Source organism: Bidens hawaiensis, unplaced genomic scaffold (assembly GCF_021521415.1).
Source record: "Bidens hawaiensis isolate Kalapana, Puna unplaced genomic scaffold, B.hawaiensis_p1.1 tig00031411_1, whole genome shotgun sequence".
NCBI classification, from domain to species: domain Eukaryota; kingdom Viridiplantae; phylum Streptophyta; class Magnoliopsida; order Asterales; family Asteraceae; genus Bidens; species Bidens hawaiensis.
This window is the reverse complement of record NW_027495279.1, coordinates 43,464-187,642: the sequence shown is the minus strand read 5'-3', so window position 1 is coordinate 187,642 and position 144,179 is coordinate 43,464. Positions and strand designations below refer to the sequence as shown.

Sequence of the window (144,179 nt, the reverse complement as noted above, 5' to 3'; positions counted from 1 at the left end):
ACGAGAGGAACCGATTCCCGATAAGTACATGAATCAAATACAACAAATGATCAGAAAAGTTGTTCGAGAAGAATCTGAAAATAGATCACGATCTAGACAAACAAAACATAATCAATCTGAAATTCCTTCTCGAAAATCTGTTTCCAAACCTCGTACTCGACCTACACGAGAGGAAGAGGGTGAATCAAACGCTGATGTAGGGGTTCGTAAAGAATTTAAGAAACTCAAGATAGGAGGATGTTCCTTTAAAGACTTTAAGTACTACGGACCGAAATAATTTCACGGTGACAAGGGAGCCATCAATACCGTAAGGTGGCTTGAAGATATGAAGACGATTATTATCACGAGCAAGTGTACGGAGGAGGAAAAGATTCAATACTCCGTCTTGATGTTCAAAGGTGAAGCACTCGAGTGGTGGAACACGCTGATCATGAGTAGAGGAAAGGAAGTTATGTATAGTTTGCCATGGAACGAGTTCAAAGAATTGTTGTTGTCGAAGTTCTGTCTGATGCACGAGACAGACCAGATCCAAACCAAGTTCTTGGCTCACAAGGTTGTTGGAACAAACATTCGTGAGTATAACACGAAATTTCACGAGTATTGTCGTTTAGTTCCCCAGCTGGTTACCCCGGAGTCTAGCAAGGTTACACGTTATATATGGGGACTACCTCGGGAAATTCGTGATATGGTGAGATCACACTTACCAGAAACCGCTGACTCCGCGATGGAGTTGGCTGGGTACTTGATGGGCGGAATGATCCGCAATAAAGAGGAAGACAAAAAGGTAGTAACAACACATGACTCAAGGAAAGGTGGAGATATCCGCTTCAAGGGTAAATATTAACGAAGGTCTAGCTCCAATCTTGGCATCCCTCAATGCAAAATTTGTAAGAAATATCATAGAGGTAGATGCAACTTTGCTTCTCGAGTCTGTGAATCATGTAACTAAACCGGCCATGCCACGGCTGATTGTTGGAAGAAGAAGATGACATGCTATAATTGTAAGGAGATGGGACATCTTAGCTTTGAGTGCCCCAAGAATAAGCCTGTGACTGGTGGTGCGGGTGGTAGCAGTCAGAAGAATGAGCCCAAGAAGGGCAATGCAAGGGTCTTTGTCTTAGACACAAAGAAAGCGGCCGACATGCCGGAAACAATTACCGGTACGTTTCTTGTTAACAACGCTTATACTAGAGTCCTGTTTGATTCGGGTGCCAACTTAAGTTTTATAGATTATAAGTTTTGTAGTATATTAAAAGAACCTTTAATCAAACTCAATAAAACTCTAAGTGTCGAGACCGCTAACGGCGAAACTGTTAAAATTACCGAAGCTTTAGAAAACGGAAAAATCTTGTTAGCCGGTTATGTTCTTCCTATTCAATTGCTACCCATGACTCTTACTGGTTTTGATGTTGTATTGGGTATGGATTGGTTATCCGATAACCATGCATGTATCCTTTGCAATAAAAAGACCGTTGAACTTAGAGCCCCTGATAAACGAACTATTCTAATTGAAGGGGATAAAGACGCTGGCCGAGTTACCCTAATTTCTATGTTAAGGGCTAACAAATGTCTAAATCAAGGATGCTTAGCATTCATGGCCTACGCTACCGAAGAATCAAAGCCCAAAGATATCAAAGACGTTCCTGTTGTTTCCGATTATGCTGATGTCTTTCCCGAAGAACTCCCTGGCATTCCTCCCGATCGTGAAGTAAAGTTTAGGATCGATCTTATTCCTGGTACTGCTCCGATCGCCAAGGCTCCGTATCGCCTCGCGCCAACCGAAATGAAGGAACTAAAGAAACAATTGGACGAGCTTCCAGAGAAAGGTTTTATAAGACCTAGTTCATCACAATGGGGAGCGCCGATACTATTCTTCAAGAAGAAAGATGGATCCATGCGAATGTGCATCGATTACCGAGCTCTCAACAAAGTTACAATCAAAAATCGATATCCACTCCCTCGAATCGACGACCTTTTCGATCAACTTCAAGGTGATAGCTACTTTTCAAAAATCGATCTTCGTTCCGGCTATCACCAACTTAAAGTTCAATCCGAAGACATTCCGAAAACCGCTTTTCGAACAAGGTATGGCCATTATGAGTTCATTGTTATGCCATTCGGACTTACTAATGCGCCAGCCGCGTTCATGGACATGATGAACCGAATTTGTAAGCCTTACTTGGATAAATTTGTTATCGTTTTCATCGACGACATACTCATTTTTTCTAAGTCTAAGGACGATCATGAAAATCACCTTCGAACCCTACTCGAAATTCTTAGAACCGAGAAGTTATACGCCAAATTCTCGAAATGCGAGTTCTGGCTACACGAAGTTCAATTTCTAGGACATATCATAAACGTAAATGGTATTCAAGTAGATCTCGCTAAGATTGAAGCAATCTCTAAGTGGGAAATCCCAAAGTCGCCAACCGAGATTCGAAGTTTCTTGGGATTGGCCGGCTATTATCGTAGGTTCATCGAAAACTTTTCCCTAATCGCTGTTCCCTTAACTTCTTTAACTCGTAAGAACATCAAGTATGAATGGGAAACAAAGCAACAAGAGGCGTTCGATATACTCGAACAAAAGCTTACCCAAGCTCCTATACTGGCCTTTCCAGAAGGTACCAAAGACTTTGTTGTCTGTAGTGATGCATCTCATTCTGGTTGAGATGTGTGTTAATGCAACGAAAGAAAGTAATCGCCTACGCCTCGTCAACTCAAAGTGCACGAGAAGAACTATACAACTCACGATCTAGAGTTAGGCGCCATAATCTTTGCACTTAAGATTTGGAGGCACTATCTCTATGGAGTAAGATTTATCGTGTACACCGATCATAAAAGCTTGAAACACATCTTTGAGCAAAAAGAGCTTAATATGCGCCAACGACGCTGGATGGAAACTCTTAATGACTACGAATGTGAAATCGTTTATCACGAAGGTAAATCCAAAGTTGTGGCTGATGCCTTAAGTCGTAAAAAGCACGAAAAGCCAAAAAGAGTCCGAGCGTTAAGGCTAGAACTTCAAATTGATCTTATCGACCAAATTAAATCTGCTCAAGCTCAAGCTATTCACGAAAACAAGATCTCCGATGAAAAGCGTAACGGCACCGTTGACTCGTTAGTCAAAGGTGACGATGGTATCCTTAGAATGGGAAACCGAATTTGGGTACCGATCGTTGGAAACTTGCGTGAGAAAATCATGAATGAAGCTCACAAATCAAAGTACATGATGCATCCCGGTAGTGACAAAATGTATCAAAACCTCAAGTCGAACTACTGGTGGAATGGAATGAAAAAGGATATCGCTTCGCACGTTGCGAAATGTCTAACATGCTTGAAAGTCAAAGCTGAACACCAAAAGCCTTCGGGACTGCTTCAGCAACCTGAACTTCCCGTATGGAAGTGGGAGTTGATAACCGTGGACTTTATAACCAAACTCCCGAAAACGACTCGACAACATAATGCTATATGGGTGATTGTGGATCGTTTAACAAAATCCGCACACTTCATTCCTATTAATGAGTCGTACTCAATGGATAGATTAGCACGTATCTATGTGAACAACATCGTTTCTTTGCATGGAGTACCGTTGTCTATAATTTCTGATCGAGACAGTCGCTTTACGTCTCACTTTTGGAAAAGCTTCCAACAAACACTCGATACAAAACTAAACCTTAGCACTACTTATCATCCACAAACCGATGGGCAAAGCGAAAGGACGATTCAAACATTGGAAGATATGTTCCGCGCTTGTGTGATAGACTTAGGTGGAAGTTGGGATGACCACTTACCCCTAATGGAATTTTCATATAATAATAGTTATCACTCGAGCATTCAAGCCGCACCATTCAAGGCGTTATATGGTCGAAAATGTAGGACGCCAGTGTGCTGGTCTGAAACCGGAGATAATCAATTGTCTGGACCCGAACTAGTTCAAGAAACCACCGACAAGGTTCTTCAAATCTGCGAACGACTTAAGACCCCATGTGATCGCCAAAAGAATTATGCTCACGTCCGTCGTAAGCCGTTAGAGTTTAGCGTTGGTGAAAAAGTTCTTTTGAAAGTCTCGCCATGGAATGGCGTAGTCCGCTTTGGCAAGAAAGGCAAGCTAAGTCCTCGATTCGTTGGACCCTTCGAGGTACTCGAACGAATTGGTACCGTCGCATACCGTTCGCGACTACCCGCGGAAATGCAAAGGATACACGACGTATTCCATGTATCGAATCTGCGTAAGTGTCTAGCCGATGAGTCTCTTTCGATGCCACTAAAAGATGTAGAAATTAACGAAAACTAAAAATTCATTGAAAGACCAATTCAAATTGAAGATTCGAAAACTAAGAAACTTAAAAGACGAACTTTGAAAATCGTGAAAGTAAGATGGGACTCACGAAGAAGACCAGAGTATACATAGGAACCCGAGTCCGAGATGAGAAAGAAATACCCCCACTTTTTCTTATAAGCAATCTAGATGACGAGATTTATTTTAAGGTGGGGAGGATGTAACATCACGTAAAATTCGGGCCAAAAAAATGTCCATTTTCAAAGTCAAAGGACCAATTCTGTCAAAATCTAAACCCCAAGGACTAAAATGTAATTTCTGGATTTCCTGACCTATCGCGGTACGCGATGGGGTGGTATGACACATGTGAAATGTGTGCCACGTGGCACACGGTGGCAGCGTGATGTACATAGAAATATACATCTTTTCGGCATCAAATAATCTCTAAAAACTGCAATTTCTATCTAATAACATAGCATAAAAGGCTACTTATCATAATAAAACGTAATTTCAGGTGAAAACAAACCCCAAATGAAGAAACAAGCAAAAAGAAGACGAAAAATAGAAGAAAACACAAGAAAACAAAGAAACACGCCCCCATGCCTCTAGAAACACGCCCCCATGCTTCTGACACAAGAAAAGACAAAATCTGAGAACAAAAGCACGGGGCCGTGCTCAGCATGCACGGGGCCGTGGACGGAAATGCAGAAAAGACAAAAAGAATTGAGCACATGTCACTAAAAAACACGGGGCCGTGCCTGCTAACCACGGGGCCGTTGCTACCTCACACAAAAGACAAAACAAATCTGGCACATGTCATAAATGTACACGGGGCCGTGCCTCACCATCCAGATTGCCTATTAATAGTGGCTCATGTTGCATTCATCAAGTGTGCCTTGAAAAGAATTCTCCCCGGTTTTCACTTATAAAACACACACTAACACTCACTTTGAAGATCTAGTGAAAAGTTTAAAGGTTTGGAGGTCATCACCACTAATCATCATCATCAACCATCATTACCATCATTTAGAAGAAGGATTCATCTACATTTGGTTAGATTGTTCCAAGTTTAATCATGTATTTTTTATTATCAATCATCTTAATGTTTATCATCATGCTCTTTATGAGCTAAACTCCTTTTACCATCTAAAATCTATGAAGAAGCTTTGTTTTACTTGATAATTAATCAAGACATGTGATGTAGTCTAGTAAAGTACATGGTTATATTACAATTATCTTTTGATGAGAAATGTTTCACCATCTTAAATCACTAATTCAAAGTTGGTGGTTATCAATCTTATTGGCAATCGTTCATGATCGATTCATGATCTTGAAAGATAGAAATACTTTGATACATTATCGAAACATGGATCCTTATATTGTACTTAGAAATGATGAGATATAAGTTATGGTGTATTTTTCTAAATCTTGGTAATTCGAAAATGGCCTTGCTTAGGATATCAAATTAGTTAAAGAAACCATATGTTAACGGAATGTGTAATTATAACCTACTTAAAGCAACCAAGGGAGGTTGTGTGATAAAATACAACCACCCGAAGTTGTTAGAATTGGTATTCGAGAAATTGAAGTCAGTCCTAATCTTTCTACTTTACAAAACTACTTGCCAACTTAAATTGACATCATTGAGATGGTATGACATTAGGAAAGGGTGGACTTTAAAATGCGCATATCATCTCCTTAGTGCCAAAGATGCTCACTTAAGGTTTAAGGAGCTATCTATCATATATTGCTACGGTAAGTTTATCACATGTCTACATAATAATTATCAATGCTAAAATGGAGTGGATTCTTGAGCTTAGATGGTAACCTTCGCATAATTGAACAACTCGTTTAGAATTTCTTGTCTTGGTCACCTATATATTATATATAAGTATTTACATTTTATAAAAAGTTCAAAAATTAACCCCAAAATGATTAAAACCTCCGATTAAAGTAAAACAACGATTTATTATTAGAAACATTTGTGTCCACGGATTGATACTTGGTTCTTACCAATACTATTCTACATATACGATAGGTACACTTGCCTATTTTGTGTGTGTTTAGTCTTTGTAGAAATCACTTTTATAAATTTAAAACACGATATTGTGCAAAAGCAAATCTTCCCATCCTATCATATTTTAATACAAGACGCGCACGCACGCATCAAAGTTTTTGGCGCCGTTGCCGGGGACACACGGTACGTTTCTAAGAACGATCCAAGTTTTAATTTAATCGTTGTCTATAATTGTACAAAGTTTTAACTTCTATTTTATTTTGTTTTACCTTTATTTTTTTTATTAAATATTCAAATATTTGATTTTACGGCTAGCCTACTTTTTACCTTTATTTACCTAATCTTTACTTTAGCTTAATTAATTTAAACCTTAGTTTAGTTTAGTTTAAAAATAGCTTAGCCTAACTCATAGTTTAATTTAGTCTAACTTTAGCTAATTTTTACTTTAGTGTTTAATTTTGATTTAGTCCCATGTATGTCCTCTACTTCTGAGCCTGAGCTTGTTTCTTCAATTTCTGAACCGGAACGACTCTTTCGTCGACGAACTCGTAAACGGACTACAGAAAAAGCCGAAGCAATCAAAGACGAATATGTAGACGCCACCACATTAGGAGAAAATCAAGCTGAAGAAATGATGGCGGCCCAGAACAATGAGCCAAACATGAGCGAGTATCCCAAGCCATCTCTCGAAGGCTACGGCAATGGAGTGGCTCCACCCGAAATCACCGAAAATTTCGAAATCAAATCTAGCACCATTCATATGGTGGAAAATTCAGTTCAATTTCATGGTCTCCTCGACGAAGACCCTCTTTCTCACATATCTCCATTCTTACGAATCTGCGGAACCTTTAAAATCCAAAACTGTTCGGAAGATCGAATCAAACTCAAACTCTTTCCTTTCTCTCTGAGGGGCCAAGCCCTAGAATGGATAGAATCTATTTCCTCTGGTTCCATAACCACTTGGGACCAGATGGTTGAACAGTTCATCCTCAAATATTTTCCGCCTGATAAAACTGCCAAATACCGAGCCAGCATTACCGGATTCCGGACCGATGATGATGAGTCGTTACACACGGCATGGGAAAGATACAAAAGTCTTCTAAGAAGATGCCCACATCATGGACTGAGCGTATGGTTATAAGTACAAACTTTCTTTGACACACAATCCAGTCAAAACAAACAGGCCATCGACCAAATCGCTGGTGGAGACCTGGGATCCAAATCACCTAACGAAGCGTTTGAAGTTCTGGAGAAGGCCGCAAATAAGAGTTTCGCTTACAACCCACCAAGATCTACACCTACCCATAAAGGAATACACCACGTTGATTCCAACACTCTTGTCACAGCACAACTTGAAGCCCTTTCTAAAAAATTCGAACAACTTCAAGCCGAGCTATCAAAAACCAGACTCACCTGTGATACTTGTGGAGGAAATCATAAGACGAATGACTGTAAACAAGTCATTATGGCCATGGAAGAAGTCAATTTCATCGCTCGACAGAACAACGCTTTCAGCACCAACTACAATCCAGGATGGAGAAACCACCCGAATTTCAGCTGGAAAGACGGAGGTAACACTCAACCTTTACCCGGATTCGAAAAGAGACCAATGAATCAATCTTTCCAGCCTAAACCTCAATACCAAGATCAAAGTTCTAGTAGCAATCAAAACCCAAGCTACTCTAAGATCGAAGAAATGTTAATCCAACTAATGGCCAAAACAAATGAAGCAGAAAAGAAAGCCGACTCAAGAGCTGTTGATATCAGCGGAGTATTATTAAAACATGAAGCCGATCTCAAAAGTCAACAAGCATCACTTCAGAACCTAGAAACCCAAATCGGACAAATTGCCCGACAATTATCCGAAAGACCACCTGGCACTCTTCCAAGCAACACAATCACCAACCCAAATGCAACAGCTAACGCCGACACTCTGGAGCGGTACGACCACTGTTGTCTCACCAACTCCAGAACCAATTATGGAAAAGAAGTCTCCTAATGAAACACAATAAAGGCTGACCCCAACAAGCATAATCCAGCCTAAGGAGCCAGTCCGAACCTATGTTCCACCTATTCCATACCCTGGAAGACTGAAGCAGGAGCGATTGGAAGCCCAGTATGGAAAGTTTCTAGAACTCTTTAAACAACTCCATATTAACATCCCTTTTGTCGAAGTTATTGCTCAGATGCCAAAATATGCCAAGTTTCTCAAAGAAGTGCTGACAAACAAAAGGAAGCTGGAGGAGCTCTCACATGTCACCCTAAGTGAAGAATGTTTGGCTGTCCTCCAAAGCAAGCTACCGACAAAGATGACCGATCCATGGAGCTTTACTATCCCTTGTCTCATTGGAAATTTATATGTTAGCAATGCCCTGGCTGACCTAGGAGCTAGTATTAATTTAATGCCTTATGCGGTTTTTGTAAAACTAGGGATAGGAGAACCAAAGCCCACCCGCATGAGCATTCAATTAGCTGACCGATCTGTTAAATATCCTCGGGGCATTGTTGAGAACATGCTTGTCAAAATTGACAAGTTTGTTTTCCCAGTAGATTTTGTAATTCTAGACATGGAGGAAGACAAAAGTGTACCTCTGATTTTAGGAAGACCCTTTTTAGCCACCACAAAGGCTATTATTGATGTTTGCACCGGCAAAATCACTCTCAGGGTCAATGACGAGACAATCACTTTTGACATAGGAAAATCTATGCAATATCCGCAACAACACGATGAAACCTTATATTGTGTTGACATCATAGACTCCATCGTAAGTTGCTATATGTGAGATCCTCTATCAATACTCCCTTAGAAACACACGTCTTAGACAAAACACTCAACAAACCCATTTTAGAAAATGAAAATCTCAATAATAACCGCCAAGAAGAATCAGAAATAATATGCGAAATCATTGAAAACAATGAAAAATCAAAACCATCAATCGAAGAACCACCAGCCTTAGAGTTAAAAGAACTGCCAAAACATCTCGAATACGCCTTTCTAGAGAAAGATTCTCAACTCCCAGTAATTATTTCATCTCACCTTTCCAAAGAAGAGAAAGACGAACTTCTTAAGGTTCTCAAAAACCATAAAAAGGCTATCGCATGGAAGATCATGGATATCAAGGGCGTCAGTCCTTCCTTTTGTACTCACAAAATCCTCATGAAAGAAGAATACTAACCCGTGGTCCAACATCAAAGACGTCTCAATCCCAACATGAAAGATGTGGTGAAGAAGGAAGTAATCAAATTACTTGATGCCAGATTAATCTACCCGATCTCCGATTCACCTTGGGTTAGTCATGTTCAGGTAGTACCCAAGAAAGGAGGAATGACGGTCGTAATGAATGAGCAGGATGAGTTGATACCAATGAGGACCATCACAGGCTGGCGAGTTTGCATTGATTACTGGAAGCTTAATGATGCCACGAGAAAAGATCATTTTCCACTTCCTTTCGTAGACCAAATGCTCGAACGATTATCTGGAAAAATGTTCTACTGTTTTCTTGATGGATTCTCCGGATACTTTCAGATTCCCATTGCTCCTGAAGATCAGGAGAAAACTACTTTTGCATGTCCGTACGGAGCCTTCGCTTACTGAAGAATGCCATTTGGACTATGTGATGCTCCAGCCACCTTCCAACGTTGCATGGTGGGCATCTTTCATGAAATGATCGAAAACTCTATGGAAGTTTTCATGGAAGACTACTCAGTCTTTGGAGACTCCTTCGATCATTGCCTGAAAAACCTAGACAAAATGTTAGCTAGGTGTGAAGAAGTAAACTTAGTACTCAACTGGGAAAAATGCCACCTTATGGTAAAGGAAGACATTGTTTTAGGACACAAGATTTCACAAAACGGACTAGAAGTTGATAGGGCCAAAATAGAAACGATATCCAAACTTCCGCCACCGACTTCAGTTAAAGCCATTAGAAGTTTTCTAGGTCACGCAGGTTTCTACCGTCGCTTCATAAAAGACTTCTCAAAAATTTCAAGACCTATGACCAAACTTCTGGAGAAAGACACACCATTCGTCTTCTCTGAGGAGTGTGTTGAGTCATTCAATACACTAAAAAGACAAACTTGTCAACGCACCAATCATGACCACACCCGATTGGACCCTTCCATTCGAAATCATGTGCGATGCAAGTGACTTTGCAGTTGGAGCTGTACTCGGACAACGCAAAGAAAAACACTTTCACCCAATTTACTATGCCAGTAAAACTCTTAACGATGCACAAGAAAATTATACCACAACAGAAAAAGAGTTACTAGCAGTAGTATTTGCATTTGAAAATTTTAGATCATACCTAGTTCTTTCTAAAACCATAGTTTACACTGATCATGCCGCAATACGATACCTATTCAGCAAACAAGATGCCAAACCTAGACTCATCCGGTGGATCCTACTACTCCAAGAATTCGATATCGAAGTTAAAGACAAGAAAGGAGCAGAGAATGTAACCGCAGACCATCTTTCAAGTTTAGAATGTCCAACTCCCGAAGAACTTCACAAAGAAATTATAAATGATAATTTCCCACATGAAGTCCTCATGCACATTCAGGACGTGATAAAGGAAAAAGACGAAAGTCCTTGGTATGCCGACTTCGTAAATTACTTAGCTTGTAGGATTATCAGAAAATGACTTACCCATCAACAGCGAAAGAAATTTTTCTTCGACCTTAAGTTTTACTTCTGGGAAGATCCATATGTATTTAGGATAGGTGCGTATCAAGTCATTCGTAGGTGCGTAGCAGGCAAGGAAGCCTTAGACATTCTCAAACACTGCCATGATGGACCAACAGGCGGGCACCACGGTACCGCCACCACGGTCAGGAAAGTGTTTGATGCAGGATTTTTCTGGCCTACTATATACAAAGATACACATACTTTGATCCAAGCATGAGATGCTTGTTAAAGAGCCGGAAACATCTCATCAAAATATGAGATGGCTCAAAAGGGCATTCAAATTTGTGAAATCTTTGATGTACGGGGAATAGATTTCATGGGGACATTTCCTAACTCATTCGGAAATAAATACATCCTTCTAGCAGTCGATTACGTGTCTAAATGGGTAGAAGCACAAGCTCTTCCCACTAACGATGCTCGAGTAGTTGTACGGTTTCTGAAAAAGTTGTTCTCAAGATTCGGAACGCCAAAAGCCCTCATCAGCGACAAAGGTACTCACTTCTGTAACACCATGATGGACAAGGTCTTAGCACGATAAGGGGTTCACCACCGACTGGCAACACCATATCACCCGCAGACCAGTGGACAGGTGGAAGTCTCGAATCGAGGAATTAAGAGAATTTTGGAAAGAAGTGTGGGGATGAATCGCAAAAATTGGGCAGAAAAATTAGATGACGCATTGTGGGCCCTTAGGACGGCCTACAAAACTCCCATAGGAACGACACCCTTCAAACTCGTTTACGGGAAGGCATGTCATCTACCAGTAGAATTAAAACACAAAGCCTACTGGGCCCTTAGAGCAGTGAATTTTGATCTAACGTCGTCCGCCGGAGCAAACCGGGAAGATCAAATTCGTGAGCTCGAGGAACTGAAAACAATGGCCTATGAAAATTCATGGTCTTACAAGGAAAAGACTAAACGCATACACGACGCTCATTTAAAAGGAAACAAAAAATTTCAAGCCGGCGATCGTGTACTGTTATACAACGCGCGTTTACGTCTTTTCCCAGGAAAACTGAAATCCCGATGGACAGGTCCATACGTGGTTGAAACAGTTTTTGACTATGGAACCATTGAAATTTTAAATTCAAACGGCCAGAAGTTCAAGGTAAATGGACATCGATTAAAGCCATATATTGACGGTCCACTTAAAGAAGTGTTGGAGGTATTAACCCTCCAAACTTCTTGATTAGGAAATTAAGGAAATAAGGTCTGTCCAAGACCTTCTAAAAACTAGGCCCTGTAAATATTTAAACTAAAAAAAAATTAGAAAATATAAAAACCACGGGGGCGTGCTCTCAAAAGCATGGTCCCGTGCCTAAAAATGTGGGCCGGCATCTACGCTGCAAAAATCTCAGTCAGACTGGTTTGTAACATAATTGTCAGAGCAAAAACATAGGGGCGTGCTTCCAAAAGCACGGTACCGTGCTTGGTTTCCTGTTTGGTTATAAAAGGCACCTTGTGTCATTGCATTCCTTGCACAAACCAAAACCAAAACCAAAAAAAAAACCTCTGAAAATTCAGCATGCCAACTGAGATGAACGAAGCAATCCCCGAGAAACGATGCCCGCCATGTTTCCAAAACCGAACTTCTCTTGAAACTTCAAGAACTCGTGAAAGAACTCACCGAAATGAATCTCCTTGCGGAGATGCGTCTCGTGCAACTCACCGAATCGGTGGAAAATATGAAATGGAACTCCGAGACATCAACGAGCAACTCCAGTTTCAAGTTCTCGGTTTCACGTATTTTCCACCACCAGGACCATTCGGAGGAGGAGAAACTTTCGGGGAACTCTAGGAAACTTAAATTTATGCTTTTATGTGTAATCAAGTGCATTAAGCACAATGTGTTAGGACTTCGGGCTTAACCCGACTATTTTCTTTTCTTAGGAAACCCAGGCTTATCCCAAAATTGTTCTAGGATATTTATTTAATGAAAAGTAATTTTTAGATGACCAAACATCCAAATCATCACAATAAACGTCATTCTAAAAATTCAGGATCGTGAATCATGTTGAAAATAAAAATGAAATTCACTATGACAAAAAGCACGGGGCCGTGTTTTCCTAAACACGGCGCCGTGGTCACCCTAGAATCTTCAGCATGATACGCGCTGACTCCGTACAATTCTCTGACTCAGAAACATTTATTCTCCTAACAGCACGGGGCCGTGTTTCCAAAAACACGGTGCCGTGTTCAACTTTCCATTCTCTATATAATGCATGCATAAATTCACTATTCCATTCACACCAAACAAAAACTACCTAAATGGAAGGAAAACGGGTTGAATGGAAACCAGTGAAAAAGGGGAAACAACATGAATCTTCCTTCCTCGAGGAACAAGTCATTCGACTCCAATGCATCGTAAGAGATCAAGTTGAGAGCAACATGCAGACCGAAGCTCGAGTAGTCGAGTTGATTAACAAAGTCTACCTTCTAAGGTTCGAGAACTTCCATGTTGTGGATGGCCACCACAAGGATGTGACTTCCAAACTTAACTTTCTCAACCGAGAAATCGTCACGATCAACAAAAAGCTTGACGAACTTTTGGAAGCCAAACGAGCACCACCACACATCCAGGACTTGTTCGGGAGTGGTGGCCGTTGAAGTTCTGACTTTGTCTCATGTTTAAGTTGTTCCCGATAGTGCTATGTGTTAGGACCTGAGAATTGTTGTTGTACTTTTCATTTCATCTATTTTTAATTATGTTTTTAGTTTTATGTTTTTAATGAAAATTAGGATGTTTAAATTACCAAGTTTAAAATAACCAGAAAATAAAAACCCAGTTAAAAACAAACCAGCTCGACAAATAAACAAAACAGTACTTTCTACACTATGCAGCACGGGGCCATGTTTTTGGTGTCAGGGAAGTTACGAGTTTTAACTTGATAAAATAACTTTCTCACACAACCAACCCTATTTTTCACTGCATTCTGAACCGAAAACCGCCGACCTTCAATTGTTTTGCTAATTTCTTCATCAATTCGTAAATTCTAAACCTAAGGTATGTTAATTTAACAATTGTATTATCCAAATTCGTCATTCTAGGTTTAGATTAACCCTAAAATTGTTCAAATCGACCAAATCGGGTCAAAACCCGAAGAGGGTATGGGTTATTATGCTTGTTTATGATGAATAGGTTGTTGAATGATTGATAGTTAGGGTTTAATTGAAAGAAACAATTCGGGTTTTTAGGGTTTGACATAAATACCCAACTTACCATTAAACCCAATTGATATAACCGGTTAGAAACTAGGGTTCGAGTCTGAGTAAGTTAAAAATCGATACAAAAAAAAATAAAAAACGAGCCGTGCACAAAACAACACGAGTCGTGGTCAACCGAAAGTCAAACATCAAAGGAACTGAACCAGAAGCAGCAGCACGGTACCGTGCTTCTGAAAGCACGCCACCGTGCTTTGCTCTCTATTTCAGCAAAATGAAAATATTTCATGAGTTTTGACTAATTTAAGTGTAAATTGCAGATGGCTGAGCATGGGGAAGATTTTCATGCGTTCCTAATCTTCGGAAACCGCAAGAAAAAGGACTAATTGGCAAACGAAAGATTAACGTACCTCAACAATAGATATCCAGAAGCCCACTTCCGTGCATGTGAAGACACCCTAAGAAACGTAAACCAATGGGACCGTTATCAAAGCATTGTGAGGGGACCTTGGAGACGGGTTTTTAACCCGACTGGGGATTCAGTTACAGAACTCACAAAAGAATTCCTAGCCTCGTTCAACTTTAATAAGAAAAAGTTTGACATGTGGGATACTAAGGCATTCGAGTTTCGTTGTGGGCGTGTTTGGCATACAACTTCTGTTACCCAACTGGGAATAGATTTGGGTATTTACACGGCCGAAGAAACTGACACCGACATCTGGTTCGAAGCAAAAACAACATTTACAGATGAAGGTGACGATGATGAAGCCGTAGCATGTGCCATAAGGGAAGAAGCTTGGGAACAGTTAATTTATGGAACAACAACGTACAGGCCAAGCGTTTTGTAAAAGCACAGCACTGCGTGACCCGCTGATGAGGTACATCCACCGTTTGTTGAGTCATACTGTTAACTCTAGAGGACAGAGTGAGGGGGTTGTTAACCTAAAGGATCTTTTGGCATTATACTGCATGAAAAACGAAATATCATGCAATATCACTATGCTATTTTGCAAACTTTTCATGACAAATGCTACTACCCGAGGAAATTCCCCGATCTTTGGTGGTCCCTGGATCTACAACCTCTACCAAGCCTATGGTGCAGACACAGAAGGAACTCCAAGCCCAGAAACGATCGCTCTCAACCTTGATTACTGTGAGAGCATGCAGATGGTTTAGCAAATTAGCCCGGGTGTGTGGAGATTCTGTGACAAGAACAACCGAGTGTGGGACCCAGAAGACCCGTCAGAGATGATGATTCAGGATGTGCATGAGAGACGACAATCACCACCCGACAATACCGTCGCCGAACTTACCATCAGACAGGAGGCCCATCTTCATCAGGGGCCGGCCCCAGTTCATCACACGATAGCCGATACTCTTTCGAGGGTATATTTGGACTTATTGATCAGTTCTCAGCTAACACTACCGCCTCATTTAACAGGATTACAGAGCAGATGGCTGCCTCAGATGCACAGCGAGCAGCCGTATATGCAGAGACGAGGCGAGAGATTGATCGTCTGGGCTATCGCATGGACAGGCAGTGGGGACCATTTGACCCGGATGCGGGTAACTGATGACTGGCGGCACTGGTAGGTCGGGCACGGGCATGGGTTGGTAGTATTTTATGAACTTATTATGTGTGTTTTAAACAATTTACTTTCCGTCGAACTTGTTTGTTTATTTTTATGTTGGGTTGATACTTTTATGGCTGTGGGTGCCAAAAACATTATGTTAGGTACTAATTTGGCCCAATAGGGCAAGGGATGGATGATTCCATACCCAATTTTCAACAGTTTATGCTTGGTTGTTTGTGGATGTTTGCAGTTTTATATTATACAGGTACAAAAACAGGAAAACGGACGAAAAACAGGGGACGCTCTGTCAAAATTTCGTTAACCCGTAGAGAAGTAACTCTCCATTTTTACCCAGAATACTTAATTAGAATTTTTATATTTTCATGAATCTTGTCACATTGAGGACAATGTGAGATTCAAGTGTGGGAAGGGAAATTACTTGACCAAATTGTTTGTCCAACTAATTATAAAAATTCTCTAAAACAAATATTTTTGCAGTAAATAAAGATTATTCTAAACCTAAAAAGAAAACAAAGAAAATTTTTTTGCAAATAACCAATCATTATAAAAGTGAAAAAGTAAGAAAAAGTTTTGTAATATTGAGAATAAGTTTATGCAAAATATGGCGTTAATACCCAATTCCTCCGTTGCTGCGAGACAAACCTCATGCCATATAAATATTTTTTTTCCGGAAGCTTTGAGTGAGTCATATGTTTCGTGTGATTTAGAACTTGTCGCAATTATTAATTTCGAGACCGCACGAAGCGTTGTATAAAGAAGAAGGTAATATTTACACAAACCCATTACCAAAACCACAAAACCTAAAAACCCGATCACCTTATCCATTTTCACCGGTAAAATACAACACTGGTCTTTTACCGGCAGACCCTAAAGAACTGGAAATGCATTCTTTCGATTTCAATTTCCTTTGCTGCATACATTTCACAAAACCTGGGTTGCCTCCAGAACTTAAGGAGAGAATCTTTCTCTTTAGAAATGAGGAGGAAAAAGTGGTGCCAAAACGAACAAAGGCCACCATTCTGTGGAATTTCCAAAAACGCAATGAAGAAAAGAGCAAAAAGATATGAACGATGCTTAGGTTGCGGAAACCGGTCCACGAAGGAAGATGTAGAAAAAGTCAAACTCAGTCTCAGCATGAATATACCGATCTAATGAGGGTGGGGGCTATTAGGCTCAAAGCCGAACGATCCATTAGAGTTGGAAGTTATATTCAGAATAGGATTGAGGAAGAATTAATCCATATCCTCGATAAAACCGGTCTTGACGATCTGGCCTTAAAAGAGTCATTAGGTATATAGTAAAAAAAAAAACAACGAAGACGAAGAAGAAAGGAGCTAACCAATGAAGACATCTCCAACTCCCGAAAATCAGTTGAAGTTGTATTTACCATCAACCCTTGAAACACCACAAAATACCAATTCCTACTCACACTAAACCGGAATCCCTTTTACCTTCTGAACTTGTTACAAGCTTATTTATCACAGGTTGCATTTTGACTAAGAGTGTTCACATACATACATCACAGGTATGATCAGATATAAAACCGAGTGTGAGTGAACATTGCGAGAACGTGACGTTTTGCATAAACATAAGCTCATAAAAACAAAAGTTCTTTCTTATTTATCACTAAAGATTGGTTATTTTGTTTCATCTTCTTGGAGCTCGCTTAAGGAATAGCTATAATCTAAATTTGCTATTTTTAGAAAACATTTATAAGACGATTGCTTAAGGACAAGCAATGTTCAAGTGTGGGGATGTTTGATGTACATAGAAATATACATCTTTTTGGCATCAAATAATCTCTAAAAACTGCAATTTCTATCTAATAACATAGCATAAAAGGCTACTTATCATAATAAAACGTAATTTCAGGTGAAACCAAACCCCAAACAAAGAAACAAGCAAAAAGACGAAGAAAAAAACAAGAAAAAACAAGAAAACAAAGAAACACGCCCCCATGCATCAAGAAACACGCCCCCATGCTTCTGACACAAGAAAAGACAAAATCTAAGAACAAAAGCACAGGGCCGTGCTCAGCATGCACGGGGCCGTGGACGGAAATGTAGAAAAGACAAAAAGAATTGAGCACATGTCACTAAAAAACACGGGGCCGTGCCTGCTAACCATGGGGTCGTTGCCACCTCACACAAAAGACAAAACAAATCTGGCACATGTCATAAATGTACACGGGCCGTGCTCATCATGCACGGGGCCATGCCTCACCATCCAGATTGCCTATAAATAGTGGCTCATGTTGCATTCATCAAGTGTGCCTTGAAAAGAATTCTCTCCGGTTTTCACTTATAAAAACACACACTAACACTCACTTTGAAGATCTAGTGAAGAGTTTGAAGGTTTGGAGGTCATCACCACTAATCATCATCATCAACCATCATTACCATCATTAAGAAGAAGGATTCATCTACATTTGGTTAGATTGTTCCAAGTTTAATCATGTATTTGTTATTATCAATCATCTTAATGTTTATCATCATGCTCATTATGAGCTAAACTCCTTTTACCATCTAAAATCTATGAAGAAGCTTTGTTTTACTTGATAATTAATCAAGACATGTGATGTAGTCTAGTAAAGTACATGGTTATATTACAATTATCTTTTGATGAGAAATGTTTCACCATCTTAAATCACTAATTCAAAGTTGGTGGTTGTCAATCTTATTGGCAATCGTTCATGATCGATTCATATTCTTGAAAGATAGAAATACTTTGATACATTATCGAAACATGGATCCTTATATTGTACTTAGAAATGATGAGATATAAGTTATGGTGTATTTTTCTAAATCTTGGTAATTCGAAAATGGCTTTGCTTAGGATATCAAATTAGTTAAAGAAACCATATGTTAACGGAATGTGTAATTATAACCTACTTAAATCAACCAATGGGAGATTGGGTGATGAACTACAACCACCTGAAGTTGTTAGAATTGGTATTCGAGAAATTGAAGTCAATCCTAAGCTTTCTACTTTACGAAACTACTTACCAACTTAAATTGACATCATTGAGATGGTATGACATTAGGAAAGGGTGGACTTGAAAATGCGCATATCATCTCCTTAGTGCCAAAGATGCTCACTTAAGGTTTAAGGAGCTATCTATCATATATTGCTACGGTAAGTTTATCACATTTCTACATATTAATTATCAATGCTAAAATGGAGTGGATTCTTGATCTTAGATGGTAACCTTCGAATAATTGAACAACTCATTTAGAATTTCTTGTCTTGGTCACCTATATATTATATATAAGTATTTACATTTTATAAAAAGTTCAAAAATTAACCCCAAAATGATTAAAACCTCCGATTAAAGTAAAACAACGATTTATTATTAGAAACAATTGTGTCCACGGATCGATACTTGGTTCTTACCAATACTATTCTACATATACGATAGGTACACTTGCCTATTTTGTGTGTGTTTAGTCTTTGTATAAATCACTTTTATAAATTTAAAACACGATATTGTGCAAAAGCAAATCATCCCATCCTATCATATTTTAATACAAGACGCGCACGCACGCATCACAGCGTCTGCCGCCACGTGTCACCACGTGGCAACACGTCCGCCACGTGTCGCAACGTGGATCGGTGCCTGCCACGTGTCGCCACGTGGCAAGCCTAGTGGGTGACTGGCCAGGCCTACATCGCGGTACGCGATGGGCCAGCCAAGGAACCTATCGCGTACCGCGATGGGGTCCCAAATGAGCCCTATAAATAGCAGCTACGGGTTCATGCTATTCTCACTCCAAAACACACACATTACTCTCTCACTACTCTCTCTCTAAACCTCGAAGTCCGTGCCCTCGATCCGTCACGAAAACCGTGTACCGAAACCTCGTTTTCCATGCCCATTACCTCGATTTCCGTGCCACTCCCCGACATCCCGAACAAGAAGGAAGTACTGTCCCGATGACCCGGTTATTTCCTCGAAGCGCGTGCCAAAAGTGTTGGTGTCTCGAAAAGCGTGCCAAGTGAGGAGAAGGAGTTGAAAAGAAAAGAGTATCGATTGAACGGCGTCGAAGTGCTGCCCAAGTGACTAGGGTGTTGCCAAGCCAAGCAAGGTAGGCATAATGCCCGACCAAAATAATATTAAAATATTATAAAGGCTTAATGCCTAAGTTAGAATTATACTCGATGAATATAAGAAGAGAAAATAAATAACAAAGAAAAGAAAGAAAAGAAAATAAATATATATATATATATATATGAGTACATATATATATATATAAGTATATAATTATTCTTTGTTATAGAATATATTATTTAAGTATTATGAATATGCTTAAATAATAAAAGAAATACGTTTCTTAAAGAAGAAGAAACGTCGGGTTTTTAAATATAAACTAAAGGTTTATAAATAATACTTTATAACTAAAGGTTTTAAAGTAAAATGGGATAATGAACTAAAGGTTCATCGAGATAAATAAGACTAAAGGTCTTAAGCCGGATCGTGTATCCGACTAATGAAAGTTATACTCGTACTATAGGTGCGAGATAGCAAGGAAAGATCCACGGACGGTGTTGGAAGCCGATTCTATTGAAAAAGGTGAATACGCCCCACTTTTACAAACTTGTTTTCAAACAAACAAATGTGTTGTGTGTAAAACTTTACATGGGGTTTCGTGTCTCTAAAAACATTATAAATAAGAGTATAAGCCAGCCCTCAGGCTATGGTATACGTTTGTCTGGATCCTTACATATGTGGAATGCGGTGGACACATCGCACCACGCTTGGTCACGACCTCCAGCCACGATGGGCCGGACCTAAGTTACGTACGAGTGGGGAATGGCCATGTGTATATTTATGGTACCTAACTTATGTCATAAACGCTGTGGTGTTTCACTGAGGTGACCTAGTGCAGAGACTCAAGTTTATGATGATTGTTTTAACTTAATTATTCCTAAGCCAAGATGGGCCGAGACATACGTGGTCTCGAAGGGTAATTAAGTAAAGAAAATATTTTAGCGTCAGCATATTCACCAGCATTCGTTGCTGACGTATTTTATTAACATTTTGCAGGTAACCAAGGTTAGAGATTGCAAGACGAAGAAGCTCAAGAATCCGATGGCTCGGATAATTTTGTGTATATATTAAAATATGATGGTTTTTGTAAAACATATAAACAAGTAAATACTAAACGAGACTTTTGTCTCGTATTTTGTAATGTAAATATTTATAATATCGATCCTTATGTTTTTATAAAGACTTCCGCTATAACCCGCTACTCTGATTTATTTACAAACATGATACCAATTTATGGATCATACCCCTAGGCCTAGAATGAGGGTGTGACACGTGTCACGCTGTCAGACCACGTCATCGCGATACGCGATGACGTTGGGTTCTGATCCGTCGCGTATCGCCCACTGCCCGTTTCTTGGTTTTTGAAAATATGCCCATCGCGATACGTGATGGGCTTCCTTCTGATTCGTCGCGTATCGTGGCAGGACAGGAAAACAATATTTTCTCTTTTAGTCCTTGGACTTTGAAATTTGGCATTTTGGTCCGAATTTTCGTGATGTTACAGTTGCTACAAATGAAACCCCTCGTAAACATCAAAGAGGTCCAATGGTTGAATGGGAGGCTTGTAGCTCTCAACCGTTTTCTGTCCAGGATTTCAGAAAGAACGCTCCCTTTCATGGCAGTCCTCCGAAGGAGCACGAATAGAAACAAATTTTGCTGGGATCTTGAGGCTGGCAAGGCGTTTCAAGAATTAAAAGCTCACATGTGCGATCTCCCCACCATTACAGCCCCTTAGCCAGGGGAAACGTTGATGCTTTTTCTGTCCCAGACTAACCGTGCGATCAGTTTCGTTCTCATGGTTGAAAGGGGGAGCCCAGATTCCTATATACTTTGTGAGTCGTACACTGAAAGGTCCGGATGAGAGGTACTCACCTATAGAGAAACTGGTGTTGTCCCTCATTTACATGGCCAGAAAGCTGAGACGATATTTCTAAGCCCATGTGATACGCGTTCTGACTGATAAGCCTTTACAAGAAGTTCTCACTAGCTAAAGGGGTAATTGAACTGGGGGATCATGCCATTGAGTACAAGCCCCGGACGCCGTTCAAGGGACAAGTTTTAGCTGACTTCATCACCGAGATAATTTCATTAGACGACGGTATACCCAACCGTCAAGAAAAGGCCAAAGAGTAGTACTACACAGAAAAACGGGAAGATTCTGAAGAACCTTTATGGATCCTCTATACAGGCGGTGCCTCCAATGGAGAAGAATGTGGCGCGTGGTTTATTCTTATAAGCCCAGAGGGTATCAAATTTATATATGCGATTCGACTAGACTTCCCTAGATCAAGGTACAGTGCATCAAGGCTCATGTTGACTCATTATTAGTGGCCAACTAAATAAAGGGGGACTACGAAGCGAAAAATTTAAAAATGGTGGAGTATTTGAAGAAGGTTAAAGAATTAATGCAAAGCTTCGAGGAGGCTGAGGTTTTGCATATTTCGCGAGGGCTCAACAAAAAGGCCGATGGTCTAAGCAAACTTGCATCCGTTGCTTTTGATCATTTAGCAAAGGATGTTAAGGTGGAAACCCTCAGTCAGCCGTCAATAGCAGAAGGTGTCGTTACTAGCGTTGAAGTACAAGAGGAAAGTTGGATGACCCCGATTCTACTGTATTTACGGGAGGGGGTCGTACCAGAAAACAAGCAGGAAGCCCAGAGACTCAGAATCAGGGCACTCCAGTAGGCAGTATGAGATGATTGAAGAGGCTCTATATAGACGGTCGTATTTGGGACCTTCCCCTTAAATGTGTAGACCTGACGAAAGCGGAGTACATCATCCGAGAGATACATTAGGGTATCTGCGGAATGCACATGGGAGAAAAAAAATGGTGGCTGCTAGAGCCATGAGAGTTGGATATTATTGGCCATCAATGTTTCTAAGCGCGTTAAAGGGAATACAAAGGTATGATAGCTGCCAGATCTACGCCCCGGTCACTCGACAACCGAAGCTCATCCTCATACCCATTAGCTCCTCCTGGACCTTCCAAAATTGGAGCGTAGATATAGTGGGCCTGTTCCCCGAAGGGTCCAGGAAAGCCAGATTCTTAATCGTTGCTATCGACTACTTTACGAAATGGGTGGAAGCAAAGCCCCTCACGTCCATCACAGGGAAACAAGTAAAGAGATTTGTATGGGAGAACATCGTGTGCCGCTTCGGGCTCCCTCACTCCATAGTAAGTGACAACTGGAAACAGTTCGCGAGCGGTCTCTTCAAGGAGTGGTGTTATCAGTTGAAGATCAAACAAATATTCACGTCCGTGGCCAATCCTCAAGCCAACGGACATGTGGAAATGGCAAATCAAAGCATCTTGGAAGGGATCAAGAACAAGTTAGGTCGACAGAAACATTCGTGGGTAGATGAACTGCCCCATGTCCTATGGGCACACCGGACAATGCCCAATGTCACTCACCAGGAGACCCCTTTCAGTTTAACCTACGGAACCGAGGCCATGATACCCGTTGAGATAGGCTTGCCAACCAGCCGCACCTCAATGACTGAGCAAGAAAATGATCCAGACCTCAGGCTAAACTTAAATTTGGTTGAAGAAAGACGGGAGATGGCAGCAAGAAGGGAACTGAGTACAAGAAGAAGATGGAAAAGTACTACAACTCAAGGGCCAGAGAAGTAAAGTTCAAAGTGGGGGATTTGGAGCTAAGAGAAAATGAGGCAAGCAGACAAGAAGACCAAGGTAAATTGGGCCCCAGATGGGAAGGACCCTACCAAGTTATTTGGGCAGGGGAGAAAGGATCTTACAAATTGGCAAACCATTCAGGAGAAGAAGTCCCTCGGACTTGGAACTCCATGAAACTAAGTATTATGCCTAAATCCCCCCGGGGGGGGGGGGGGGAAGGGGAGGGCGCTAATCGCAAAAATAATTCCTTTTTTTTGGTAACATCCCAAGGATAGCGCACCTTCTAGAAGAAATGAAAAATCTCGAAATAACCTCTCCGTGAGGGCGTTAACACACTGTAACTGAGCTTCAAAAGTTCCCTTTTTGTACAATTTAGATGTGTGATGTAAGAGATTTAATGACAAGGCATTTTCTTTGAAAGTTAGATATGTGCACATACAATAATACTTGATCTAGTATAAACAACGTTTCTCCCCGTGAGAACAAACAAATGGATCCATTTGCAACGAAAAAACATTACCTTTATGTCACAAAAGGCGTAAAGAAGGCCCTTCCGATGGTCTAACTGGTTAACCAAAATAATAAGAGTCAAAGCCAAGAAACATTCAAAGAAAACCGTCATGATTAAAATATTACGGGAACCATTCCCAAAATACTACATAGCCTCCAAGGGCATAACATCCATATAAAAGTCTTAACCTCCTAGAGGTCCATACACAAACCACCAAATAAAAAGCACAAAAGAGTATCATAACAAAACACATGATAAAACGTAGTTACTACAGCACGGGAGAAGGAGGGTCAATCACCGAGGACAGGGCCTTGATCTCATCCACTGAAATTCCAGGAACAGCAGACAACTAGGTCAGGATTGGGGGAATGTGAGCATTGTACGCCACGAAGGCCTCTTCAGCTTCAGTCACAACAGTCTCTGAGAAGGTGGGAACCTCGAGAATTGGATTCCCTTGTGCATTGTGATCGTACCCAGCCTTAAGCCCATGCTGAAATCTTGATGACAAGACGGCCCGGTTCAAAGCGTCACGAAGTTGACATGTCTCACGGCACGAACGGGCTCTCTCATAAACCAAGCCAAACCCTTTCATCACCATCCACCATCCATACTCGATCCTCCAGAGCGTGATTCAGCTCTCCTATAGCCCAACAATAACTTGATCCTATTGAACCAAAGTAGCCTCAACATCCTGCTTGAAAGTCTCAAACTTCGCACGTTCTTGTTCCAACAAAGCCTCCAACTAGAAGCATATGGAAAAAAGAAACTTAATGTAAAAAGAAGGGGAAAAGCAATGTCCACAGTTGCAAAAGAAGTAGGGGAGAATACGACACTAACCTCGGAGAGTTTCGCTTGAGCAACCAGCGAGGAAGCATACTTAGACTCAAGACCGGCAACATGATCACGAGAAGCTTTCAGCTCAGCAGTCAGGGAGACAACCTCATCCTTTGAAGTCTTCAAAGCACCCTCAAAGCTAGACGGTTCCAAGATCCTCTCTTCACTAAGAACCACCTTTTGCTTCAAATCCTAGATTTTCTGTTTATCCTTCTCGACTGAACACTTGAGTGTGGCAATCTCATCTGCATTTTTACGAAGAACCCAGTCTGCATCTATCACCGCTTGGTGTGTAGCTGCTCCTAAAGCCATGGTAAGGTACAGGTAAGTCCCAAACTCACCCACAATGGAATCAACTGGCAAAGACTGGATATAATCATAGTCTGCCGGGGGAACAACTTCAGTCAGGAACTCATGGGCTAACTGGGGGTATTGACACAAGATCCTACAACCAACTTCCACTTAGGAACGAAAATGTCTTGAGATGGAGACTCATACAAATCAGGGTTAGGCGAGTCACTCGTCACTATTCCTGCCACTTGAGGTGATTTTCCTTTAATATTTGTTTCTACCTCCTTGGAAGAACTAGCCACCTGGTTTACCACAGTCGGAGTAACCACCGGGAAAGAAAAGTCTGAATCTAGATCCACAACTTCATGAGAAGACACGGGAGCCTACGAGGAAGTGGAAATTTGCCCAAATAAGGACGTTTGGAGCTGCGCGGCCTTCCCTTCATGGAAGCATCAAATATGTCGACAAGAGGATTCTTGCGTTTCGGAGTATCTTCAACACGAGTTTCAACATCAACTACGGTAACAGATGGGTCCAAAGAATCTGAGCTAGCCAGGGGACTCACTTCTTAGCTCGTAGCAGGAGATACCGGAAGCGTCACGAATTCAGCAGCTTTTGGGGAGCCCTTCTTGAGGATCTCCATCAAATTCAGTTCTGCAAACAAAACGCATAGAAGAATCAATAACAGGAAGAATAAAAAAAGATAATAAAAAGAGACGTGCAATAAATGACCTCCTCCACCCTCGAACACGGCCGGACGAGTTGACGGATCAGGCCATATTTGACTCAACCCAGCCATATTATAACAAGGGTTCAAGATAAGTCACGACTTCTATTTTATTATCAACCAGCTGTTTATACAAACCATCTTGGCTTGTGGGTGGACATGGTGCAATATCATTTATAGTAGAAGATAATGGGCGGCGACGGTTAAGACTAGGAGCGAAGTCCGGGGACACAAAGAAAAAACTGTCCTTCCACTCCCGAGGATAGAACCCGGTAGGCATTTTTGAGTAGCATGACAAATATTTTTCCCCAGAACGGCGCTCGAAGGTAAACCAGTCACCATCGGATTTCAAACGATAAAAACGCCGGAACAGTGGCACTGTCGCAAAACCTCCCAAAGCACGGCAAGCCATCTCAAAATGAGTAACACGAAGAAACCCTAACGGATGCACTTGAGAAAACCCTAGGCAATGGTGTTTCAACAAAGTCATTTGGAAATCGGTAAGGGGATATCGGATATTGGCAAACTCCAGGTTTTCGTGTAGATCGTCATAAGGTTGGGACGACTAACGACGGTCTCGCCAGGTTTAGGTAACAGGGGAGATAAAGATAACGGAATGCGGTATATAGAGCGCAAAGTAAGCATCTTCTCCTGGGTAAGGTTAGAGGTAATGGAGGCCAACCCTTCGCGACTCATGGTAAAAGAGAATAGAAAGAGATCGGCACTAACCTGTCATAAAAGGAGGATGTAACAGACGTATGGTAAATGGATGGTCGCCGGACTTGGAGAGGAAAAAGAAAAGAAAGAAGAGGTGGGTGAAAGTGAATAATGGTGATGAGATGTGAAAAGGCAAGTGAAATGAAAGGTGCGTGGTTTACACCGCCAAAACTTACATCTGCATATTGGGCCAACTACTGGGCTACAACAACTAAGTCACAATTGGGCCATCAAGGTAGGGGAGAAGTGCAGAAGCCCAAACGAACTGGATTAGTTTATTACCTTTGTCATAAATAACAAAGGCAATAAACTGGGGGACTTGAAGAGTTACCATATGAATTGGGCTACAAGACATATAATGAAGCCCACTAAGCCCAAGGCAACCCACTGGCCTACGAAGCTAAAACCCAGGTCAAGAGAAAAAAAGCGGGAATAATATAACATGGGGAAAAATTCACTGTGAACCTAAAGAGGAAGACCACTAGAACACGCATAACCAGGGAGGAGAAAGAGAGACCGACGGGCAAAGGGAGGTCTCCTACTCTTTCGGCGATGAGACAAAGGGTCCACAGGTCAAAAGAATAATCAAGGTTTAGAAGGATAAAAAAAGAGTCCTTAAGTTGTATATAAAGAGACATAAATGTAAAGGCTAATGCATGATGTAAAATACCAATTTCATAATCAATATACATTCTCTAATTATTCTCTTATCATCACACTCTTCAGAATCACCGCTTGAACCCACGTTCCAACACAAAACAACGTAGGTTCGAACATGAACCATAAATAAATCTTGATCAATAAATAGATTGATAATAATGTGTAATTATCATAACAAATCTTGATCAACCCTCTAGTAGAGGACATATTTATTTGAAAGTTACATCAGCAAAAATGAAGTGAAGTTGAAATTCACTCATGTTAGCCCCCAAAGCCTAATGAATCACATCACATGTTGTGGCCATGTAATCTTATCCGCACTTTTAATTCAATAATAATGTGCAACCACCCTGCGTTACATTAGATGTAGGTGATTCAACTTTATGTTCACTGCAAATTTATTCATCTACACATGGTAATTTACATGTCTGTTCACCTATCATGGACGATTAATGTTTATGTTCGTCATGATAGTGATTTACCTTCACGTCCCATGGCGATAAACATTATAATAGTTTCAAATATCATGACAGGCCACAATTTTCTCTTGTTGAATTGCATGCATCATTTCAGTTCATACGCCCTTGCACTTTTATACGGTCGTTTAACTTCTCCTTATCTTCATATGTTTATATGATCGAGTAAACATAAGAATATTATTATGACAGACATGCATATACGGCGTACAACACAGTTAATGGCCATTTTCATCCTTGTGGTTTGCTACTTTCGACACTTCAGTCCAAAGTTTGAAATTTTGTCAATTTAGTCCTCATAGTTTTAAATATTAGCCAATTACGTCACATCCGTCTAACGGCATCCAGCTATGCCATTAGATTAAGGGTATTTTTGTCTTTCTCCTTTTTATTTTGAGTTAATGATCATTTTAGTTCCCGTGGTTTGATACTTTTGCCACTTCGGTTTAAAATTTGAAAATTTGCCATTTTAATGTTCAGTTTAATTCATTTTTTTTCTATAACCCTGAAGAGCATAATCTAAGCCCAAAACCATCGAGCAACCTCCAATAAAGGTATGCATTTACTATGTTGACAATAGTAATCATACCCCCTCGTATTTAGTTTCTAGACATTTCCTAAACTCTCCTCCATGGTAGAATTTAATGGTAAAGTAGTCAAGGTAATTCCCTGAAACCGAATTGTACATAAAAAGCTAAAAATCGTTTCTTTGATTAATGTATAATAGTTGATTTCGACCCCGATGCTGATTTCGACCCAGATTTTCGTTATGATATGTTAAATCTCTAGACCCTAACTATTATGCATTCATCAAATAAACGATTTTTAGTTTTTTCCGTACAATTCGGTTTCAGGGAATTGCATTGACCACTTTACCATTGAATTCCACCATGGGGGAGAGTTTAGGAACCGTCTAGAAACTAAATACGAGGGGGGGTATGAATATTGTTGTCGACAGGGTAAATGCGGACCTGTTTTGGTTGATGCTCGATGGTTTTGGGCTTGGATTATGCTTTTCATGGTTATAGACAAAAAAAACTGAATTAAATTGATAAATTTTCAAACTTTTGACCGAAGTGGCAAAAATATCAAACCACAGGGACGAAACGACCATTAACTCAAAATAAAAATAAGAAAGACCAAAATACCCTTAAACTAACGGCATAGCTGGATGCCATTAGACGGATGGGACGTAATTGGTTAATATTTAAAACTATGAGAACTAAATTGACAAAATTTCAAACTTTGGACTGAAGTAGCGAAAGTAGCAAACCACAGGGACGAAAATGTCCATTAACTCTACAACACACAACCAAATTTTGCCATATTTGCTATTTAGTAACATTTGTTCTAAACATAATAATAAATGATATTAAACAAACAGAGAAAATATTACACCAGCAAATTAACACTTCAATGGGCTATAATTATCAAAGCAGTTCATCAAAACAATGTATAATTACCAATCGCGAAAAAAAAGAAAGTATAATGAGTGAAACAAGTATGTTTTCTTCTTATAGATTATTATTATTTGTTATAAATGTTTTGATTTCGACTTTAGTTTGTTAACGTTGCTTGCGGACTATCCTGAGAACACCATGGATCATCCGTGATGAATTGCATCCAAGAATCATCTTTGTCGTCTTCTTCCGCACACGATGAAGAAGCCATAGGAACGTCGGGTGACATCGTTTCATAGTCGTTTGTTATCGTTGGAGAATATTGTGATATTGACATGCTTGTTGGCACGTTTTCTTGAAGTTCAACACATACACCATTCTTCTTGAAAACACGACACAATGCATAAGAGTCCTGTATATGTTATGTTTACAACAAAATCTCTATTAATATTATCTATTTAATAAATCTAAGTTAACTCATAAATACATATATAAAGGAAATGGGTAAATAAATACTTTTGGTTTTATATAATATTGGGATGAGAGAAGATACTTTTGTCCGATTGGAGTAAAAGACAAAAAGTAAATCAAGATCACTTTGCTTTGCAATCGAGGATATGTTTGATTCATTGTCACCACAAGTAACGAATATATGTAAGTATATGTGACACATTTCATTTTGTTTTTTTATTACTATTATTACCGGCAATAACAATCGTTTGTGGAGTAATATTTTTTTTATAACACGTATAAAAGTGTGAGCAATTTGGTTTTTTTATTATTGTGTATGTTAGAAATATTAAATTAACTAGTTCGTCTCTTAATTTAGTTTCACATGTTCATGATGATCACATGTGTAGGTTATTAAATGAACAATAATATCTTGATTTACTTTTTGTCTTTTACTCAAACAAATAATATTATTACAAATCTAAGTTATGTTTATAAATGAACAATAACCTTTAATTTCTTCCATGTATTTTTGCAACATGTAGTATTATCAAGTAATACGTTATATGTTACAAGTACAAAATATAATTTAAGAAAACCGTATAAACACGTATACCTAATGTTAACCAATTGAGTGAGAGTGAAAGAGATACGATTATTCAATGACATAGTCATTATATCTTTCACATTTAAACCGTTAGTTAGATGTGTTTACGTGGTTTTAAAAGAATAGTAAAAAACCCGGGTTGGATTAAATACAAATTAAATTAATGTAATAATTGTGAGAATCAAGTAGTGCAATTATATATACAAGTAATTATAGTGTGATGTAATTACGTAATTACATTATTTGTATATATAATTACACTACTTGATTCGCACAGTCAGCACGTTAACTTTCCCTAAACAACCCCTTCTTTACATGATATATAATCACTTTTAATTAAAGACCATTAAAGAACTATGGAAACATTGAACTTTTAACACATAGTATGAGTATGTAACACATGCATGACTGCCATTTGGTTCTAGTGTTAACAACTGATTTTTTAATATATGTATAAGTTAATTTAGTTGTATTAATTAACATGACTAGAGACATACCTGGATACCAAACGTGTCTTGACAATCTTTATCATCGAGTCGATACTCATGCATGACCCAATCGGTCCTAATACCTTGAGGAGCGCGGCCCCGATAATACACTAATGTCTTCTTCATTCCAATGGCACCATGGCTCGAACCCTGACTCATAACTTTCCGATCTTTACCCGTTGATTTCCAGTATCCAGCCCTCGTGGCCCGGTTCGTTCTAAACCCGTTTGGATATTTTCGGTCCCTTGGCCCGAAAAAGTACCATTCTGGATCCCGACTCGGTAAGAAAGACTTCTCTGCCGATCAAAATGTATACATATATTAATCATCCATATATACCAATAATGTTTATAAAAGATCAATATATTAATAATCACCCATAACAATAATGTTTATACATAAATTCAAAATGTTCCATCACCCATAACAATAATTAATAACAGTTATAAATGTGTAATGAATAGTACATTATATCAATAATATAAATAATATGTATCAATATTCTGATCAACTATATAGAAATTATATTTATAAATAAATTCAAAATGTCATCTCATCCATAACAATAATATTTATAAATATAAATAATACATTATATATATCAATAACATTAACAAACAATGCATATGAATATATTAATCATCCATATATAGCAATGATATTTACAAATAAATTCATAGGTAAGCTAGGAAGGAGAAAGAAAGAAACCTGCTAACTCCCATGGCTCACATTTATAGAGATCAACTTCAGGGATGATATCAAGTTCAATCTCTTGGCCATGAACCTTTCTCTTAAGATAATAATTCACAAGCTCTTCATCGGTCGGGTGGAACCGGAAACCAGGAGGTAGTCCAACCGGTGCCATTATTTTTAGAAATCTCTGATATTAGTTAGTGCAACTAGTGAGTGGTATGATCACAGATATATATATATATATATTAGTTTTCTCTATGTTTGTTTCTCAGTCTTACAGGTTCAAAGTTGCATGTCTTTGAATCAATAATATCTCTTTAGTTCACTTTAATGTTCTTTAGCAGATTCTTGGACAAACGTGTGTAGCAAGGGATTATGATGGTAATGAATCGTGATTGGAACTTTTGTTTGCCTGGGCCATCATCTGTGCTTTTGTTTTATATATCTTATTATACATGCAAAAACTTGTGCTTTATGTTACAATAAAACAAATGGAAAAGAATTGAACATGTGTTTTATGTATAGATATAATAATAATGAAAAAAGAAGTATTGCCTATAAAGCACATGTATACCTGCTGTATGTATATGTATAAATAGGTTGTATAAATGAATATTATTAGGAGAATACTCGTATATATGCATGGTTTTATAGTGAACGACACTTGTAGCGTTTAATCGATTTTTATAACAATAGGTGAATATTATGAAGCTCTTTGTTTACTAAACTACATAAATACAAGCGATCACAAGTCTGCATTATAATGAACAACACTAGTAACCGAAACTCATTACTACATTGAATTATACATGAAAAGTTAGATGTGTCGTTGTAATAAAGAGCACATTATGAAAATGAATCAACTTTATCAACCCTAGAATGTTATACTCACCATTATGATGTTTCAACTATATTATTTGATACCTTTAAGTAACTGAAGAATACATTTTCTTAATCAACACAATATATAGCTAAAGTTATACATTTTCTAAAAGAGCATAAAATATGGATCTTTAAGTTACTTTATACACAAATATTAGATACTACATAATATAAACACTGGCAGTGTTCACATCAATTTATCTATACATATCTCTCTCTAAAATATAAAATATAATGTTTTTTTTAATATATTTTGCATCTATATCATGTTCTCTATCTCCTTCTCAATACCTATAATTTAGAGTTTTAATGAATAATAATACTCTAAATAGAAAGAATAATACTATTCATCACAGATTGTATAACTATATAAAAAAGTTGTCAACATAAACTTTCTACAAATAGCATCCTTAGAAATAAAACACTCAATAAGATATATAATAATGTTTTTTTTTTTTATTTTGAATACTTTTCAGCAAGGTGAGCAGAGAAACCAAATAATCTATCCATAATAGAGAAAATCAAACCAAATAACCAAACCACCTGATCGAATAACTGAATTAACCGAAACCGATCCAATAACTAAATCAACCAAAGGCGGTCGACTATAAAAGTCTAGAACATGGTTACACAAATCCGTTCAACATAGCATCACAACATAACTAAAACAACAGTAATAGCAATCTGTTCATAGCATCACAACATAATCATCATCATCATCATCATCATCATCGTACTCAGTATATCCCACCAATAGCAATGCTATGGTAGGGTCTGAGGAGGGCAAGATGTAGACAGCCTTACCTCTATCCCATAGGGATAGAGAGGCTGCTTCCGGTGAGACCCCCGGCTCGATAGTAGTTTTGCATCAAGCCTTGAACATAAGGCACATAGCACTCAATCATCGGGACACCGGCTGATCGGTGCATGTGCCCTTGTCTTTCGGCTATCAACGCCACCACATGATGCCTGATTAACCTTCCGCCACTATTAACGTTATTTTCACGAGATTAGTAAAATAACGTCAAAATTAGTGCAATTTTACTTTTGCCCACCCGAGGGTTCACACATATATACATTATATGCGCGCACCGCAAGCAGGGCGTTAAAACTAAAACAGAAATAGTAATTTGTTCATAACATCACAACATGCCATTTCAAACATAGAACATAACCCGCTTCACACTCTCCTTGAGGTCCGGGAGAGGCCTAACGGATGCACATGAAGAGGGCCCACGCGAGCTTCTACCATCCATGTCCCGACTACTGACCACAGACCCACTGTCAGATGTCCCTGGCTCCAAATAAAACCGGGCTCGGAAAGCAGCCAAATGAGCATAGTATGCCGGTGGTACTGCATATCAGTAAATAATGTGTTACCCGTAATGAAGATGAAGTTGTATACAAATGGCTCAGTTCGGTTTATGTTTTGTTTCTAGCCAAGCCGAGCAGAGCGGAGACGACCTCAAGAGTACTCGAGCTCAAGCCCGGATTGATTTGAACTCTATGTCGTCAGCTCGAGCTCATGAATAATTTAACAAGCTTGAGACCGGACTGTTTGGAGCTTTGATGTCTAAAGCTCAATTTCTGCTTGTTTGTTATTTAACAAGTGCTTACGTATAAAAAACTATGTATTTATTTCATTCTTTGTTATAAATATAACTATATATAACCAAACTATATTCTTTAGTTTTTTATAATGTTATTATATAAATAAAACTATATTTATAGAAATAATAGGCTTGTTTAAGGTCGTGAGCCTAGTAAACCTTGGGTTGACCATTTGACCAAACTAAAGTTCTATTAATAAAACAGATCCAAAACTAAAATATTATTTATAAAAGTTCATGTGGGTTGGGTTGATCATTTTGACTCATTACCCAACCGGCCTGTTATGCCACCACTAGTAGAAACTCACCAATGGAAACCGATCTTGTGCACCTAGCATATCTGTCAAAGTTATGAACACAAAAGAATATATAAGTAAAATAAACAGAAACACTAAATGAATTAAAAACATCGGGGAGTAAAAGATAAACGAGCATACGTATAGCAAAGATTATTCGTGAGTGATTGCAAGTCATCAGCTGAGAACTTGTTGTCATCCCACAATACATGGTAAAGGGACGGGCGGCTTGTACCCTGTTAACCAATATTAGATAATATTTAAATTATAAAAACTGACTTAATATATGCATATGATTTACCTGAATTCCAGCATGGCTACACAAATAAAAATCAAACTCGATAGGATGACAAATCTTTGAATCAACAACAGTGCCTGTAGCGTGATTCCAACATGGAAAATATAATTTTGCAATTAAATAGATAAGAAAAAAAATGAGGGATTTTAAATAGAGTTGCAAAGCAGAAAAGTCAATACTCAATAGCATACCGGGCATTATATTTCCACTCCTGTCAACAGAACTACGGTCGCAGGGGTTGTCTGGAAATAATCGGGTATGATGGCGTTTTTGAACCACAACAAATGTCACTGGAGGCTGATAATTTGGCTCCAATGATGCACAAGCCTGACACAATTCGGTAAAAAGTAAAAAAAAAAATTTTAAAAAATAAGCTTATAAGAAAATCACATTGTTAGTTGTATATTTAGTCTATGATAGGAATTATGATGTAGTATTAGTTTAAATATCATTTGTCTATTTTAGGAGGGGTTAAGTGCAACTTATATTTCTATAAATAGGTATTGATAGCTAATAGGGAGAGGAGAGTAGATTTATGGCATTGCCATGGCTCCCGCGTATGCGGTGAGAGAGGGCTAGGCCCAGGATTATCTTGTAATCTTCCTTTACGTTTTCAATAATATAACTGTTCTTCCTTTTTATCCTTATTATCTTCTCTATATTCAATAGATAACATATCAAACCGTAACATTGGTCCGACCTGCCCTAGACCTGCCGTTTTATTCTTTCTTCAATCATGGAAACCCTAACTCAGACCTATCGATTGGATGCCCATGAGCCATGAGCTTCAGATCCAGCAATTACAGACTGATGTCACTGAAATCAAATCCAGTTTGAAGTTATTGGAGGAGGATCGGGCTAAATCGGTGGAGTTTCGAAGGATGCTTCTCGACTGGATGAAGCAACAGGAGACTGACGTAGTCGAACCTGGACCTCAGAATTCCGATTCACCTGAATCTGCTTATGCTGTCTCGACATTAACCTCTAGATCTCCGTCAGTTCTTCTAGATCTGTATTCAGATCCGGAAATTGACAGTGTGGTTGGTCTTTTCTCCGGTTCTCTTCTTACTTCACCATCATTATTAGTTCAATTGGAGGCTATAAGTTCCAGATCTGATGAAAAATCACTTGGCCATGGCTGTTTGTTGCCGCATAGCGTTAATGGAGTCATGTCGGAGAAGAAGCACGTCGATAGTTCGCCGAGATCGGGGTTTTCCAGATCTGGTCCATATGAGAATTTGGCATGTTCCTCAAAATCTGATTTGTTTGAAACTGAGAAGGGATCTGTTTCACATGATGATTCGAGTGTGTCTATTTCACCAAATCTGTTTTCTGGTCTCGCCAAATCGGGTCAATACTTCACAATTAGATGTGTTCGAGCCTTACCCTTCACTGACCCATGATGTTTCGTTAATTTCCCTTGACGATTCCGCTGTGAATCCAACTGTTGTCTTTCCTACGGTACCTCTTTTTACTCCAGAGCTCAGATCCGCACTTCATTCGGAATCCCCTGTTCTTTCCACATTGTCATCAACAGGAAATCCACATACACGTATCAACCGCACTTCAACGAATTTTTTTCAGGTTCGGTCACAATTATCGTACCTAATGTTCATCCAAGTCAATACCAACTTTGTAGTGAATTGTTTGTTGTCAAAACTTTTGAATGGAAACCGGGTTGGGACTCTAGTCGGATTGAAGTTGCAACGTTCCGGTCTCAATTGATTGATCTAGTGTTCGCGTCAGCAAAGAAGGCTTCCGATTCAGAATCGAGCTCTATCACTTTAGGTGCCTCTATTGAGGCAAAATTGCCAGTGGTGAACTTTGATTATGTAACTACTTTGGTCCTTCAAGCACCTTATCTTAACCGGTGTAGTAGTGTGTTTGATCCTAATGATATGGTTTTGCTTGAATTTGGTACTTCACTTTTCGTTCATCGAGGGATATCTGCTCCTCAGTTGTTTTTTAGGGATGCTGATCTTCACACACCCAACTCGTATATAAACATTATTTCAAATTTGGTTCAGTGGAATAAATGGGATATCAAGAAAGTCATGACAACCAAGGCTTCCATTCAACATTTAGCAAGTGGTGGTGAACTAATAATAACAGTTACACAAAACCATAATTTGATGGTATTTCATTCACCAAAAGTGGTGAAAAATTATTTCAAGAACCAAGACTTCATGGTGCAAAATTTTCAAACAGTCAATTCATTTTTTGCTTTTATGAGCATTGCTGGTGATTCAAACATTCTGAATGGTGATTGTGCTGGCTACTTGGTTATGGGGATTTCTCAGCTTTGGACCACTCTTGCTGACCGGGTTCAGTCTTTTGGATCGCTTACCTCTGTTGGAACTTTCTTTACTACAGAACCATTGTGTATTCATTGGTGGTACAAGACTTCAAATCTTGTTATTGAGTTAATTGTTGGATCCTATCATTTGTGGATAGTACATGGGCAGGGTCGACCACCTGAAAACGCTCTCGGGGTAGCTTCCGCTTGGTTATCAAGTCAATTGTTCGTTCACAGTCTTGAGTACAAGACTGTTTTGAAGGCGGGAGTAATGATAGGAATTATGATGTAGTATTACTCTAAATATCATTTATTAATAGAATAAAATAGATGTTGTTAGACAATTAGACTGAAAATGACAAAAAAATAGATCATAGCGTGTCACATACAAAATTTAAACTTTTGTTAAAGTGACAGTTTTGTCCAAGCCAATTATTTTAACGACGACTTTCTTTTATTTAGGCTATTGCACTTTTTAATTTTCGAGAGCTTTGATGCCCCGCTTTGGCCAAACTATGTTATCTTAACCGGGCCTACATTGGCTTCAAAGTTTGGCTCGGGCGTTTTCTCTAGAAACCATACAATTCGTGAATTGACTGCCAGTTGACAGTTTTTGCGCCACCACAAGAGCATAACTCTATGGCGTAACACACAGTGGGACGAAAACCCGGGTGAGCTTAGGGTTCGAACTTATAACATTTGCACGATGTCTAGCTCAAATCCTTCATTACCAATATCGACCCAAAAATGACTCAAGTAAGATTCAAGCTTGAGTCTCAACTGAACTATTGAATAACCTAAGCCTCCTACCACTTTAACTCTTTATATTTTCAAACTTGTTAAAACTAAAAAAGCAAATGATTATATTTATGTGTATAAATTAAAAATAAATACATATCAAATGTCATGTTTAAGTTGGCCTATTAGGTTTAAATGACGGTAACTGAATCCAATCGGAAACCAAAATATTAATTTGGTTGGCTCAAAACCTACCAAAAATTCTACACAATTAAATGAACAAAAAACAAAGTTCATTCCTTAAATAAAAACGATTTTATAGATGCTATAATCATTCGTCTTGTAATATTTTTTTAAGTAGCAGGAAGTTCAGTCTTTTTTAGGTGGTGTTGTATTTGTTTAACATTTAAATATGTAAATTAGAGTATTAGACATACCATACGAAAGTAGATCGAAACTCAATTTTATAAAATTTAATACTCATTATATCATTGAACTAGACATGAAAAGTTAGACGGGCAATTTAGACGCACCGTTAAGATAAACGTAGAATTAAAAAAATCGAAACAAACATAGAAAGTTATATAATCCCTCACTATGTGTGTGCAATATATTGAACTTTTTATTGAAATCATAAATGATTTAAAGATGCTATAGATTTAATAATTGGTAGTTTTTGTTTAAATAAAATAGTAATTTATATATTCTCTCATTCTATTAGATTCTATTAGGGATGAGCATTACTAGTATTGAAGACAAAATTCAGAAAATACGGATACCGTACAGGTATCGAAAACTGAAAATTTGATACTGATTCGATACCAATAGTACCAATTGGTAACGATTTCTGTTCTAGTACCAAATCTGTACCAGCACCCATTTTGCTCAACTGATCATCCCTATTCTATATACTATACATTTTCAAATTCTATATTATCTTTAAATTAGTGAACAGTTATGTTTAAGGCTGTCATAATATGTCAGACACGGCATAATAAAACACGATGACATGTTGTACTAAACACGAACACAACACGATAACTAATCATGTCTTTTTTGAAACACGAACATGTTTAGTAATAGGTTAACCTATTAACACCTGTTAAAGAACCCATTTTAACATACCATGAATAATACATATGTGATGAAGCAAAAATTATTAAAACAAGCATAAAAATCTTACGGGGAAAGTGTATACGGTGCTGTCACGCGCTAAACTTACACGCAAAGCCCTTTAAAACTACATCATTTCATTTTGATTAAAATCCCCAAAAAATTAAGTGTTATATCTCACGATTTGCTACCCACTATTTCCTTCTTGTATCACGTTCTTTGATGTGTTCTTAGCCGAAACTATTTCTATGGCTTTTTTTTAATATCTCTACCTACTGTTGTGTTTGAATATTCATATCCTTGAAGAGTGTTTTGTATATTTATGTCCAAGTGTCATTCTAGAGTTCTAGAAACACCCGGTTTCATGTTTTGATAATATCATAATGTGGTTGTTGATATGAATGCAAAGAAAATATTTTTAATAACAAGCAAAAAGTAAAAGGTGAAAATTGATTATTTGGATCCTTAAATAATGTTGTATTCGAAAGAAATTTGAATACACAAATTTAAGAAAAACATACAAAACTTATCAATTTGGTTAACTACAATTTTTTTTTTTTTTAAATTACGAAGATTGAAGGTAAAGCATTCGAAAGAAATTGAAATAATTTATGTTTTAGTTGAAGTCGATGAAAGAATTGAAAAAGAAACCGAAGAAGGTGATAATTGGAAGGAAATAATGGTAGCAAATCGTGAGATTTAATTTTCCTTTTTTAAGGTTTTTAATCAAAACGACGTAGTTTTGAAGGGTTTTGCGTGTAAACTTAGGCACGTGACAACATCGTATTCACTTTTCTCCAAAACCACAAATCCATAACATACTTTGAAACAAAAACCATAGAAGCAAATCCTACTATACTATTAAAATAAATTAGTTTGCCTCCACATGTCCCTTTTCTGTTAGATGACTTCCTTTTTTTCCAAATATATCTTGCACTTCCCTATTTTTCTTACAAATTAAATAAATCAAAAATAAAATCAATCTATACCACATCAATGCCACCTTAATATCATGTCACCAATTCCTTTCATACTAATGTCAACTCATCCCCTAACCTATATTTAAACAATAACATTTCTTAATTTTTTACTCTAATCATGTTTTTCTTTCTTTCTCTAATAGTCGGATTTTCTTTCATCCTCTCCCATATTCCGGCCAATCCAAATCTATATCTTTATTAATTATTTTCCGGTAAGTTTCTATTATATATTAAATTCCGATTGTTGATATATGTATTTCCGGCAATATTATATTTCTTCCGGTTATTGTTTCCTCTAATCTTTTTATGTTTCTTTTAATTGTTAACTAATTTTATTACAATCAGTTTAGGTTTTAAATAAAGAAAGGCGATGTCTACAATTTTTGGACGTGTTTATGTTTTTCCGGTAAGTATTGACGGTAATTGTTTCCGGTTATGTGTTATACTTATAATAATGATGATTGTTTTATATTTATTAGTATTTTTTAATTTTTCGTGTTCTTGTGTTTGACATGCTGTTAATTTATATTCTAGATCAAAATTATGTTCATCCATCGACGGTATCAAAATCGGAGATTCCATGGTTAAAAACCATATTTCTTATTTTCCTGTAAGACATTCAATTTTTCGGTTACAAATTAAAAATCAAATATTGCATAATATCAACATTAATATTCTACTTTCTAATTCCAAGTCAATGCCAAGACTAATAGATGTTCATTTCTCTGGAAATTCTACAAAAAAAATCCGACATACCATGATCATTGTCACAATATCGTTTTTCCGGTTACATCTTTTAAATTTTTCGGTTATTAACTATAATTCAAAAAACCATAATATCAATATTAATTTTCGATTTTATTATTTCAAGTTATTTTCCGACTCATATAATATGATTTCACGATTGATCAAGACTTTATAAGATGTATTTTTATTATATTATCATGTATAGATTTTCTTTTTTGAATGTTCATGTATTTCAATATTTCAATTTCATAAATTTTAGTTAAAGCTAAATATTAATCTATACCTTGATGTATATTTTGTTTTCCGGGCTTTAATAAATGACACAATTAACTATTCCATTAATTTGAATTATTTAGTTTGACTTTCCTAATTTATGATCATAACAGGATTCCCATTTTATATGCATTGACTTTCTCAATTAACTATTTCCTAATTTTGTTGCTTAATACAATTTATTTCTTTCACATTTTATACACAATTTCTTTCCTTAATTTTTAAAGAAAACCGATTTTACAAATTAACATCATTTTTTTCTCATTTACTATTTGGCCATATCAATGATAATTATAAAATAACATTTACACATACATAGAAATTTATTACTACCTTTTTTAATATAATTATTGTACTCCCTTTTATATAAAAATTTAAATCTTAATGAAATACAAATTAATTTGCAATCATTTCACCCAACTCAAAGTTAATATGAGTTTACCGTAATTGTATATAGTTTTGGTGTATCATAAAATCTTATTTTTAAATTAATTGTCCATAATTTACATAATTATAATTTATCTAACATTAAATGTTCATAATCTATAAATAATAATAACAGGTTTACTAATTTACATAAATAAGTAAATCAAGATATCGAATTTATTTTATGGTATCTCTCTACATTTTTGGTATATTATTTAAATTTGAATTTGAAATTTTAATTAATTTCCACACTAATTATTTAACTAACATTTACACGAAATATTAACATGTTTCCTATTTAACAGGTTTCCTTTAATTGTTTGACTAACATTTGAATTTCCAATTAATGTTTATTCGTTCCTTCATTTTGTATATATAACCGAATTAACATCAATATTGTAATTTATATACTTTAATACTTTAATTATCTCATAACTTATATACTTTAATTATACATAATTTACATAATAATAAGTTCCCATAAATTTGAATTTCTAATTAATGTTCATAATAATGGTTTGACCAACATTTACATGGAATATATACCAACATTCATATTATGTTTAAGGTAACATATTAAAATTATACTTTACAAGTATGTTATTATTTTTATTTTGTTAAAAGATTACAAGTTACCATTCATACCATTTAAATTCCAAATTCGTTCTAAATGTTAAAACAACTCATAACTTCAATTCTTTATTTTTGTTTACCGTAATTGTTTATAGTTTTGGTATATTATAAAAATTAATTTGAAATTAATTATCCATAAATAATTAAAGAAGGTCTCGATTTTCTCTGCAGTATTTCTCTACATTTTTGGTATATGATTTAAATTTGAATTCCTATTTAATGTCCATAATAATTGTTTGTCAAACATAATTGTTTCTATATACTTTTTCCATTATTATATTGACTATAACCGTATCTTAATAATTACCAAAAATTATAATTCAGATTATGTTAAATTATTAAAATTATACTTTACAAGTATGTTATTACTTTTACTATTTTTTGTTCTAGATATTTCAAAAAGTACTACCTTAGAAAGTTACCATTCAGACTATTATTTTTATTTTTGTTATAAAATTACAAGTTACCATTCATACTATTACAAATTCAAATTTGTAATCAATGTTAAAACAACTCAGAACTTCAATTCTTTATTTTTGTTTACCCTAATTGTATATAGTTTTAATTATTTTTTTCCATTTTTATAAACTTATTCCTTAATATGGTTTGACCAAAATAATACCATAATTATCTCATTATTACAATTTATATGGTTTGACTTTCTTCATTTGTTAAAAAACCTGAAAGAAGAAGTTATAAACTAAATAAATTTTCGACCGATTTAAGTATTTGACCATTCACATTAAATCATTTTTGACCATTCATATTAAATCATTTTAAATTTTAAATAACATTTACATAGTAAATATAACTTTCTTGAAATATATCAACATAATTTAAGTACTTTTAAATTTAAGATTTGCACTCACAAACTATGTCTATATAAAAATTAACATACATTTATTTTGACTATTGTAACATTTTTAATTAGATATTCTCTTAAAATCCATTATTATGTTATTAAGAGTTACTATTAATTGTATTAAGTTTGCTTCAAGCAAAAGAAAAAACAGTGGACACATTTTAGATTTTAAAAAATGCATATATATCATGTTGATATTTTGAAGTCAAAATATGACATTTTAAAATTAAAAGTTAGACCTTTTAATTCAAACATGGTGTGTTAATTTTTTTTCAAGATAATACGTTACTAACTATAATATTTTCAAGATGGTAATATGTAATTCAAACATGGTTTACAATAAATGTTTTAAATTGATGTGCAAATATACACGGGTACTATCTTAGAGTAATAAATATTTGTCACACCCCCGTCTAGGGTCTAGGAGCATGACTCAATAGTTGGTATCGTAATTGTAAATAAATCAGAGTTACGTTTATTTGCGGAAGACTTATAAAACTTTAAGGATCAAAAGTGTAATTTATATATACATACAAAAGACGGGATTATAAAACACCCGTTTTAAGTTATTACAAAATATTTATGTGTTTATAAATTTACAAACCACCATATTAAGTTATTACAAAACAATCCGAGCCATCGGATATTTATAGCGCTTTGACACTTCCAAGCGCTAATCTTGTTCACCTGCAAAAATGTAATAAAATACGTCAGCAACGAATGCTGGTGAACACGCTTACGCAAAATAACTTCTTTTACTTTATTACCCCTCGAGACTACGCCTGCCTCGGCCCAATGTGGCTTAGGAATAACAAAGTCAAACAACACATTATAAACTAGAGCCTCTACGCTAGGTCACCTCAACAAACACCGCAGCATTCGACTTAGTTAAGTACCCGTAAATATACACATACGGTCGTACTCCCTGCAGGAGAGCATCCTACGACCAAGAGTGGTGCGATAATGCCCATACATCGCATAGTACAACATATATATGTTTATCTTAACATATCATTTCTTTATTCTTTACTTTGTTATGTTTGCATCTCTTTTCTTTTATCGAGGCATCGAGTATAACCTCGACTTAAGGCTTAAGCCTTGAATATAATATTAAATTATATTGAATTCGATATTACGCCTAACCTTAAGTGGCGTATAGAAACCCTAGAGAATTGAGCAGCACTCCAACGCCGCTTTACTTTTCTCGAACAACTTTGGTATGCCAACTTCAACACTCGTCGGCACGTCTTTCGAGACTCCTTGCCATAACAACGCCTTCTTGATGAATGAGGGTGGAGGGTGGCACAAACTTCGAGGAAACGGTGTACACAAACAAATGATCGTGGCACGCTTATCGAGGCAAAATCGTTTATATGATTGTCGGGTTTTAGTGAAAAGCTAGAGAGAGAGTGGAAAGCTGAGTTTGGGATATGGAAATGAACACCCCTTGGTTTCTATTTATAGACGAAAATTTGGTCCCCATCGCGATACGCGATGGGTCCCTCAGCAGACCTATCGCGTATCGCGATATAGGTCTTCTGACGCACAGCTTAGACCTGCCACGTGTCGACACATGGCAGGCGCCGCTCCACGTGGCGGCAGTGTTGCCACGTGGTGACACGTGGCAGCAGACGGTGCCACTGTATGCCACGTGGCACACGTGTCACAATGTGTCAGGTACCCCATCGCGATATGCGATGGGGTTCTCCTCTGACTCATCGCGTAGCGCGATGGGTCAGGAAAATCAAATTTTCATTTTCATCCCTCAAGTTTGGATTTTGGCAATTTTAGTCCCTAGACTTTAGAATGTTAATACTTTTAAACTCGAAATTTTCACAGTGTTACAATATTACAGTTATTGATGTGTAATAAATGTCTTAGATAAAGTTCATCTTTTAAATCAACATTGAGATAAAAGTTTTGTTGAATCGACATTGTAGAATTGTTTTATTGATTTGGAGACTAATTTCATTTGTTTGCTTATTATTGTACTAATGATATAAGTTATAAAATATTTTAACTTTTCATTTATCTTTGTTAGTCTTTGTATATTTTTGTATTTGATTCAAATAAGTTATGATGTCTTATAATTTATGTAAAAGTATCATTTTTTTATAATTACAACATTTGCATTTCATTAAATTTATATGATGTTACATATATATCATGTTTTTAAATATGTTGCACCGTGTGTAACACGAGTACTATCCTAAATCAATGTTGGAATCCAATGATCTATTTCTTTTAAGAGATTTGGATCACTTAAATCTTGCTAATGTTAAAAAGAAATGGCACATTTGAATTTGGAAAATGAAGTTAGTGATAAATGTTTTTCAAGATGGTAATATTTAATTCAAACATGGTTTGTAATTAAATTGATGTGCAAATAAACACGGGTACCATCTTATAGTAGTAAACATTAAAATTATTAATGCGTAATAAATGTCTTAGATAAAGTTTATCTTTTGAATCAACATTGAGATAAAAGTTTTGTTGAATCGACATTGTAGAATTGTTTTATTGTTTTGGAGACTAATTTCCTTTGTTTGCTTATTATTATACTAATGATAAAAGTTATAAAATATATTAACTTTTCGTTTATCTTTGTTAGTCTTTGTATGTTTTGTATTTGATTCAAATAAGTTATGATGTTTATAATTCATGTATCATTTTTTTATAATTACAACACTTGCATTTCATTAAATTTATATGATGTTGCATATATATCATGTTTTTAAATATGTTCCACCGTGTGTAACACGAGTACTATCATAAATCAATGTTATAAAAAATAAAGTTTTAACTTATCAATATTTAAACATCTTTGCTTTACTAAAACTAATTTAATTGTAAAATGTAACATTTAGATTTGTAAAACCAACAAATCGTGTGTTTTTTCACCACTGCTTCCTAATTTTTGAAACCTAACATTATCAAACGTGTGCTAAGGTTTAATTTCGTACCAAGAGATTTTTGGAAGATTTTCCAGAAATGAGACGTAAAACGACTGTCTCGATCAGATATTATAGATAGCGGTACTCCATGCAAAGCGACAATGGTGTTTATATAGATACGCGCTAATCTATCCATAGAGTACGACTCATTGATGGGTATAAAGTGTGCGGATTTCGTCAATCGATCCACAATCACCCAAATAGCATTGTGTTGTCGAGTCGTCTTCGGGAGTTTGGTAATTAAATCCATAGTGATTAACTCCTACTTCCAAACGGGAAGTCCGGGTTGTTGAAGCAATCCCGAAGGCTTTTGATGTTCAGCCTTGACCTTTAAAGAAGTTAAACATTTCGCAACATGCGAAGCGACATCCCTTTTCATTCCGTTCCACCAATAATTCTCTTTGAGATTATGGTACATCTTATCACTTCCGGGATGCATCATATATTTCGATTTATGAGCTTCATTCAAAATTTTCTCACGCAAACCTCCAATGATTGGTACCCAAATCCTATTATTAAGTCTAAGGATATCGTCGTCACCTTTGACTAACGAGTCAATGGTGCCGTTGCGTTTTTCATCGTCGATTTGGTTTTCATTGATTGCTTGAGTTTGCGCGGTTTTGATTTGTTCAATGAGATCAATTTTAAGTTCTAGACGCAACGCTCGGACTCTTTTGGGTTTCTCATGTTCTTTGCGACTTAAGGCATCAGCCACAACGTTGGCTTTTCCTTCATGATAAACGATTTCATAATCGTAGTCGTTGAGAGTTTCCATCCATCGCCGTTGGTGCATGTTCAACTCTTTTTGATCAAAAGATATGTTTCAAACTCTTATGATCAGTGTACACGGTGAATCTTACTCCATAGAGATAGTGCCTCCATATCTTAAGTGCAAAGATTATGGCGCCTAACTCTAGATCGTGAGTCGTGTAGTTCTTCTCGTGTACTTTGAGTTGACGAGAGGCGTAAGCGATTACTTTCTTGCGTTGCATTAGTAAGCATCCCAAACCCGAGTGAGACGCGTCACTAAAGACAACAAATCCTCCGTACCTTCTGGAAAAGCCAAGATAGGTGCTTGAGTGAGCTTTTGCTTAAGTATATCAAATGCCTCTTGTTACTTCGTTCCCCATTCATACTTGATATTCTTACGAGTTAAGAAAGTTAGAGGAACGACGATTCGAGAAAAGTTCTCGATGAACCTACGGTAATAGTCGGCCAAACCTAAGAAACTTCGGATTTCAGTTGGCGACTTTGGGATCTCCCACTTAGAGATAGCTTCAATCTTAGCGGGGTCCACTTGAATGCCATCAACATTGATGATATGACCAAGAAATTGCACCTCGTGTAACCAGAACTCGCATTTCGAGAACTCGGCATACAATTTCTCGGTTCGAATAATTTCAAGCAACGTTCGAAGATGAATTTCTTGATCGGTCTTGGATTTAGAATAGATAAGTATGTCGTTGATGAAGACGATAACAAATTTATCCAAGTAAGGCTTACAGATTCGGTTCATCATGTCCATGAATGCGGCCGGAGCATTAGTAAGTCCAAACGGCATAACCGTGAACTCATAATGTCCATACCTCGTTCGAAAAGCAGTCTTCAGAATATCTTCGGATTGGACTTTAAGTTGGTGATAGCCGGAACGAAGATCGATTTTTGAAAAATAGCTAGCACCTTGAAGTTGGTCGAAAAGATCATCGATACGAGGGAGTGGATATCGGTTTTTGATTGTGACTTTGTTTAACGCACGATAGTCGATACACATATGCATAGATCCGTCCTTCTTCTTGACGAATAGAATTGGCGCTCCCCAAGGCGACGAACTCGGTCGAATGAAACCTTTCTCAAGAAGCTCATCGAGTTGTTTCTTTAACTCCTTCATCTCAGTTGGCGCTAAGCGATACGTAGCTTTGGCGATTGGAGCAGTACCGGGAATAAGATTGATCCTAAATTATACTTCACGATCATGAGGGATTCCGGGAAGTTCGTCCGGAAAGACGTCAGAAAAGTCAGAAACAATATGAACGTCTTGGATTTCTTTTGGCTTTGACTCTTCAGTGACGTAGGCCATGAATGCGAGGCATCCTTGATTTAAACACTTGTTAGCCCTAATCAAGGAGATTATGCTAACTTGGCCAGCGTCTTTGTCCCCTTCAATTCGAATCGTTCGTTTATCGGGGGCTTGAAGTTCAACAGTTTTACTATTGAAAATGATACGAGCATGGTTATCGGATAACCAATCCATACCAAGTACAATATCAAAACCAGCCAGACACATAGACAATAAACAAATAGGCAAAATATAACCAGCTAGAAGTATTTTTCCGTTTTCAAAAGCTTCGGAGATTTTAACGATTTCGCCACTAGCAGTCTCGATGCTTAGAGTTTTATCTAATTTAGTTAATGGTTCGTTTAATAGACTACAGAAACTATAATCTATAAAACTTAGAGTCGCACCCGAATCAAATAAAACTCTAGCATAGGTGTCGTTGACTAGAAACGTACCGGTTATGGTTTCCGGTATGTCAGCGGCCCTTTTTGTGTCGAGTACGAAGACTCGAGCGTTTCCCTTTTTGTTCTGGCCACTTCCACCCGCACCACCAGCAGCAGGCTTGTTCTTTGGGCACTCAAAACTCAAATGGCCCATCTCCTTGCAGTTAAAGCAAGTCATCTTTTTCTTCCAACAGTTGGCAGCATCATGTCCCGTACGATTACAGGACTCACAGACTTTAGGAGACGGGGCTAAGTTGCATCGGCCCTTGTGGTACCTCCTACAAGTCTTGCATGGCGTAGAGTTGTTTCGGTTTACGCCTTTGCCTCTAAAGTTGGAATTTCCTCCAGTCTTTCCTTGAGCATTTGTTGGTGTCACCTTCTTGTCCTCTTCTTTGTTGTGGATCATGCCGCCCATCAAATAACCAGCCAACTCCATCGCATAGTCGGCGGTTTGAGGCAAATGTGACCTCACCATGTCGCGGATTTCCCGCGGCAATCCCCAAATGTAACGAGTAACTTTGCTGGATTCTGGGTTAACCAGCTGGGGAACAAGGCGACAATACTCAAGAAACTTAGTATTATACTCTCGAAGATTTGTCCCTACGACCTTATGATTAAGAAACTTTGTTTGAACTTGGTCGGTTTCGTGCATTGGGCAAAACTTCGCCAACACAATGGCTTTAAACTCCTCCCACGAAAAACTATACATCTTGTCTCTTCCTTTGCTCATCAACAGAGCATTCCACCATTCATGTGCTTCACCCTTGAACATGAGAGCGGAGTATTGTATTTTCTCCTCCTCGGAACACTTGCTTGTGATAACGAGAGTCTCCATTTCCTTGAGCCACCTCACGGTTGTGATGGCTCCCTTGTCACCATGGAACTCCTTTGGTCCATAGTACTTAAAATATTTGAACGTGCACCCACTAACTTTCATCCTTTTAAACTTTTTCATAATACCTTCGTTGGCATTAGACCCATGATCGCTCTATTCATCATGGAATGGTTTAGGACGAGATTTAACAGATTTCGATGGATGAACGGAAGGGTTAACAGTTCGGGAATGTCGAGATTGTTTAGATTGTGATCTCCACTCGGATTCCTCTCTCACGGCTTGCTTAATCATCTTTTGGATTTTGTTTATGTATTTCTCAGGAATTTCTTCCTCGCGCTCGTTTTCAGGGCCTTTCCCCTTATCTCTCATCTCTCTTTCTTTTCGAGCGTTCTCGTTGTTGTTATTTTGTTCAGACATATTTTTCTTTTTCTTTTTAATTTGGTCTGAAATTTTAACAACATTTCTTATATTAAACATATGTTTTATTTCAAATATACATATCTCAAACGGATATGTATATTTTATATTACACACACACACACACACACACACACATATATATATATATATATATATATATATATATATATATATCGTTTCAACGATATATATATAACTTGTTCTATCATTACAAGAGAACGTTTCAAATGTTCTTTATTTATACACATAGCATACAACACTATTTTACACACAATTTTCACATGGCCACCATCTTCAGTTCTTCAAAAACTTCTTCACAACCTTCGATATCTTGTTGCACTTTCGAAGGAGTGTCTCACCAACTTTCTTCGTTTTCTTTTCTTCCTCATGCACCTTCTTCCTCCAATCGTCGGTTTCATGTAGAGTGCGGTCAAAGTGCTCTTCGTACGATTGTGGGATTACATTGGGATATCCATACTGTGGAGGTGGGTCATGGTAACCCAGCGTCACCATTTCGTAATGGTTCCTCGGCTCTGGATATGGAACATAATCCATGGTGGATGAAAGGTAGAGGTAGGTTTTGGCAGCTTGATTCTGTTCACGGATCTCATTAGCTTGCTCTTGAATTGACGGAATCTCACCTTGGTATGGTGAAAAGCTTGATGAAGTCCCAATCCTAAGTTTTTCCAGGCATTGGACATATGGATCCACAGAACCATAGCTTGGATTTTGAGAAGTGAGTGATCCATCCATTGGGCTTGGCATTTCATTGGGATTCTCAGGATGCTCTTCTTCCGGTTCCTCTTCAGACCCTTCCTCGGGTTCTTTTTCCTCTTCAGGATCTTCCTCCTCATCTGGTTCCTCCAATTCCTCCTCTTCCTCCATGGGTTGTGTAGTTTTATCGATTATTGGGATCATCTGGAAAGTCTCAGTGGGCATCATTACTCTCATCTTTGGTCTACGGGACGGTCCTTCACCGTGGTTTGGTTGGGAACTAGCTTCATTGAAGGTGGAACTTCCGGCATGCCACTCTTGTTGTTCTGAGAGATATTTCATCCACTCGGAGGATGGTTGAGAGTTTGGTAGGTATCCGGCTGGATAATATTGTGATATCTCCGTGGGTTGGTAAGTGGAAATCTCCGTTGGATGATACATCGGTATTTCAGAAGGTTGATACATTGGTAATGTCGGTGGATGGTAGCTTGAGTGTCTTGGTGGCTCAATTCCCTGCTTCCGGGGTAGTACACTGGTTTGGTCAAGTCGTGTTCCACATCTTGGTTGAAGTACGCCTCATAGTATCCGTCACTCATGTTATCTTCGGGGTAGGGTTCGGCTATTCCGGCCTCCTTTGCCTTGCGTAAATAATTCTCCATATGAGCTTTAAACGACATCTAATAATACGGGTGGTTTAGAGTGTGGAGTGGGAAAGAAAGGTTACCAGCCTTTCTTATCCCTAATACATATAAACAATTATTTCCTAAACTTGGATCGAAGCTTGGGTATTGTTTTATGATACCCAATTCGCTAAGATCGATGGCTCTGATACCAACCTGTCACACCCCCGTCTAGGGTCTAGGAGCATGACTCAATAGTTGGTATCGTAATTGTAAATAAATCAGAGTTACATTTATTTGCGGAAGACTTATAAAACTTTAAGGATCAAAAGTGTAATTTATATATACTGTCACACCCCCGTCTAGGGTCTAGGAGCATGACTCAGTAGTTGGTATCGTAATTGTAAATAAATCAGAGTTACGTTTATTTGCGGAAGACTTATAAAACTTTAAGGATCAAAAGTGTAATTTACATATACATTCAAAAGACGGAATTATAAAACACCCGTTTTAAGTGATTACAAAATATTTATGTGTTTATAAATTTACAAACCACCATATTAAGTTATTACAAAACAATCCGAGCCATCGGATATTTATAGCACTTCGACACTTCCAAGCGCTAATCTTCTTCACCTGCAAAAATGTAATAAAATACGTCAGCAACGAATGCTGGTGAACACGCTGACGCAAAATAACTTCTTTTACTTTATTACCCCTCGAGACTACGATTGCCTCGGCCCAACGTGGCTTAGGAATAACAAAGTCAAACAACACATTATAAACTAGAGCCTCTACGCTAGGTCACCTCAGCAAACACCGCAGCGTTCGACTTAGTTAAGTACCCGTAAATATACACATACGGTCGTACTCCCTGCAGGAGAGCATCCTACGACCAAGGGTGGTGCGATCATGCCCATACATCGCATAGTACCACCTATGCAAGGATCCAGACATATGTATACCACAGCCTGAGGGCTAGGTTTATACCCATAGTTATAACGGTTTTAGGAACAGATAGTTCCTTGTAAAAAATTTCATATAACAAGTTTGACTCATTTTGAAAACAAGTTTGAAAGTTTGGGGGCGTATTCACCTTATCTCTTTAGGATCGGCTTCACTCACCGTCCAAGGGTCTTTCCCTTTTCTTTATCTCGAACCTATAGTTACGAGTATAAATATTTGTTAGTCGGATACACGATCCGGCTTAAGACCTTTAGTCTTATATCTCAATCCTCGATTGAACCTTTAGTTCAATTCTTATTTACTTGAAAACCTCTTGTTTAAAAGTAAATTATAAACCTTTAGTTTATATTCAAAACCCGACGTTTCTTCTTCTCCAAGAAACGTAATCTTTTCTTTTATTATTTTCGAATACTCATTATTCAATAAATAATAAATTCATAACAAAGAATATGTATATATATACTTACACACATATATATGTTTATCTTAACATATCATTTCTTTATTCTTTTCTTTTTTATGTTTGCATTTCTTTTCTTTTATCGAGGCATCGAGTATAACCTCGACTTAAGGCTTAAGCCTTGAATATAATATTAAATTATATTGAATTCGATATTACGCCTAACCTTAAGTGGCGTAAAGAAACCCTAGAGAATTGAGCAGCACTCCAACGCCGCTTTACTTTTCTCGAACAACTTTGGTATGCCAACTTCAACACTCGTCGGCACGTCTTTCGGGACTCTTTGCCATAACAACGCCTTCTTGATGAATGAGGGTGGAGGGTGGCACAAACTTCGAGGAAACGGTGTACACAAACAAAGGATCGTGGCACGCTTATCGAGGAAAAATCGTTTATATGATTGTCGGGTTTTAGTGAGAAGCTAGAGAGAGAGTGGAAAGCTGAGTTTGGGATGTGGAAATGAACACCCCTTGGCTTCTATTTATAGACGAAAATTTGGTCCCCATCGCGATACGCGATGGGTCCCTCAGCAGACCTATCGCGTATCGCGATATAGGTCTGCTGACGCACAGCTTAGACCTGCCACGTGTCGACACGTGGCAGGCGCCGCTCCACGTGGCGGCAGTGTTGCCACGTGGTGACACGTGGCAGCAGACGGTGCCACCGTGTGCCACGTGGCACACGTGTCACAATGTGTCAGGTACCCCATCGCGATACGCGATGGGGTTCTCCTCTGACTCATCGCGTAGCGCGATGGGTCAGGAAAATCAAATTTTCATTTTCATCCCTCAAGTTTGGATTTTGGCAATTTTAGTCCCTAGACTTTGGAAAGTTAATACTTTTGAACTCGAAATTTTCACAGTGTTACAATATTACAGTTATTGATGTGTAATAAATGTCTTAGATAAAGTTCATCTTTTAAATCAACATTGAGATAAAAGTTTTGTTGAATCGACATTGTAGAATTGTTTTATTGATTTGGAGACTAATTTCATTTGTTTGCTTATTATTGTATTAATGATATAAGTTATAAAATATTTTAACTTTTCATTTATCTTTGTTAGTCTTTGTATATTTTTGTATTTGATTCAAATAAGTTATGATGTCTTATAATTCATGTAAAAGTATCATTTTTTTATAATTACAACATTTGCATTTCATTAAATTTATATGATGTTACATATATATCATGTTTTTAAATATGTTGCACCGTGTGTAACACGAGTACTATCCTAATCAATGTTGGAATCCAAGATATGTTTCTTTTAAGAGATTTGGATCACTTAAATCTTGCTAATGTTAAAAAGAAATGGCACATTTGAATTTGGAAAATGAAGTTAGTGATAAATGTTTTTCAAGATGGTAATATTTAATTCAAACATGGTTTGTAATAAATGATTTAAATTGATGTGCAAATAAACACGGGTACCATCTTATAGTAGTAAACATTATAGTTATTAATGCGTAATAAATGTCTTAGATAAAGTTTATTTTTTGAATCAACATTGAGATAAAAGTTTTGTTGAATCGACATTATAGAATTGTTTTATTGTTTTGGAGACTAATTTCCTTTGTTTGCTTATTATTATACTAATGATAAAAGTTATAAAATATTTTAACTTTTCGTTTATCTTTGTTAGTCTTTGTATGTTTTGTATTTGATTCAAATAAGTTATGATGTTTATAATTCATGTATCATTTTTTTATAATTACAACATTTGCATTTCATTAAATTTATATGATGTTACATATATATCATGTTTTTAAATATGTTCCACCGTGTGTAACACGGGTACTATCATAAATCAATATTATAAAAAATAAAGTTTTAACTTATCAATATTTAAACATCTTTGCTTTACTAATACTATTTTGATTGTAAAATGTAACATTTAGATTTGTAAAACCAACAAAAACGTGTGTTTTTTCACCACTGCTTCCTATTTTTTGAAACCTAACATTATCAAACTACAAATTTACAAACGAGTTATAAATTTGAGATGTCTTTTTGAACCGTTTTTACTTAAACGGTAAACAAACATATAACAATACCGACAATTATAATGTTTCATAAAAACAAACTACTTAATTTTAAAAACGTCATATCATTAAAAAAATATCTCATCGTATACGAAAATATACAATCTATATTTGTAATTCATATTAAAGAATTTCTTACAAATTAAACTCTAGAAAGTTAACATAATAATATTATAATATTACTATAATAAATTTATAACCATACTATCTAATATCAACCCTCAATTTTCAAAAGCCCTTTCATATTATTCGACAGCCGGTGTTTACATATGGTAAGCTATATGTGGCTTTATCACGAGTGAAGAGTAGAGCCGGTGTTAAAATGTTTATATTAGATAAGGAGGGTAATGTTACAAATAAAACTACAAATGTGGTTTATAAGGAACTATTTAGTTATTTATGAAATTTTAATTTTCAAGTTTTTTTATCTATCAAATAATTGTAAAACGAAAGTTATGAAAAGTATTATGTATATAGTAATTGTAGAACCAATGTTATTTTGGTTGTACTTATGTTGAAGCAACTTTTTGTTTATAATACGTTATAATAACAACTATATATCATGTTATTGTCTCCTCGAGTGTTGTTGTTAAACGTTTTATATATTTCCACATTTGTAGTTTTATATACTTTTTGTTGTTATAGTCCTAATATATATTACAAATATAATAGCGGGTTCTGACGTATATGAGTGAAATGTTGTTTATAAGTATGTCTTTAAGTTTAAGACTTTAGGAGTGTATGCTTATTTATTTTTTTTTTAAATTAAAAATCTACACATGTTAACAGATCTTTAACTCGTTAGAACATGAACTTTAACATGTCGGCTTGTTTAAGACACGAAACCTGTTAAGCTAAAACCCAGACATGTTAAAACTCGTGTCGTGTCATGTTTAACAGGTCCGTACCATAAATTGACAACCCTAGTTGAGTTAGTTGTCATTGATTTTTTGGCCACATGGCTTGTGGTAATTGGTCACTTTTTTAATCAATTAAGGTTTAAACCCTGAACTTTAATAGAGTTATCATAAATAGTACTTGAACTTTAATAATTATTTTTTTAAAAGATTAACGTTTTACCATTTACCTTTAATAAAGTTATCAGTTTAGTAAAAAAATATTTTTTAACAAATTTATTTTTTTTATCTATTTTTATACCTTTAATTATTTTTAATTTAACTTATTATAATTAAAACAAACTTTTTACTCCATATATGTTCATTTAATCGCGTGGTTTGCTTGTTCTTACTATCATTTAGGTTAAAGTCTACATAGTCCACAATTTCTATACCAATCCATCGATATACTAGGTACCAAATACATAATCACATGTATCCTCCTATGACTCAATACTGGTTATACACAAATACAAACGCTAATAGCAGATTGTGAAACACTTACTAGCTTAGTCTAGTGGTAAAGAACTGAAGGAGTGTAGCTTACAATCAAATGGTTATAAGTTCCAATCTCACTTGAAACAATGGATAAAATAGGTGAAAAGAAAACTTTGGTGGTTAAAAAAAATAAGAAGAAGAAAAGAAAAAAAGACTACTTTTCAACAAGACTAGTAAAAAAAACCAGATGATCAAACCATATAACATAGAAAAAGCAAATCTTCAAACGCTAGCCGCAGATATTGAAAGTTAAACATTTAATTAGATAACCTTTCACAAAATTACATATTTTAAAATAATACACTTAATATTATTTTAGGGTCAAGATATTCTATAAAGGATAAGAAGCCTTGAATAATTGACATGTATTAAGTGGGGACCAAAAGAAAAAGGGTATAAATGTAATTGTATATATTTTTTTCTCTCGACATGCAATGCACATGTTAATACCCCCATCATTTTAGAACGTTTATAACTTTTTCGTATGATATTTAAAAAATATCATCATAATAACAAATGTTTTTTTATCTTTAAGATGAGTATGATTTTGTTATATAAAATTTAAAACAAAAATCACGTCATTGTGTCTTTTCGCACACCATTGTGTCTTTTTTCCGTCATTGTGTCTTTTCGCTTATCATTGTGTCTTTTTTCATCATTGTGTCTTTTTGCACACCATTGTGTATTTTCGCTTATCATTGTGTATTTTTTTGTCATTGTGTATTTCCACACACAATTGTATCTTTTCGCACACCATTGTATTTTTTGCTTATCATTGTGTCTTTATTCGTCATTGTGTCTTTTCGCACACCATTGTGTCTTCTCACACACCACTGTGTCTTTTCACTTATCATTGTGTTTTTTTCGTCATTGTGTTTTTTTCTCATTGTGTCTTTCAACTCATCATTATGTTTTTTTAAATACTAATAACACCGTTGTGTAATAATATGTAAAAATAATGATAAAATAACAACAATTTATCTAATACATAAAACACAATTATTAATACATGTTACACAAAAAACTTGAAACGTAAAACACAATGGTGAATACATATAACACAATGACCTAAAACGTAAGACACAATGGTGAATACGTATAACACAATGACCTAAAACGTAAGACACAATGGTAAATATATATAACACAATGACTTGAAATGTAAAACACAATGTAAACAACATATTACACAATGACTTGAACGTAATATACAATGAACGCAATACTATTTTTCTCAAATTAAATGAATTTGTCATATGTCAATCCGAATAAAAGACAATGAACGTATTATACAATGACTAAAAGTTAATGACGAACAAAACGACACAATGACGTAATTCTTTGTTTTAATTTTTGTCTTTAATATGAGCATCAATTGAAAAATATAATGATCAAAATCTATAATACAATTCATATGAAAACTCAACTAAATGACACAATTAAAAAACCCATTAATTTTTTTTTATTTTTATATAACAATATGATACTCATATTAAAGATAAAAAAACGCTTATTATTATGGTGATTTTTTAAAAAAAATAATGTCGTATGAAAAAGTTTTGGACATTTTAAAATGATGGGAGAATTGACATGTTCCTTGCATGTGGAGAGAGAAAGTCAACAAAGGTGAATTATTACATTCATGCCCTTTCCATCAAGTTTTATTTATTAAACTAATATCAACCATTCAAATCTAAGATCAATGAAATAGATTCCTTCTCACTCTTATCATTTTTGTTGTCCTTTGGATTTTAACTTTACCCTATTATTTTATTATGATGAGTTTTATTAGTTATACTTTTCAATAAGGAGGATAGAAAAAAACCAAATGATCAAACCATATAACATAGAAAAATAAATCAAATAACCAAATTAATTGAGAAGTCTTTGTTTCGGAACTTTTGGTTGTGGTTTTTTGTTGACTGCTTTTATGTTCCGTATATGTAACATGTATGGGATAACTGAAATAACTGAACCAACATATTTTACCCTTATACGACTAGGCTAGCAAATACTAACATTCTGACATATTACTAAAATACTAACCTCACATCTCCTTCATGTATTAACAAACTTGTTAGATTTTTATTCGACTCAAAATTCTAATGGAATTTATTGACTGCAACAAGTTTGAATCAACATACACTTAATCAAAACCCGTCCCGACCCAAAACCTGTTCCGACCCGAAACCTTATCGAGCCAAGACTCGTACCGATCCACAACCCGATCTAAGCTGAAACCCGTTCCGACCCACCCCAACCCGAAAACCGTTTTGCTCCGGACTGAAGTTTCAGCCCGAAACCGTGCCGAGCAAAAACCCATTCCGATCTGAACCCGATCCACCTCGAAACTCGTTCCAACCCGAAACCCATTTCGACCTAAACCAAATTGAACATTTCAACGCTTCTTTTAACTTTCCTTTTGAAAGTGCAGAGATTTTTGAAATCTAGTGAACATTGGGATCTGATTGGAATTAGTTTTAAATTCCAATTCCTTCCTTATCCAACCCAAACACGTCATGTCAAAGGATTTAAATTTAAATTTCTCCAAATTTCTATGAATTTGATGAAACGAACATGCTAAAAACTGAATTACTTAACCACCTTTTCCAATAACCGAATTAACCAAAACCGTTCCAATAACTAAATCAACCAAAACCGTTCATCAAAGCATCACAACATATAAATAAAACCACAACAGAAATAATAACTTGTTCACAACATCACAACATGCCATTTCAAACATAGTACATAACCCGCTTCACACTCTCCTTGAGCTCCGGGAGAGGCTTAACGGCTGCACTCGAAGCGGGCCTATGCGAGCGTCTACCATCCATGCCCGGGCCACTGGTCTCTGACCCACTATCAGATGTACCCGGATCCAAGTAATTCCGGGCCCGCGTAGCAGCCAGATGAGCATAGTATGCTGGTGGCACTACATATCAGTCAAAAATGGGTTAACCATTATGAACACATGTCGAATACAAACGGGTGGGTCGGCTCGGTTTATGTTTTATTTCTTGCCAAGCCAAGCCCAGATCATTTTAAGCCATATAGAGCACAATATACATTTTTTTTATTATGTTCCAATAAAACTAAAATTATAATATTTAGCATGTTACTTATTAATAAAATCCATCCAAATTAAAACTTTATTTATAAGAGTTCACACGGGTCGTGTTGACCGTTTTGACTTTTGACCCGTAACCCGGACCAGCCCGTTATACCACAACTAGCAGTAAACCATATGCAAGTATAACAATAAACTCACCAATGGAAACTGATCTTGTGCACCTAGCATATCTGTTAAGTGAAGAACACAAAAGAATACAAGTTATAAAATCCGAAAAAAAAGCATAAAGTATAAATATCGGGAACGAAAATATAAACGAACATACGTATAACAGAGATTATTCGTTAGTGATTGCAAGTCATCAGCTGAAAACTTGTTGTCATCCCACAATACATGATAGTAGGCGGGGCGGCTTGTACCCTGTTCACCAATATTAGTTGATACTCAAATTTTAAAAATTATTTCTTTTACCGGCTAAAAGTTACACTCTACAAGAAAATTTTAAAATATATATAAAAATTTCAATAATATATGTATATATGTATATTTTACCTGAATTCCAGCATGGCTGCATAAATAAAAATCAAACTCGGTAGGATGGCAAATCTTTGAATCAACAACAGTGCCTGTAGCGCGATTCCAATATGAAAAATAATAAAACTTTGCAACTAGTTAAGAGAAAATGCGAATGCTAACTTTTGAAAAGTAATATCATACCGGGCATTATATTTCCACTCCGGTCAACAGAATTACGGTCACGAGGATTGCCTGGAAAGAACCGGGTGTGATGGCGTTTTCGAACCTCAATAAATGTCACTGGAGGCTGATAATTTGGCTCCATTGATGCACAAGCCTGATACAATTAGACAAAAATAAAATCATATTATGTTGTTATGTAATACACTAACTATTTATTTAATTTTGTTACAGTTGAAATGACATAACTTTTGTAATCATATCTGACATACTAACTATTTATTCATTTATGAGAAAAATGGATACAAGCGTGTTTCAGGTCAACCTGACCATTTGCCAAAAGATTAACAAATTTGACCAAAACTCAAAAGTACCTTACGAATGGCGTCAAGTTCATGAAATAGCACTTGGTAGGACCGGCTTTCACCGACTCCATTCCTATATAATCAAATGTAGATAAAAATTTGAGTAAATATATTTAGAATGAAGAAATAATAATAATAAACAACAAATATAATAAAATACCTGTAGAAGATGATACGCTGTGGTTTTCTTTGCCCGGTTGCTCTGTAGAATGATATCAAATGCTCCCTATATTTGGTGCATAAGCAAAGTGTTATCAATTTTCGGGTTAAAATGTTTTAACCCTCGTTTAATTAAACGGGTCGACCTGTCAACTAGTTAAAAAGGTTGACCGGTCAACCTGTTCACAACTTGATTACAACCCGCTAACCCATCAACCCGTTTGACTTACACGATTTTAAGTGTTTTTCAGGTTAGAGTTGATTTCTTTGACAAGAATAAATATAGGGGTCGGTCGAGTCTAGGTACAATGATTCAACCTGCCAGCCCGACACGATTGTCACCCCTATTTTTTCACCGATTAAAAATAAATAAAAAAAAAGCTAAAAGAGAAACAAGTTGAAAATTAAAAGCCACCGAAAATGATCTCTTGATGCTTGCCGAGAGGGTTGTAAAAGAGCCAAGCCGCATGAGAACGGCCCGCTAAATGCTCGGATTGAGCTGAGCTTAGCCAAAAATATGTTTTTTTACTAAACAATTCGAGCATCACTTATCAAGATGACTTGCAAGCCTAAATGAGCTTATTGTTTGTATATATCATCTTTAACATATTAATATATAATTATATAATAGATACTATTATGTTATATATGAAAAATCTAATTAAAATATATAAAAGAAATAATTACAAATGTATATAAATTAATTAACAAATAATAAACAAGCCGAACTCTAGTTAGTTAAACGAGCCTTGCTCGAGTTCAGGCAATTTGATTTAAAAAAGTTAGCATTACTTTTTCACTAAAAGAGTTGTTGTAATCACATTTAACATATTAACCATATATTCAAAAAATTTGATTTGAGACCGAAAAGAGTATACTTGATCATGCCACCGTAGATTTTCTTTCCATTGGAATCACACGTTTCCTTATATAGATTGGCTATTAGTTCTTCGAATCGAGTCTGGGCAGAAACCAAACTCATGTACTTAGTAATCTCGGGCCAATCTTGAGAAGCCACAACCTACATTTCATTCACAAAATCCATCACTAAAAATGCAGATGAAATAATAATAATATATATAGGATTAAGTTCATGCAAGAAGTGTTATATATGTATTAAAATAAATACATATTGCTTTAGAACTGGCGGGACCCACCATCAATGGACATACCGCATGGACGGTGATAATAAACCGAGTTATAACTAACATAACTAACAAGAGCTAAAAAAACAGAACACACATGTTTTATGATATAATAACTTACAGCTGCAATAGAGGGACTTGAGTGATTCTTGGTTGGAGGATGGCTGATGTCAGCACCGAATATGATCGTTGGGACATCAGCGACGTTAGGAATGTGTCTTTGTAACGCATCAGCAAGAACTGTGTTTCTTCCACCGACTTTCACGTTTATTTTTAAGGCAATATTCGAGAGGTAGTATGCATTATGCCTATTCACATTTTTTGCCTTACAACACTGTGAGACAATGCCAAGATTGGTCTCACAGATCTTTTTTAAGTCACCTGCGCAAACACAAACAGTAGGCGGTTTAAAAACAAACGACATTAACCTGACACACAATTCACGGGCTAGGTTTTTATTTTTATTTTTGTAAAAATGAATAACTTAATATTATGCGAAAAATAAAATAAAATGATAAAATAGTGATAATGAAATAAAAAAAGTTCGGACAAGTCATATTCATGTCAACCCATGAATAAACATGTCTTGTTCATATGCTTGACACTGTTTTCGGGTTAGTGTCGTGTCAAAGTTAACTGAACTGAACACCCCCGCATAAAAGCTCCTTAACGGGTTTACTTATTTTTTTTAATGCATAAAACCTTTCTAATTGTATTGTTATTCAAAGAAAAAAAAGGTTTTCTCCTTTCGGCTCTACGAGACCCGCATCAAGAAGCCGTTTTGACAAGAATGTTGCCACCTTGAATTAGGGTGCGCAAGAAACCAAAATAACCGAACCCAGTAAAAAAAAAACCAGTGGTTCAGTTGTATATTTATTAAAAAAACCGCTTTCTCAGTTCGGTTTTGCTATCAACTAAAAACCGAACCGAAAGGACCTGTTTTAAGTTATTTATAAGAAATAAATAAATGGTGTTGTCCAAAAATTTTAGGTCCAAATATGTAATAATCTCCTAATCCTTAACTAATAGAAAAAACAAAACAGGCCCAAATTTAACTTTTTGGGACGTTTTTTAATCCCAAAAATTTCAAGCCCAAATAATAAAACGGACAAACCCATGCATAGATTAATAATAGTAAACAAAGACCATCAAATCTTAATAGTTAATACCATAAAGCCACCCGTTGTCGTCTGGGATAATAAAAAATATCAAATCCAGCTGTTTTGTGCGGCGCATCGCTTCACTAAACCGAGTCTTTAGACAGCCTCATACTGCTCAGGGTGGCCACTATGTACTGGAGTACTGGTTCTGGATTGAAGTGCTGCAAAAGCAAAATAATTAAAAGTCAACAGGCATTTGACTTGCAATTAATTATTTAAAAAAAATAGAATAAGTTACCATGCCATTAGCATTGCACATTTTGGCCATTTCTAGAAAATAGCCACGAGCCTGGTGGTATGTTACATTAAGTGCAAAGTTGATGCACATCCAGTTAGCGACCCGCCCACCATTCACCAGTTTCTGTCACAAATAGTATAATTTCACACCATTATGATTATCTCTGATAATAGAGGACAGTTCACAGTTGTGTATGTTTAAAGAATAAAATAACTGAAATAACTGAACCAGTAAAAAAGATGGTTTGATCTTATGTCTTTTATAAAACTGATTTTTGGGTTTGGTTTTGCTATCATCCAAACAACCGAAAAAACTAGACCGTACTGAAAAAACCGATATTAAGTAATTTATAAGAAATTTATAAATTTTTGGTCCAAACGTGTAACAATCAATTAATCATTGATTAACAAAGAAAAAAATATATATAGGCCCAAATTCATTATTTGGGGCAAACCTTTTTGGCCTAAAATTTTTAAGCACAACCGGTAAACTTGAAAAACCGAAACATGACGGTTTTTAATAATTTCAAGTCCAGATTCATTATTATTAAAAAGGTTCACTTAAAATTTGAAGTCCAAATAGTTAAAGATGAAAGAAAACGGTTTACAAAGGTTTTTGGCTAAAATTCATTATTTTGGGCCAATTTTTTCAGCCAAAATTTTGTAAGTTCAATGGTAAAAAAAAACCGAAACAGAATAGTTGTCAAAAGTTTTAAGTCCAAATTCATTGTTTCGGGCCAAAATTTAAGCCCGTATGGTAAAACCAAAATAGAATGGTTAAAAAAAACGAGAATTCCATTTTTGGTCGGTTTGAGCCCAAAACCAACGCATGCACACTGTGCATGCCTTGGATTGCACACCCATATTAATGGAGAACTAACTAACTACCTTGAGGCAAACAGTCCCGTTCACGCCCTGTTTCATGATATTTAAGCTATCAAAAGCAAAGAAAGAAAACAGTTAGAAACTATGCAGAGCAATCAACAGATAAGAAACCGCTCACTCGTTAATTACCAGTGGAGGAGGCAATATACGGGCTTCAACCGAGGTTAGATTCTTGCTAACTGTTATTCCAAACCCTTTAGCATAAGAATCCTGGTCATAAACATTCACTTTAACGATCTGCAGAAAGAAGACACGAGCCAACAGAAAAGAGTATTAAGTTAGAAACCAAATTTGGTAAAATGCAAAAAACCCTCAAAACATTCCTAGGAATGCTCATTCATAAACCACCAAAACGGAAGAAATTTGGTCAGTTTGAAATATGTACGTTACGGTTCATGCACAGTTAGGTTTTGACGGTTTGATGGTTCGAAACTTGGAACCAGCCGTTTTAACATTTATTATTTACTTTTTTCTAATTTCAGAAAAATAATTTTTACAATCTTTTTAATTTAAAAGTATGTTTTTTTTACAAAATAATTTTCTTTGTCTAAATATATGCAAAACCAAACCTTCAAACTGTAACACCATGAAAACCAACCGGCCAAACCAAAGCGTGAACATTGGTCACTTGAAAAACACAAACTTGACCAAAAGCGGCAACCTATTTACGCACTTTTCCATTTAAAGTTTAAACCACAAAACAACATATTAAACATAAAACCGAACCTTCATAATATCGCCCTCTCTTTGTTGAGGACGCTGACATGTCGCCTTAAGCAAGGAGGCAACTTGCCTCTCATTTAACCCTTTGGACCACCTTTGGCCCTCAACAATCTTACACACCTCCATTGGCAAATAAGATGGCCTCTTATCACTCCCAACTTGCAAACATGGCCATTGCACGCGTTTGATGGACACCCCATAAGTCTCTCGAAAGTAATCAACCAAAAACATTATCTCTGTTGGATCAGGCCCCTTTGATTACACACAACACACACTTACGTATGTAATATATATGTACGAAAGATGAATGCAGAGAATATACCATCAAAAGGTGTATTTACTTCAATAAAACTAGTGGCTATAAATTGCCTACAAATACATAAACGTGCACCACAAAATGTGGAGTCAAAACAAATAACTGAACAACTTGTAACAACTCCTAACCTATTCAACCTCAATCAAGCGTATGCTTCCAAGAAACTCGGTCAACATGGACCAAGTATTTGCTGACCCATTTTATCTGCATGACCCGTAAACGACTTAACCCGTACTCGACCCGAACCGACCCGAAACATCAAAATTATACCCAACATTCACCCCTGTAATCTTGATTTCGGTTCTTGCAACATACTCGTTTCTTGGTCACATTCGTTCTTGCTTTCCATGCTAAAACCGGAATAGGTTTTCTTGCTAAACCGTCTTTCTTGATTCAAACCTTTCTTGCTCGATTACATCGAATCATCTTGCTCACTTGTTGTTTTCTTACATCTTGCTATTCATGCTTGCTATCGGTTAATAATCCGACTCTAATCTTGCACTTACTGAACGAATGTTAGACTAAGTTATTTTAGATAGACAAGTTTATTATTATTGAGGGTATCAAATTGTAATTAGTTTATCTATATATAGGGCCTTGTATTCACTCTATAATCATCAATAATAAACGTATTCTATTCCCAGATTTAATTTGGTATCAGAGCCAAATCAAATCTCTCTTTTTTTTCCTTCTCTATCAAAAACCCTAATTCTGCCGACGCTACTTCCGGCTTAACCCTAAAACCTCTACCAACCTCTGCCAACATTAATTCTGGCTGCCCTGGTTTAATCACTGAACTTCTTCTACATCAGCAAACTCGTTCATCACTATGGCTGCAATTATAACCTTTACAAACCAGGAGAAGACAACCCATAACTCCCACAAATTTGCCTTTACCCTAAAACCCACAAACTATGGCTATTGGAGAACAATGATAGAGTCTTTTCTTGCTTCTCACAATCTCTTTGGCTATATGGACGGTACCATCTTATGTCCAGAACCAAAAGTTACCACAGGTACTGCTACCACAGACAATCCAAGCTACCAGCCATGGCTCACCAATGACGCTCATATCCGCATGCTCATAATCTCTACAGTATCCGAGGAGTCCTTTCAACATATTCAGGGAAAAACTTCACGTGAGGTATGGTTGTCTTTAGAACGGGCGTATGCCCCAGTCACCTCATCTCATGAATTTACTCTCAAAAATCAATTACTCAGAATCACCATGAAGGGTGATGAAAAACCTGCCGACTACTTAAGCAGAGCACAGGAATATGCATCCGCATTAGCCAACATAGGAGAACCAATGAAAGACAAAGACCTTGTTATGCTCACTCTTTCAGGGCTTCGTGAAGAATACAATGGCCTTAAGACCACTCTATTAACTCGTTCTCCTGTTACTTTTAACGAACTACACGGTATACCAGGTGACCATGATTACATGATCACGAAGATCTTAGCCACAAATCAATAGGTTCCTCAGGCCTTTTTCGCAGCTGCCACACCATCACCACAGCCTTTTACGGCTGCTGTCACACCTACACAGCAGCCCAATCTTGATTCCATTCAGCAGCAACTTCATAACCTTCACCTCATGGCCTCTCACTTGGGATATCAACTCAATCCTTCACCTTCAAGACAACCACAGGCCTACTTTGGATCTCGGTCTTTTAACAACAACAGAGGCAACCGTGGTTCTCGAGGTTCCTCACGTGGTAACTCCCGTGCAAATTCAAATTATCGCAATTGGGACAATAGTGGCACACGGCAATTCTCTTGGGCTTCAACTCAAAACACAGTTTATGGCCATTGTAACCGTTGTGGCATAGCTCATCTACCCTCTCAGTGTCCTAATCAGCCTAACCAATCTCGTGCAGTGCCACAGGCTAACTATGCTACTCACTCGAATGATGGCTCACAATCAGTTTTTTCTTGGAAGCCTGATACGGGAGCTAATGGGCATGCTATTCCAGACCTATCAAGCATTGACAACCCTGAGGCCTACTTTGGTAATGATTCTTTACTTGTTAGTAACGGTAACTCACTACCCATCTTTCACATTGGATCCTCAACAATTTACTCACCTAATAAAACTTTTAGCTTGTCCAATATACTTCATGTCCCCGACCTAAAACAAAACCTTTTGTCTGTTCAAAATTTTTGTGTAGATAATGATGTTTTCTTTGAATTTCACTCATCTTATTTTGTTGTGAAGGACGAGTCTACACGCACTACCCTCCTAACGGGTCCCAGTGAACATGGTTTGTACTCCATTCGTCTTCCTCAGCTCAAGTCTCTTCCCAAGGTTGCATTCACAGCTGTCAAAGCATCTTCCAATACTTGGCATCAACGCTTGGGACACCCTCATGCTCAAGTTTTTCGTTCTATTGTTTCATATTGTTCTTTACCTGTTTCGGACAAGTTATCTAATAATTTATGTACTTGTCAATTAGGCAAGTCTTCAAAATTATCTTTATCAGACTCAAACTTTCGTAGCACAAATTTTTTGGACCTTGTTTATTGTGATGTTTGGGGCCCTTCGCCCACTTTATCTTTCAATGGTTGTCGTTTCTTTTTATTGTGTGTAGATCATCATTCAAGATACATGTGGTTTTATCCTTTAGTTCACAAATCTGATGTCTACACAGTGCTTACAAACTTTATTAAAATGGTAGAACGACAATTTAATATCAAACTAAAAAGCATTCAGTCCGATTGGGGTGGGGAGTTTCGTAATCTTACCTCATTTTGTACTAGTCTTGGTATAATTCATCGACGCTCTTGTCCTCATACAAGTGAGCAAAATGGGATCGTAGAGCGTCGTAATCGCCATGTTGTGGAAACAGGACTTTCCCTTCTGGCACAGTCCAATCTTCCTCAACGTTTTTGGCAAATTGCTTTTGAAACGGCTGTTTACTTAATTAATCGACTCCCCTCTCGTGTTTCCTCAAACAAATCTCCATATGAGCATGTTTTTAAACGAAAGCCTGACTACTCTTTCCTTCGTGTTTTCGGATGCCAATGTTTTCCCTATCTTCGTCCATACAACCGTCATAAGATTGATTTTCGGTCCACTCCATGTGTCTTTCTTGGATACAGCCCTGTTCACCATGGTTACCGGTGCTTTCACCCGTCTACCGAACGAATATACATTGCTCGACATGTTCGTTTCAGTGAACATGTCTTCCCATATCATACCCCTGCACCTACCCAACCCTCACCTCGACCCGAACCACCATATGTCTCAATCTTTCCTGAACCCCCACCTGGTTTTCCAACCGAACCCACCCCACCACCCCCACCATTTATCGATCCCCTACCAACCGAACCCACCTCAACATCCACCACCTCATCTGAAACTGAACCAACCTTGTCACCCACCACTTCATCTTCTTCAACTGAACCCAATCTGAGCACAACCCAACAGACCACAGCTCCAAGGCCCCGACCTCCCAACTTACGTCCCAATCCAAAGCAAACCACCCGCTATGATCCCGCTGCTTACACAGCTACCACCACCTCCACTTTACCCGTTGAACCTACCTCTTTTACCGTTGCTAAAAAGTCTTTAGCATGGCGCCAAGCCATTGCTGACGAGTTGGATGCGCTGTATAGGAATCGAACCTGGACATTAGTTCCTCGTGCACCCAATACTAACGTGGTTGATTGTAAATGGGTTTATAGATTGAAAACAGATCAACATGGAAAGATTAGCAGGTACAAGGCACGACTTGTTGCTAAAGGATTTCACCAGCAACATGGGGTTGATTATCATGAAACCTTCAGCCCAGTAATCAAACCTGCCACTATTCGGACTGTCTTATCACTTGCTGTCACCAACAAGTGGTCTCTACGACAGTTGGATGTCCATAACGCTTTCCTACACGGTGATCTTCCAGAGACAGTTTATATGAGGCAACCTCCTGGTTTTGTTGATCCAGGGCCAGGTCATGTGTGCTTATTACACAAGTCTTTATATGGGCTCAAACAAGTCCCTCGTGCTTGGTTTACAAAACTGTCTATGGCTCTTCGTCAGCCGGGTTTTTACGGGTCCAAAACTGACCCGTCTCTATTTATTCTTAACTCGTGTGGAACACTCGTCTATCTTCTTGTGTATGTAGACGATATTATCATCACAGGTAATCACCCAGGGGCTATTACTACTGTTATTGATCGTCTTAGTTCTATGTTTGCAATTAAAGATCTGGGTCAATTACATTATTTTTTGGGCATTGAAGTGGTGCATCGTGGTTCAGATTTGGTGCTCTCTCAACGCAAATATATTCTTGATATTCTTCACCGAGCAGGTCTTGCGGACTGCAAACCTGTATCCTCTCCTATGAGCACTTCTCATGTCTTATTACCTGATGACAGTCCATTACTTGATGATTCTTCCAAATACAGGCGGATAGTAGGTGCTCTTCAATATGCAACCTTATCTCGTCCGGACATAGCTTTTGCGGTTAATAAAGTATGTCAATTTATGCATGCTCCTACTGAGAATCATTGGGCTAGTGTGAAACGCATACTACGTTATCTGAAGGGCACCGTTAATCTTGGCTTATTATTTCGTCACGACACAGGGTCTAGGCTACACGCCTTTTCTGACTCTCATTGGGGTACTAATCTCAGAGCATTCTCAAATTCTGATCGGGCTGGTTGCCCTGTCGATCGTCGATCAACGGGGGGATTTGCTATCTATTTGGGTTCCAATCTTATTTCATGGTCCGCTTGTAAACAACGAACTGTCTCTCGGTCTTCAACATAATCTGAATATAAGGCTATTGCTGATACTGTAGCAGAACTGATTTGGTTAAAATCTCTCCTTCATGAGCTCGGTCTAGTTAGCAAGGCACCAACGCTTTGGTGTGATAATCTTGGTGCAATCAATCTCTCTGCTAATCCACTATTTCATGCACGCACGAAACACGTTGAAGTAGATTACCACTTTGTTCGCGAACAGGTTACTCAAGGAAAGCTGAATGTCAAGTTTATCTCCACCGATGATCAAGTCGCTGATGTATTTACAAAGCCCTTGTCTTCACAAAGATTTGAGTTTCTACGGTCCAAGTTGCAGGTCGTTCCCCGCCCTCAACTTGCGGGGGAATGTTAGACTAAGTTATTTTAGATAGACAAGTTTATTATTATTGAGGGTATCAAATTGTAATTAGTTTATCTATATATAGGGCCTTGTATTCACTCTATAATCATCAATAACAAATGTATTCTATTCCCAGATTTAATTACGAACCCCACGGGTCTGATTTCTCTCTTTCTAACTTGCTATTCGAACCATACGGTTCGGTCTTTCTCTTTCTTTACGAACCAAACAAGTCCGCTTCTTTCTTTCTTTCTTTTGGTTATCGATTATCTTTCTTCTTTCTGATCGATTCTCGTTCTTTCTTTCTTGTAACGGCTCTTTCTTTATTCTTTCTTGCACCGCCATTACTTTCTCATTCTTTCTTGCTTACTTTCTTTTTCTTTCATTCTTGCTGATCTTGATCAGCCTTCTTTCTTTCTTTCTTTCGGTCTGCTGTGAACCCTTTCGTTCTCGTTCTCGTTCTCGGTCTTTTGTTCACAGTTTCGGTCTACCATCTTTCTCTTCCAGCAAAAATACGGTCTCGGTCTTTCATTCCGGCAAGAAGAACTGCTTCGGTCTTGGCGGTCTCACCGGTTCTTCTCTCCGGTAACGGTCTTCTCTGCCTCCCACCGGAATTCACTTTCCGGTAGCGGTCCTTTGCAAGTTCTTCTCCGACGTCAATCTCTTCTTATTTTGACAACCCGAACAGCCCTAAGCCTTCTTCCTTTCATCACTACTAACAGCCCCGGAACACAAGTGTTTATCACCGGTCACCCCGTTGTCTCAACTGGTACGTCTACCATGACAACAGCTTAACCGAAACACCTCTACGCTTTCGTCTTCTGCTGTTAAACACCCCGAAACAACACCTGTTCCGAACATTCTTCACCTTCATCTTTCTTGGTTTCCACTGCTGCGTTTGCCCCGCAGTCAAGGGCTATACTCCCTTTCTCGAAACCGACTCTCAAACCGGCCGTCTCCTTCTTCCCGAGCCCTAAGCTTTGATACCAAATGTTGGATCAGGCCCCTTTGATTACACACAACACACACTTATGTATGTAATATATATGTATGAAAGATGAATGCAGAGAATATACTATCAAAAGGTGTATTTACTTCAATAAAACTAGTGGCTATAAATTGCCTACAAATACATAAACGTGCACCACAAAATGTGGAGTCAAAACAAATAACTAAACAACTTGTAACAACTCCTAACCTATTCAACCTCAATCAAGCGTATGCTTCCAAGAAACTCGGTCAACATGGACCAAGTATCTGCTGACCCATTTTATCTGCATGACCCGTAAACGACTTAACCCGTACTCAACCCGAACCGACCCGAAACATCAAGATTATACCCAACAATCTCTTGTCTTTCACCAACCAAGAATCTAGTTCATGACAAAAGATATGAAACATGTCAAGATATGTAGACAACTGATATAAGTAATAAGTTCAAGTTAAGTTAAGGTTCTCACTTTAGCTCCTGTGCTGGTTGAGATGTTAAACCCAATATCTTGAACTTCTGACGGGTCTCTCCACGGTGTGTGACTTTAACCTTAAGTCCTTTGAGTGCTTTCTTTACCTGGTTGGTGTAACAATGTCACATATACATGAATGACTGTTCTACATAACTATTAAACATGAGAGGTGTAAACTATCCAAACTGCTCGTGAGCTATTTGAAATTGAATCGTTAAAAATTGAAACAAGTCCGAGCTTCGATTATCAAGCTCGAGTAGGCTCATTAGTATAAACTTTAATTGATATAGTAAATCTCTATTTACATAACTATAAAATAAAACTAACGTAAAAATTAAATAATATATACCATGTTATATATGAAAGTGATAATGATAAATAAATAAACTAATAAAACATTTGCTGTATTTGATGTTAATTGCTTTGAGTTTTTAAGTGTATATAATAAATAAACTGATAAAACATTTCATGTGTATGATGTGTATAAATAGACAAATAATATGTTATGTTATACACCAAAACAAATAATGATAAATATGCATAATTATAACTATAAATGTATATGAATAAATCAATAAAATAATTATATATGTATATAAATAAACTAATAATGTAATTATAAATTTATATAATTAACAGACGACCTACAATTAAATAGAGCTCCAAACGAGCTTGAGCTCATGTTAGTCAAACGAACTGACCTCGGGTGTAGGCGAGCTGGCTCGTTTACACCCCTAAACCAACCACAGTTTAAAAAAAATGCTAACCTGTCCGCATTCATAATCAGATAAAGGTCTTGTTGAATCATCCCTAATATTCAGAAGCTCTTTGACAAAGTCAATCACAGGCAGTGGCTCAATGAATACAGTTGAAGACATATCTACAACCCAACATGCCACACAATTACATCACTTAAAAACAACTTATGTTATTATAACACTTAACTTTTACTAAAAATAAACAAACCGATGTTTAAAGACAAGCCCATCTGCGTAGGCCGCATGCTCTGATAGAACCCGCGCCAACTCTCCAACCCCTCACCCAGTGGTTGTGCATGGCCCAAATGAGGAGAATAAAATGACTGACCCACAGGTGTATACCTAATTAATGCCATAACATACGTTAAAACTTTAAATATATTAACGGAAAAATGATGTCACGTGTCATTTATGTTAAAGTAACCGTGTCTTTTCAAGTTTAACAACGTACTGATTAGTAGGCAACTCCCGCAAAACGATATCCAGAACCTTAAGCGTGTCTTGAGGGGCGTCTAATACCTGTCCCCTTAGATACATTTCAAGGTGATGTAAACTGACACGCGAAGCCAGTTTGATCACGACTTTAAACTCCCTCTCTTTCCTGCACAACAAATTGCAAAGGTTTTTAGAAAAATGTTGAGTGAAAATGACAAATGTAACCAAAATGTAGAGACCCGGGTCTGTGTGAATTGCGATCAGCGTCTAGAAGCGTGATCTTGAACTCTCGGGTTATAAAGGGAAGAGGGCCAGCTGCATACAGACTACTGCCTCCATCATATGTGGGAAGCCTCTTCCCAAGATCAGTGCTCCTGTGTAGGTTCACTAGCTGTGTCATTACAGCACGGTTCACGCTCTTCACTTCAGGAGTAATTGCCACCTATACCAATAAATAAAGAAAATAATCATTTGTCATAACAAAAGCTGAGCTACACTAATATGGTTGTTTAAAAAGCTCGTGGCTTTTATAACGCTACTAGAAAATGAGACATTTTTCTACAACTGATTTCGTATGAAATTTGTTGGAAAACCCACTTTCTAACAATTTTCTAACAAAAAAGTTATGTAGGAAAAACACATGCTTGAAACTTGTTTGCACCAGTTTTCCAACAACTTTTCTTACAAAATTCCTACAAAATTATACTGTTGCAAACTTCCTACGACTTTCATACAAAAACTTCCAACAAAGTTTCAACAAATTATAGGTTATAATTTGCAACAAAGTTCCAACAAAAAATAAATTTTAAATAAAAAAAAATTCAAAATATATTTAAAAAATCTGAAATATGCAGGAAAATTAAAAATATATATCTGAACTATGCAGAAAATATTCATAAAATATGTAGAAAAAAATCCAATATAATCGGTTTAACAAAATAAACACACTACAATAACATGCCACAAATACGATAACCTAAACTACGATTAAGTACCGGAACTATATATTTAATTTTCTCACATCGTCTTCTAATTTTATTTGCATGTGTTGCTCCCTTTCTTCATGCACGACCCGCTCACGTTGCTCTCGTTCTTCATGAGCGATCCGATCGCATCCCGATTGTTGTAATTGGTTTTCCAACTCTTGTCCGCTCTTTTTCCAATTGGATTTTAACATCTTGGACCTAAAAATTGTAACAAAGTACGTAATTAATACATAATACATATATAAAAAACACGAATAGTATAGACTGTCACCGGGGACTTACTTGTAACATACTTGTAACAGATTCAATGATTGCCTCAGGGATCATTGTACGCTATGAACATCTTGTATCTTCCTGAGAATCAAATATTGGTCTATCAATCATGTTAGTCAAATGACATGAATCTTATATTTGAAACAACAATAAACTCATTAATATAGAAATACGCGAGAATCCGTGTCACGGGGACTCACAAGGACAGATTTGTTGTGATATTCATGAATCTTTTAAAGAAATTTTGAGTTGGCAGCCTCCATAGCGGCACACTATTTGTGATATCCATTAATCTTTTCAAGAAGTTATGAGTTTGTAGCCTCTAGCAAGTCCATTTTCTCGTAAAATCCTACAAGAAAGTAGCACAAACCCATATGCACCTGATCATAATACTTTTTGATTCACAATACAAGACCATTAGTACACCACACAAATTAATTTGCAGACCATAACACTTTTTTGGGACGTTATCATTTTGTCCTCACAAGAAAAGAGAAAAGATTGGTGTGCAAATCATCTTAAATAATATATATATTAAGAAAACATTACAAAATACCCGTAGTCCAACAAGTTCAAATTTCTTTCTATGAGCAAGTTCTGCCTGCAACAATCTAACTGTTTCCACAGTTTTTGTGTGTCAGTAGGAAATAAATCTTTTTAACCTGTCAAATATATATATAAAAAAAATCAAATTATGCATGTTGAACCCAAGGTTGAAAGGCAATTTAAGTGAAGGAAAAAAGATGTCAAATAAGCGTACGAAGCTTTATTCTAAATGTTGCATTCACGATTAGCACACTTGAGACTTGAGAGTATTAAGAGTTTCCTCAGAAATATAATAAACATGGCTGATACAAGCTAAAAGCAAATGGCAATCAGTAGTATAAAAAACAAAAGCAACCTCATTATACTTAACAATTTTCTGATCACTATTTACTCTATTTTCCATGTAAAAAAGGTTTCAAAAAATAGTCGCTTACATTGATCTGAATCATGAGTAGCGGGTGAGAAATTCCCACCAATTGAAGCATGCTTAATACATGAATTCACATCATAAACTAGAACAACAAGACACGCAAATATAGTTTAACTAGTTTCACACAAACCTGCAATAGCCGAGTAAGTTTGTTGTCCCGATAAGGGATATGAACTCCATCTTTCCTTTTCTTATTGTCTCATAGCTAGTGCCCTTATGACATTACCAAGTACAAGAAGCCCCAGATTGTATTGAATACCTGACCAGAACAAGTCAATAATTATTTCAATACCTAACTAAATATATTATCAAAATTAGCGCAGCAATTACCAGTAAACAAGTTAATCTAAGCAATTTTACAGCTTACAGGCATTTAACCAAAATAAAATCATGGATTAATGAGTGGTATCCATAAGGTAGAACAAAACTAGATATACAAGCAATAATGTGAAGATATAAACTAAATAGTAACTATCTATTACATAATTTAACATGATATATATAAATCTATAAAGAACCGCTATTACCTTCATTCAGGAATTTCATCTTAACAATTGGTAGACAACCATCAGAAACAGTCACCTAGAGAACCCATCCTCTAGTATAGATACAATAATATAATCTGCAAACTACGAACCAATATGAGGAAAAAAAAGTCATTCAAAACGTAACTATTTCTGCATATTAAATCTATCATAGATTCACATTCACAAAGCAATAGATGAATATGTTGAAACCTAAATCGATTGAAATTACTCACAAGTAGAACCACAAGCAGATCATAACACAATATGCAATGTAATAGTAAGAATTCGTGACGTTAATTCACATATTATCATTAACGAGATCTAACACGAAGTGATATGAACAGAACTTACCAAATTTTGTGCTTAGAGTTTGAACGATGGTGTGAGTCAGGTGACAAAAATTGTTGATCGATTTGGTGTATAACCTGCTCAATCGATTTAGATTAGAACCTGCACAATCAATTTGGAGTATAATTTGCACATTTAAAGCAAGTATTGTGATTTAACATTTTGAAGATGATAAAACCTAGGGTTTCACGGAAGATTGAGCGCACAGGGAGTCAAATCAGTCGTAAGGTTCCAGTGTGGTTGATGGAGATGACGACGGTGATGCGGAACTTCGTTGACGGCGATGCGGAGACTGTTGGAGCTTCGTGATGAACACCGACTGATGATGGAGCTTCGCGATGAACACTGAACGGTGATGCGGAGATCGGCGATGGCGACGGAGATAGATTTGGGAATTCGCCTGGTTCTCTGTTTCTAAATGACCGACCTCGATTTAGGGTTTTTATTTTTATTTTCATTTTGGGTTGGTTTATACAAGAATTAAAAAATAAGAAATAATTTACTTTTTGTTGGAAATTTGTTAAAATAGTTTTCCTACAAAATATTAAATATACTAATTTATTTATTTTTTGATAACCATAATATTATAAGTAATACAAACTTTTATATTATTAATATTTTCAACGAAATTAATAAAATATAACCGATATATGTTTTTTTGTTAGAATTTTGTTGGAAAGTTAGCAACAATTTTTCAACAAAAATTGTATTGTTACTATGTTGTTGCAATATTGTAGCAAAATTTGAGCTTATATTTCTTGTTGGAAAATTGTTTAAAATATGTTGGAATTCCTTGTCGTGGGAAATTTGTAGGAAATTTTTGTGAAAAAATGACTTGTTTTCTAGTAGTGTAAACTATAACCAAGTTTTAGTTGATATATATAAATTATGATTTCTTTAGGTTATAAACTCTGCATTTTATGCTACAAATATTATTTTTAGTTATATATAGTATATACATGTGTGTGTAAAATATAACAAATCTAATAAAATAGTTTCTGTTATAAATAAACGAACCACGCGTTGGCTCGAGCTTTTGACGAGCAAAATTTCAGTTCGTTAAGATAAATTCCCATCAAATATAAAACTTGCAACATATATGAAAATACATACAAAAAATAAAAAACTGACGTGATAGTGGTGTAAGTCTTTCTCGGGCAGTTGAGCAACAAAATGGTTAGCCCTTACAAGGCACTTGGACCCTCTGCGACCCAACCCGGGACGCAACGGAAGTGTTACCAACTTGCTTGAAGCTGGTGCTAAGTTAAGAGACGTCTCTTCTTCATTCACTGATAGCTTATGAATATGTTTCACAAGCTCATGATCATAACCACCATGCAGCCTTTGACTAGAACTAGAACCACCCTCCCGGAGCCCATGTCGTCCGGAACCACCCTCCGGCCGGCTTTCAACTCCACTGGAACCGTTGCTCCTCTTTATCATTATAGCTGCCGGCTAGAACAAACAATCTATTTTAACCACCGTAAAAAAGTTAATAATAATAATAATAATAATAATAATAATAAAGCATTAAACAAAGTCAAACAGTAAAATCCCAGCTAATCATTAATTACATATATAAAACTCTATCTTACATGTAAATAAAAATTAATTTTAGAATAAAAGTTTTTTTAAAAGATTTTGTATATAAATATATATAAAAAATATTCCAATATACATACATATATATATATATATATAATTTTGCAATTTTTTTCCTTTTCTTCTACTGGCATATTTTATTTATTATTTATTTTCTTATTAAAACGGTTTCTGCACGTGTTTATAATAGCTCTAAATATATTATGTAGAAATGCGGATTTTACATATAAAAATAACTTTTTTGTGTTTTATTACATGTAAAAGACATAGTTTTCCAATTTATCACTTTTTTGTGGTTTTCTTTTAAACTTACCCATATATAATAAACCCTATGGGATGAAGCGATGCTTATACAAACACAATCATAATTACCTAGAAAGACATAATTAACAAATTAAAAGTCGGTGGTAATCCAAAAAAGAACAATATTAACAACAATAGAAGATCAGGAACAGAAAAGGTAAAATACACGTAACAAAAATAGTATCCAATAACAGTTTTACATCATATAAACTTCATACAGGAATATTTACAATTTAGAGCGTGAAATTTTCGCTTACCTTAAGAGATCGGCTCAATACGGAGTAGAACTTTAGATGAGATGCGTAACAATGTCAACTCAAACAAATGATCGATCGACACAAAAAATAAAAGGTTGAAAACCCTAAAATTGAGAAAAAAAAAGTGAGAGATAAAGGAGATCGAAGCAGTTATCTCATATTTGTCTCTCTCACACATAAAGTTGTTGTAGGTCTAAAGAAACGAAAAATCACCTCGCTCTTACCTTCCGAGTCAACTCATTGTGTTTCAAAATGGACTAGTCTAATATAGTGTTTACTGTTAAGCTGAAAAAAAGAAAGAAATCGTTGTTAGATCCAATAGTTGTAAACTTGGTTTTAAAAATAGTGGGCCTAAGACGGGAGGCGATATTTGGCAAGAGATTTGTTCTTCTCACACGATCTCAGGCGAAGGATTGTATTAGATGTGGCCGCCTTAGAGCGATTAAGATGGGATGTAACACGGAGACTCTATTCAAGGCTCTTTTTTTGTGTTGATGGAATGAAATGGAGAGTGAATTGGAGATTTAGACGACGAAAGAAACATATATGAGAAGGAATCAAAGCTTATAGACTGATTATTAGGTACAAATGAAGCTCACGCCTAATTTATAGGTTATATAGAGAGACGTAAGGGACAATGGGTTAGATGGATATGCATATCATACGATACAATATAATACGATAACATAACAATGAAAAAACATATTTACTCGTTTCCATTTTGATTTATTTATTTTTTAACTAATTTACAAATTCATCCATACAGTTTTAGGTTTTTATCATAGTTGACCCCAAACTTTTACACATTATTGTTTGAGTTGTTATATGTGTGCGAGTGTGAATGTTTTTTCTTTTGTTATGAAATTTAGCTTATAAAATATGTAGATGTCTTTTTCCAAAACTAGTGTGTCCATGGACGCTATCACTCCGATTTTGAGACTTTCAACTTTTTAGATTTAGCTTCATAATTTTTGGAATCATCTTCTTATCTTTAGTTGTCCATTCTTTCTTAACTTTCGGGACTTTCAACTTGGACGTCTCATCAACCCTAGTTAGAACAAGATATTTGTTTTTAATGGTCTTCCCAAATATCTATATCGCTGTAACATAAGTTTCAAATCTTTCTTTCTGATAACAAAGCCCCTTATTTTCAAGAAAAAATGGCTTAGTCATAGAATTCTCATCTACATAGTCATAAAATTTTAGAGCAACTTGTTATGATATCAATTGTAGATTACTAGATGAGGAGATGGTGAATGGGTTTTCTTAAATTTTAACTTGTTTAAGAATGCTAATAACGTTGTTAAACTCTTTTCATAACAATAGTAGTAAATGTGATAAGTACATAGTTTAAAGGGTAGAGATAACGCAACCCATTTATAAAAGTTCTAGTGAATGTTAACAATTTACTCTAGTCCTCTCATTGATCCTCCGATTGAGAGTTTTTTCACTAGACGTCTCCCTAAATGGTAGGGGTTCACCAATTACACGTTTTACTATTCCAAGTAAATGATCACCTTCTTCAACATAGTATATCATGCATTTACAAGTCTTTAATAGTTCACTATGTCGATATAGTGTTTTCTCTTAAAAATTGTAACTCTATGTCAAGATGAGTTCCCAACCCACATTCACTCTATATCAAGATAGTGTTTCCCTTTTATATCATCAATTTAATCACTAGAACAAACTCTAGTGATGCCCTTAATATTAGAAGAATGAATAAAAAATGTTTTAGTTTGTGCTCTTCTTTTGTTCTTTGATTTGATCTTGATCTTCTCTTTTCCTTGATGCTTGAAAGTTTATAACTAAGAGAGATCTTCAATTTATATGTATTTTGTACAGCAAATGGGTGACTAATAAAGTTGCACGAGACTTTTATTTTGTTGCCCAACAATGAAAGTGGCTTGTATATATTCTCTGGCAACTCGACGGTCGATCCCACTGTCAATCTGCATCGGCCATCCACGACAAGTCCACTTCCATCTTGATCTTGTGTAAGTAAACATTGTGTGAAATCCCTTTCCTTATTTTTTTCTTCATATATAGGTTTGTCACCTGCCAGTATTTATCACTAGCATTTGATCTTGCAACATATACCGGTGTATTGCACTTAAATGGGTTAACCACTTTATGGTGTATCAAACCCAAATCACTATGCATTCATTTCTTGCATTTGATGTAACAATTCCCATCTAAGTTAAGTCTTTTAGGTAGAGTTGGATGAAATTCTTCATAAAAATTCACTTAAGTTTGACTTGAATTAGAATAATCTTCATTCTTTGATCAAGATTCTTCGTTTAATACTTAGTTATCTTAATCATACTTGTTTAATGACTAAAGATGATTAATCAAGTGCTTAGGGACATGTATGTGACATATAGCATCGATAAACTAGGGATGTCGAAGCTGCTTTTCGCTTGATGTTTGCTTGCCCCTCACTCGGAAATTGCTCAAAAAATGCTCGTTCAATTTCAGTCCGATTTAAAAATGAGTTTTTTGGCTCGGTTAGATTTTGAAAACAAGCCAAGCACGAGCAAAGCCACGCTCGGTTTGGTTCAACTGATTTGCTCAATTACTTTTTGTTTATTAATTATATGTGTGTGTGCGCGCGTGTGTCTATACACACTATTTTTTAAATTTCCCTATTTTCGTTGACTTTAGAGTTTAATTTCAAACCATAGCTGTTCATTTTATATATGTTTCTTGTTAACTTTGAGTTTTAGATATTTTAGAGTTGGAAGTGTATAAATTTTAAAGATGAAAGTTATGAATCAATAATATGTTGAAGTTTTAAAATTTTAAAATTTAAAACTTTCTACGAAACCAAGCCAAACCACGTTGCTCGGTTTCAAACTAAACCACATTCAAGTATAGAGAAATACCGCTTGCTTCGTGAAATTCAACCCGCTTGGTTCGGTTCGCTTTCAAACCAAACCAAGTACGCAAGCTTGTTTTTGATTCGGCTTAGTTCATGAACAACCCTATGATAAACTAGTAATATAACAAGTCACATTAATTTAATTAGACATTATCAAAATCATTAAAGTTGAAACCATCGTTTTCCCAACAAAATTAACATACAATTACTTAAAAGATTAATTTCATATATATCCTTATAAATATTAGAAATATCATATATACCCAGCAAAATTTAAAAATATCATATGTGCCCTTACAAAATAATTAAAATATCATACATGCATTACAATATAGTTAACGTATCACATATACCTCCATTCATTAATAACAATTTAATAAATTACCATTTTACCGTTATTTTTCTAAAATTTTAACTTTCATATATGCCAATTTTTTAACGAATAAACCATTCTACCCTTTTTCCAGTTAACACCCTATGTTATTATTTTAATTTTGATCGGCGCTTTTTATCTACGATGGCACGAAATCGTCTCTCGTCACTCTTTTAAAATCGCAAATCCTTTGAAGGTTTTATCACATCGAGTGGTCTACATTGTATACCAATTATCACATCTAATCGAACCAGGATAATATTGTTATTTTTTAAATTGTTTTTAATGAAATGGGTATAAATGATATATTAATAACTTTGTAAGGGCATATATAATATTTTTAGTTTGCATGGGTATATATAATACTTTCAATATTTGTAAGGGTATATATGAAATTGCCCTTACTTAAAATCATTTTACATAACTAAAATCAAAGTTACGTGATTAGTGAAGATTGGTTTTTCTTATAACTATAAAATTTTTTCATGACGTTTCTCATAAGAGAGAGAACTGATAAAGAACTCATAAAAAATCGTTTTTAACATGAACATTTAAAAGAAAAATATTTTATTATAAGGTTAACTTCCTAAAAACAACCAATCGTGATTTTTGACGTATTACATATATGTCATACAACAGTATTACATATATGTAATATAATAATATTGTTATATTATATATATTTATATTGTAATATATGTAACACAATAATATTTCATATATGTAATATTAAAATATTGTTGTATTACATATATGTAATATAAAAATATTGTTGTATTATATATATATATATCTAATATTGTTGTAATATATGTAATAGTGGTATATTACGTATATATAATGTGTGATATCTCGATCGATTATTTTTTTAATTTTGGTAAAGAATAACGACATATAAGAAGGTTGAAAGGAAAAAAATAAGTTAAGTTTTCGCAAGTTATTTAGTAGTTATCGATCTACTTTTTTCTTTAAGAGGAGATCTTTCTATATCTCACCAGGCCCGGCTCCGAGAAAGTAAAAAAATTTTTGGGCCGGAGGCGAAATTTTTTCGGGCCTTAATTAAAAATGAGTATTTTATTGGTTTAAACAATTAAATATTTACATAGGTTTAATTGGTTATAATTTGGATTGTGTAAAAATTTTTTGTATAAAAAAAGGATTAAACATGTCTAAAATGAGACTCGAACCTATAACCTTTTGGTTGGGAGCAATACATTTTTGCCATTTGACCAAGCTAGTTGTCATGTAATTAAGTTTAAACACTAAATATACATATTGTTTTTAATAAAAGTAAATATTGTTTAAAAAATATCGGGCCTAACGGGGTGTCGGGCCCGTGGCCGTCGACCAGCCCGCCACCCCTATGGGCCGGCCTTGTATCTCACCCTAATATATATATATGGACATGATCAAGGAAAAAATTCCTTATTAGAGTGAAAAGTAGAGAATTAATAAAAAAAGATTTTCAATTTTTATTTCTTTCAACATTCTAAAATATTGTTATCCATCACTAGAAAAAAAAATAAAAAAAAAACTTTTTAAATAATAAAACTCGATGCAGTACACAAATGCAATACATCGATTTTTTTATTACATATGTGCAATAGTGGTGTATTGCATATACATAATAGTGTGCATTTTATATGTGCAATAATGTTGTATTATATATAAAAATAAAAAAGTCGATGTAGCATATATGTACAATAGTGATGTGTTTGCATATACGTAATAGTTTATATTAAATGTGGGTAATAGTGTTGTATTACATGCAATACAACACAATTGAATATATGAAATACACACTATTGCATATGTGTACTACATCGACTTTTTTATATATTTTTTTATTTTAATTTTTTTGTTTTATTTATATATATTTTTTGGTAAATAATAACAACATATAAGAAAGCTGAAAGAAAAAATTATAAAATATTTTTATTTGAAAGTTAAAAAAATATTTTTATTAATTATGCAGGTCTCTTTTTAAAAGAAGTTCTCTCTTGATCTCACCCCTTTATATGTATATAAAATGTTCACTCTATAAGTGGATCTTAGTCATTAATTAAGTGTAATCAATGGTCCAAAATAAAAATGGTAAATTTATAATTAACAAGAAACTAATTTACTAGGATTTTAATGAAAATGGTATATGATCTTCTAGGAAAATTGGATTTTATTTATAACACATTTTTTTAGACTGATAATAACCTCACACTACAAAATTGCCATTATTTTGTTTTTTTTTTCAAAATGATGTCTTAGACAATTTAATTGATAAGAGGATACGAGTCGAACAATATATAAATTACCTTAAAACGGCGCTCCAAACAAAGAAACAATGCTTCAATTTGAGTGTTTAAACTTTCGCACTGGGATGTTTTTTTTGCGAGAAATCTTACTATACTATTAAAACAATACAAGCTTTCCACATGACATTCAACTAACATATGCACATAGGCTTCCGACTCATAAATTTTCCATTTATATAATTTCCATATGTTAATTTGAACATTAATTTTAAACTTTGAAAAATGTTTCAAAATAAATGGTTATAATAATCATTTATTGAGTAATCAAGACAATTAATGTTTTTCATTGTTACATTTTTAAATTTTGAGACTTTGTTATTTAATTTTATTTTGGATTTTGAGAAATTATTTATGAACGTTTGGACTGGATGTATGGATTGTAATGGTGATTTAAGTCACGAGGTTTGGATTATATTATTGCTTTATTAAACGCGCGGTTTAATAAATTTATAATTATATCTCATTGTTATATTCATATTTTTAGCATTCTTTGTGTTGTGTACTTCAATGTTTTGTAACTTCAATAAAAATAGTTTTTATAACACACAACTTATGTTACAACATCTATATGTTTACGCTTCATAGTTTATAACATATGACTTAAGTAGATGATGAAGTTTTAATTAATATGTTTTTATTTGTTTCATGGTATAAGTTAGAAATATGTGGTATAACTTAGAGGTACTAGGTTATTGACCCGTGTACGACACGAGTGAAATATAGAAATCGTTAAAGACATAATTAAGATGGCAAAAGTTTGTTTTATATGTCTATTCTAAGAATTATTTGATATAATTGTAATTCAAATTCGTATGTAAACAAAGTACTTAAAACCATAAACTTACTAAAAAAATAAGATTCATAGTACATTGTTTGGCAACATAATTTAAAATTTTAAAAAATACAAATTCATAAACTGGTAAATATTTCTTTATAAACTATATTTGTTGTCTTGTTTGTAACTTTACATTGCTTTTCCAATATAATCATTTTAATACAATCTCTACTTTTCACTTTTGATAAAACAATATATAGTTAACCATAAGTAAAAAATGGGTCTCTCATTATATTCCAACTCTTTCTATAGATTTGTTTTGAGTTGTTACAATTATATCACACTTATCTATTGTGTCACTAATATCACCAACGATTAACGCTGCAACTTTAGAAGTTTTTGGCAAGTTGTAAGTCCTTGCATCTTTTTTTCCCCTTGTTTCAATAATTCACAACTTTAGATCCATACCGGGATCGTTTTTAAAACAGTCCCTTACCATCCGGTATTCTTGAACCAAAGGATTTTGTGAATTGATGTGCGAAAAGCTATATATAAATATTAATAACTAATTCTCGCAATTCAACACTATGTATTAAATTTATAAAACCAAACAATCCTAACTAAGCTTCACACAAACGACAAGTGTACCGGTCACGTAGCAGCACAGTCTAATGGAAGTCCGAATGTCGAACACAAAAACACGTGAGAACGGCTCAGATAATTAACCTAATCTAAGTCTTGCCTAAATAATATATTTCTTTATCTTAATTATTTAAACTAACTAAACCTAACTAACTTAACTTAACTTAACTAACGGTGAAACTTAACGGAACTAACGATAATAAGAAACCGAACCACCTAGGTAGAATGACTTAACGACTGTAAGATGACACATGTGCTAACATGTGGTTAAAACCAGGGTTCTAAAGATGGGCTAACATAGGTGAGGTTAAGGAAACTGGGTCCCCACGGTCAGTTTTACCAGAAAACCCTAACAACGTATAGATAGCTTTTAATTCGTGGTTGTTTATCTATGCACCCTAATAACTCATCACTTGGTCCATGTCTAAATCACAGATCTCACTAAGGCTCGAGCTAATTACAAACCTAGGAGAAGAGGGGTAATTCAATACTAAAAAAATAATAACTCAACTTACAAACTAACCTAGTCAAAAGCTGGAAAACACGTGGTCTCGCAACGACTAACCAAATCAACTAAACCAGCAAGATAAATCGGCACCTAAGGTTTTGGTCCAACTCAAAGGTGGTGAACCTACTGACTTTAATGATCCAAGAAACACAAACCCTAATATGTATGCCTACCACAATCAATTAACACACAAAGTATTAACCAAAACATGCAATTAACGTCTACACGAAACTAATTCATGCAATAATCAACCACACGGGGCACATGCAACCTAAGATACGTCTATGGGAGAAGGTATACATGGAATAACATCAAAAAATATGAACTTTACAATAGGAAAACAATCAGCCACTTGTCAAGCACCCTAAACTTGTTAATTTTAACCATTAAACATCAAACCTAGGTGATTCAAGTAAGTTTAACCAATCATAATAAACGAACAACAGATAATAATCATAATTAAGCTCAAAGTATCCATTAAAAACTTATTGGATTGTTTCAAAGTCTAAAAATCAAAAACGAACTCACAAACATTAAAATAAGCAAAACCAACAACCGGTTGATGAAACTCCGATTCGACAAGCCAAACTAGGTCCAAAACAAGCCCACAAAAGACAAAATAGTTGTGGTCAACGAAAGTCAAAGGTCTAGGAAGCCCCTAGGGTGCCGCGCTACGTGACCACCAAGGCCTAGGTGGCCGCACGGCATGGCCATGTCACTTGGCTGGTTTTTCATTTTCTGACTCGCTTATCTTCAAACGCGCATACCGGCTTCATCTGAATCCCGTTTAAGCTGATTTCTTCTTCCTTAAACTCGTTTTTTTGCTCTCTTCAACATGGGACCTATCACATACACAAACATGTAAACTCACACAAAAACAAATGATATTCATTAACGTTTAAGCGCAAAATGACATAGAAACTAGCAAGGAAAAAATGTGTGTTTCACATCAGATCAAACATTTCCACACTTAAACCTTTTTCGTCCCTGAAAAGGAAGTATGCACAGGATCATAACCGATATATAGTAGCAACTCAACTATTGATTTTTTCTTCAGTATTTATTATTGAAAAACATTGTCAAAACATTTACCATGATTGCCAGTGTAGTGGTCCTCTTTAAACCCATGCCCTTTCCATACGCAACGAGACAAATAACATGTGACGGTTTTTAAGTTTATATGAATTAGTGGAAGCTAAACTTAATAATAATATATTTTTTTTCTTTTCTTTTGTTTGGTTTTACCAACCTGGAACCACCCTAATTTGACTTAAACCTCATATCTAACAGATCAAAACAGAATATAATATTTAAGCATAATTGAGACGATCAAGGATATTGTTTATCCACATAAATTTAAGCATTAAGGTCTACTGGGCAGCCACTTAGATACATAATAAAGTGCAATAAGCACTAACTAGCTAGTGTTCCCCACTACATGGCATACCCCCGTTATCAAGCAACACTCCTAGACCATCACCATCGGCGAGTATACACGAATTCATCTGTGGGTTTACATATGACGTGAGCCTTGTGGTCTGTTTCTTAATGGTAATAGGACGCGAGCAAGGAGATCTCATATGGCTAACTGAGTGGTTTGATCAAGTCAGTAATGTAATTTGTACTTTAAAGCACGAGTGATCAAGTTTTATGACTTATGATTTGACAATAAATTGCGGGTTTGCTATTTTTAGCTTATTTAAATATTCACAAATCCACTTAGGCGATATGAATACCCATATGATATACCGTATACCGAACCATAGTCTCCAAACCCTAGAGCATCCATTAATACAGGATTTAAGGTTATAAAACCATACACCTATGAAGTGTCTACCACTAAAACTAGAAGTATGTTTTTTTATGTTTATATCATGGGCTAACTAGTATACCCTAACGTTTAACCTACCCAAGCATCATATTTCAGAATTCAGATTTTCATAAAAATTTATTAATCAAATAAAAAATAAGGCTTGAGTATGGCCCAGGCTTTCATCCCAAAATTAGTTTAATACATCCCACTAAAGTTCAAGCAATTTTAAGAATCAGTTTAAGTCAAACATGTACTGTTTATACCAATTAAAGAGCTGAGCCCACCGACACATCCTAAATTATATGCTCTGATTTAAAAAACTCATTTTCTTTTAAGAATTCAAGAGTGATAATGATTGGTAGTTAATATCATTTCCTGTTTAATGCATACAAAATTTGAAAACAAAGGACAAAAAATTTTAAAATCTTTTACCGTTTTTAATCAATTTTTCTTTTAAACATTTCTTTAATTTTATTTTTGTTATTTATTAGTACATTTAAAACATCAATTCCCAATCCCCACACTTAAATTCCAATTTGTCCTCAATGTGAGACAGGAAAAAGACAAAAATAAAATAAATAAAGAAAAATGGAACAGACTCCCCTGGTAAATAGTAGTGAACGTATGTCATGAATCATGTTCTGTGCCCTCCAATTCGAACGCGAGCCTCGTACTCAAGTGCTCTATACCAAGCAGTCACTCACGAACAAATGTGACACTCATCTAAAACAAGTGGCATCTCCACACTTGTTTATAATTATCTCATCAACCAACCATTGAATAACTTGCAAACAAGAAAAAAACAACCGGAGTATCTGAGAAACAAAACCATAACTAAAGCAAAATAAAATGAAACATATTACCGGGTTGCCTCCCGGAAAGCGCTAAGTTTATATATGAGTCTTAAGCTGGACTCACTCCCTAAACCTCAATCAGGAGGCTTCTCCTTTATCCGCTTCCCATCAATGCTCCTCAACATTTTCCGTTTACAATTGGTAGGGAAGAAGCCAACTGCAAAACTCATGTGGTCCTGAAAATCATAATTTAGCTCGAACCACCAATTCTTGAATTTCACCGAAAATGATTCAGTAAAGTGAGGTGGGGAATTCAAACTCTTCATCATACTATGATCCTTAAGCCCAGATATCCTCCTTCTAATTCTTTTAGCCAACTTTTTAAACCTCGACATGTACCGAATGGAGATTGAGTAGGGTTCATGTTTTGGTTTTTCACATTCAAAGTGCAATGGTGGAAAGACTGAATCACCAACCACCTCATAGCTCTCCTCACAAGGCTCTTTGTTGATCCACACACTTGGCTAGTTATACAATAGATTGTGACATTCGTCAATTTCGGGTCTCGTTTGTATTCGTTTTTGTATTCGTTTATCATGTAAACCGACCCATTTTGTAAACCAAATCTTATGATATAATCAAAATGATGGATTTTATGTTAAAATATTGTTTTACACTTGTTGGGTCTTGAAAACATCATTTTTGGTCCTTAAAACTCCTTAAAAATGACTTAAACCAAACTTTGGGGACTATTATTGTCATTTACCAAAAACTTGTTTGACCATTTCAACCATCACATGCATATTTACCCTATTTGTATGAACCATACTCTTACCATTATAAAAGCAAGGATCCATACGCCACTTTGGTTGTTCATCTTCTTCAAAATCTCCCTCAAATCCAAGTATTCATCTTCAACATTTTGCTATTTTGACTACTTAAGGTCAAACTAAAAGCTAACCTTGTTCTAACTAATTCTTATTACTTGAATATGGTGGTACAACATATATATAATACACACCCCTTGTTACCTTTGATAGTTGCTTCTCCGACTTCGGTTGGTTAAGTTTCGGACCTCGTAAGGCAATGCTTAATGGAGGACTTCGTGTTCTTGATATATATACACACACATAACTTGTTGCACATATTAATCTTGTTTAACTTATGCTATATTTAGTTGTTTGTCATTATTATGAAGTTCCATGGTGGGGGTTTGTAGAGACTAACCTTGGTTTAACCGTAAATAGTCCAAACCGTGAACCGAACTTTTGCTTACTAATTTTGTTAAAAATAGTTGTTTAAACATGTTTAATGTTAGATTTGAGTTTCTAAAATCATTTTTACAAGTTCTTTGATATTAAGCATGTGGAATCCATCTATGAACTCGTTGGGAGTTGGAAACCGAACCAAACCGAAACTTTTGCTTAAAAGACTTGTTGTTAACTTTTTAGTTGTAAAACTTAAATATTTTTCATTTATAAATTATTATACAAGATCTATGATATTTGGACATGTGGAAACCATCAAGGAACATATTGTGAGATGGAAAACGAACCAATCCGATTTTTACTCGCTTAAGACACACAAGGGTGTTTTTAGCTATCAAGACTTGTATATTTCTTTAAAAATAATTTACAAACTGATTTTAATTATTTTCTTAAATACTTGGAATTATTGGATCCAACTTGATCTCATAACATAGTTTGGACCGACAAAACCGAACACTCGCTTAACGTACGTTGTTGGTTCTAAAACGACAGATCTACATACTTGGTTAAGTTTTATAAAGTTTTATTGAGTTATCTCATAACATTCATTATTTTGGAAAGTTGACTTCGGGTTTGACCAATTATCAAGACCCGAACCAACAACCCGAACACTCGTTAAAGACCCGTTTTAGTATCTTTGTCCCAAAGGAACTTGCATTTAGCATTTTTCTCACCTTATTACCTAACTTGGGTTAGGTAAATATTGACATTAGATACTTTAACCCGGTTTCAAGCAAACTTACATTTTTAAAGGGTTACTGTTATAAATTCTTAAATAGTTACATTTTAAATCTTGAACTTTAATTGTTTACTTTTTGCAACAATTATTTTATTTAAAGATCTTCAAGACAACCTTTCTAAATCCAAGACTTTCTTTTATTTAGGCTTCATACGTTAAACTCGTCGTTCCGGAAAATCTCCAAATACTCAATCTTTCAAGTTTATTACTTGAACGTGAGTAACTTCATACCCTGTTTTCTATCTTTTATTTTGGGGGTGACTTTTCATCTTATCTAAACTAAATGCTTTATACTTGGGTCTTAAACCACAAACGTTGTTGTATATACTTTACTTGAATAATTGCTCGATTTGGTGTTCTATGCTTATTTGCCTATGTGTTTATCGCTTTTGGATGGTGGAACTATAAATCCTTGACCATTTGGCAACCCCTCATGGCAAGGTGTCGTTAACGTAATGCAATTAACGATAACTATAAAATTCTAAACTATTTGGCATCACCTTATAGTTGGGTGTCGCTAACTTGTTAGCGATAACTATTTTATCCAAGTTTAAAGCCCTTATTTATTGTCTCGTATACTAGTTTTGTGGCTTTTCTTACTATATACTATTGTTGCTCAAACTTATGAATTACTCACCAACCTTTGTGTTGATAAACTTTATTTTATAAAATGTTACAGGTTTGCATCTCGGTTGATTCGATGCTTGTGGTGAAAACGAATGTCAAGACCTTTAAGTTATTAGCAAAAATGATCAATATTTGATTTGCTATATTTTGTTATAATTTTGTATTGACTATCTCTTGGATATTGTTATGTGACATTTTCGATGTTGTGAAATGAAATGAGTTTGTTAAATATTGTCGCTTTAATTAGTGTGCTTATGGGCAATCATTACACCTCGGCATGTTCCGCCGCCTTTGGTCGGGGTGTGACAGATTGGTATCAGAGCCATGACAATTAGGATAGGTGGTTAGACGTAGCGACCTAGAATTGTTATGCTTAAGGTCCTATACGTGTGTTCATACGTGTTTACTCTATTTTATTGTTCATATCGCATGTTTATTTATAAACTTGTTTAAAATTCACCAATATCCTAAATGTTCACATACACACACTTACATAGTATTTCCAAGGTATCCTTACCTTAAAATGCAAAAGTAGATATTTATTGTATTTTATGGATTACAAGATTAACTTGGATCCTGTTGTTTTAAATCCCTTAAAGTTTGTTTTTTTATCGGGTTTGTAGCCATCATAGAAAACAAGACATTATAAAATGACCATTTGACAAAAAGATTCCAAAGATCGAAGGTGATTACTTACCTGGGATGGTTGAGTTATAGTGCTCGTTTTCTAGGCCACAAATCATGTTATATATGTCAATTCTTTAAGTAGTCGAATGCGAGCGTTCCGGTCGCCATCCAAATTTTCGGTGTTAAAACAATAGAACTACGGTGGTTCGTGGACTAGTGTTTTGACATGACGTTGTATCTCGATTTATTGTGTTATTATTGTTATTTGAGTCTAAAACATGAAAAAATCGCGGTGTTTCGTGCACATGTTTAGACTCCAACATGGTGTTTTATAAACTTTTAGTGTTGGAATATCAAGTCATGGTGGTTCATGCATGATTTTCGGACTCTATAAATCTCAAAATCTCAAATTTTTCAAGCTTTAACCATCTCAAAATCATTTACGTTTTGTTTACGGTTTTGTTATTTATATACAAATTTTTATATTTTATCTAAGACTAACATCTTCTCCATACTAACTATAGGATTCACAATCAAAAAAAAAATAATTGGTATCTTATTTTATTTTACACACTCATATATTCATTTCTTTTTACCCAAAAAAACTTATCCCATTTTCTTTATAAATTTTAGCATGCCTCCGCTAAGACTCCAACCGCGCAAGAACTCCACCCGACGCATGGCCGCTCTCGTCGCCAAACAAATGGCCGCTGTGATTCCCGAACTTATAACCCAAATCCAAGCTACCCTACCCGCACCCGTTGTTGCACCCATTGAACCCAAACCCACATCCTACCTGCTTAAGCAATTTACTAGTGCTAACCTGTTCGAGTTCCGGAACCAATTGTGCGACTACCTTGTTGCAATGGTTCGAATCGACCGAGAGTGTGTTCCAACACAGCGAATGCCCGGACGCGAAAAAGACAAATTCCGTGTCAAGCATGTTTAAAGAAACTGCTCTAACATGGTGGGGTAGTGTTATGCACCTCCAAGGTTCGGATACGGCTATGGCTCTTCCATGGGCCGATCTCAAGGCGCTTATGATGAAGAAATTATGTCCTAAACACGAGCTCCAAAAGCTTGAGGTAGAATTTTGGAACCTAAAACAAGAAAGTGGTGATAACGCCGCTTACTCACTTCGCTTCCATGAGTTGAGCATCCTTGTTCCTCATTTGGTTACCCCAACCGAACGTGAAATTAACAAATACATTGGGGGTCTACCAATGCAAATCCGGGAGTCCGGGACTCTGTTATGAGTAGCAAACCCGTGACCCTCGAGGATGCCATCACTTTGGCCGGCTCGCTGTCGGAAAATCACGTGAAAGCGGGTACCCTCACCATTAAGAAAACGACCGAGAAAGCCAAAGTCGAGCCCGCTCCCCAAGCCAAGGTTGAACCAGCACCACAAGCCATAAACTACTTCAACTCATCCCGTCACAACAACAACAACAACAACAACAAAAAGAAACCCAAAACCAACTACCGAAACTATGCCGTCACCCAACCTCAACCATAACAACAAACCCAAACCCTTACCCAAAACCGAAAACCTTATGTTGGTGACGCCCCGCTATGTAATACTTTCCAACTTCACCACCTACCAAACATGCCTTGTCGCCTTTGCACCATTTGTAGCCGACTTGGCCATCTACACACCACATGTCGATCCACCTAACGAACCCAACCTAACCAAACTAACCAACCAAGAACTTTTCCCCAAAATTCCCAAAACCGATATGCACCTTACCCACCAAACCAACCCCAACAACCCCGAGCCTGTTTTAATTGTGGTGACCAAAATCATTTCCGCAACAATTGCCCACGCCTAAACTTTTCCAACCAAGCCCAAACCAAGACCATACCTTACTACCAAACCCAAGCCTACCAAGTCCAAACCTATCAACCCCAACTCCCCCAAATCAATGCACCAATCATCCAACCCATCCAAGCAATCCAAGCACCACCTCCACATCCCCAACAAGCACCACAAGTCAACCATGGCTACCACGGGCGAGCTTTTATGATGAATGCAAATCAAGCTCAAGTGGAAAACGATGTTGTGAATGGTATGTTTTTGGTGAACTATCATTTGGCTTCTATTTTATTTGATACTGGTGCCGATAGAAGTTTTATATCTTTAAAATTTGAGTCGAAACTTGCTATACCTCGAACTAAGCTTTCCCGACCGTTCTCTGTTGTAGTCGTCAATGGCAATTCCATTACCATTAATTCCGTCGTCCGAGATTGTTCTCTCATTCTTTCCAAGCATAAATTCTCCATCGATCTCATCCCGATGCAAATGGGAAGTTTCAATGTCATAGTAGGCATCGATTGGTTATCTTTGCACCGTGCCGAAGTCGTTTGTTTCGATAAATTCATTCGCATTCCGCTTGTCAACGGTAAAATTCTTAAGGTCTTCGGCAACGCAACGCCTCTAAGGCTAAATCTCATGTCGTGCGCTCAATCGCAAAAGTACTTACGCCAAAAGTACGTTCCGTTTTTAGCTCTCGCGGTGACAAAAGACAAAAAGGAAAGGAAATTCAAGATATTCTCCTCGATGTCTTTCCCGATGATGTCACCGGTCTTCCACCCGTTCGTCCGATAGAATTCGAAATAGACCTTGTGCCCGACGCGATGCCCGTGGCCAAGGCTCATTACCGTTAGCCCCGTCGAAAATGCAAGAACTATCAAACCAACTCGAAGAACTTTCCGATAAAGGCTTCATTCGTCCAAGCTCTTCTCCTTGGGGCGCTCCCGTTCTCTTCATGAAAAAGAAGGATGGTTTGTTTCGTATGTGCATCGATTACTGAGAACTTAACAAGCTTATTAAAAATCGTTATCCATTACCACGTATCGACGACTTATTCGACCAACTTCAAGGCGCAACTTGTTTCTCCAAAATCGATCTTTGATCGGGTTACCATCAATTGCGTGTTCGCGAAGAAGACATTCTTATGACCGCTTTCCGTACTCGATATGAACATTTCAAATTTTTGGGTATGCCCTTCGGGTTAACAAATGCACCCGCGGTATTTATGGACCTCATGAACCACGTTTGTAAACCATTCCTTGATAAATTCGTTATTGTCTTTATTGATGACATTCTCATCTTCTCTAAATCCAAAGCCAAACATGAACATCATTTACGTTCCATTCTCGAGCTCCTTAGAAATGAACAACTCTATGCCAAATTCTCCAAATGTGAATTTTTGCTCGAGGAAGTTAAATTTTTGGGACATATCTTAAACGACAAAGGTATTCATGTTGATCCTGCTAAAATTGAGGCTGGTAGGATTGGAAAAACTCTAACGACTCCCACGAAAATTCAATCCTTCCTCGGTTTAGCCGGATATTATCGGCGTTTCATTCGAAACTTTTCTAAGATCTCTTTGCCTCTTACTTCTCTCACCCATAAAGGAAAACCTTTTGATTGGGGTTCGAAGCAAGAATAAGTCTTTTGTACTCTCAAGGACATGCTTTTCAATGCTCCTGTTCTAACCCTTCCCGATGGAAACGACGGTTTTGTTGTATTTTGTGATGTCTCCCATCAAGGCCTTGGTTGTGTCCTCATGAAATGAGGTCAAGTCATCGCATACGCATCAAGGCAACTAAAGGTCAACGAGAAGAACTATACGACTCATGATCTCGAACTTGGTGCTGTCGTTTTCGCTCTCAAAATCTGGAGACATTACCTTTATGGTACGAAATGTGTGGTTTTTACCGATCATAAAAGCCTTCAACATATTTTTGACCAAAAAGATCTCAACATGAGACAACGACGATGGGCCGAATTACTTAGTGATTACGATTGCGAGACTCGCTACCACCCCGGTCAAGCGAATGTTGTCGCCGATGCCCTAAGTCGAAAGGTTAATGTCAAATTCGTTATGCTCTTAAGCGTCATTGTTCAAACCGATCTTCAAATCCGTATTTTTCAAGCTCAGCGTGCCTCTATTGAAGAAGGAAACATGTACGACGAAATGTCATGTGGAGCCGTACTTCAACTCGAAAACAAACCCGATGGTGTTTTGTACTTTCTAAATCGCTTGTGGGTTCCCGATCACGATGACCTTCGTACTTGTATTCTCGACGAAGCTCGAAATTTGCAGTACTCCGTTCGTCCCGGTGCGGATAAGATGTACTTCGATCTTTGTGCTACCTTTTGGTGGCCGGGTATGAAAAAGGACGTAGCGTTGTTTGTATCTTAATGTCTTACTTGCTCAAAAATCAAAGCCGAACATCAAAGACCATTTGGTCTACTCGAGCAACCACCGATTACCGTTTGGAAATGGGAAGACATTGCTATGGACTTTATCACCAAATTACCCAACACCCAAAAAGGCAACGATAGTATTTGGGTGATCATCGATCGATTGACCAAATCTGCTCATTTCATTCCGATCCGCGAGAATTATTCCGTCGAGCAGCTTGCTCAAATCTATGTTCGGGAAATTGTGTGCCGACACGATTTGCCATTGACTATCATCTCCGACTGCGATGACCGTTTTACCTCTCATTTTTGGTGATCTCTTCAAGAAGCTTTGGGAACACGTCTCGATCTTAGCACCTCTTATCATCCTCAAACGGACGGTCAATCTGAACGTACGATCCAAACACTCGAGGATATGCTACGAGCATGTGTTCTTGATTTCGGTGGGAATTGGGATTCTCACATTCCGTTCATCGAGTTCTCTTATAACAATAGTTATCATTCTAGCTTTGAAATGGCTCTGTTTCAAGCTCTTTATGGCCGTAAGTGTTGTTCCCCGATTAGTTAGAACGAAATCGGTGAAGCTCAAATCATGGGACCCGAAATGGTCCAAGAAGCCATCGATGTCATTGATCAAATCCGTAAAAATCTATTAGTCGCTAGAAGTCGTTAAAAGAGTTACGTCGACAAACGACGAAAACCTATTGAATTTAATGTTGATGATCTTGTCCTTCTAAAAGCATCTCCTTGGAAGGGGGTAGTCCGTTTCGGAAAGAAGGGTAAGCTAGCTCTTAATTTCGTTGGTCCTTTCAAAATTCTTGAACGTGTTGGGAAAGTAGCTTATCGACTCGAATTACCGCAAGAACTTTCCGGTGTTCATCCAACATTTCATGTTTCGAATCTTAAAAAGTGCTTAACCGAGTGAAATATCCATATACCTCTCGACGAAGTACATGTCTATGAGTCGACGATTATGGTTGAACGACCCGTTGAGATTATGGATTACGACGAGAAGAAAACCAAGCGTAGTCGTATTTGGTTAATAAAAGTTCAATGGGAATCACGGCGTGGCGCAGAGTTCACTTGGGAACGAGAAGACACAATGAAGGAGAAGTATCCACACTTGTTTGCATCATCATCGTCATCTTAATTTCGGGACGGAATTTCCTAATGTAGGGGATACTGTGACATTCGTCAATTTCGGGTCTCGTTTGTATTCGTTTTTGTATACGTTTATCATGTAAACCGGCCCATTTTGTAAACCAAATCTTATGATATAATCAAAATGATGGATTTTATGTTACAATATTATTTTACACTTGTTGGGTCTTGAAAACATCCTTTTGGGTCCTTTAAAACTCCTTAAAATGACTTAAAACAAACTTTGGGGACTATTATTGTCATTTACCAAAAACTTGTTTGACCATTTCAACCATCACATGCATCTTTAACCTATTTGTATGAATCATACTCTTACCATTATAAAAGCAAGGCTCCATACACCACTTTGGTTGTTCATCTTCTCCAAAATCTCTCTCAAATCCAAGTATTCATCTTCAACATTTTGCTATTTTGACTACTTAAGGTCAAACTAAAAGCTAACCTTGTTCTAACTAATTCTTATTACTTGAATATGGTGGTACAACATATATATAATACACCCCCCTTGTTACCTTTGGTAGTTGCTTCTCCGACTTCGGTTGGTTAAGTTTCGGACCTCGTAAGGCAAGGCTTCATGGAGGACTTCGTGTTCTTGATATATATACACACACATAACTTGTTGCACATATTAATCTTGTTTAACTTATGCTATTTTTAGTTTGTTTGTCATTATTAATCTTGTAGAGACTAACCTCGGTTTAACCGTAAATAGTCCAAACCGTGAACCGAACTTTTGCTTACTATTTTGTTAAAAATAGTTGTTTAAACATGTTTAATGTTAGATTTGAGTTTCTAAAATCATTTACAAGTTCTTTGATATTAAGCATGTGGAATCCATCTATGAACTCGTTGGGAGTTGGAAACCGAACCAAACCGAAACTTTTGCTTAAAAGACTTGTTGTTAACTTTTTAGTTGTAAAACTTAAATATTTTTCATTTATAAATTATTATACAAGATCTATTATATTTGGGCATGTGGAAACCATCAAGGAACATATTGTGAGATGGAAAACGAACCAATCCGATTTTTACTCGCTTAAGACACACAAGGGTGTTTTTAGCTATCAAGACTTGTATATTTCTTTAAAAATAATTTACAAACTGATTTTAATTATTTTCTTAAATACTTGGAATTATTGGATCCAACTTGATCTCATAACATAGTTTGGACCGACAAAACCGAACACTCGCTTAACGTACGTTGTTGGTTCTAAAACGAGAGATCTACATACTTGGTTAAGTTTTATAAAGTTTTATAGAGTTATCTCTAACATTCATTATTTTGGAAAGTTGACTTCGGGTTTGACCAATTATCAAAACCCGAACCAACAACCCGAACACTCGTTAAAGACCCGTTTTAGTATCTTTGTCCCAAAGGAACTTGCATTTAGCATTTTTCTCACTTTATTACCTAACTTGGGTTAGGTAAATATTGAGGTTAGATACTTTAACCCGGTTTCGAACAAACTTACATTTTTAAAGGGTTATTATTCTAAATTCTTAAATAGTTACATTTTAAACGTTGAACTTTAATTGTTTACCTTTTGCAACAACTATTTTATTTAAAGATCTTCAAGACAATCTTTGTAAATCCAAGAATTTCTTTTATTTAGGCTTCATACGTTAAACTCTTCGTTCCGGCAAATCTCCAAATACTAAATCTTTCAAGTTTATTACTTGAACGTGAGTAACGTCATACCCCGTTTTCTATCTTTTGTTTTGGGGGTGGTATTTCATCTTATCTAAACTAAATGTTTTATACTTGGGTCTTAAACCACAAACGTTTTTGTATACTTTTCTTGAATAATTGCTCGATTGGGTGTTCTATGCTTATTTGCCTATGTGTTTATCGCTTTTGGATGGTGGAACTATAAATCCTTGACCATTTGGCAACCCCTCATGGCAAGGTGTCGTTAACGTAATGCAATTAACGATAACTATAAAATTCTAAACTATTTGTCATCACCTTATAGTTGGGTGTTGCTAACTTGTTAGCGATAACTATTTTATCCAAGTTTAAAGCCCTTATTTATTGTTTCGTATACTAGTTTTGTGGCTTTTCTTACTATATACTATTTTTGCTCAAACTTATGAATTGCTCACCAACCTTTGTGTTGACAAACTTTATTTTATGAAATGTTCCAGGTTTGCATCTCGGTTGATTCGATGCTTTTGGTGAAAACGAATGTCAAGACCTTTAAGTTATTAGCAAAAATGATCAATATTTGATTTGCTATATTTTGTATTGACTATCTATTGGATATTGTTATGTGACAGTTTCGATGTTGTGAAATGAAACGAGTTTGTTAAATATTGTCGCTTTAATTAGTGTCATGCGCTTATGGGCAATCGTTACACCTCGGCATGTTCCACCGCCTTTGGTCGGGGTGTGACATAGATCTTCAAGCAACTTCAAATCACCAAATGGGTCAAACTCTCCTTCATTCATCATGGTAAAATATATCAACTCTTCACCAAACTCACCCCTAAACTCGTCTTCCCATGAGGGAACATAATCCTCTGACTGCTTTTCCATCCCTAAATTCTCAAATTCGATAATCAGCTCACTAAGTTGTGAATGACTTATTAAACCAAGCCGAATTCCATCTAAATATTGTTGGGTCGAAAATGGGGCATTTGGATTTGTATCATGGATGATGGGTAACCAATCAAATATTACCTCATCCGGATCTGGTATTTGCTCAATGAATTCACCGGATGAGTTTTCATAACCCAGAAGATTCCCTCTTAAATCAAACATCAAACGTAACTGGGGTCTCACTCGATTTTTCTTATTGAAATCCAAAATCCTTTGTATCACCATCTGCCAAATGGTGTAACGTTTTTGTTCTTTGAATCCATTCCCGTAAGTCTTCATTACTGCACACTTAAACAGAAACGAATCACGGGCACCAGATAGTCCCCAAATTATTTAATACCAAAATTAAACTAAAACTAGACAATTAATAATACAATAAAAGAAAAAAAAATAAACTAACTATATTAATCTAGATAAATACAAAACTACAAAAGGCAAGTCCCCAAACTCGGGTCGTTTTCTAATCGCCTTAAACCGTGTCCCCGGCAGCGGCGCCAAAAACTTGATATGCGAAAAGCTGTATATAAATATTAATCACTAATTCTCGCAATTCAACACTAAGTATTGAATTTTTAAAACCAAAAAATCCTAACTAAGCTTCACACAAACGGCAAGTGTACCGGTATCGTAGCAGCACAGTCTAATGGAAGTCCGGATGTCGAACACAAATACACGTGAGAACGGCTCAGATAATTAACCCTAATCTAAGTCCCACATAAATAATACATTTATTTATCTTAATTATTTAAACTAACTAAACCTAACTAACTTAACTTAACTAACGGTGAAACTTTACGGAACTAACGATAATAAGAAAACGAACCACCTAGGTAGAATGACTTAACGACTATAAGATGACACAGGTGCTAACATGTGGTTGAAACCAGGGTTCTAAAGATAGACTAACATAGATGAGGCCAAAGAAACTCGGTCCCTACGGTCAGTTTAACCAAAAAACCCTAACAACGTCTAGATAGCTTTTAATTCGTGGTTGTTTATCTACGCACCCTAATAACTCATCACTTGGTCCATGTCTAAATCACAAATCTCACTAAGGCTCGAGCTAATTACAAACCTAGGAGAAGAGGGGTAATTTAATACTAAAGAAAAAATAACTCAACTTACAAACTAACCTAGTCAAAAGATGAAAAACCGCACGTGGTCTCGCAACGACTAACCAAATCAACTAAACCAGCAAGATAAGCTGACACCTATGGCTTTGTTCCAACTCAAAGGTGGTGAACCTAATGACTTTAATAATCCAAGAAACACAAACCCTAATAGTATGCCTACCACAATCAATCAACACACAAAGTATTAACTGAAACATGCAATTAACGCCTACACTCAAAGGTGGGTGTAGAAGAAGAAGAAGAAGAAGAAGAAGAAAGAAAGAAAGAAAGAAAGAAAGAAAGAAAGAAAAGAAGGTATGTTAAATATGTGGTCAAATTAGATTTAAGAATGAGAGGGTAATTCAAAATTTTTTGAAGAAAAAAGGGGGTGAATTTAATTTGAAATTTTCAGGGAAGTGAAATTAATAGGAACTAAATACAATTAAAATTTTTTATTTTTAATAATTAAAATAAAGAGTTGTTAGTGTAAATATATATATATATATATATATATGTGTGTGTGTGTGTGTATAGGTATTAGATCATTTAAGAAGTTTTTTTACAGCGGGAAGTGCGAGAAGAGAAGGTGTAACTCCATTAATCCCTAATTTCACTCCATTTCTTATGTGTAGGTGCGTTGTGTAGGTGCATATGTATGTGTGTAGGTACGTATGTTTGTATATGTGTACGTATGTTTGTATATGTGTATGTATGTTTGTATGTGTGTAGGTACATAGGTTTGAATGTGGCTCGGTACATTTATATGTTTGTAGGTAGGTTTGAATGTGTAACAAAGTCATAAATACAACCAACCTACATGTATGTTTGTAACATCATATGAAATGGAGTGAAATTAGCGATTAATGGAGTTATATATTCACTTCTCGCACTTCTCGCTGTAATATCACTTCTCGCAAGATCCATCCCCTGTATGTATATATATATATATAACAACTAATTAAACCTTAAATAATATAAGAAATTGTATTTTAAATATAAAAACATATAAAATAAATACAAGTGATATTTATAGTTGATCTAAAAGAGTTGTATTAGAGTGTAGTAATCAATGTTAACGCTTAATAAGCCATACGTTCATTAGTGTGTCATACTAGTTCTTGATCGGTGTTAGTGTCCCATTATAGCATCTATCATGTTACAGTTGCTTTAAAAGAGTTGTATAGGAGTGTTATTAGTCATGGTTAGGTGTTAACGCCTGAAACACACCATACTTTTGTTAATAGGCCTTATTTGGCTATTGTTAGTCATAATTAGATGTTAGTGTCCCTTGGTTACGTCATAGTTGCTTTAAGAAGTTTGTATAGGACTATCATTAGTCATAGTTAGATGTTAACGCCCAAAACATGTCATACATTCATCAATGGGCCTTGATTGGTATTAGTGGCCATTATAGCATCTATTATGTCCCTGTTGCTACAAGAGGGTTGTATATGAGTGTAGTGAGCCATAGGCATGTGTCAATGGCCAATAACATGTCATAATTTTATTAGTGGGCCATATTGGGCCTTGATTGTTGTTAATGGCCAGTATGGTCTCTATCATGTTATAGTTACGTTAATAGGTTGTATAGGAGTGTAGTGAGTCACAGTTGGTCGTCATACTTTGCATTAATGGGCCGTCTTGGGCCTTGATTGTTGTTAGTGACCCATTGTAGTCTCTATCATATCATAGTTGCTCTAAAAGTGTTGAATATGTGTTTAGTGAGTCATAATTTGGTTAACACCCAATAATATGTCATACTTTCATCACTGGGCCTTATTGGACCTTAACTGGTGTTTGTGGCCCATTATAGCCTTTATCACATCATAGTTTCTCTAAGAAGGTTGTATAGAAATGTCATTAGTCATAGTTAGATGTTAATGGCCGATAACATGTGATAATTTCATCAATAGGTCTTATAGGGCCTTTTTGGTGTTAGTGGCCCATTATAGCCTTTTTCATGTCATAGTCGCTCTAATGGGCCATATTAGGGCTTGAAATCTCTTAGTGGCCTATTATGGCATGTGATATGTAACATTAGATATTTAAGGGTTATATCATGTTATAGGAAGTCATATTAGACCATAATAGCAAAAAAGTGTCATACATGTCCTAATGGACCATATTGAGCCTTGAAATCTCTAATGGCGCATTATGCATATAATTTTAAATTGTATCTTAGGAGGTACAACTCGCCTAACCCTTCGATATACATTAAACATAGGGGTGGCAAATGGGTTGGGTTGGGTCGAAACGGGTTATGAGTCGGAACAGTTTATGGGTTGAAACGGGTCAGGGTCGGAACGGGTCAATTAAAAAAGGGTTGTTCGGGTTGGAATGGGTTATGATCAAAAGGTTCGGGTCATAACGGGTTCGGGTCAAAATGGGTCAAGGTCGGAACGGGTTAAAACGGGTTTCGAGTCGTTTTTTTTAACAAGAACAACGGAGGAAATGTTTTAGTTTTTTTTTACTTTTTCCGTTTTTTATTTATATTTTGACTTATGATTTTTTTATTATTATTTTTTATTTTTTTTAAAACTGTGTCTTAAGAGGTACAACTCGTCTAACTCGTCGATATACATTAAATATAGGGGTGGCAAATGGGTTGGGTTCGGTCGAAACAGGTTATGAGTCGAAACGGTTTATGGGTCGAAACGGGTCAGGGTTGGAACATGTCAATTAAAAAAAGGGTTGTTATGGTTCGGCTCGGAATGGGCCAGGGTAAAAAGGTTCGGGTCATAACGGGTCCGGGTCAAAATGGGTCAAGGTCGGAACAGGTCAAAACTGGTTTCGGGTCGTTTTTTTTATCAAGGACAACGGATGAAATTTTTTAGATTTTTTACCTTTTCCATTTTTATTTATATTTTGACTTATGATTTTTTTTTATTTTTGAATATTTTTTTAAATTGTGTCTTAAGAGGTACAACTCGCCTAACCCGTCGATATACATTAAACATAGGGGTTGAAAATGGGTTGGGATGGGTTGAAATGGGTTATGGGTCGGAACGAGTTATGGTGGAAACGGGTCAAGGTCGGAACGGGTCAATTTAAAAAAGTGTTGTTATGGTTCGGGTCGGAACGGGTCAGGATCAAAAGGTTCGGGTCATAACGGGTCCGGGTCAAAATGGGTCAAGGTCGGAACGGGTCAAAACGGGTTTCGGGTCTTTTTTTTAACAGGACAACGGAGGAATATTTTAGTTTTTTTACCTTTTTCGTTTTTTATTTATATTTTGCTTATGATTTTTTTATTATTATTTTTGAATATTTTTTTGAGGGTTTTTAATATTAACTAAAAACACCTTAGAAAAAATTCAAAGAAATTAATAAAAAAAATCATAAGTTAAAAACGAAAAAAGTAAAAAAAAAAAAAAAAAACTAAAACGTTTTCTCCCTTGTCAACGTTCAACAAAAAACAACTGAGAAATGAGCATAAACCGAAACCCAACGCGTTGAGTGCGAACACTTGTGTTGGCTCGTTTCAACAATTTTTCAGTTCGTTTCAGCACTTAACAGCTCGTTTTTACAGCAAACAACATGTTAAACAGCTCGTTTCAACGAGTTTTCGGTTCATTTCAGCACTTAACAGCTCGTTTTTACAGCAAACAACATGTTAAACGGCTCGTTTCAACGATTTTTTAGTCCGTTTCAGCACTTAGCATATCGTCTCGATGCGTTTTGACCAGTTTTGCAGCAATTCAACAATAAAAAATCAGCAGTTCAGCGTTTTGACCAGTTTTGAAGTATTGGTTTTGCCCGTTTCAACACTAACCAATACTTCAAAACGTTTTGTGTTTTCAATCCAGAAAACAAGTATAGGCAAACGTTTAGTGTTTTTAAAACCAGTATGTAAGTATGTCCGTGTTTTCAATCCAAAATATGGTGTCGCATGTAATAGAGTTTTCTCAAAACCAAATGAATGCATTTGACTCGCGAAATGTTACCCAGTACAAGTGTTGTAAGTTATTAGAGTATGATCAACAACACATGACTCTAAGACCCACGTATGAACTCACACAAACACAAACTTGACCCGACGTATCGTTGGTGATAATAAGTAATGTCAACAGTACCAAAAGTCATAACATGTATTCACACATCATATCATGGCAAAGCAACCAAATATTCATCATACAAGTTAACTTATGATCATTCAGTTCACGAGACAGATTCTGGCATGTACAAACTGATTTTATTCACAAAGAAAAGATTAAGGATAAATTCTACAAAATTTACCACAGTAGGATATATGAATCAGGTTTCTCAAACAATTTCTATTATATTCTTCTCATGCATACAAAGCTCACAATAATTCAACCATTACATATAGGTATTAACAGTTCAGCAGATTTCGCAACAAAAATAGTTTAATGGTTCTATCAACTCATTAAACCAAATTGTGTGAGACCAATTGGGTTATCTTTTAAACTCATAATACTAAGTCTTAGAGGTGGAACCAACCCGTTTGGGTTTGTCATTAGGGAGTTATAGTGTCCGAAAAATGGACCAGAATATAACTCCCCTAATAAGCTTTGACATATGTTTTTGTAAAATCCTAAAAGGTATTCAACACCCATCCAAAAATTACAAAATTTACCTTTCTGGAAACTAGACTCAGAATACTATATCCTAAAATCAAGAATTGATCAATAAACATTGTTTAACATTGAGTTACATACCAATTAATAAACGAGAATGAATCTGTCAGCCAACTGTGTTCTCAACAAAACTCAAACCCTAACATGTTTATGACATCTCTAGGGTTCTAATTAATCATGTTAAAAACCCCCGTTAGATTTGATCGCGGGATGGTTGATGAAGTTTGGTGCAAGAAGCAAAGTGATGAAGAAGAGTAATGAGCTTCAATTGATGTTTATAGATCAGATTTGTAATTGGGAGGAGGTGAAGGTGATGGTCATATGAAGCATAAAGTGTGGCTATTAACTAATAATAGTCACATTTGTTGTTTTGCTGTCACTATTAGCTTTTAGCCACACATCAAATATTATAACTGACTATCAAATAATGCTTTATGGTCACATAAACACGTAAGCGTGACCATATATATTAGCTTTTAGCTACATATGAAATAATTAAAGTGTGATCGTTAAATGTTAATAGTCACACGTTTTATTTTAATGTCATCTTTAGCTTTAAGTCACACATAAAGGCATATAAGTGGCTAACAAACAATGTTATATGGTCACATTGACCCGTAAGTGTGACAATATGTATTGGCATTCAGCCACATCATTGAAACCTATTGTGGTCGTAGATCACATTCGGCCACACTTTTCTAAGTGTGGCTAGTAACTGTCACATTTTTTTGTTAAAGTGTGGCCAACGATTTCGAACAACTATGTTTTTTGTTACACGAATTGAATAAGTGTGGCTAAAGGTTCCAGCAGGTGTGTTTTTTTGTCACACGAATAACAAATTTGTGGCGAACAGACCTTTAACCACACATTTAGACTGAAGTGTGACAAATCACCTAGACCACATGTGTGGCTAAAAGCCATTCTTTACGTAGTGCTACACGAAACTAATTCATGCAATAATTAACCACACGGGGCACGTGCATCATAAGATACATCTATGGCAGCAGGTATACACGGAATAACATCACAAAATATGAACTTTACAATAGGAAAACAATCAGCCACTTGTTAAGCACCCTAAACTAGTTAATTTGAATCGTTAAACATTAAACCTAGGTGATTAAAGAAAGTTTAGCCAATCATAATAAACGAACAACAGATAATAATCATAATTAAGCTCAAAGTATCCATTACAAACTGATTAGAACTTGTTTAAAAGTCTAAAACTCAAAAACGAACTCACAAACGTTAAAATAAGCAAAACCAACAACTGGTTGATGAACTCCAATCCGACAGCTCCTCCTCTTCCTAAAATCGTATGAAACTGATGTGGGATGGCTGGAATGATGTTTTTTCGTTCATAGGGTTTTAGGGTTTAAATATATTACTTAAACTTGATTAACAAGCCAAACTAGGTTCAAAACAAGCCCACAAAAGACAAAATAGTCGTGATCAACGAAAGTCAAAGGTCTGGGCAGACCCTAGGGCACCGCGCTACGTGACCACCAAGGCCTAGGTGGCCCCGCGGTGTGGCCAAGTTACTTGGCTGGTTTTTCATTTTCTGACTCGCTTATCTTCAAACGAGCATACCGGCTTCATGCGAATTCCGTTTGAGCTGATTTTTTCTTCCTTAAACTCGTTTTTTCGCTCTCTTCAACATGAGACCTATCACATACACAAACATGTAATTCACGCATAAACAAATGATATTCGTGAACGTTTAAGTGCGAAACGACATAGAAACTAGCAAGGGAAAATGTGTGTTTCACATCACATCAAGAATCCAACATTGTCTTCAACTAATTCATTATTTCTTTATCTAACATTTCCAAACTTGATTTTGAGTCGTTGTGTAAGAAAATTGTTATGTGTTAAAAATAATATAATTAAATTACTTATAATTTAGATTGTTCATAAAAAATATTAAAAATAATAAATGATGTTTTAAAGATCCACCTTGAATCGTGACAATTATGATATGTAATACGTAAATTCAGTTATTTCACGTAATTATCTTTATTTATAACATATTTTAATAAGTTTTTTATATATTTATGCACTATTAATTATAAGTGGCAAATCAAAATTTGGTGTGATTTTTTTTAAAAATAAAACATTCATACCAATATTATTATATTACATTTTGTGTGTATAAAAATGATATTTAGAAACAAAATGTTGTCACGAATTTAAAATATAAATTACCAAAGACTAAGATTTGGTTGTAAAAAAATAAATTATCTTAAAATAAAAAGAGAAATGTTCAACACGGGTTAGTAAATCAAAGAACCGTTTACCACACATGTAAAAAATATATAATATGTCATATATATGTATATGTTATACACTATAATAAATTGTAAAAAGTTGTATTTCTAAAAAAATATTATCCTGTATGAATTATAAGCTTTTTATAAGAGTAAAATTACAAGTTCAATAATCTTATAACTTAAACCATGAACCAAAAAAATAAATTAAAAAAACATGTAAAATCTATTTAATTCATATGTTACATGCCCATAAACTTTGTAATATTAAGAAAAACGTTCGAAAATATATGCTTTAATAAGTTATAGGATAGTGACCCGTGTACTACACTAGAGAAAATTATATAAACGAAAAAGTCAATTATAAAAATATGTTAATATATTGTAAATTTTTATTTGTGTGAACGAATAATTTTATATAAATGTTATGTTTTGAAATGTATCCAAAAATGGAATGCGTAGAAAGTCATGCCTAATAATGACAATATTGTGAAACTATTTCATTTACTGAATTACTCACTAAACTTTCTTTGAGAATGATCAAATAAGAATGTCAGTATTATTATGATCCTTAAACTCTTCTTGTTTTAGCCTATCACATTTGTTAGGTCTTGATTTTTATACTGAGGATTCTTTATCCTTGACTGTTTTATGGTTAGTTTATTCTTGAAATGTACATCAGGATATAAAGGATCGACGATTCTCGGTATTACTTATTTACTAATGATTACATTTAGTATGGTGATGTGTTATAGCAACTTTAAAGATGTACTTGTACGAGTTATCCTCACGGAACATCCTATAGCTGGAATATGGATCCAGGATCCTACCTCAATGAAGCTATTAATAGATGAATTCATATGAAGATAAACGTGCAAATATCAAAAACGGCTATGTGGCTCATTCTTCCGCTTATTTCTCTACTGGGTGGCTATTGGCACGTGGTCAAAGGTCGTGGAGCGGCTAAGTGGAGGACTTCCGGATAGATAGGAAATATTGTTATTGTTATTATCTTATTTAAATGAGGTTTGATCGAGTAGGAAAACACATGTACTGACACAGACACTAGAGCAGAAGCAAATACTCTCTCTATATACTAGCTTTCTTTGTAATCTCGATCATATACTCCACAAATATTTGTAATCACATTTTTATTCATTAATAAACTTACCGGTGATAGTTTTCACCGTCCGGGGGTTTTTTGTGCCAGAGACCACGATAACCACATACTCATCGACCAAAGGTTACCTTGTTGATCATTGACTAAAGTGCTACGACCAAAGATTATTCTATTAATCCTTGACCGGAGTTATTTTACCAGCGATTACCTCGATAAGTTTTGACCGAAGTAAGACTATCGTGATTAAGGGCTTTTTCCCTCGTGATCAAACCACTGTGTTCACCGACATTACGCTTATACGCTTTTCATTATCGAGTTAGCACCTTACCTCACATAATAGATTTGGATACTTGATCCTTTGCAGATTTTTGTCCAAAACAATTTGGCGCCCACTGTGGGGCAATTGGTGCTATAATCCGAATTATTCCTATCAATTTACAATTTTTCATATCCATATCACTTTCAATGGCCTCTCAATCCACCTCTGCTTCGTCAACCATGCCCTCATCAATTCCTCTCTCGTCGAGGACTTTGCCACCGATGCCTCCGCCAATCACGGCAGTACAACGAACTACTGCTACTGGAAGCAGAACGCAACTACCAATCTTCCAGAGCTCGAAAACCACTGCTGCTGCCCCGGTGGTTAATACTAACAGTGATGTTTCATCTATGTTTTCGCAGGTTAAAGCATATATGGAGCAACAGAACAAGACTAACCAGAGGATCCTTCGTGAGATAGAAGATCTCAGGAAGAATAAGAGGCCAGCAGAAGATCTCACTCCCCTAGTGCCTAGGATGCTGGATTTCACCAGTCCAGGATCCATGGCTCAGCTTTCGCAAGGGTCTTCACTGTTTCAGCCAGGATCATCCATCCTTCAACAAGGGTCTGTGGGTCAACAGGCTCAAGGATCCTCAATGTTTCAGCCAGGATCATCCATCCTTCAACAGGGGTTCATGGGTCAGCAGGCTCAAGGATCCTCACTCTTTCAGTCAGGATCACATATCCTTCAACAAGGGTCCATGGGTCAGCAGGCTCAAAGATCCTCACTCTTTCAGCCAGGATCATCCATCCTTCAGCAGAGGTCCATGGGTCAGCAGGTTCAAGAATCCTCACTCTTTAAGTCAGGATCACATATCCTTCAACAAGGGTCCGTGGGTCAACAGGCTCAAGGATACTCGCAATTTCAGCAGGGGTCATCAGTCATTCCATAGGGATCCTCTGGGTTATATGTTCAAGGGTCCTATAATTCTGAACCTCAAGGGTCCTTTGTTCAGGATCAAGGATCCTCAGGAATCTAGCACATACGATCTTCCGAAGTCCATGATGGGGACATAATCCCCATGCAGACCATAGCCTCTGGAGGACCCACTCCGATTTCTGACTCCTCTTATCCCAGATACTCGTCTGGAATTCCAAACTCCACCCAGCAGAGAGGTAATTGGTATGATCCTATATCTTTAGATACTAACCATGTTTCCATGCAGGATTCAGGTATCAACCAGGCCATGGCCAGGGAATTACAGAAGCTAAAGTATATGATATCCAGTGTCCCGGGGGTGATACGTCCAATTCCTGAGATACCGGAGGGAAGTCACAAATTATCCAGATTCGCTTCGCCCATATGTGATGCTGAAATTCCAAAGCGGTTCCAAACTCCCAACATGAAGACGTATGATGGGAGCACCGATCCGGAGGAACATGTTGCCCAATATAGGGAAAAGATGGAAATTAAACCTGTTCCTGAAAGACTCAAAGAGGCTTGCCTTTGTAAAGGATTTGGAGCCACACTAACGGGAGCTGCACTAAAATGGCTGCTAAGCCTCCCCCTTTCTCGGTTACATCTTTCTCTCATTTAGTTAATTTGTTTAACACTCAATTTTCCTGTAGTCGGAAATTTGAGAGGTTAACCAGTGATTTATATCGTGTTATCCAACCTAGTGACGAATCCCTTAGGGATTTCGTTACCAGGTTTAGAAAGGAAGCTCTAGAAATCCCAAACCTTGATATGTCTACTGCTGTTGAAGCATTCAAGATGGGAATTCAAAAGAGCTCCCCTTTTTATGATAATTTAGTAATGACTCCATGCAGGACATTAGATGAAGTCAGAAACAGGGCATTAAGATACATCCGCTTAGAAGAAGATAAAAAGATCCAGGATCGTCTTTGGGGACAAACAAAGCAAGAAACCAATCAGAATAAAGGATCCTGGAATAGGAACAACAATTCGAAGCCGTACGCCAAGTTCAACAATCAGAACGTACGGGCAGTTGAAGAAGGAGATGACGATGAAGACTATCCTTGCATCTCCGACTATTGTTTCTCTGTAGATACTCATGGCTTGATTTGTGCCATGAAGGACCTGGGAGAAAAAGCAAGGTGGCCCCGAAAGAATGAGAAGGTTGTCGGCTTCAAGGACAAGTTTAAGTGGTGAGCCTTACACGAAGATTTTGGCCACGTGACAGACGAGTGCATCGGCTTAAGGAAAGAAATTGGATACCTCCTGAGCAAGGGTCACTTTAAAGAACTCTTGGGAAGGAAGAAGTCCAAGATCCAGGATCCTGAAGATATTCCACAGAAAGCAACACCGCCACCGCCGGATGCCCATGTGATCAACTTTGTCTCCAGAGACTACGAATTATTTAGAGATTCTTGTGCCATAGAAGAAAGTCTCATAGAAGAATTCGAGTTGGATGATGAGAGAAGACCACTCATCCTCACTACTAGAGTGACTAATCAGAGAATCTTTTTCAATTCAAGGATCCAGGATCCAAAACAAGACAAGCCAGATGTGCGAGCAGTTAATTTCATCTCGGGAGGTTCAGACATATGTGGAACTTCTTTCTCTGCAGCAAAAAGATTCACCAAGGAGATCAAGATGGATAACGGAGATCATCCAATAGTGTCAACCACATTAACAACAGACAAGAGAATCTTCTTCGATGAGGAAGACAAGCTGAACATTCAGGATCCTCATCACGAAGGTTTGATTATTACTTTATTTATCTCTAACCATTATGTACGCAGGATCTTGGTGGACAGGGGCAGCTCGGTCAACATTATCCAGCATGATGTCCTCAAAAAGATGAACATCCCGGATTCGGAAATCATCCCCAGAACATCGGTGCTAGTCAGTTTCAGTGGCGAAACCAAGAAGACATTGAGGGACATCAACCTCCCAATTTATATCGAAGGGTTAAATTCATACCAAAAATTTGTGTTATAGATAACCTTTCCTGGTTCAATGTTATTTTAGGTAGGCCTTGGCTCCATGGAATGAAGGCTGTAGCCTCAACCTATCACCAATGCATCAAGTTACCTATTCCTTGGGGAGTTGTAAAGATAGTGGGTGACCAAGCGGAGGCTAAGAATTACTATTCATCATCAATGAAGCCAACAACCAAGCAAACTATAGCATAGCAACTACAGCAACATCCTAGGGACGTGCTGGAAGCTCGGGAGAAAGACCTCAAAGAAGTGTCATTAGACCCCAAAGACCCATAAATAAATGTGTTCCTAGGATCCAGTATCCCCAGCAAGATCGAAGAGGATATAATATCCTTCTTAGGGGAAGAAGATCTACCTTTGCCTTCAAGCACTCAGACATGACAGGTATTTCAAAAGAGGTAATCACTCATAAACTCGGCCTTGATTTGTCTGTAAAACCCGTCCATCAGAAGCGAAGGAAATTCGCTCCTGAGAGGAACAAGATCATACAAGAAGAAGTTGAAAAACTTCTTAAGGCCGGTATGATCAGAGAGGTTCAATATCTTCGATGGCTAGCTAATGTGGTTGTAGTTTCAAAAAAGAATGGAAAGTGGAGGGTGTGTGTCGATTTCACGGATTTAAACAAGGCATGCCCCAAGGATCCTTTCCCATTACCACATATAGATGCCATGGTAGATGCAACGGCTGGATATGAAATGCTCACCTTTATGGATGCTTCCTCTGGATTCCAACAAATTCAGATGGAACCATCTGATCAAGAGGATACAACATTCATGACTCCAACCGGCATATATTGTTATACTACTATGCCGTTTGGACTAAGAAATGCAGGAGAGACGTACCAAAGACTAGTCAACATGATGTTCAAGGACCAATTGGGCAAGACTATGGAGGTATACATAGACGATATGGTAGTAAAATCGAAGAAGGCAGAGGATCACCTCAGAGACCTTGAGGAAGCATTCAATATCCTTGACCATTATAACATGAAACTAAACCTGTATAAATGCCACTTCGGTGTTAAGGCTGGAAAGTTTCTGGGATATGGTCACAAAGAGAGGAAGTGAAGCAAGCCCAGAGCAGATCGAAGCCACTGTCAATCTCAAGTCTACTGCGAATGCCAAAGACGTCCAGAGGCTCACCGGAAGAATAGTGGCCCTGAATAGACAAGCCCAGAGCAGATCGAAGCCACTGTCAATCTCAAGTCTACTGCGAATGCCAAAGACGTCCAGAGGCTCACCGGAAGAATAGTGGCCCTGAATAGATTCATCTCAAGATCCTCCGAGAAGTGCAAAGACTTCTATGATATCCTTAGAAAGAACAAGAAGTTTGAGTGGACTAAAAAGCATGAAGCTACACTTACAGCCCTGAAGGATTACTTATCCTCAGCTCCAGCCCTGATGAAGCCTGTGGATGGAGAATCCTTGTATCTATATCTTGTTGTCTCAGGAATGCAGTGACTGCGGTCTTGGTAAAAGATCATGAAGGTGAACAACATCATGTCTACTATGTAAGTAAAAGTCTTCTAGATGTGGAGTCCAGGTATTCTCATTTAGAAAAGATAATTCTTGCACTTATTATGGCTTCCACTAAACTGAGACATTATTTTGAAACTCACATTATTATATTGAGAACTAACTATCCTGTAAAGAATGTTCTTAGAAAACCAGAGTTGTCAGGTAGAATGGCTAAGTGGGCTGTAAAATTAAGTGCATATGATATCCAATACGAGCCGAGAACAGCAATCAAGTCTCAAGCACTAGCGGAGTTTGTGGCTGATTTCACTAGTGATCTACAAAAATAAGCTGACTTGGAAGTCCAACAACTGGAGAAGATCAAGGATCCTTGGATACTCTTCACAGATGGAGCATCCAACGTGAGAGGAACAGGATTAGGGATCCTACTGAAATCGCCACAGGGGGACATATTACCCCAGTCCATAGCTTGCGAGTTCTAGGCAACAAACAAGGAAGCAGAGTATGAGGCTTTAATCGCAGGTTTGCAATTAGCCAAAAGCATGAGGATCAGGGTTCTTCAAGTTTACGTAGATTCTTTATTGATAACTAACCACTTTAACGGCTCGTATGCTGTTAAAGGTGAGAAACTAATGAAATATTTAGACGTTGTGAAGGAATTATCGAAATCCTTCGAAATATTTAGTATTACACAGGTACCGAGGGAAGAAAACGCTGGGCCAGATGCCTTAGCAAACTTAGCCTCATCTCTGAAGATTCCTGAAGATTTTAAAATCCCAATAATCCACATTCTCTCGCCAGCAATAGGAGAACAGGAAGTTGGAGAGATAACGAATGATAAAGAAATCGTGCTCTGGGATCCTTTATCCTCAAATAATAAAGGATCATGGATCCGTCCTATCAAGAACTATATTCAGACTGGAGAGATTCTAGCCACAGAAAATACCAAGTCCTTCAGCTCAAGGTATCCCAATATATTTTGTTAAATGATATGGTATATAGAAAATCTCTTCCATATTTGAGATGCATTGAGGATCCTGAGATCCAATAAGTACTCAAGGATTTTTCATGAAGGAGATTGCGGAAATCACACAGGCAGAAGAGCATTATTTTCCAGAATATTTAGAACTGGATACTTCTGGCCAGCAATGAAGAAGGATGCAGTGGATTATTCAAAGAAATGCGATGCTTGCCAAAGACACGTGAATATCCTTTATCAACCAGCAGAGCCCCTATATCCTATATCCTCCTCATGGCCTTTCATGAAATGGGGTATGGATATTGTAGGCAAGCTGCCAAAAGCACCAGGTGGAAAGGTCTTTATGCTTGCTATGACTGACTACTTCTCCAAATGGATTGAGGCAGAAGCATTTGTACAAGTCCGAGAAAGGGAAGTAATATCTTTTATTAAACGAAATATTATAACTAGATTTGGTATTTCCGCCAAAATTGTTTGTGACAATGGTTCCCAGTTTATCAGGACGAGAACCACTAACTTTTGTGATAGTTGGGGCATCAAAATGATTACTTCGACTCCGGTTCATCCTCAAGCCAATGGCCAAGCAGAGTCTAGCAACAAGATCATCATCAATAATCTAAAGAAGAAGCTAGGATCCAAGAAGGGAAAATGGGCTGAAGAACTTCCTTATGTTCTTTGGGCAGATAGAACTACACCCAAAAATGCGACAGACCAAACACCCTTCTCTTTGGTGTTTGGATCAGAAGCAGTAGTTCCCACAGAAATGGTGGTTCCTACTGCGAGAACCAGCATCCGTGACTCTGAAGCCAATGAAGAAATCCTTCTTGAAGACTTGGATACTATATAAGAACTTAGAGATCTAGCAAAAATCAGAATGGCGGCTTACCAACAAAGGGTAGCTGGGGCATATAACAAAAATATCAGAATCAAAAGATTTCAAGAAGGAGATCTAGTATTGAGGAAAGCCTTCCAAAACACAACAAATCCGGCTTATGGGAAACTAGCGCCCAAATGGGAAGGACCTTATCAAATTGAGTCGGAAGCAGGAAAGGGGGCATATCATTTGCTCACAATGGAAGGCAACAGGTTACCAAGAGCATGGAATGCCATCCACCTCAAGAAATATTTTTTCTGATCAGGATCCACTATCCTGAAAGGACATATTATCCAGAAAAAGGATATAGGATCCTTAAATCGGTAACATCTTTCTGATCTGTTATTCTTTTTGAATTATTATTATTAATTTAAGGATAATATATTCTTAACACTATGTATTTTCCAAGTTTTGAGTAACCATGCAGGATTGTAATGATTCATTTGATGTTCAAGAGGTTGGCCACCTCTCCTTCGCGTTTAAGGTACTTTACTATTTCCCTTGGCCTTACCCACGTTTGGATATGACCCCCGATGGTCATATCCCCTAAGGTTTAAAGGTTTTCACCTTTCTCACGATCGCCAGTTGCGCCGCTATCCAACATGTAGTTCGGGGCAGCGGGACCAGTGCACGCTTAGTGGCTGACAATTTCGTTGTCTCCGGCTATATGGAGGATCCTACGAATTATGGTAAACGTATCATACCTCCGGTTTATAACGTTTTCACGTTATCTCATCTTTGGGCTAAATCCCGGTTTGGGCGAGTCCCCAGTTAACATCCGTATCTTTGAGCCAGTCCCCAGTTTGGGCTTGTCCCCAGTTTATTGGGCTTGTCCCCAGTTTGTTGGGCTTGTCCCTATATTACACGGGCTTGTCCCCAGATTACACGGGCTTGTCCCCAGATTACACGGGCTTGTCCCCAGTTGCACGGGCTTGTCCCCATAATATTTGTTGGGCTTGTCCCCAGTCTAATGGGTTTGATCCCAGTTAATAATATGAATTATTTGCAGTGAATTTTCTAAGTTCTTACTGAAGATCAAGAAACTAAGGATCCCGGATCCTAAAGCTACTCTTATAAGGAACATTAAGAGTTCAATACTTCTGGTAACTTAGGTCTATCTAGACCTTCTGGTATGAATTTTATTGATTAACTTAAGTTTGATATTTGTTGCAATAAATTTGGATATTCCAGTTGGAGAGGCTATTCATTTAAAGTTGTTTAATTACTAAAGTCTTTAGCTATTTTCGGGATACTTTATCCTAAAACTTGCCCTTTGAGAAAATTTTTCTTATATAAATTTTATTAACTAATAAAGATGTGTAACATCCTACTTTTGGCTTCAATAATAAAATAAATTTTGTCTATTTTATAGTGGGTTGTTATCGGTTTAGATAAATAGATTACGAGTTGAGCTAGTGTTGGGTAAATGGATATGGGTTATGGACTTGGGTTAGGAAAGAAAGAGGGAAAGACCATGGGCTTAAGCCCATGATCCATAAATATATACATTTAATTCCATTTCACACATATTCCATACACCACCCAAAACACACACTTAAGATCTCTCTCTAGTTCTCTCCTTGTCTAGCCGAACCAAGAAAGTGGAATCGATCCCGACCCGAGGTAATAATAGTATGATGTTGTATGAGCTTAGACCCGTTAGATACAATCACGAAACGACGAGCCGACACCGTTAAATCGTTTAAGTCAAGATATTCGGGTGGATTCGGATATAAACCGAACCTAATATGAGCTTAGGGGTCACCCTAGCTCAGATCTGGATCGAACGGGACGAAAAACGGTGAAAATGGTGGAGAAACGAAGAAATCTAGTTTTTCCGGCGAGATTTCCGGTTTTCCGGCGAAAACGGCGCCGGAAAAGTGGTACGAGGTTAAGGAATGTCAGAGAATGTTCTGACATTCCCTGACCTAACCCTAGTTCGCTAAGGAGTAACTAACGAATTAGAAGTAATTCGCTAGCTGATTCGTCCATGGGAAAATAACGAACTAGCTTCAGTTCGTTAAGGGAAAAGATAGCGAATTACCTTTGATTCACTATAGTTAAAAGATAACGAATTGGAAGGTCCAGTTCGTTACATAGACTGGTTCGCTATGGACTGATTCGTTAAGGGTCCAGTTCGTTAGGGGGTTCAATTCGTTACAAGAACCAGTTCGTCATGACAAGTCAATTCGTTAAGGATAAGTAACGAACTAGAAGTTTAACAGTATTGCTGAATGGTCCCTGGACTTAAAGAAGAATGATTTAATTATAAAGAAACCCTTGAACTTTTAGGTAGCAAGTTAATTAACAATTCAAAATGTTAATGGAAAATGTGATACGATAGTTAATAGAAATAAAATTTTTCCAAGCTGACCTGGCAGCTCGACCCCAGCTAGGGGCTCTGCCTCTTGGACCCTGCTAAGGGTTGCCACCCCTAGACCCCGCTGCCAGGGGCGCTGCCCCCGAACCTCCGTTCGTTGTGGGTTATGAATAAACTAGAAACGCGATATAGATAGTGATAGTTAATTGATATGTGTAATTGTTATACAGTTAGTCGTGCACAACTCAAGAAAGGAATAACCATTAACGGTGAACGTAACCGACTTCAGGTGAGTTTCTAGCCCCATTCCTTGTTACGTTTTCAGGGCTGTGTGCATACTCGATGTGATTAGTTAATAAACTTATCCAAAGTGATAAGTGTATGCCATATATGTATTATGTGAAATGTATGAATGGTTTCTTGCAGGTACATGAACGATCTTCGGAATTGCATGTACTGCCAGGAAATGGTTGATGTTATATGTATGTTGTAATATGAAGAATGACTGATGTATGTATGTGCCAAACTTACGATTATGTATATAGAAAGTATGATAAGGAGGTATGGAAGAAAGGGTACCGGACCCTAATAATATCCGAGTATGGAGGGTACCGGACCCTAATAATATCCGAGGATGGAGGGTACCGGACCCTAATAATATCCGAGGATGAAGGGTACCGGACCCTAATAATATCCGAGGATGGAGGGTACCGGACCCTAATAATATCCGAGGATGGAGGGTACCGGACCCTAATAATATCCGAGGTATGTAGGGCGAATGCTCTTTATAACGTAAGGTTAGTTATGATTGTGTATGATGATTGATGGACAGGTTAAGTATGTAATGCGTACCCTCGGGCACGTATATGTGTATGTAAAGTAAGTGATGTGATTAACAAGAACTCACTCAGCGTAGCTGACTTTTAGTATGCACGCAGGTTAACAGATTGAGACATCTAGTTTGAGATGGACACATGGCAGGATTGAAGAGGCTGGCATCCGAAGATTGTCATGATGTTTTGAATGCTATGATTTATGTTATGTTTTGAAAGACAAATTATGGATATATGTAACGAATGATTGATGTTTTATATTATTCCGCGAAAGTTTTAATTAACTCTGATTTGTAGAAATGTGTTTATGAGTAAATCCAACACCAAAGTAGGGCTACCGGTAACGGGGCCTTACAAGTTGGTATAAGAGCAAAGTTCGAGAGATTTAAGCATCCTACATGCTTAGAATCAAACAAAGAATGGGATTTAAGAAAGAAAGGAAAGAAGATGCCAGTTCGAGATAGCCATGTGTCACTCAAGCAAGCTCAGTAATGGTAAAGTGTATGATTAAATATGTATGTAAATGTTAGCTTAATTGCTAAAGAAAGGATATGTGAATGTTAGGGATAGGAGTAATTGATTGCTTGATTGATTAACTGCTTAGAGTAGAACCAGCACAAATAGCCTCATAAAGGGAAGTGTATAGGACACGGAAAGTAACGTGATCAGCTAATCACAGCTGGCCATTGTTATTACCTGTTAGCCTTACTATCCTTGTACTAAATAGTTCCTTGAGTGATGACGTTTGTGTTCTCCTTTCCAGAATACGATGGCTGGATCTAGGGCAGTTGTTGGAGCAGGAGGCCGCACTGGACGTCATGGCAGGCTTCGTCGCGTTCAACGACCTTCGGTAGAAACAGCTTCCAACAACGAAGAAGAAGGAAGGGCAGCTGGAGGAAACCTTAACAACAATGAAGGGGTTCAGCTAGATCCCTTAATTCAACCAGCTATTGTCCAAGCGGTAGCCGTGGCTGTGAAAAACATGAATCCGGAGAGATCTGCTGGAAGCCGTGAAGGAACAACTGAAGGAGCGGGAGCAGGTGGTAGGGAATACGATGATGGAGAAAGAGAGGCCTCGAGTGAGGTTAAGTCTGTGAAGGTCGATGACAGGAAAAGGGGCCGAGGTGGTTGCAACTATAAGTCCTTTAAGGGTTGTGACCCGCCGAAGCTGACTGGTTTGGGAAACGCAGTCGCTACCCTTCAATGGATAACCGCCATGGATAAAATTATCCGCATTAGCGAGTGTCGTCCCGATCAAGCTGTCGGTTATGCCACCCAATCATTTGAAGAGGAGGCGATGTATTGGTGGGAAAGTGTGGAGCAGAGGAAGACTCGGGACGAGATTAAGGCCATGAAGTGGGAGGATCTGAAGGAGTTAGTGATGAAGAGGTTCTGTGCTGACGCCGAGGTTGAGAGGGCGGAGATGAAGTTTCTGAACCTGAAGGTCGGGACGATGACACATCGTGAGTATACTACCGAGTTCAACCGAATGTCTAGGTTGGTACCAGATATGGTTAACACTGAGGCTAAGAGGATCAAGTGTTATGTGAGGGGATTGTCACATAAAGTCCGCATGCTAGTCAGGACAAGTAAACCTGCTACCTTTGACTCTGCCGTCGAGCTCACAGAGATGGTTTATGCAGACCTGGCTGCGGATGATATTGTGGTGGAAGAAGAAAAGAAAGACAAGAAGTGGGTCAATGTTAAATGACCGGGTACTCAGCTATGGAACTCTAAGGACAAGAAGCAGAAGGTGTGGGAGATAAAGACGTGCAAGACGTGTGGGAAGGTGCACGGTGGAGAGTGCAAGTGGGGAATTGGTTCGGATATGTGTCACAAGTGTGGAAAGGCTCATGGTGGAGAGTGTAGACTGGGAACAAATGCCTGTTATAAGTGTGGGAAGGTGGGGCACTATGCTAACGAGTGTGATGTAAAACCCGCATGCTACAAGTGTGGTAAGATGGGTCATATGGCAAGGGAGTGTACCGATGGTGGAGCTGGAGGTAGTGGAAAGAAAGATGCCGACCAAACTAGGCCAAGGACTAGAGCCTACATGCTGACCCAGGAACAGGGTATACAGATTACGGATGTTGTAACTGGTACGTTTTTAGTAAACGGTATTTCTGCTTCAGTATTATTTGATTCGGGTGCGAATAAGAGTTTCGTAGCTACACCATTTAGTAAATTAGCAAAAATGAAATGTTGCCGAGTGTCTGAAACTTTTATAGTAGAAACCGCTAGTGAAGCTTCGATTAAAATAATGAAAATGGTTAAGAACTGTAAGATAGAGTTAGAGGGACATGAGTTCCCGGTTACCTTGTATGTTATGACCTTAGGAGGGTTCGATGTAGTTTTGGGAATGGATTGGTTGTCTGAGTACGAAGCTCAGATAGTGTGTAAGAGTAGGATAATAAGGTTAAAGTCTTTGGATGGTAGTGCGGTGACGGTGTATGGTGATAAGGAAAATTCTGAGCTTAATGTCATTTCGATGATAAAAGCCGAGGGTTTGTTAAGGAGAGGGTGTGGTGCCTACCTGGCGTATATTGTCAACGCTACGGCTGAGACGAAAGAGATGAAAGATGTTCCTATCGTGTGCGACTACCCAGAAGTATTCCCTGAGGATCTTCCGGGGTTGCCACCGGAGCGTGAGATAGAATTTCAGATAGATTTAGTACCAGGAGCCCAACCCGTCACGAAAGCGCCTTACCGTCTAGCACCGTCCGAGATGAAAGAATTGATGTCCCAACTGCAAGAACTTCTCTACAAGGGTTTTATTAGACCAAGTGTTTCCCCGTGGGGCGCACCAGTGTTATTCGTGAAGAAGAAGGATGGAAGTATGAGAATGTGCATAGACTATCGCGAGTTGAATAAGCTTACGGTAAAGAATATATATCCTTTACCAATGATTGATGATCTGTTTGACCAATTGCAAGGTTCAAGTTGGTTCTCACGGATAGATCTCAGATCAGGCTATCATCAACTAAAAGTGAAAGAGGCAGGCATCCCTAAAACAGCGTTTAGGACGCGTTATGGACACTACGACTTCCTTGTTATTTCATTCGGTCTAACGAATGATCCCGCAACATTTATGGACTTGATGAATAGGGTGTGTCGGCCAATGTTGGATAAGTCGGTTATTGTCTTCATCGACGATATCCGGGTTAAGTAAGAGTTACTAACAGTTTAAAAGTGCAGGAAAATTAAAAACAGAGGCAACAAAGGCTTCATCCCCACAAACAGAGGATCCCCCCACCTTTGTCACCCCCGCAGATTGTCTTAAGGATCATGGATCCTTTATCCTAATTACTATTGTTTAATACAGACCATAGAAATTGTTCATAAAAACATAAACACCAAATAAAAAGTGGACTCGGGCCTTGTCTTTAATATCCTTCATCGCCCACTTAAGCTGCATCTTCAACCGCAGCATCACCTTCCCCCTTGCCAGCTTCAACCGCCTCCATAACGCCACTGGTCCCAACCTCGGTGTTCTCAACCATCTCCTCGTCGTCCTCACCACCAAGGTCGTCAAGAGCAGCCTTCCATTTCTCCACATCCCAGGCCAACTTGCCAAAGTGGGATCACCGGCCTCCATTTCCATCTTGATCCGCACTTGGAAGATCGACCTAGTAGCCCACACCTTGGCTTCATCAGTTGCCTGCTCCACTGCCTCTTGACGTTGGGCTTCGGCTAAGGATAGCTGATCCTCCAGTTGCTTCTTCTCCTTGGAAAGCTGGACCATCGCCTTGTCCTTAGCAACCGCAGCCTTCCCCAACCCGGACATTTTCTCGCTCATCTGAAGGATAGTCTTTTCATAGTGGTCCCTCATAGCGATCACAACCTATCAATAAATTTCATATCAAGATTGGGACAATACTGGATCCTAAATCACAAAAGGGGAAAATACGGTATACATACAGAGCAGACAATGTCACAGTGAGTCTCGGGATCAGAGGATCTTTTCCTCTTGGAAGCTGCGGATTTGGCCCTGGTTGTGGCAGTCTTGGGCTCGGAGCCGGTGCCTGCCTTTGAGGACTCCTTCTTGACAGCAGGAGAAGTAACCATACAATCGATGTCGTCAAGGGAGAACTTGAGAGCGGACTTTCCAGATTTCTTGGTGCCTGTAGAAAAGAAATCGACAGATAAGTATTCTATTTTATTTTATTTACTTTAAAATGATTAACTTACTTGACATATTTGAACTTGAGGAGATATCACAAAAACCTTCAACAAAACGAGCTTGAAAGGTCTTAACTTCGGTATCCAGTGCTAAGAACCGTTTTGCCTTTTCTTCTGTTCCAGGTAGCTTGCTCAATGAGGCGAAGTTCTCAACTGCAGACAACAGAAAAGAATAAGGCTTAAAACTGAAGAATAAAGGATCCTGCTATTCCTTAAGGATCCAGGATCCTACCCTTCGTGACCCACGTTGAAAGAAGAGCAGTTCCCCTGGTATTGAGTCGCGTTTAACGAAGAAAAATTGATTCCTCCACACAGAATCATTTAGCGTGGCTTTGGAGATCGGATGGGGCTGTCGGGGCTTGGATTTGAAGATGAAACGGGCAGAACTGAAGGTAGTAAGGGTATAAAAATATGACAACTCCGGAAAGCCAAAATCGATTTTTCCTCCTTGATGATTCTTTCGATAGTGCTAAGAACCCTCCAGGTCATCGGCATAGCTTGTATGTAAGATATGCCGGTAGAATCGAAAAAACTTTGGGTAAAAGGTGGAAAAGGGTATTTGTAGCCGATAAGAAAGGGAGTTGCCGGATGCAGACCCAAACCTTGGAGTAAGCATCGCATCTAATGCTGGATTCGTTGGGTCGGAACAGGGTTTCTGAAGGAAACAATGTACGAAAATTGTCGACCTCGGGATCCGTAAGCTTACAAATTTTAGAAGATGGGTTGACGAGCAGACATTGGGGTTCCATTTCGACTACTTCGGAACCACCGGAGGACTGTTTAGAAGGTTTAGAAGGGGCCAGAGAAGAAGAAGCAGCAGACATGATTAAAGAAAATAAGATAGAAAGGTTGGAAGAATACCTGATGCGTCGGATGAAGGTGTGTATATAATCAAAGATATAGGGCGGCATATATAGACGGTTATAATTAACCTTGGGGGATACATGGTAAATATTCTGGCAAAACCGTCCCATCTATCAGTTTTCACAGTGATTTTGAATTTCAAAATGACAGCTGTTTTCCACAATCACCCGCCATTTTGGGGGCAATTGTTAGGTCTTGATTTTTATACTGAGGATTCTTTATCCTTGACTGTCTTATGGATAGTTTATCCTTGAAATGTACATCAGGATATAAAGGATCGACGATCCTCGGTATTACTTATTTACTAATGATTGCATTTAGTATGGTGATGTGTTAGACAGGTATAGCAACTTTAAAGATGTACTTGTACGAGTTATCCTCACGGAACATCCTATAGCTGGAATATGGATCCAGGATCCTACCTCAATGAAGCTATTAATAGATGAATTCATATGAAGATAAACGTGCAAATATCAACAATGGCTATGTGACTCATTCTTCCGCTTATTTCGCTACTGGGTGGCTATTGGCACGTGGTCAAAGGTCGTGGAACGGCTAAGTGGAGGACTTCCGGATAGATAGGAAATATTGTTATTGTTATTATCTTATTTAAACGAGGTTTGATCGAGTAGGAAAACACATGTACTGACACACACACTAGAGCAGAAGCAAATACTCTCTCTATACACTAGCTTTCTTTGTAATCTCGATCATATACTCCACAAATACTTGTAATCACATTTTTATTCATTAATAAACTTGACGGTGATAGTTTTCACCGTCCGGGGGTTTTTTGTGCCGGAGACCACGATAACCACATACTCATCGACCAAAGGTTACCTTGTTGATCATTGACTAAAGTGCTACGACCAAAGATTATTCTATTAATCCTTGACCGGAGTTATTTTACCAACGATTACCTCGATAAGTTTTGACCGAAGTAAGACTATCGTGATTAAGGGCTTTTTCCCTCGTGATCAAACCATTGTGTTCACCGACATTACGTTTATACGCTTGTCATTATCGAGTTAGCACCTTACCTCACATAATAGATTTGGATACTTGATCCTTTGTAGATTTTTGTCCAAAACAACATTCAAATACAATCGCAAAAAATAATATAAAGAAAGTTAATTGAATGTTTATGAGTCCCCTTGGTGACACCGTTATCGTAAAAAAAAATCAACCACAAAGTAAAAATAAAATTAGAAATAAAAATATATATATGTCAAAATTTGAGAAATTTTAAAATGACTTAATAATTTGATTAATTTTAATTTATTAGAAAGTATTAAAATCCCGTAAACTTATCCATGGTTGCAAAAGTCGCTAGGCGCTCCCAGGGTAGTCGACTGAGGAGTTGCGATTGCTCGGTGTAACATCCTACTTTTGAAAATAATAAATAAAAGAATTTCGTTTGCTTAATGGTGTGCTAGTATTTAGTTAAGTTAAATAAAAATAATAGAGTGTGGGCTTTGACAATAAAAGATAGAATAAAGGATGTTGATGTGCCTTAGGTCATTGGGCTTAGGGGTATATAACACCCTTAAACCTCCCTACAGCCATCATTCCACCAATCTTGTTTCCCTACACACTCAAAAACACACACAAACACTTCTCTTTCATTTCAGCTCATATCCGAATCTGAACCAAGAAGAGTTTGTGCTAGATCTTCGTCAAACAACAAAAAACGCGTCTAGATTCACGTGTTGAATCAGACCTGAAGCAAGAAGTGACCGAAAAAGGTGCGTTTTTTGTTAAATGTTAAGTTTTTGAGGTCAGTTTGCCCTAAGATTTGATACTAAGGAAAATTGGGCCTTATTATATAAGAAAAATGTAAATTTGAACATAAACAAGTTGTTTGGAATGAAGCGGGACAAACAAGTGACGTTTGGATCGTGTTAGAATGAATAAATGAAGTTATTATGGCCCGGAACTCGTTTTATCAGTAAACCGGGCATGACAGGATGTCATGAAGTGATTAGAATGGAAATACACGAACCATGTTTGATTCGAGTTATGGAGAAACTCGATTAGTTTGGAGGAAGAACGAATCGAATCGAACTAGAAACGAATCGAATTGAATTGGAAGAACAAATCGAATTAGAAACGAATCGAATCGAACCGGAAACAAATCAAATTGGAAATGAATCGAATCGAACTGAAAGTCGATTTGATTGGTTTGAAAACTTGATTCGATTGGTTTAAGAACTTGATTCGATTGGTTTAAACTTCAGTTTTCTGATAAAGTTTTTAGTTATACTTATTATGAAATACACTTTTTACTACAACACATATAATAAAGAATATTATTACATTCAACCCAATTAATCCCCATACTTCAACCAAATGAATACATATTTGTTTTACAATGTAGGTGATAGTGTAACAGTGTAGTTCGAACTAATGTGGTGTAGGTTATTTTTGTGCAGTGTGATAATAGTTTCATTCTACGAGAAATAGTGCAAGAACACAATTATATTCTTAAATAGATGACACATGATTTCTTGTGAAGTGCCGAAAACAACATAGTACTACAAATCTACATTTTAAACACACTGACACAACAACTCATTTTCTAATGCGCAAAAAAAAAACTGCATGGGTGCATGCGAAGAATCAAAGATGACTTTCAAACACATACCCAAATTAGAACAACAGTGAGTCATGTTAAACTAACTGATAACTTATACAAAACTAGGCATACAAATATACCCCTACACAATCAAGACATAAAAATTACACTTTTTTTACAACCAATTTTTTACCAACAAGCAAAACAAACATGATCAATAGCTCAGCCAAGAAAGCTGCACTACCAAGCCAAGAGAAACCACAAAAACATACTTACAGTGTATTTACAAACTACACAACAAGCAGTGTATTTACAAAACTACATTTTAAATAGGGAAAATGACCAAAATGACCGGTTTTTTTTAAAAAACGGTCGACGCTAAAACTAAAGCGGTCGGCCCGACCGTTTAAATTTATACGTGTCAAGATGTGGTTGGTTCAAAAACGGAAGAGTGTCAGATATATTTGTCGGATGTCAAGTCTATTATGGTGGATCCTTCCGTTTAAAAAAGGACCATTTTGGGTTATAATTTTGCTTGAGGGTTAATCTAAGAACTTGTATGGTCAAATAGGCCATTTTGGTCATTTTCCTTTAAAATACGTTAACAAACCAATCCATTTTTTTAATACACAAACTTATGCAACGTAGGGTTTTTTTCTTTATTTTATTTATTTATTTATTTATTTTATAGTGTAAAAACAGTTAACAGTTTTGCAGTGTACGGAAATCATATTACGTGTCTCAGTAAAGCGTTTTTTAATAAAATAATAAGAAAATATAATTTTTGTTAGGTTATGTGTAGTGGTATGTTTACAAATTGGGGGAGTAAGTGATATGTGACGTCTAATTAGCAAAAAAGTAATTTTTATTTTAAAGGTGTAATGGTTTTGTAGTCCATCACATCGCCACGTCATCTTTTTTATTTTTTTATAATTAAATTAAGCAAATAAAAACTCATTAAATTAATAAACAAAAATTCATTAAATTAATTAAATAAAATAATACATTAAAATAAAAAAAATACATCAAACAATAAAAAAAGTTACATACAAAAATAGTAACTTAAGACTCGTCTTCACTTTCGCTGTATTTCCAATCGTGCTAGTCTTCGTCTTCGTCCTCGTCTCCGTCATCGTCTTCGTCTTCAACGGGACGATAATCCCAAAAATGTTGAACCAAATATGCCTTGAGTTGGTTATGTATCTCATTTGATGTGAGCTCGTGAATTTTTTGTGTTCGTTGTTCTTCGGTTGGTTCTGGATATTGTTCGAGAACGCTCCCTCGTACATAGTGTTGACATATTGTTTTGGTCTTGTCTTCTAAAATCATATTATGCAATATGATACACGTATACATGGCATCCCTCATTTTCGCCATCAACCATACACGACAGGGGTTTTTTACACAATGCCAACGTTTTTTTAGATACCCGAAACAACTTTAGATATCCTTTCGCGCAGACTCTTGCTCCTTCTTAAAATAATCTCTTTTTTCTTCGATTGGGTCTTGAAACGTTTTGACGATGATCAAGTACTCTGGATATACCCCATCTCCCAGATAGTATCTGTGACGGCAGGAAGTATTGTTGGCGTAAAATGGTAAGACATGTATGCTACAGCTTATGAAATACTCTAGCACGGGCGACACATTGAGGACGTTTATGTCGTTGTTGGGCACGACAGAGCCAACGTAGGCCGACTAAACCCAAAGAATTTGTGAACAGGTGGTTTGAAGACTAACCATTGGCACTCCATGGTCACCACGAGTGTATTGACCTCGTCATGCGGTTGGACAATTGTCCCACTCCTAATGCATGCAATATATACTCCCGGTCACGCCAAAGAAAATGTTTACTTTCGTGTACATCGTATATGTTACTTAGGTCATTTGAAGCCGGAATCCTCAGGTAACGTGGACCGTATAATTGTATTATTCCTATATAAATAAGTGATTAAAACAATTTAAATTAAAAACAAGTAGGTTAAAAAGTAATTATTTTAACCATTTAAAATAATTAATTAAAACAAGTAGTTTAAAAAATAATTACTTTAAAACAAATTATGACTAATAGTCTTCCTTGATTCAAATCCGTGATTTACTTTTTAACGATTAATAGGTTCATGACCGAATACAACATAACTAATTGATCCGTGAATTTACAAGTGTGGACCTTATCTTAGGCCAATACACTTTATTAGTTACTAGCTTCATCACGCAAATGATCCATTACGGGTTTTGAACTTCTTCGCAAAACTGGTCTCGATCATATGTGACTTGGCTATCATGAAATAATAGCCTTTTTGCGTGATCCAAGTTCACCATGTAAAAACATACCCATGGGACATGGGTTATTTCATAAAATTGATCCTGGTCTTAATCACGTGAAGCTGATACCGACCTTGATCACGTAAAATTGGTTATGACCCTCATCACGTAAAACTGGCCCGTCATGTAATTTCATGGTTCACACAAAAGTCCAAGGGTCATGCATTATAGGTTTGTGTGATCTAGGTCTTGGTTCTTTTTGCGTGATCCAGGTAAACTTTTAAAACACATGATCTGGTTCAGCTACCGTTTATGTGTGATCCTAGGTTTGACTACTTTATATGTGATCTAATGGAGGAATTGTCCACGTGAGTTTCGAGGGGCATATGTCAAGGGTGATACCAAATGACCGACCATCTCACTTGAAGCGGTTGCGTCAAATGATTTATGGATTTGGCATTCTTATTTTGGTGTTCCTGGCTCAAACAATGACATCACTGTTCTATACATATCACCGTTGTTTCAAAGCGTAACAGATGGTACCGCACATTTCTATCCGTATTTTGTCAACAGGAGATATTACAGACGTGACTACTATCTTGTCGATGGTATCTATCCGCAATGGTCTGTTTTTGTGAAAGCCTTTTCGTTTCCTGTCGAGACCGATGAAAAGGCGTTCAAGAAGTTGCCAGAATCGGCAAGAAAAGATGTCGAGAGAGCTTTCGGTGTCTTAAAGGGTAGACGGTGCATACTTAGTCGACCGGTTCGTGCAATGAAAAAAGCCACGATATCTAGCTTAGTATATGCATGCATCATATTACACAATATGTTAATAAAAGAAGATGGACGTGCAATTTCTCCAGACTGAGTGCTGAATCCTCTTACTCAAGTTCTCGTTCCTAAGAATGTGCAATTAGACTTGCGGGATGAAGATATTCACTATCGGTTGAGATATGATCTAGTTGAAGTTGTAGGTTCTTTAGGTTTTGAATTTCCGGATTCAGACGAGGAGTAGATTGTTTATTGTAACTTTTATTTTTTAATTATAAATTTTAAGTTGTAATATCTTCTAGTAAAATATTGTTTTTAATTTTTAAGTTGTAAAAAAAATAATTAAACCATCACACCACCCCAACTAAAATTCCATCACTAGTGATGGAAAGTGGTGGGATGAGGTGGCACACCCCCATTGGGTGTTGCAAGTGATGGGCTTTGGACCCCCCTTAGCGTAGCCCAATCGAATGTTTAGATCTTCGAGAGTCGTCCGATCTTTGTTGCTTGGTTACTCAAAACGGGAATTATTACTATAGTGGTGCATTTCTCTCTCTACATTTATCTTTGGAAGAAATGAAATGAAGATGGTGGCGACACGAACACCCTCATACTTTGGAATAATAACTTTTCACATCCAATAATCAATAAACCAAATTTAACGAAATTCGGGATGTTACACTATATATATATATATATATATAGAGAGAGAGAGAGAGAGAGAGAGCAATGTTATAATAAGAAGTAGATTTTTCCTAAAAAGTGTAGTAAGTGTGTTTTCATCATTAGATCTAACAAAACACACCGCACAATAAACAAAATTTCCATATCCACCGTCAGATCAACATATCTAACGCACCAGATTACTTCTTACACTTCTTATTATAACCCCACCATATATATATATAGATATAGATATAGATATAGATATCGTGTTTTAGTCAATACAAGTATAGCTAACGTAAAAATCTTGTGAATAAAAATAAATGAAGTGATATTGATAGAACCCCGAAACTTGATTGAATAAAATAAACATGAACAAGGATAGTTGACCCAATTCGAGATGGGCTATTCTTCAATTAATCTAATTCAAGAAGGATTAAATCTCCATTACAAGGGTTTTAACAAAGTAAATTCATAAACATAATAATCGATGTCCTATAAACCAGAACAACGACATATATATAAACTAGGAAGGTGGCGTAAACCCTGATAAATGTGCATTTATTATCTAAACCTTGGCCCTTCATCTTCCCACTACCCTATATCCTATTAAATGCATTAACCCATTTGATCTAGCCTCTTAACCCACCCATATCGAAGCTGGGTATGTATCAATACATCCCGCCCGTACAATCGACTTACCCTCAAGTCGAGAATCTAATAGTTGTTGTACCAAGCAATCATCCATTCAATTGTAGCTTAACCGGCTCCATGGACCCAACAACGAACTGGAGCTGATTGAAAGTCCTAACGATGGTTTAGTATAAAATAAAGATGGAGATCAATTTCCCATTCTTTAGTAATATGTATGAACACTATTGATATTGTCTGGACTTGAATCCGTGCGGTTTTCAGTATTGATCAACAGTTGTAAGCAGTTGCCTCTCCCTTAGGACTGCTGCAACCAGAACCCAAAAACTTAGGTGACAGTGTTTCAGAACATCGATCTAGGGTTTTTAGTGAATTGGTACTCAAGCGATATTGAGCTTTCTCCAAATCATCCAGATAGCTCCGTGTGTTTCCACTTCTTAACATGTCTGGATCATTCCATCCATCATGTCTAGCCCATTTACCATCCTCATCGGCTCGCGAATTTATGTAAGCGGGAGGTAAATTGGTATGCCACCACTTCACGAGATTCTGAGGCTTTTCAAAATCTCCTACCTTTAGTTGAACACCCTTTCCAATCTTCAGTTGACACCGTCATCGATCTTCAATTGATCACTCAAGACATGCTCAAATCGATCTTCGTTATCACTAAGGTCGTCGCCAGAAACTTCTTTTTTGACTAGATGTTGATTGTTGCACCTAGAAGATGTTCCATATAACAAAGTCTTGAGCGTTGCCACATCATCCTTCAAAGATACCAGGATGTCTAATTTGAACTTCAATGCGCTCTAAAGAAGTTGGGTTTGTAGCAATACATCCCACCCGGACCAATGACTTGTCCTCAAGTCGACAATTCAGTTTTTGTTTATTGTTGTGCTAAGAAATCAACCATTCAATTGTAGGCTGACCCACATTGTAGACCCATCCACAAACTAAAGTAGATCGTGATTCGTGAAGGCCTTGCAAATTCCTTGTCTTTTGCATCTGGACCCCATCTAAATGACTGTTTGATAGCGTGTTTGATTTAAGCCATTTCCTCCTTATCATGTGTGTCCCCTTCAATTACAGGTGCCTGGTCAGAGTTGGTATTCCCTTCCTCTCCCCCCGGATCCAACAGTTTACATGTTAGGAATTGCCCGTGTTTCTAAGAATCAGATTTGCGTGAAGGGATTTTGTGAGTGGATTGTGATGAATAAGGTTTGATCGGTGAATCAGGTTTATCAGATTTAATTTCCAGAATCTGATGGTGGCCCTTCCAGCTATCAGAGTTGGCCATCTCATCTTTCTTGTCAGCCATTAAGCGATCCTCTGCCACTATGTTCTTCTAATCCTCATCTGATTTTTCATAGTAGCGCCCATCTCCGATCATCGGAGTCATGATTGCTGCAATATCATCCTTCATATGTGCTTAGATGGCGTCATGGCTGATAATTAGGTAAAGATAACCAAATTCCGGGTTGTAAGTGCCATTCGAGTTTCCTGGCAATGGAACCAAATGATAGAACCACGAAACTTGATTGAATAAAATAAACAAGAACAATGATATTTGCCTCGATTCGAGATGAGCTATTCTTCAATTAATCCAATTAGAGAAGGATTAGAACTCCATTACAATGATTTTAACCAAGTAAATTCATAAACATAATCATCGATATCCTATAAACCAGAACAACCACATATGTATAAACTAGGACGGTGGCATAAACCCTGATAAATGTTTATTTATTATCTAAACCTTAGCTCTTCATCTTCCCACTACCCTTTATCCTCATTAACGACATTGACCCATTTGATTTAGCCTCTTGACCACCCATATCGAAGCTTGGTATGCATCATACATGGTGGCAAAGTTTAAATAAAAAAACACTATCGAACTAAACAATTACATTAGTTAAATAAATTAATTACTCTAGTTATATCTAGTTACATAATTAATCCAGTTATACAAATAATTATTATTCTATTTATATGATTAAATAACTACTCTAGTAATGCAAATAATTACGCTAGTCATACATATAGTTATGCAAAACTTCATTAGATTCCAAATAGGTGAATACATAATAAGTCTAATTATACAAATAATTACTCTCGTTTTGCATAATTATTACATTTTTTTATGTGTATTTAGTTGCTTGTTTTATTTGTAGGTACTTATAAAAAACTTAATTATCCTGTTTTTCTTTGTAATATAAGTTGATATAATTGTTTGATTGTTAAGGCTATTTGAACAATATCACACTATATATGTGTTTATACATATGTATATGTATATACGTATACATTGTATACATATATGTATAAGAGGTAGGTTATGCTAAGGGGTTGAGGTTAATGCATCCAACGAAACTAACTTTGTGGCAACGGTAACCACATTAGGCTAATGCACTATTGTATGAGGTGACACACCATTGAAAATACATTACACGCCGTTAAAATAATTATGTTCTAAGAAAGACTTTATTTAAAAGTAATAAAAAATTATACTCAAATTAATGAAAATATTCACTTTTATGATAAAACTTTAAAATAACAATAAATAACGTATAACAAGTTATTTTAAAAATAAGTTAATAACAAAAGAAATTTTTAAAAATAATTTAATAACAAAAGAAGCTCAACAATCAAGACATATAGCTATTGATGAATAACCTAAAAGTCTTATCACACTTTCTAGGAAAATTTTGAGGCTTTTTACATGAACCATGATTACTTAGAAAACAAACATAAATTAATTCCACAATTGATTCAAAAACACCAAAATACAATGTATGTATACACATCTAAAACACAAAAGTTCTTTACCTTCCACAAAGAACTCAAAACATTATACAAGTTTCATATTTCGTATGAAACACTTTTGAACGTACATTGTTCTTATGAAAGATCGTTGCTTTTGAACAAACTCGCCAACAAAATGATTCATAAAAAATGTTCAAGATACAACAATGCGATCCGAGTTTTGGATGCCAAGCTTCACAGCATCATAACCACATGACTTTGTATTTGTTCTTAATCATTATTGTTCCCATTGTGCCCCTTGTTGACGGTCTCATCGTTCCATGATGAGTCAACATCAGGGAGTTGATATTCATCGGGCTTCAGGGCCAGAGCAAAATCAGGTAACGTCGTCGCTGTTTCCATGATTCTACAATCATTTATTTTAATGAATTTAGTAAAAAGTTCAAGCAAAATAAAACACAGTATGAAATAATTAGTCAGAAAAATAACTACTTATGTTTAAATGTATGTTGATGTTAGAAGAGGTGGCGAGAAGGGCGGTTTCAATTCGGGTCGAAATTCACGGGTTTGTGTTTAGTCTAATCGGGTTCAGGTCATCGGGTCAAGCCTGCAAATACGTTTGGCTAAAAAGGTTGTATAGTAACTTAAAATGTGTTTTGTATAGCAACTTGAACTGTTAGGGTATCTTTTATGCCAATATATAAAATTTTTTAAAAATAATATGGCATAGTTTTAGCATAATTGTTTCAAAAAATTTAAATAATATGCAAGCTTACAATGTTAAAGTATATACATGTAAAAAATCAAATAACTTTTAGCTGCACCATATTTGACCCATTGGCACCTACCTCTTTTTGCTAATCCTTTTGGTTTGACCCATATGACCCGTTTGAGATAAAACACAACCCAAATTGCCTCGTTCACAAGTATACTAGTCCAAATTGTGATAAGCACACACACACACACATGTACACACGTACGCATGTAATAGAAAAACATAGAAGATTATAAGTGAATCCAACTCAAGACTTACTTTTCATAAGTATATAAATCTCGGTTGATGCGAACCTTGCTAGAAGTGTCTTTTGTTATTTTTTCAGAGAGATACTTCATAGTTCCCCAAAGAGGTGGATTTCTGCATCAAAATGTACAAATCAAGGCTAGAAAATAACAATATAACATTCATTTCCATAATCAAAACGGTGAAGAAACCGCAACATCATGTTAATTCTACTATTCCAAAAGAATTGTGATCATCGATATCGACAAACTTTATGATTGTTACATACAAATGAAAATTTGAGGTAAGGTTTCACAGACCCTACCAATAGCTATGTTATTTGTAGGATTTACTGGGTACAGTTGTTGTAATAGAATAATATGGACTAATTAGCTTCACAAAATGGGATTTGGATTTTGAATCCTTGTCCATGAAAACTTTATTAGGGATGCCCATGGACTGTCCAAACCGACTGAACACCGCCAACCGAAGCAAGGCGACCAGTTTGGCAAATTTGAGATCCTAATGGTTTGGTTTTGGCGGCTTTAATGGTTCACATTTTTTTTAAACAATTTTCCATCTTATTATAAATTACTATCGGTTGTGTAAACCGAACCGATCTTTAAACCTTTATTTTTCATATATTTTTATGTTTGGAATATATTGTTATGTATATGTATTCGAATCATGAACCATCTTTATGATCTTAATCGCATAATGCAAACTAATGATCTTGAGAAAAAAATAAAAAAACAAATGATCCAAACCACCAAAACAAAACAGTGATCTCTAACGGGTCAAACTAGTACAGTTAAAGAAACTAGCCTAGAAGGAAATGGGTTGAAAATTGCCCAAAATGTAGTTTTAATGCATAAAATCTTTTAACTCAAAAATATAAAATTGTATATTTGACATGCTGATTATTTCTAACTTTTTGGAACTGGTCAAGAAATAAGAGCTTTGACTGGCGTATAAAAGTCAACATTAATAAGAAATAATACCTTGAAATAGGAACTGCTGTATTGAAAGCTTCGCATGCCTTTTTGCTTTCTTTCAGATACTCATCTGCTGCTTGTAAAGCCGATACGGCCATTCCATGTGACTTTTCAGTGTTACCTTCATCAAGAATCAATCCATGATAATAATACGCCGCTGCCTACAAATTGTATAAAAGAAACTTTATTAAATACAATTTATAATATGACCATATATTATGCCCTTCTCTTTCTCCTTACACTCCAAACTCTCATATCCTAATGCAAGTAGGCTTGTAAACAAACCGGACTAACACGAACAACTAAATGAACAATGTTATCTTGTTGTGTTTGTTCGTTGAGAAAATGAGCATGCTCGTGTTCGTTTATGTTTGTTCGTTAACAATATGAACAAACGGTTCACGAACATAAACGAACGAACATAACGGAGCTAAAACCAGTAAAAGGTAATTGTGTACAATGATGTATTGGGCCTAAACAGTTATTAGAACAAGACTAAATTGTAACGGGCCTAATAATTTAAATGAAATAATGAATATACTAATGAGCTTATGAGCCTAAACGAACAAAGTTAAACAAACGCAATGTAAAGAACATAAATGAATGCAAACAAACAAACATATATGGATTCAAATGAACAAACGCTCATGAAGATAAATGGCGAGCGTGACATGTGTTCATGTTTGGTCGTTTAACAAAATGTACATGAATCTATAACATATTTATATTACTATGTAGCCTTTACTGAGTTCCATTTATTTTTAAAAAAATATATAAAGTAAATAAAAAACGTACCTTGGCTTCGATATATTTCCACTTGATATACAACCGATGTTTCTCACCCCAACCATTTGCTAATGGAAGGTTTGTAATATTATCTTGAGCCTGCATAAAAGTTAAAATAATAATGAAAAAGCTAATATTTTAATGTAAAGTCAAAGAAGAGACTTAAAGTCAACTAAGTACCTGTTGCCAATATTTGACCATCTCACAAGCAAGCCTTCGTTTAACTGCAAGTGTGGCTTTGGTACTATCGATTGCAAGTCCAAGTTGTATGTCAACACCCTGATGATTAAAAGTCAACATATAAAAAATCAACCAGTTGTCTTAAATTTGACCCGTTTATATGTAACAGGTCGATTGGGTTAGGCTTTATCTCTAACATGTTGACTGCGTTAAGGTAAGGGATTAACTAGAAACGAAACTAGTTATAAAGATAGAATGGTAAAGTCAAGCGGGTTGAAAGTCAACATTTTAGTCCATTCTTAACGATTCAACAAAACATTTACACCTCTAGTATATTTACAACAGATACCTGTCCTAGTGCTTGAAGGCAGAGTGCTCTCAAAACTCCTTCAGCAAGGTCAACTGGCAGGTCTCTCCTAAAATAATAAAAAAAAATTTACAAAAATAAATTCATATAAAAACACACGACATTAAATAATAGACAAGAATTTAGAAATCTATGAACCTGTGTTCAGAAGGCAATTGTGGAAGTATATGCCTTATTGCACAATCGAGGTATCCGGCTGCTTTTAACAAAATGTCAATTGCAGATCTCCTGCTTTCTGTAATATTAAATAAAATTCCACATGTTATTCAACAAAAATAGGACTTTTGTGATATGAAGTCACAATATTTAAATTTTAATGTTTTAATAAACAGATTTTACCTCTGCTTCTGATTTTATACAAGTGTCAATTAATCAATTTCTGTAAGATATTTATGAAATTGAAAATTATTATATAGCTTATGTAATTATCATGAGAAATTATATATATTTGTATTATGAATATAAAAGAAAATACACTATACACATAAGCAGGATTGACAATCAATACATAAGGTACACATGGCGATCATAATAACCAAACACTAAATGGCCTACAAATTAAAACATGCCATTTGTCCCTGCTCTGTTGACTTTTAATAAACATACACAAAAATCATTCTCCATTATTGATTTACAACCATTAAATATATTATCCAACACATATTATTAATAACACCAATGATTGTTCAATCCAGGTCACCTAAAGTCAACAGGATTAGGAAATGGGTCAAAACGGGTCAGGTGGAATCGGGCCGGGTCGGGTCAGGTTGACCCACAAACACTTCTGTCCAATTTTATAATTTTTATAGAAATAGCTATCGTTTTATACCTTCTGATACTTTAGGCAAATAACCGTCTGTGGACGTTCTCGGGAGAAGCAATAAGTTCGCTTGTGATAATGATAAAGTCGCCATCAAGTGCAGAACAGATAATATTTCATACCAAGCACTATACATTCCTGTTTCCTGATAATTATAATAACAATAATCAGTTTTTCATGTTTAAGCATTGATAACCAGTTTCATATTAGTTGTCAAAAACTCGTTTCACAAAATATTATTATTACACTTACAACCCGTTATATGACCGCCACCGATCTGATATTGACTATTTGATATCACATAATCACTTCCAAAACACACAACTACACGACATCAACAGTTAACAGCCCCCCCCCCCCCCCCCCCCCGGCAGTCCTCCTTTTAAGGTTTTACCCCTTCCTTTAGTGTAACACTTTTATTCTCATTTCACAAAATGTTTTGCTTTATTCTCACATCCTCTAATATCATATCATCTTATTATTATAATTTCAAATAAAATAAGTGCAAGTCAGCATAACCTCCTACACTATTGTCAATTATTTTATTATGATTATTGCCTTACCTCTGACTCATCCTCCTGGTTTATCCATGTAAATTGTACTTTATGTAGTAACGGGCTTCCTGCATCACAACCAATAAAAATACACATCATATGAATAAATTTACATAAAATAACAAGATAGCTTAGATCATGATTTACCATCTTTAACCAGTCCTAGAAGGACAGGTAAATAGTCTTCAAGGGCTTGTAGAAGATCACCTAACGTTGAACCACCTAAAAATAAAATGTTAAAATAAAGTAAATGTAATATTCTTACACCAGAGGAGGGTTCCAGACAGAACACAGTTTTTGTGTTAGAACATTAAGAGCAAAATATATTTATAAAATATTTAAAAAAACAATTAAAATATAAGAAAAATGGTTGAAACGCAAAGTTCATCCCTTTTGAAATAATTTTTTTTTAGTTTAATGATTTTTTATGTACATAACATAAGCATTTGTATGTCAAGAGTAAAATCTTTTCAAAAATATGAACCATTTATAAAAAAAACGATTTAGCTAAGTTCTGTGATAAATGTCACCCTATTACAAATATATAAAAATACTATTAATAATAACCATGTTGAGTAGCATTTCTTCTTCTTGTTCTTGTGATAGTTGGTGCTTCTTGTCCCGCCATCACAACTATACGCGTCCTCAGAGCCGAAAGCCGGTCCACTAAACTTTTTCCCAAATGGTCACCGAGTGCCTCAACAAAATCCACCGGTTTTGGAATCCTCAAACCGGGAACAAAAACCGCCACCTCACCAATGTTTCCAGGCCGCCTCCTCCCACCTGACTCCTTCGGGGTCGACGCAAAGCATCCCATTTTATATTTCTAGATCTTTTATACACCCGCCACCTCGATATTAATTTGGATGATGGTGATCTTCAGTCTTCACAAGTACATCAATTCTATACACAAAAGAATACAAAGAAAACTGATGATAAAAGAGCAATTTTGAAAGATAAAAATCGAAATTTATTACTATAGAGTAGCAAGCCTCATAAATGTTCAACTAAAAAGCATCCGATTAATCACGAGACCGGTGTAAAAACAACATTTTTATTATTTAAGAAAATACCCTTTAGATGTTACTAGCATACAAGTATGAAATAATGTGTGAGTAATATCACAAGAAAGACATGATAAGTGACAGGTGTTTTGCATTGACATATCTCAGCCTCTGCTTTCTGGTACTTGTTCAACAAAAATAAAGGCAACAATAATTGGGAATTTCACATAAATTATTTCAAACATAATGTAAACCAGCATCAATTGATGATCCAAAGTAAACCCATATTATTCTCTTTAATATTAATATTATTATTTTTTAAAAATCTTGTCCACACAATTCTTTAAGCAGGAACTAAAAGTAACAAAAAGGCATAATTTTGATCCACAAATGAGTAATTAGCAAGCAACAACAGCATCTTGACAATAAGTGAAACAAATTATAATAAAAATCCCCAATTTTCAAGAAACCCAAAACAAGTAATAATAATAATCATAATAAATGAATAAGTTGAATTGATACCTTTTAAATGGAACCCATGAGAATTGAGAGGTGGAAAAAATGCAGATGAAATTGGTGGTTGAGGAGGAAATAATAACAATAATAATAATAATAATAAAGAGTTGGATTGGATGACGAATTATTGAAGCAACAGAAAGAAAGAAAGAAGGTGGATGGTGTAATGATTGGATGGAAAGAAGCAAGCAGGCAGCAGGATGAGGAGGAGGTTGATTAGTGTGTAAGAAGTAATGGAATGGAAGACTTGTGTTGTGTTGTGTTGTGTTGTGTTGTGTTGTGTTGTTTGCCTGAAATGGTAAGACAATACTACAACTTGTGTTGGCAATAAAGGATATTTCACACAAACCAAGGGGTCTGGTTGAAACATAATTAATTTGAAGTGAATTAATTTTATATATATATACTTCTACAAATCTATATAATATTATACTTGAAATGTTGATTAGAGCATTTTCATAATTTAGAAAGTGGTGTATGGTGTTATGGGTGAATGAAAGAGAAAATGCAGTATTTTTATGTATATTTGAAAAGTTAATGTAGCACTAAATAATTATTTTTTTTAATATTTATTGAAAGTGATTTTGAGTGAATGAGAGGAAAAATATATAGATAAAAGTATAAGAAAATGGATTATTGAATTGAAAATAAGGGAAAAAATCTAGTGATTTTTAATATAATTTTGGATTTTAATATAGAAGATTGGATGTGAATGCTCTAAGTAGTCTATTTTCTGTTATCTGTATGGTGTGATTGTAATGAAGTGAAGAGAAAATGTTAATGTTTATTAGTAAATTTAGAAATACATTGTTCACACTGCATAACTTTTTCATATTTTCTAAAAGTGATTGTGAATGGATAAAAAAAAGATAATGATAAGATATATAAAAATATAATATTTAATTAGAAATAAGAGATAAAATATAGTGATTTTTATTGTGATTATATGGACGTGGATATAGAATGCATCGTGAATACTCTAAGCATTATATTACAAATCTATATTATATTATATACTTCTTCAAATCTATATAATATTATATGTGAGATGATAATACAAGTTTTGTCATTTGTCGTCCTCGCATTAAACTTCAATCATTTTTAATAAATTTATAATAATATAATCATATTTATCATTTTTAAACTTTATACTTTAAAAGTTATTAATTTAACATTAAGTTTTTATTTTTCTATGAATATATGAATTTTATAATTATCTCATATTGAAACACGGATCCTCTCCCCGGGTGTGGGTCCTAGATCCGATGAGTCAACAGGGTAGGATACGGTTAACTGCCAAACGATATGAACCTAATTGCCTAAAGTCCAGTGACGAAAACCTGCAAAACAGACACCGTGAGGTCGTTACGGGAAGGACAAGAGGGGGGGGGTCTTCCCGTAACCACCCTCCGGCGTGAGAATAAGTACTGTTCTGTAGAAGATAAGCACTTAAGTAAATTGAGAGAGTACAGTGGGAGTGAATGAATACCTCATGATGGTTGAGAGAGTATTTATAGCCGAAGGGTGTGGGAAGGTGATTGGGGCCAGCTGTCCTTTAAGAAGATGCATGCATAACCGTCTGGACACGTGTCCTTATGTGATAGGTTCATCCTATACGTTGCATGTGCATGCATAACAACCTGGACACGTGTCTTTCTCCCATTGACTAATGGGGGAATATTGGCCATGTGCACGGTTATAACGTCCTTGCCACTTGTCATCAATTGACTGGCCGGGGGCTCACGTATTGCCCAAGAAAGCATCTTGGTAAATCTTCTAGAAGGCAATCATGTGCTGACAGCTGTCCCGGAGCATTTACCTCGTGGTTATTTACGCGGAAGGATAGCTCTTCCCGCGGATGACCTTTGAGGGTGCTGTGGTGTTTCCGCATGCGCTATGAGGGTGTTTCTTCCTCAGATGATTATGCAGATGGTTTATATGTCCCACGGGTGACTTATGAGGGACTTCTGATTGACCCGCGGGTAGTCCTTAAGGGTATTTGGGTCTTTTTGGTACCCTACCTCTATAAGTCCCCCCAGTCCAGTGTTTCTTCCGTGTGAAGTATTTTATGCGGGTGAAATTATGGACTTATTGTGGATTTGGGGGTTTTTGACTTGCCAGCTGGTGAAAAATATCTTTTGTTGGTTGTGGATAATGATAAAAAGGACAAGTTGGCCACTCGAAGGCGCGTGTGCATGTGACAGGACGTTTATGATGGCTGTAACTGTACCCGACTGTTCAACTTTTTCCTTTTTTTGAATTTTCCGCGTGTCGTGGCAATTATCTACTGGGTTGCCTTTTCTCTCTCCACTGTCTGTATCCCATCGCATTAATTGCGGTGGGTATAAATACATGGAGTTAACTTCTTTTGGAAGTTTTATCGTCTTTGGATTCTGATTATTTTCCTTCTATCTTTCTTTGAAATTCTTTGCATATTCCTTTGATTTTACTATCGTACCAGACATTTTCCTTTATGACTAGCACGATGGCTGAGGTTGATGGGATAGAAGTACAATGGGACCATGGTGAATACCAAAAGCTTATTGAAACTTATGGTATTCCGTCAAAATGGGAACCGGAGTTCCCATCTGCCGGTTCCATTGCCAGTTTCCCTCCTCCTGGAAAGATGGCATTATATGCCGATTACTTTGTTTTGGGAAACTTCCGTCTTCCTGTCATGAAGTTTTTTATGAAGGTAGTGAAGGCGTTTGGGATTCACTTGTCCCAACTTCATCCCCGTGCTGTCATGCGAATTCGCCATTTCGAGTTCGTATGCATGGCTCAAGGGATGGTACCACGGCTGGACCGTTTCGCTGTTTTCTACAAGATGACCCGTCGGAATGGGTGGTTTTCTTGTCATTCGTCGACTGACAGGGCGTTTGGTCAAGAGGTTGAGACGATATCCAAGGAATGGAAGAGGAAGTTTTTCTGGATATCAGAAAACGTGGTGCCGGACACCATGGTTCGTCGGCCAGGCAACAAGCCATTGATTGATCTTACTCCAGCTGCCCACGAGAACCGTGATTGGGTTCGGAAGCTGACTGTCCCGCTAACACCAATGCGGGTGCTTCCTGAGGAGGCCCTTGTCTGGGCGGGAATGAGCCGTCTATGGCCTGCTCCTGATATGGAGCCTGTTTTCGTCAAACCGAACGGCCGTAAGTTTTATTGGTTTTTCTTTATGTGATCTTCCAAAGTTTCTGTTACTTTAATTCTTACATTTGTTTTTCAGATTTCGGATCTATGCTTAACGCCTTGTATGACGACAATGGGTGTGTTGGGAAAACTATCCGTGACGTTAAGCAAGTGTCTGTCATGGAGAGGAATGCCAAATATTTCCTCTTTCCTGTGAGTGTGCGGGCCAAGCCAGTTGTCTCAGATAATATCTTTGAAACAGGTGCGTACATCTTGAACCCTCCGCCTCTTAATATGCTGACCTCCGATGGGATAATCGTCATTCCAAGTGACGTTTCTAATATTCTTGAGGGGGAAAGCTCAGATGATGCCACTGAAGTTTCATCTATCTCTCATATGTTGGCAGAACTCTACCGGAAGAGGTCCTTCCATGCGTCGCAGGCGAGTGACGCGGGTACTAGCGTCGCGGACGCCGGGAAGGAGCCGAAAACAAAGAAACACCGGACACATCGTCCGAGGAAACCACTACCACCCAGCCTTTCAGAGCGACTGGGGACCGTGACCGGTAAGTTCGTATATGTTAGCTTTTGTTATATAAGACAATGAGATCTGACTTTGATTATGCTATGCAGATCCGTCCATCGTTAAGGGTCACGCGTTTGGTAGGCTATCAACGCCGAAACCAAATGTTGAAAAGCAACCGTTGCCTCCTCCGGAGAAATAAAAAGAGAAGTATGTTACCCCTCCTGTTGGAACGACTGTGGAGGGGTCTAGCGTTCAACCGACGACTACTGGGCCATTAGATTACCTTTTTCAAGGTGGGGATGTTGCTAGTTTTCAACATGATAACCCTGAGGTTACCACTGAGGGCTTCAGGGTTAATGAATCTCCTCTCAGATCCGCCTCTCAATTTTATTCTACTTCTTCGCCTTTTATGTCGGGTGAGGAAGGAGAATTCCATTTTGGACCATCTGTCCATGAGATTGGGGGAGGTTCTTCGCAGAATATTCCCCCGCAGACTTCCTACTCCCCTATCCGTCTTGGGACTTCAAGTTCTCAATTTTTTGGGAATGTTCAATTATAAGACTATGATTTGTTTGTCCCACCTTGGGACATTGTCAATGGGTCGCGAGTTACGGACCCAAAAATTTGTGTGAGTTTTGTCGAACACTGCATGCCACCCGCTGAGATAGCGTGTCAGAAGACTCGCTCCCGACAAGATCTTCATACTAACTTAGCCGTTTCTTTGACTAACAGCTTAGCTTGTAGTCAAGAGATCTTGCAGAAGTGGAGAACAATGGGTGGGAGGCTTGTTTCGGCTTCCGAGGCCGTGAAGGCTGCGGAAAGAGAAGCTGAGGAGCAGTGGAAGGCAGCGGTTGCGGCAAAATGGAAGCAGGTCGATGCCGAGGCTGCACTCAAGCTAGAGAAAGACCGAAGTGCTGCTGCTGCCAAGAGTTGGAAAGAGGCCTATGAAAGGTCTAATGCCACTCTTGAAGCTTCCCGAGCTGAGACTCAAAGGAAGAAGGACGAATTGTCGAGGGCACAGGATGAATTGTCTCAACAAAATGTCCGAATCCAAGAGCTCGAGGAAGCTTTGAAATTGCAAGGGGATCAGGTTGAGTTGAAAGATAATGCGATTGTTGACATGCAGTCTGCGTATGATTCCCTCTTGCAATCTTAAGCTGAGATAGAGAACCGCGCTTCCACCGAAATGCAAGAACTGCGCAACAGGGCGGAACGCGCAGAGCGGGAGAGGCAATATTTCCTTGACCGTGGTGATGTGTTGTAAAACACACTTAATTTCCTTATCGTTTTATCATGATTTAATTACTTTTTAGTTTAATTATTAAGAGGTTTAGCTTGTTTTTGCTTAATTTTACAAATATAGATGTTTACTTGTAGGTTATGAGTTTTAATGAATAAAAGTGGCAAGTTTGAAGACTCTAGGGGCTTATTTGAGCAACTTTGAAGACTACAACTCAAGGCCCGACCCAAGCCCACAAGTTAGAAGCCTTACATGCATAATATATTAATTAAACAAAAAAAAAAAGAACCCTAACAGCCCCAAAATCCCGAAATCAGCATCAACCAGCCATAAAACTTCCGTTTGGCAGCATCTAGGGTTTCAAAGAAAGTCGTTTTTGCATCTGGTGTGACCAAATGAAGAAGAAGGAGGCTTAGGACAACTTGGTACAGCAGCTAGGGACCATATTCATCAAGAAACTCAGCCATATATCTTAAGTATTCATCCATAAACTTTTTGTTCTTGTTCAAGATTCATAACTAGTTAATTTTGATCTTTAACTTGAATTGTTTTGCAAGTAACTTGAAGATTGACTTGTGCTTGATTGAGATTGATTCTTGAATGATTTTAATTATGTTTATGTTGAGTTATATGATGTTTACTTTGATGTATAGCTGCTGTCCAAATATCATGTTCGGCTAAACTTGTTAGTTCTACCTAGGTTAGATGAATATTGTTAGGTTTTAATGAGTAATATGGATTGTTGATTATCATGGCTTGAATTGTTAATGAAAAGTTTGGTTTAATATTGAATTAGGTTGTATTTAGTGGCTGTGAATTTATTAATTACACTCATATACCTCTTGCTTTGATTAATTGAATACGTTTTGATTGATTGTTGCTTGTTAGAACTCTTTACTTGGTGTTTAGGGTTTGTTTGCGGGGTGATCAACCGTAGGGTTTAAGTGAGTGTTTTAATTGAATATAATCAGCGGGTGAACACCTTCTTAGAGACCGAGAGGTGATAGGAAGTAAGGTCGTCTCTTAGCTTTTACTTGTTAGGATTAAGATCGCGCAAGAGCGGGTTTGGTTCTTGTCGGGTTTGGG

At 36.7% G+C, this 144,179-nt stretch overlaps 3 protein-coding genes and 1 pseudogene across 5 annotated transcripts; 1 reads left to right on the top strand and 3 right to left on the bottom strand.

Annotated features, from left to right (window-relative positions):
• The first annotated feature begins 22,157 nt into the window (after positions 1-22,157).
• LOC143582019 (uncharacterized) lies at positions 22,158-22,469 on the top strand. The gene has a single exon (XM_077064677.1). It carries the CDS (start codon positions 22,158-22,160, stop codon positions 22,467-22,469), a length of 312 nt encoding a protein of 103 aa, XP_076920792.1.
• A 6,569-nt stretch (positions 22,470-29,038) lies between these two features.
• LOC143582024 (NAC domain-containing protein 54-like) lies at positions 29,039-31,444 on the bottom strand. The gene is made up of 3 exons (XM_077064683.1): positions 31,288-31,444; positions 30,589-30,875; positions 29,039-29,446 (listed from the first exon to the last, which is right to left on the bottom strand). Exons 1-3 carry the CDS (start codon positions 31,442-31,444, stop codon positions 29,192-29,194), a joined length of 699 nt encoding a protein of 232 aa, XP_076920798.1. The 3' UTR covers positions 29,039-29,191.
• Positions 31,445-33,266: 1,822 nt separating this feature from the next.
• LOC143582018 (protein argonaute 1C-like) lies at positions 33,267-122,249 on the bottom strand (annotated as a pseudogene). Its single transcript, XR_013143913.1, has 24 exons — positions 122,132-122,249; positions 121,165-121,367; positions 120,986-121,087; positions 76,089-76,412; positions 72,087-72,289; positions 71,864-72,013; positions 71,621-71,754; positions 71,422-71,534; positions 70,652-70,758; positions 68,391-68,415; positions 63,775-64,005; positions 63,178-63,285; positions 63,049-63,097; positions 62,165-62,325; positions 61,936-62,087; positions 60,888-61,147; positions 60,500-60,642; positions 59,623-59,688; positions 59,472-59,535; positions 59,119-59,254; positions 58,954-59,027; positions 58,727-58,821; positions 58,600-58,631; positions 33,267-33,508 (listed from the first exon to the last, which is right to left on the bottom strand). The product of XR_013143913.1 is annotated as a protein argonaute 1C-like (transcript).
• A 9,692-nt stretch (positions 122,250-131,941) lies between these two features.
• Positions 131,942-138,423, bottom strand: LOC143582020 (uncharacterized). 2 transcript variants are annotated; one of them, XM_077064678.1, is made up of 12 exons: positions 138,203-138,423; positions 137,244-137,579; positions 136,824-136,898; positions 136,686-136,744; positions 136,132-136,267; positions 135,441-135,537; positions 135,285-135,351; positions 134,936-135,034; positions 134,765-134,854; positions 133,976-134,130; positions 133,008-133,109; positions 131,942-132,380 (listed from the first exon to the last, which is right to left on the bottom strand). In XM_077064678.1, the coding sequence occupies exons 2-12, from the start codon at positions 137,491-137,493 to the stop codon at positions 132,245-132,247; spliced, it is 1,266 nt and encodes a 421-aa protein (XP_076920793.1). In that variant the 5' UTR covers positions 137,494-137,579; positions 138,203-138,423; the 3' UTR covers positions 131,942-132,244. The 2 variants fall into 2 exon arrangements, with proteins under 2 accessions (XP_076920793.1, XP_076920794.1); XM_077064679.1 differs by lacking the exon at positions 138,203-138,423 and adding an exon at positions 137,654-137,855.
• Positions 138,424-144,179: the final 5,756 nt, after the last annotated feature.

Bases quoted from the DNA above. Each gene is read 5' to 3' on its own strand.
- LOC143582019 (XM_077064677.1), top strand. From the start codon at position 22,158: ATGGTGGAGTATTTGAAGAAGGTTAAAGAATTAATGCAAAGCTTCGAG.
- LOC143582024 (XM_077064683.1), bottom strand. From the start codon at position 31,444: ATGGCACCGGTTGGACTACCTCCTGGTTTCCGGTTCCACCCGACCGAT. The intron at 30,876-31,287 runs GTTTCTTTCTTT...TTTGATCGGCAG, and splicing joins TGAGCCATGGGAGTTAGCAG to AGAAGTCTTTCTTACCGAGT. The intron at 29,447-30,588 runs GTATGTCTCTAG...TAACATATACAG, and splicing joins AAGACACGTTTGGTATCCAG to GACTCTTATGCATTGTGTCG.
- LOC143582020 (XM_077064678.1), bottom strand. From the start codon at position 137,493: ATGGGATGCTTTGCGTCGACCCCGAAGGAGTCAGGTGGGAGGAGGCGG. The intron at 136,899-137,243 runs GTTATTATTAAT...TTTTATTTTTAG, and splicing joins AAGAAATGCTACTCAACATG to GTGGTTCAACGTTAGGTGAT. The intron at 135,035-135,284 runs GTATCTGTTGTA...TTTAATCATCAG, and splicing joins GCCTTCAAGCACTAGGACAG to GGTGTTGACATACAACTTGG.